This window comes from Rhinolophus ferrumequinum, chromosome 2 (assembly GCF_004115265.2).
Source record: "Rhinolophus ferrumequinum isolate MPI-CBG mRhiFer1 chromosome 2, mRhiFer1_v1.p, whole genome shotgun sequence".
NCBI lineage: Eukaryota > Metazoa > Chordata > Mammalia > Chiroptera > Rhinolophidae > Rhinolophus > Rhinolophus ferrumequinum.
In genome coordinates, this window is record NC_046285.1 from 91,926,017 (window position 1) to 92,070,195 (window position 144,179).

Sequence of the window (144,179 nt, forward strand, 5' to 3'; positions counted from 1 at the left end):
GGCTGCCATTACAGTTGTCTTCTCCTGGGAACTCTTCTATTCCCATCTGTGATGGATGTCAGTTTGGAGAGGTTTCTGTTGTGATTGGGAATCATTCTGTTCCCATCTATGATGGGTGTTTGTTAGCTTGCAGGGATTTGCTGTTGCCATTGGGAACTGTTTTGTTCCCACCTATGTTGAATGCATAGTGTTTGTCAGCCTGCAGGTGTAGTGCTAGCTAGGGGAGATAGAGCTGGGCGGTTAATGTTTAAACTTGTTCCTGTTAGTTCACAAGCTTGCTCCTGTTAACTTTGCCTGTCTCATCCTGCCAGCTCATAAGACTGCTCCTGTTAGCTGTTTACTTGTCTCATCATGTATGTTACCTCTTGGGGAAATAACATGAAGTAATGCTAACTTTTAAGGTGTTATTTTCAAGTAAGCATGCCTTCAACATGTCATTTCACTCTTATGCCAAGTTGCCAGTTTGTAGATAAACACAACAAATATAACTCTATCCCTCCAATAGCTTGAGCCAAATAGAGTCATCTTTGACTCCTGAATTTCTTGAACATACTCTATCCCTTTCATTATCACATCCCATTGGTTTTGCATTCAAAATATATTCAGAGTTTCATTACTGCTCAATGCCTCCTTTGCTAACACTGTAATCCAAACCACAACAATCCCTCACTTCTGGGCCACCAAACTGAGTATTCTTTATTTGACCCTTGTCCCATCACCCAACTGCACTCCTGGTACCAGATCTGATACTTTCTAAAACATGTCAGTCCATATCACTATTCTGTTCAAATCCCACCAATGGCTTTCTTTCTTGTTCAGAATAAAATCCAAAACTTCTTATGAAAATCTACAAGGCAAACTTTGTGACCAAACAACTTACATTTAAATCACATATTTGTATGTTATTATTTGTGTGAAATAAGCACGCTAATACAATTACTTCTGTTTCAGTATAGTATTGAGATAATTATGTGAGTCAGTGTACATTATATACTTATACCTGTGCCTGATGCTGAATGACACTACATAAAGTTTAGGTAATATGTTTGTTGTTTCTGTTCTTATCATTGGTGGTGTATTTTTTATTTGTTTTCTGTATTTATTATTTAAACAAATATTTTCATGTCATAAAATTCTCAAAAATCATGATTATTTAATGGCTATGCAATATTCCATTTCATATCATGCCATTTTATTTCTTTCATCTATTCATTCAGTCATTTGCCATATTCTAGGTATTACAGCAGCTGCTAGAAAAAACTTTGATGAAAACAAGTTTATATGAGGCAGAAATCAGTAATATAAAACAAGGAACACATGCATGACATACATCATTGAATATGTTCATTATTCTCTCTGACAGTTTCACCAAAGTGTGTGTATGTGTGTGTGTGTGTGTGTGTGTGTGTGTATATATATATATATATATATATATATATATATATATATATATATATATATATATTTTCCCCCCACCAGATATCATGCTGAAATACTTAATGCTGTAGTAAAAATATTCTAGTGAGAGGCTTCTATGAATATGGGGAATATGACAAAGTCTTATCCATTCCTTTCTTTCATTGTATATGCTGAGCTTAAGGGGAGAATTGGGTCCAAGTAGAGGTTAAATTTTATTTCCTTCTATATAACTTTTACATGTGCCAAGGGTGCTATGTACAGAAATAATGTTGCTGTCTAGTCACTTCTCAGCTACCAGTAGTCATGATTAAAGTGTAAATCGCATGAACCACATAAGACATCAGAGACTAATCTATATGAAGGATATCAATATCATATGTTCCACTGCTCAGGTTATGACATGGAAACAGGAAAAATGATTGTTTCCCAGAATGAAACTTCCAGTAAGTGATAGAAAATGAATGCTTATTTATTTTTAAATCTTAAATGAATGCCCTTTTATTTTCCTTATTTTAATCTTTACCTAATTTTCTTTAGTATAAGGAAAATATTAAATTAAATTATGTCTTCACCACCTTCCCACTCAAGCCAACAGTTTACCTCTTGAGCATTTTGTCACTGAAAAAGGGTCACCGTATTAAATGACTTAATTTATGCATGAAGCTGCAGAAATAATGTTTTGGGAAAAATCACTATAATATTTAAAAGGGGTAAAATAGATTTTCTTCTTTTGAACTATAATTGTATCAAAAAGTTTTACTAATTTTCACTCAGACACAAAGATTTTTTGAGCTTCCGCTGCTCCTCACTTAAATTAAACATTGGGGCGGGGGGAGATTTCTGTCTTTGCAAGGGCATCATGTTATATTTATTTTCAGGACAATATTTTCTTAGATACATTTACATATGTAGATAATTTATTCCCTTGAAAACCAGGAAATGGGAGCCAAAAGGAAGGTAGATCTCTTACATTTTCTCCCCTAATGTAAGACTTTGTTCGGAGCCTAGAGAGTAGAGTATTATAGTGACATAACGAAGCTGAAAGACCTCTAGAAGAATAATAATAAATGGCTATAGAACGTCCCCCTGAAGACTTGTTCTAGACCCATTCTTGCTATTTTTGGTTTCTTGTATCACAATCTGTAACTAGGAATGGAAATTTGAGTCAGATAACTTACATTTTATCATCATAAGAAAAGAGGTTTAGATCTCCATTGAGTTCTGCCATCCATTTGTACCCAACCTCGAGTAAGCAAGCAAGTGCACTCACAAACATGCACACATGCACACACACACACACACGCACACACACACATATTCTTTTACCTAAACCTCTGAAACTTGGTCTCTGCGAAACCATCTTTCCAAAAAATATTCTCCATCACATCTCTAGCAACACTAGCAATATGTGCATGGTACATTTTCTTATCTTTTTCTAATCTCAGACTAAAACCAAAATATTCTATTAATTTGCACGCAGGATAAAATATTATGTGAGCTTCCACTCCCAACAGACTGAGAGGAGAATCTCTATTTTATTATGTCCTACTATTATTCTCTAAAAAGATGACAGACTCTTCAGAATACCTACTAACTGAGATACATGGTTCACGAAGAGTAAATCTATCACCACTCAGTTGTTCTGATGTGAAAAATGGAATTTAAGTGAAGAAGATGGTGCAAACAGCAAAAAGGACAATTTAAATATGGTGTGTGTGTGTGTGTGTGTGTGTGTGTGTGTTTGTGTGTGTGTAGTCAAATAATATCAGTTGCTATTTTCACATTAAATGAACAATTTCTGGTGGAACTAAATATCCTCTTCCTGATTACTCCTTGTTTTTTAGAACCTCACCCATTTAGCACTTTCTAAAAATATTGATATTGCAGGAATATTAATTTTAATTCAAGTTTTAGCTGATATGTTATTTATGCGTGTTATTTTAACAGAATAATAACAAGCTCTATTTTCAGAGGAAAAATACATGTATAATAGCTCTGAATATATCTTAAATATCAAGAGGCTCTTGGAAAACTATTTTTTTTTTTAAATGAATGTAAATAGAGCAAATTCAAAGCCAAAAAATTAGGTATGAATTTTAAAACTAAACAAACACTCAAAGGTGGTATAAAAATAAATTTTAAAATCTGGGCTATATTTAATAGACAAATTTTTTTTCTGTTTTAATTTTTAATACCTTAGCAATGTTTAATGTATAGGTAGAAAAATGTGATCAGGACATAGACAACTGTATTACAGCCAAGCATATGGGGGCACATCACAGCTTTTAAGGAGGGAAGAGGGTTCAGAAAAGATGCTTGTTCTGTAATCTAAAGTAAAAATGCCTATAACAAGCATGGAATCTCACATCACCTTAGTAGTTTTTCAGCAGTTTTCTCATATACAGTTTATATAGATGATTCTCTTCACTTTGTCCATACTTTTCATTATTTTAAGCTATTAATTTTCTATTATGCAAATGAATACTGTTCACCAAATATGCTGAGGCCTCAATACATTATCTACTTCTGAGCACAATATAACGTGTCACTGATTTTTGTGAAGGTCGATATGTGAACGCCTTATTACATTTCCCAATGTGGTCCCGATACCTACAGCTTTGCATTTAGATTCCATTATAATTTGGCCCAACCACATTGTAGTCTTCTCCTGTGCTGACTCCTTTCACATAGTCGGTGCTCTAAGCCAAATGGATCTTACTGTTCCAGAGCATACCTTCTATACTTTGCATTCTTCTTGGCTTTTTTTGTTCCTACCATTCTTAATAATTTTGGTCTCAGGGGACATATATCTTCTTAAAAATCACTGAGGACCCCAAAACAACATTTGCTTATGTAGGATGTCTATTAGTATCATGTTAGAAATTAAAAATTTTAAATTTTTATTTTTACTAATACTTTTAAACATGATGACAAATCTATTAAATTTTATATAACATACATTTATTAAAATATTTCCCCAAACAAACAAAAACATTAGTAAGCAGAAGAGAATTTTACATTTCTGAAAATTTAATGTTTGTCTTCAGAGAAGACAGCTGAAAATGAATATCTGCTACAGAATTCAATCTGATGTATAATATGTTGTTCTGATGAAAATACATAATATAAATCACGCATCACACAAAGGGGTATTAGAAAAACAAGGACCATTTTAACAGTTTTTCAGTAACTTTGAATATTCTTTGATACTATACCAAAACTTCGCAATTTATAATGTGATATCTGAAACAATATTATTGATTTTTTAAAAGTCTGTTATATTAACATCTATTGGTTTCTCTCACAGTTTGAATGGGTCTTATACCCTCACATTCTTTTGTGCCACAATGCATTGGTTATTTGAAAAATATTGGTTCACTAAACTGAAGTTCTTACAAATGTTGGTATATTTCTTTAGAAATATTTAAAAAACTCACACATTAATACTATCACCAATTTTATCAAACTTATCTTTAAGTATTGGGAAATGTCAAACTCATGGTGGCAGTTACCAGTTTTCCAAAATTTTAGTTTTTGCTTGAAAGCATGGACTTTATTATATATTTGCAACACAGTGTTAATTTTCTTTGATGTCACAGTGAGTATTCAATCTTGGAGAGCCTCAGATTTCAGTCTTTGACCTTTCTTTTCTACCCCATTGAGAAGAAAGTATCATCTACCCCCATTGAAGTAGTATCATCTACCCCATTGTGTTAAATACCATTTATATACTGATAACTTTTAAATGCGTATTTCCAGAGTACTTCATTCATTTTTGAGAAAATCTATTATAATTACCCAGACCATAGTTTGTGTCTATCATTCTTCCAAACAAAAATGGAGTTTCTTGAACAAAATGTTTAGTTCAGCTCACAACTCAAACTACCATATATGTGCTTTTATTCTAAATAAAGAAAATGAACTTTATTATGCAATAGGACTGATTTCTATTTATTTCCAATTTTGTCATAAAAATATTAAAAATACATATACTCAGGACTAGAGTATAAATTTTATTTTTCAGTGTTTTGTTCAAGTCTTTTGTAAGTCCTCCCTTTGTTGTGTTTTATTTTTAACTGTGTGGCAGTGGAGAATACAGTGACAATGAGTACATTTTGGTGCCACTGCCTTGATTTGTGCTACACCACTAGCTGTTTTTATCCGCCATTGCTTTTGCACCATCATGTCAAGTGTCAACACAATGAAAAAGACATAACAGCTTAGCATTATTACGAAAATAAGCCTCACTTTGCAAACTTCCTGGAGTAATCTTGGAGCTCACATTAGGATCGGTGGAACATACAGTGAAAACCAGTGGCTTACATTATTTTCTCTGTCTAGTATGCCTTGGCTTCTTGTGCTTTCCAATCCAAATTGTATTCATCCTTACATTTTAAGAACAGTTAAATCATTACTTCCACCATGAAATCTTTCCAGACCTCTCGAGTTAATAGTGATGTCTTTTGTATCCAAATGCATAAATATTTTATGCCGTTTGCTAGAAATGAGACGATAAAGAGATTCATTCTCTACTCTTGACAAAGTCACATTCTATTAGGGAATATTCATTTCTGAAACACTAGCAGCAAATAATTACAGAAAAATGTGGTGCAAGCAAACATAGATACACAAAGCACTAATGGAATGTGGACATATGGTTTGGTAGGTGCCAATCTTAAAGTCAGAATTTTTTTGTGTGAAATAAATAGCATTTGAAACAAGTAGGATTGTGGTGTGGACAGGGGAACCATATATTTTAAAGAGAACATGCAAAGCTACAGAGGCAAAAATACCAGTCATACATTCAGTGGGTTTAGTGTAAGATGCGTGGAGTAAGGAAGGTAGGAGTCAATTGTTAATAGACATTAGTTTTTAGAAATGAATTAAAGTCATTAAGGGAAAGATAGGTAAATTTCACAATCCAAAATCACTGGTGATATTTGTAAAGCATCTCAAATATGGGGATAAAAATTCAATATCTATCAATCGGTACAAAAATCACCACTGACTCCAAGTAGTGGCATGTGGCTATAGCGTATTTGACTGCTACTCATTTTGTGTATTTCCATACACAGAAAGTATTGGGGTTATCATTTGATTTCTGGTAAGGTGGCAGGTAGCATCTGAATATTGCAACTAGTTATAAAATAATATTTGTATAAAATCTAAGTCTGTTTAATTGCTCCACCCATTGTCTTAACAAGCCAATGAAGAATACTTTTTATTTGTTTGGTTTTTGGTTCTAAGGAGTTGGATTTTACAGACCTTATAATGGTGACAGAATAACCTGAAAAAGAGGACCTTGCTTAAGAAAATGTAATACAGTGTTCATTTCCTTCTTACTTTTCTTTCTACATATAGGTCTCATTCTTTGATTCTTGCATAATAAATCAGCATACATACTTTTATGATCTTTGGATAGTATAAGACTCCATAGCACATTATCTTATCCACAGAATCAAATACACATTGGTTTTTCCAAACTGCCTTCTCTTACAGAAATTTGACTTAGACTTTTAACTGTCCACCATATACGAGTGGAACTCCAAATTGCTATGCATCCAGCAACCTCATTTGACACTAACTTTTGCATAGCAGTAACTGTAGCTTATATTAACTTCTTATTAAAAAGGAAAATGTGTTATCTAATATGTTTGTATAAAATTATATTTTACTGTTTAAAACAAGCATATGCAAACGATATATAGAAAAGCTTTATAATTAAAAATCTGAAGAAATATCAAAATTTCATAGTCTGACATTCTTTTTATATATTTTACCAAAGTAACATTCCTTACATATAATTTTGAATATTCACATAGAACTAAATAAGTGAATTCCCTATGGCATCCAATGTCTACTTTTTGATGAAGAGAAAAATATCTTAATTTCAATTAATTTTATACATATAGGTCATATATTTTGGTAATTTTTTTGTTTAATTCCCTTTTTATGAATCTAAATGTGGAGAGATTTTGGCAATTTCCACCTCTGATTATTTCAAATATCTTTCTTTAGATGATACATGTTTCAGGAATAGGACAAAGCGAGCTATATAGGGACATGACTAGCAAAAACTTTTGATTTCTTGCCATATTATTTATTTAAATTGTGTGCCTGACGGTTCCACTTGGGTTACTTAGATGTCTTCACAAATACTTTGCCAAGGAGAATATCTTTGACATAATATTAGACAGTCCAACTATCAATCAGGTAGGAAGCGTGGCCTATGAAAATGATCTCTCCTTGATCCCAACCACTAAGACTTACTTCAAGGATTAGGTATCTATTTAAGGATACTGATTTCCTGTCCTCATACTAAAAAAATTTCCTATCAACACCTAACTGGCTACTCCCTGCATACTTAAAATATATACCCTAGGACTCTAAGTTTATTAGGAGGATATTAGATAGAAAAATAATCATATCAAAGAACATGAAGAAAATATAACAATATTTAAGTAGTTACCAGGCATGGCCATTAAATTTAGTTCATCGCATTCTGGAAACCTGAATAAAAATGGAAACATGATAGATTATGTAATTCTCATTATCTGATAAAATGAGCTTAAACTAATTATTTCAGGAAGCTCATTATTTTGTAGTGCAAAATGATAAAGACAATGTATCAGCTTAATGGACATTTTATTATTCAACTGAATTGTTAAGACACAGTATGATGGTTTTTTGAGGAGATCTATCATATGGATATTAAACTGTGCAATTGAGGTCACATCACAGTGAGTTAGGTACCAAAAACTTAACCAATTTGTGGACATAAGAATAACCTTCATCATTTAAGAAAACTCATTTTGCAAGTGGTTATTTAATTAAAAAATATATTGAAAAATAATAGATGGGTAAATGCATGAAGTAGCCTCCTTTAAGAGATACTCTAAATTCTTGACAACAATAATTGCTCTTTCATTTTTTTGGGGGGGGCACAGGGGAACAAATTGCAACTTTGATTTACTGGACTTTTATAATTTTGTTCAGGAAATATTTATAAGTATTAACTAAGTTCACAAGATGCTTTGCAAGGACATGAGGACACAGAGTTTCTGTACTGTTCATTTTTATCAAGGTTATGAAGTTGGACTTAAGTTGCCCTGTGTGCTGGCACTCTCGATGCAGTGAACCTGTCACCTTCTTCCAAAAGCAGTTTGTGTTGAGAGACTCACTGTGCAGTATAATAGTCAAGTGGGAGATTTAAAAATATATTTCATTTATCGAAAAAGTAGTGAATGCTTTCAATATACGTAGACACAGTCTAGGAGATGAACCTGTAGTGTATATTTCTTCCTTTTTTATTCTACTTCCAAGTAAGAAATATATTCATAAAAAATCCACTTTGACAATCAAAATGTGACATTGACTACAGAATTCACATAGCTTTGCTCTCTCCTGTATAATTCAAGTATATATAAGATCTGTTAGGAAAAAAAAAAATAATCTAAACGCAGAGCACAGTATCATCAGTATTTTTCCCAGTCCTCAGGATGCATCACTCATTTTTCTGTCTCAAGAATCATTTCATCTAAACTAGTTGTTTCAGTGTATCAACGTCAGTCACTCCTTAATCCCCTGAAGATAACACAGGGAAGAGTGAAATAAAATGAAAGCTATAATCCCTCTTTCTTTCATATCTCTAATTTGAGAATGTGGAGATCACTTGATACTACATGTTCTACTTGGAACATCACAGAGTGGGAAAAGCAGAAAAATACATGTTTCTTATCTGTAAACAGTATCAGCTGAATTCAAACGTCCATGAATTTCCAGCCACGGAACTGAGTGTTCTCTACGTGGTGCAGCCAGTACATTCTAATTCCCTCTTAGCACAGCTTCCAAGAGCATGAATCTGTCATTTGGAGCTGAGCTACATGAAGATTCACCACCGTTCTGGGCAATTGGATCTTGGTAACATCGCTGTATTTCCTGAATTGGATGTCAATAAATTATCTGTGAGTGACTTTAAAGTGGCTGATTGGCTTCGGCTCACTTAGAGATATGCTTTTCTTCTATAATTGAGTGTTGCCCTTAAGCTGTAAATTGGCAGCCTGAGTACGTGTTTGGTGGAGATAATACTCTTGGTCTCTAGGGTTGGGTTTTGACAACACTCCACCATTATGCCTTGAGTAGGGAGAGTTACTTATTTTTTTCAAATTGTATATAAAGAATGTATGCCAAAGTATGGTAGGCAGAGAAAGAGCCCTTCCCTGACTACCAAAAAGAAAGAAAGAAAAATTTACCTGACTGATCTCCCAAGAAGAAAATTCCGCTTAATTTAAGTTATCATTTCAATTTAATTTTGTTGCTTTGAGCTCTGCATATCCAGATGTCTAATGTGTCAGTTTATTTAACAGGCCAAATGTTTTTGGAAGTAAAATGTTCTATTACCATGACCAAATCAGGAAAAAAAATGCCTTTAATCATTTAAACTTGCACATTCATTGTGAAAATGTATCAATCATGAGTATATGTGTGAGGCACTGTGCTTCTTCTAGGTAATCAAAGATACATTAAATGACTTTCCTATCATCTCGTCCATTGCAGTTTAGTGGAGGAGATAGTTATATAAGCCAATACCACCAGGGAATATGCCCTCCAACAGACGTTTGGCTTAGTAGGACGGTGAAGCACACAAGAAAAAGTACTACTTCTATTGCAGAATGTATAGAGGCCTTCCCAGAGGAGGTGACATGAGCTTCAAAACTCATTATTTACTTATCCATTCATTTTAATGGAGGTTATTATCCAATGCAGTTTCACCTTCTTCTTTAATTACTTTTTTTTTCCCCCCTGATGCTCTATGTCTGAGGCTGAGGCGTTAGGTTGATTTTTCTCCAGAGGAGAGGAGAAGGATCATCTGGATCAAATTAGCTCTCATTGTTCAGTTTTGAGTGTCAGAGAAGAAATCTCTGACCTTTTCGGCAAGATGGCAGCATTGCAAATCAAGTTTTATCAGGTGGGAGAAGAAGAGAAAGATTTACTTAAGTTAATATGTTAATAGTAAGCTCAAGACACTAGGTAACAATGTTATTATATACCCAGGATAGAAAGCGGTAGAAGGATGATGGAAAGAGGAATAAAGTGAAACATTATTTTGTAGTGCAAAATACAGACACATTTGGGGTTAGGCTTCAGGACAGGAGTCATTTGAAACATCCAGATGGGAGTGTATAGGAAGCTGGCTCAAAGATATTAGGGAGGGAACACTGGAGTCATGTTTCATGGAAATTCAAAGGAAAAAGTTGCCAGAGTCTAATGTGAAAATAAGGCAAAATAGCATGATAGAGTACTAGGTGTTGGAGATAGAGGAGCCTCAGAAAGTGCCCAGGGTTCCCTGTGGTTTTCAGAAAACCTAGGGGTACTTGAATATTCAAGTGAAAGTACACAGGTTTCTAAGAAGACTGGTAAATTGTAAGAGGCTTGGGGTCATGACAAAGAGAACGTCATCAACAAGGCTTATGAAACTAAGAGCAAATAGCTGAGACCACACTGGCTTTAGGAACAAGCATATCAGTCCCAGGCCATTTAGCATACACCCTACGTTAGCAGTACAGGCAATGTATCAGATCAGCCACTCCCCTGAGAATGATGAGAACCAAAAGTCACCTTTATGGTTCAGAAGACTGCCTTTTCTCAAGTGCCAATAAGTACTCAAACGCTTTACACACCTGGCAACAATTGTAGGCAGGCCATGGTAGAATGTAATGTGTGCAGAATGAGGACAACGTTTCATTTGAAAGACCCTATTCAAACCAGCCCCAATAGAGCACTGGACACTAAACAGACTGAGAACATATACTTAAGTTTCTCTTGATTGAGAAATTCTCCAAATGCATGATTAAATCTGGCTGGAGACCAGTGGAATAGCAGCTCTTAAGGGAAACCAGATCAGTCATAAAGAACAGAGAAGCCACACTTTCTGTTATTGATCTTGGGTTAGAGTGAATGAATCTGCGATGTCACTTTCCCTGTATTGACTATATAGAGTCATAGCTCCAGCAACTGGGAATATAATTGTTGGGCAAGATAAGTAAAGGTCTTTTCTCATGGAGTTCACATTGAAGCAGGGAATGTAGACAGTACAAACATGATATTAAAATAAAACATTGGGGCCTCCTATAGTAAGAGAGTCTTACGGGAGTACATAGGTGGGACACATACCCAAATCTTTTTAGTAGGGAGTTGCTAAGAAAGACTCCCCAAAAAGGTCATTTCTGAGAGGAGGCATAAAGGATGCATCCGCACACCATCAGTTAGACTGGCCTCAGAATTGTGAGTGCAGAGATTGCTAGGTCTCATGCGCAGTCATTTCAAAGGCATCGATCCCATCTACAAACACTCTCAGGCACAGGCAGGGTCCTAAGTCATCTCTTCAGATTATGCGATGTCTCCTTGTTTGTCTGAACAGTGTTTCGGGGAAAGCATGCCAGACACACTGGATTGAACTGTCTAATTTATTATCCTGTCACAGAGGAAGATGTCAGCTAGCTGGAGGTGTTGCATGCAAGGACGCAAGGTTCTCTCCTTAGACCTGTCCATTTCAACGTGTTCATCAATAATCACAAGGAAGATATAAGGGGTGTGATAGTTAAGTCATGACAAGGACAAAGCAGAGGGGACAGTGGATACAATAAAAGACAGAGTTAGGATCCAAAGAATTTTAATTCCCTCAAGCCATTTTAGAGACAGAAATAATTCCTGAACTTTGATCCCCAAGCATACAACTGTGCAAGTATAAATATCACTAGACAAATCTTAGCAACACCATGTGTGGGAAAAGAAAAAAGAACACAAATTGAAGTTAAAGATTTAATCAATAGTATACTCAGTGGAAGCCAACAGTGTGACTCCTATCAGCTTAATTTAATGGAATATTTTAGGCATTGTTAATAGAAACATAATATCTATAAGAAAGGAATCAAAATCCCTTTCATGCACTCTATTTTCAGGTCAGATTTGGAATATTGGTTGGGTCTGAGTTCTATACTTAATTTATATAAATTGGAATATTTGCTGCGTCAATAATTGTTTTGTGAGTGCTTATTATGTATAAATCATTGTACCATTGACTCAGGATAAATAGTCTTTGGTATTTAAGAGAACAAGTTAGTAACCTTTATTGATATATATTCAGGAAAAAGCTAGATTGGGCTGGTAGAAGTGGAGTTTGTCAGAGGACAAAGGTCTGTGAAATACCAGAATTATGATGAAAGATAACTGAAATTTGAAAATATGGCAGAACTTCGAGAGGTTAAGAAAGTGAAGAACAATAGGAAAACTTTTAAGGGTTTAGGCACTGTACTGATATATTTATTGTTTAAAATTTTACTCTAGTTATCAATGTAGTGTTCCCCATTTCTTCAGGTACAAACTTCTTTCTAAGGGAATTTTTTTTGACATTAGAAAATTAATTGATCACAGCATTGAACACACTTATTTTCAGTATTTGCCCTCAGTTGCAAATTAGCTGGTAGGGTTTGACTTCAATGCTGTGAGACGAAGGAGCAAAAAATACCTATCAACGAAGCTTTTTAGGAGTTACACAAAATGCTAAAATCCAGCACATTCTAAAGGCTTACTTCCTTCAAGCATCAATAAATCAAGAAAACACACTTGATGACCTTTATATCCTAGGTGAAAGTTTTCCAGTTCCACTTGGCAAAGCAAGACTTCACCTTTTAAAAGATAGTTCTTTCTTTAGTGTAGAATATTTTATTGCACTTCTCTGGTATTATTATTCTAACATTATTTCCACAAAATTCATTGAGCAAAATTAAATACAATGTGTATAAAAATGCCTAAAAGGTTTCAAACTCAAATTAAAGAGCTCTGAAGGATAAGGAACATAACATGATGATCTCTGACCAAACTCTTTGAGATTTTCCCATGCCTTTCTATAAGAGTCACAAGGCTGGGGAAACACAAGGTCAAGCGTGCCCTTCAACCATGGAAGGCATTCTCTATCTCCCCCACCATGTCCCTTTACTGAACTGGCAGAGAAATTCATCAACTGTGTATTTATTTCTTTACAACATACACTCTTCTTCCTATAATGTGCTAACATTTTCCTAGGTATTGGAAACACAAAGAAAAATACAATGGTCCTTGCCTTTAAATATTTCACAGAATTGTATTCAGGGAAGTAAACAGTTATGATATAACTTCCATAGCACAAGTATGTACATTCCATAGCATATCAAAGATAGAGGATAATAGAAGACCACTTAACTCAGTGAGAAGGAAGATCAAGGACTGTTTGCTGGAAAACCTGACATGACCTGAACCTGGAAGTATAGGAGTTAGTGACCCAGGAGGAACTGGTGAAGGAAGTCCCTGTTAATAGTAAAAAAATTACAAAGTCCCAGAAGCAGATGAAATAGCTAAATACTATGTCTCAGGGTATTGGTTTTGGACTCACAAAATTAATCTCAATCAAATCAAGATTCAGTTTAGAGATCAAAATATGTCTGATGCTGCAAGTGGAAGGCAAGTGTCAGAGGTGGAAAGAAAGGAAGGATGCATGTAACGGAAATCGGACAGAGATGGAAGTTGTTACTATTACAGTCATTGGATTTTGTTAGTTTGTTCTTTGTATTTCCGTAGTGGGTTTATACATAATTTTAATGCTCCAGAGCAGACTTTCAAAATGGGGTGGATTAGTGACTAAAGGGTGATCTATATACTTTTTATAAAACTTGCTTAAATTTCTCATAATGCAAAATAAGAGGAAAATGATGGAGTTTATTCTCATATAAAAGAACAACACTGCCCATTCTGATATCTCATTTTTCAACTATCAGGGTTGTTTCTGCCTTTCTCCTTTTATTTATGTAAAGAGAAATGCAGAGACTGCAGAAATGGGGTAAGAAAACCTTGTTAAACTTTTTCAACAATTCATGTTATAATGTTCAAAGCAATTACTTTTGCTGTCAGCAGGAATAAAATTTACTACTGTTGGAGAGTGCAAAGAATAAAATGTATTGCTAAGAATTACAACATAAGCTGCATGCAAATAACCCCGCAAGTTCTGAGGGCTTGTCTTCCCTTATTTGTACAGCTGAGGCTTCAGTCATTAGTTGCTGAGGCTTTTTTTCTTTAATTCCCTAGAAGCCGGAGCAGAATTTTCCCATCGCATTTCCTAATGCCTACCATCTTGAGGGGAAATATTTTTGGTGCTCTTTTACAAAAAGAAATATTTGTTTCTAAACAAATCACATATTAAGAACATTGTGCTATCAAAAATAATGGAAATTACACAAACGATATTTTTTCAGACAAATGTTTGGATTTGACCCTTGAGGCAAGTTTGAGTGTAAATTTTAATCTACTGTTCTCAAAAGACATGTGGACCTTTCATTGAAAACCCTTATTATTCATGCTCATTTCTATAGGAGAGTAATATATAATCCCGAAACAATGTAACTACTTGACTTCCAACCCCAAAGTCTTATCAGGTCAAAGTTCATCCATTCTTTCAGTCAATACTGATAAATAATGATACATGCACATAGCTTAACAAGTCAAAAAATTCTCCAAAAATTCTCTGTTTTTATTAAATAACAGAGAGCAGTCCTGTGCTTGATAATCTCTCTCCCTCAGGTACAACACTTTTAGCAGTTTCATCTCATATGTAAGTCCACCTTTTATATTTGGTCAGGAAAACAGAACCCAGTCTACATTTTCCATAGGAATGGTTTAATACTGGGATTCAGAGACTTATATAATTGCTAGCCTAGGGATCACCAGTTAGGCAAGTGGGTCCAGAATCTCTTGTCCTGCAATGTGGAAGTGAATAGTTTTCAAGGGCTCTCACTAAAGCCACTGCAAATCTCAAACACCTCTGGAAAGCTTCCCTCTGACTATTTCAAACTATGGTACCAGGACAGGTGATTCTCTTGTCCCTCACTGGAAAGCAGGTAGACATCAACTGGGTCCTGTCATCAAGACCTCTAATTTCTCTTCATATGGGTAAGGAGATACTAGAAAATGTTGTTCTAGTTTTCTTCTGTGCAAAACAGATGTTAAAATTCATTTAACAAATATGTATGACTAATGTGCTTATGAGTATTTCTATTTTTTATACCTTTTTCCCAACGTTAATTATTGTTAGTTTTTCATATTCATTTTCAGTTCCTTCATTATTACATACAGAGTTCTTAAACACCTCCTAGTGTTTTTTTCTACAGGTTGAATCCATCAGATAATTTATCATTTCCAGTCACTAATCATGGAAAGCCCTACCGGTGCCAATCTGGAATATTTCTAATTGCTCCAATCTGGAATGTTTCTAATGTCATTTCTAATGACATTTGTAATGTCAAAGCTATTATTATTGTTCATTTTTTCTGGTATGCTTTCTTAGATCCTGTTTGGTTTTGTGGGTGGAATAATCAATTAATCATAATTTTTGTCTTGTTTTGAAAAATGTTTCTGCATTAAACATTTTAACTGTATTTAATTCAGTTTTCTCCAATTTTCTCAACATTTGGCATGCTCTTTTGGTTTGCCTTACATGTTTTAACTCTTAGTCAAATCTGTGGGCAACCAAAGTAGTTCCTTCATATTGCAGAATGAACTCACTGTAAGCTATATGAGTAAGGATGAAAATCGTCAACTAGTGGACTTCGATGAGTCAAATGTTCTTCGTTCATGAATGAATTGCTAACCAGTTTTTTTTTTTTTTAATTTATTGGGGTGACAATTGTTAGTAAAATTACATAGATTTCAGGTGTACAATTCTGTATTACATCATCTATAAATCCCATTGTGTGTTCACCACCCAGATTTTTTTTAATTATTATTTATTGATTGATTTATTAATTGATTGATTTTTTTTTTAACCAGCTTTTTTCTATTGAAAAAATCTTCTGATGTTCTCCTAAATATGATGAAAGTGGGAGTAGAGGATGTAAACTCTGGCTGTATGAGTTCTGGAGCAAGTAGAGGAGAGGGAACTTTTCTGCTCACTAGACAGGTTTTTAATTGGATTACTTATTTTAAATTCTCAGTCACATCTGTGGCCTCATGGTGCCTGAGGTCCTTATGTGTAGGTACTCACTGGTTTCATTTCCTCAGAATAGCAGCCCTGAGTCCTAACATGGAGAAGAGAGCATAAAGGAAGGAGCAGTTGCCTTGCTATGTAGGATAAAATAGGACACCTGAGGAACGAACTTCTTTGCAGATACATTTTGTTCTATCTTTCTATTTTTAGTTCCACCATTCAATACTACTTTATCTGCCTTCCATGCATCTTATTACAACAGTCTTGAGCCTTCCGTTTTCTTGTAGCAAATCAAATAATTTCTCCCTTCTTCTTTTTCTGCCAGCCTACATGTTGCATCTTCCTCTGCTGAGCAGGTTATCAGTCACAGTGTATATTCTGCTCAACTAGCTGCAGTAGTTATATGTTCAAATTGATAAAAAACCACGAACAAACACAATAGGCTTTGTTTGATTTCACATTTATTCATTTTTTTAGGCAATTGGTACCAAAGCAGCATAACATAATGAAGATCTCATCATTCCTGGTTTCAGCTTCTGATGTGCCAGAATTATTCATAACTTTGGAGTACATGGTTATGGGAGAAAAGGCTGAGTAGTATAGACCAACTCAGCTTAGAGAAACCATGGATTCTCGGATATCTTCTACTTTTATGTGTATTTTAATCACGTGTTCATGTATCTCCTTCAGGTTTATGACGTGTTACCATTCTCTAGTGCAAGTGCTTCCATGGATATGGTTTATTTATTAATTACAGGTTATTCAGAAAACAAACAAAAATAATCAACCAAGTATAGATGCTTTGTTTGGAATGTGACAACTTCAGCAAAACTCTAATTTATCTTGGTTTATTCCTATAAATTCCTTAGCTCAGATAGCTAGTCCTCCTCAGGCAATCTTTAGGTCAGAGAACATAATACAAAGTAGCTTAAATGCTTTCACTGGGCAAATCATTCACTCACTTTTCTATCCTTAAAAAAAAAAAAAATGTATTTACATCTTTGTCTCCTTTACTGTCTTATCCTAGACTCATTGATCTTCTGAGTTTATAACTTTCTTTTATTCCCCTTCTTGTCATTTGAGCATAATTAACAAGGGAGATTTGTACTTTTTGATCTACCTTGTGTATCCAGAAGTTCCTACAATTCAAAAACTTTTGATCACATTCATAGGAAAGAAAGATAACATTACAGGGAAGAAATGCTATTCTTATAGACTTCCCAAGATTAGAGAAAATAACAAAAAACAAGGTTAATTATGATTTCACACCTGCTTAACTCTGCTAAACAAAGCATAAGAGGAAGGAATGTTATAGACCATTCTAAATCCAGCAAATATCTCAAAGTCAACTCTCATTATGAAGTTAATCAAAGAGACCAAAGCCTTTCTGGTCCTTAATATGGTTCTTCTTTAGTAGATCTTTTAAAATATATAATGGAACATTTGTAAGTTTCTTTTCACAGATTAATGATAATAAAATAATAAAAGTAATTGATTATGAGTTAATTCAGAATATTGTTACAAATTAAGTATTGTCCTGAAATATTTCCTATAATAGCATGTGACTACTCACTTTCATGCTGCAGTTTTAAGGAAACTCTGAGGTTGCCATTTGCTGAAAGTCTTATCTTTCAAAACACAGGAGTTTTGGAAAAAGAACAAAAAGGCAGTATGTACAAAATTGCTTTTTTTTTTTTTTCATTTGGGACTCTTGGCAGAAGTCATACAAAAGTCTTTAATTGTCAAAATGCATTTACATCACTGTTAATATTTTATTGAAAAATATTTTAATATCAGTGTAGAAAATTAATGGTTTGCAGTTTTATTACTGGATCATAACAAATGAAACTAATGTGTTGAAGTCTATGAGATCATCTTTCTATTTATTAAAAAATAAATTTCCTATTCAAATATTCAACCTGGACAGTTTATGTGTATGGTATAGAAATAACCAACTCTCAGTCTCTATATGAGGCTTGAATACTCAAACTCTGTGGCCAAACTTTATGTCAAAACAAAACACATTCCCATGAAGAGTCTGTATTTAACAAGAAATTTAAAATTTAAATATCCCTGATGATAATTCTGATCATTACGCTTTAGGAAATTCCAAGCCCTATGATTGCAAATTTACCAAAACACACCAAAAACCTTTTAAATAGGTTGTTTTATTGTGCCAATATTTTAGTAGTTTAACACATCTAATTTATTTAATCGGACCCTACAGCCTTATAAAATACATTTTATTTTGGTATACATGCGCAGTTATTTAAGGAAATTTGTGCACTAGTTTTGACTTCCATTGACACCTTAGGAATTGCCATTTTACTCTAGTATATAATTTCTATGAATAATTTAGTACAGCAAATTGAATTTGTTATGTGAGCTGTTACATAGAATTAGCCAAACTCCAAGGCTAAGTGCACAGTCTCAAGACTGCCAAGTTTTTCCCAAGAGGTCTGACTCTAATGGAAACTTCAGAAGTTTCCCTATCAAAGTTCAAAAACTCACTGGGAAGACTCACAGAACTCAATGAAATCTAATATAGTCACAGTCACATTTATTACAGGGAGAGGAAACCAGTTAGAATCAACCAAAGGAAGAGATCCACAGGGAAAAACCTGGGAGGGGCTGAACCATAGAGCTTCCAGTTGCCCTTCTGTGTAGACATGGGTAACATTATCTACTCCTGACTTTGATGTATAAGAATACACACAGAATATTGTCAACCAGGGAAGCTCACTCAAGCCTTGGTGTCCATAGTTTTTATTAGGGTTTCATTATGTAGGCATGATTGATTGATTAGTTTGCTCAAGAGTTTAAACTTGGTCTGGAGATTGACTGATTTCATGAAACGAAATTCTCCACCCTGTTAGCACATGGTTTGTCTTTCTGGCATGGCTTGGCTAGCCCCTATCCTACGCCCATTAAGTGTGGCTTGACCCATCCCAAGCCATCATCTTGTTAGCATAAACTACCATCAGATTGGACCAAGGGGTTGATCATAAATAATAAAGACACTCTCATAGCTCAGGAAATTCCATGCATTTAGAGGTCACCTCCTAGGAGCCAAGATGAAGGTGAGAACTCTCTTTGGACAAGTTCTTATCATATCACATAGCTGTTCATTCTCTTCCTGTCATAAATTCTACTAGGAAATGATGAGAATACCAGTAACAACAAAAGATTACAATAATGTTATAATCATATTGTGATTTCAGTGTGACTATAGAGAATTTTTTAAACTTCCATTTAAATTTGCAGTTTTAACCTCTGAAATGTTTCTCAGTTTTTATGACCACTTTAGATGATGTACGCCTGTCTATAAAATATAACAAAACATATGGCATCATAATCAAATAAGAAATGTACAGCTACTTTGTCAAGAGGAAATTGATTACTATGTGAAGATGAAGTATAATTTTGGGTTAACAATAAAATAATTTAAAAATCCAGGTGTTTACCTCATTAGGTGTTATGGGTTGAACTGTGACGTCCAAAAAGATTTATTCATATCCTAACTACCAATACCTGTGAGTAAGACCTTATTTGGATTAGAGTCTTTGCAGATGTCAATTTAAGATGAAGTAATTAGGATGGGCCTTAATCCATTATGTCTGATATCTTTATAAGAAGAGAAAAATGCCATGTGAAGAGACACACAGGGGGATGTCATATGAGGCCAGAGGCAGAGATTGGAGTCATGCATCCGTAAGCCATGGAATGCTAAGGATTGATGATTATCACTGACAGCTAGGAAGAAGGAAGGAAGGAGTCTACCCAATGTCAGAGGAGCATGGCCTTACTAAAATCTTGATTTCAGACTTCTAACCTCCAGAACTGTGAGAAAATAAAATTCTGTTGTTTTCAGCCACGTAGTTTGAAGTACTTTGTTGCGGTAGCCCTAGGAAACTAATACGCAGAGTAAGTATTATTGTGTATACTAAATGAGCATAAGAATCAAAAGAACTTAGACGAAGGCCTGAAATGTAGTGAGCCTATGTAAATGTTTGCTTTTTTAGTCCTTAAAAACATGTACTGATTTCCTAAAAATAAAAATAAGTTGGAATATGATTCCAACCTATTGACAACTAATCTAGAAGATTTTATTCTTGGACATAACCTGAGGTACTATACTTTCTAGATAGAAAGCCGGATTTCAGGTTTTCTACCTATATATAGTTATATTAATAACTGAGAGCTCCACACATTGTTATTTACTGAGGGTTGCGATATTAATAAGTTATCAAAACTTAGACATGCCATTACATAAATAACAATATGAACAAACAAGCAGAAACTTATACTGGAAAAGCTATAGCAAAACATCAGGAAGAAAAACAAAATAAGTTTGTAAGTAAATTTCATCAACATTTACTAATTAAAATGTTTTATTTTTTTGTGTAGGCACATCTATACGCGCATTTCCCAATTTGTAGGGTGAAATTATTTTAGACATGTTTAGCTATAATAAAAATATATTAAACACCAATTATTTTTACCAATATTAATTGGACAGTACTTTTAAAAATAAAGCTAGCAAACCCCTATGTAGGAGATTTAATAATCAATATCCAATATCCAAACATAATAATTATCTTCAAATAAGTATGGAGAAAATAATGTATTACACTTTCAGTATGTCAATAATTATATCTGAAAAGATCTATTTATCAGAGAATATATGCATTTACCATCATTTTATTAAGGATCATGTGATCATAGTTTCATGTTCAATAAACTAGAAACACAAATTCATTTCCTTCCTTTATCACATCGATGTTCTCTTATACTTCTAAAACACCATAAAGTATAATCAAGTATCTCCACTTCTAAGGAAGTGTTGATGAGAAATATAATGATAGGTGGACAGCAGATAAATTATACTTTTATATCAGCTTTTTGGTGTGTGAGAAAAATCATTGTTATGCAGATGACTTCAGGGTTTTCTCAACGTTTTATTTTATTCCATTAGCATAGTCACATATTCCTTTTTCTATAAGATGTTCCAAAAGAGTATGTTATATTCACTGTTCATGAAAAAACACATTTAATATTTCCTGCTTTTGCCAAAAATTAAATATGGCGAAATTAGGATTTGTATCCATAGATATTTAAACTTACATTTCTTTCTCAATAAGTTTATTTTTAAAGAAAACTTTCATGACCAGAAACAGAGGTGTTTATACTATTTTATTTGATATAACTGAATTTAAGATAGTGATGAAAAACACTATTACATTTGAGTTCATGCTTACAAGTACAAAATGCTACCAAGTTTTCTTTCTACAAAAGATGTATTTTCTTCTTCTATTTTCCTCTCTTCATTCAAGCAGATACTGTGAAATATTTTCTTGTGATGGTAGTATACATTCTTTTCTACCAGTTGCAGTTTGCATTTTCTATTTAATTATTTTCCCAGATAAATTTGTTTGAAATAAATACTCTAAGTAAATAAGCTATTATACACAGCTCATTTCTATGCACACGTCAATGGGGTTACAAATACAAGATCTGTCTTGAAAACAAAGTCTGTGTGTAGAAAGAGGATACCTATTAAACTAATTTGGCTAAATCAATATGGTTTCATTCTGTTTTGGCAGGAATGAAAAAAAATTGTCTGAGCAGTGTAGCAATGAAAGATTGTATCTAGCCATTCAAAGAGTTTAGAATATTGTATACATATACATAATGTGAATGTGTGTTAATATGTAGTGTCAGAACATTATTCCTGAGATTTTATCCAGATTATTTTTCTTCATACAATTTATAAATAAGATTTTCTGTTTGGTTACATAGTGTATTAGAATTTTGATAATATTTTCCAAAATATTCCACAGTGCTCACTAGAAAAAAACTACCAAATAATATTTAGTTAATCATGGATAATTAATAAAATATGTAGTGTACCTTCTAGGGGTAATAGATCTTTAAGACTTACTTTTAATAACAGCTTTCATATATTTAAGGATAGGAAATATGTATCTTAAAATAAAATGAAATGAAATGAAACACATAAATAAATTCAGAAGAGAAATCAGGTAACTAAAGATAAAGGTTCTAGAGGGAAAAAAATACTTAAACCTAAGCCTTGTATTTTGTGTGTGCATGTGGTGGTTGTGATGATTTTTTGTTTTGTTTTGCATTTTTTTTGATTTAAAAAATTTTTAATTTCTAAAATGTAAATTGAGTTTTTTAAATTTATTGGGGTGACAATTGTTAGTAAAATTACATCGAATTCAGGTGTCCAATTCTGCATTACATCATCTATAAATCCCATTGTGTGTTCACCACCCGGAGTCAGTTCTCCTTCCATCACCATATATTTGATCCCCCTTACCCTCTGGTAACCACTAAACTAGTGTCTGTGTCTATGAGTTCTTGTTTCTCATTTGTTTGTCTTGTTCTTTTGTTGTATTTGGTTTATATACCACATATCAGTGAAATCATATGGTTCTCTGCTTTTACTGTCTGACTTGTTTTGCTTAGCATTATACTCTCAAGATCCATCCATGTTGTCACAAATGTTCCTATATCATCTTTTCTTACAGCCGAATCATATTCCATTGTGTATATATACCACAACTTCTTTATCCATTCATCTATCGAAGGACATTTTGGTTGTTTCCACATCTTGGCATTGTTTTTTAATTTCTTTCTTTTTTTTTTTTTTTGTCTTCTGGCTGAAGATTCAAACACTGTGAAGCAAGATGTAAGAGAGAAGGTTTGGAAAACTTGGTAAGTCACCCTTCAAAATTCACCTCTGTTTATAAATATTGCCAACTTTTATACAGCTTGCCCTTACCTCATCTCACAAGATGGAGTTATGTGATCAGTCCTTCAATGATCTCAAATCCCTATTCACCATACAAACTGTGAGAACGTAGTCCATTCTAGGATACTCTTTGATTCTAATAGTTAATTATTTGAATTGTTGTTAGGGATATTTGAATTTTAAAGATTTATTAAATATAGAACCTCTTAATGTGAATATTTGTAGGAATGATTTATGCTTCAAAGTAACATTATCTTTTTTATATTTCAAATCATATTTTCTTCAAACTATATTAATTAGAATTCTCCCTAATGAGTTTCTTCAGAGCCTCAGCCACTTCCTACCAGGAAACAAATATACACACCATACTTACTATTGGAGTTATTTGTGGGGAGACAATGGAATCATGGGTGTTGGCCGAAGAAGAATTTAGCTTGATTTTTTAATGTTTTAATATATACAAGACAATGTTTTAATCTATTAACACAAAAGGTTGCAGTCTTAATATGAGAGCTCCTTAAAGACTATCACGTAAGCTGGTAACTTTCTGGTATTAAAAAAAGACTCTGTTTAATAACTGAAAGATCCCTGCTCTGTGAGGGACCTATGATTTTCATGTAAAGACCTCATTTACTTTGAACCAGAAGGCTTATGTCAAACATGGGAAGGGACAACTTGTGGAGACAATGGGATGTCCTCTCTCTGCCACTTCTTTATTTGTAACTTGTAAATGTTAGTAAAGTTTGCTACTGAGAAAATGTTCTCTGATTTGTGTGATTCCCATTAGACAGATCTTTGTGTTAGCTCAGTGTTCTACTCTTTAAGTACTTCACTGAAATGCATTTTGTGATACTCTAACGAGAATTTTTCTATCTCAAGTCATAGTTAAATTGATGTGTACTTTTAACATTTATGTGATCTTTTAAAAAATGTGGGTAAAAATTTATATTACTTTCATAAAAGAAATTGAGAAATATTTCATATGTTTTTAAGTTTAGGTATAATTAAAATAACATAAAAGTTTAAATAGAGACATAAGCATATATCTACGATTTCTTCTCACCACTAACTTAATATTTGAAGTAATAGAGCAATCAGGTCTCATTTGTTTTGTCAATGGCAATAGGTTGTGTAGGGGTCTCTCTATAGATTGCAGGTATTGTAATATTTATTCTCTTTATAGCACCATGTGGGACTCCAGGCCTCCATGACAGTTGGAAGTCTTGCTTCCACTTGATGCCTAGAACGAAGCCTGACATTTTACTGTTATTCGGGGAGCTCAACAGACAGTGGCCTGAGATTTTTGCTTAATAAAGGGTTGTAACTGCTGATATTTATGTGACTGCTGATTCTGTTGGCCTTGATGGGAATGAAAGCAGACTGGGCCTATGAAAGCAGACTGATCTGCTTCCATGTCTGCACAGTTGGAAGAGAGCATTTCATTGCACTAGCAGGTTTGGGGGTGGGGGGTAAAGCAGTACTGGCTGGGAGGTTGTGAGGTGGGAGTAAGAGGCTGGAATATAGAAAATGGAGCTTCTGCGCAGAGCTTTAACACACACACACACACACACACACACACACACACACACACACACACTTCAAGTTTTGCTCGCTTTTTCTGCCCTCAGTAGCTGAAACAGGTATTTTTGTCATCTTTACCTGATTGTCCATTGTATGAGCGAACCCCGATTACTTGAAAACTACAGGGATGCAAAATAAACAGCAGGTAAAGAAGTTTACAACTAATTTTAGAAGACTCAGGAATCTGAAAGAATATTAAACTAAATGTCCAGAATAGGTGTTTTTTGTTATGAGTAGAAATGGTGAAAGAAACAGACTTTAAATCAAGCTAAAATTAATAAGAATGTTTAAGAAGTTAAACTTAAAATATAAAAAAGACATTTTGAAATTTTGAAAGAGCAATTTTAAAATTAAAGACTACAATAGATCAATTGAAAACAGAATAGTTACTTCTAAGAATATGATTTATAGTTTAGTGGAATATTATTTTAGTTTAGTTTAGTGGTCTTAAGATTTAAGCTCACAAATTCCTCTTAAAATTTGTTGAAAACTATATGCTCGTACCTTCTTTCACATTGTAAGGTGCTATCTAAAATAAACTGCTCTAAGTTTTAAAAGTTACAAATAAATATTTCTATTTTAGCATACTGAAATAGTGACTTTGGAAAATAAAAATGTTCACATCATTCAGTTATACCAAGAAAAATAAAAATGTTAATATGTATCCAACACTAACAAAAAAGATTTTAAAGTACACTAAAATGGTCTCCTTTAAAGTTGGAAATTTTATACCAATCTTTTTCTTCTTGAACTCACATTTCCATTCTATTTCTTTCAGACAATTGCATACCAATGTAAAATATTTTGTAATTGTAGTTATTTTTGATGATTCTATAATATTTATTTGCGACCAGATATGTATATGGAGTGAAATTTTATTATTATTTTTTCATTCTTGTCCCAATAAGTCTTGGAAGTATTGGAAACATTATTCTGGTTAGAGGTATTAGTTTAGTTATTATAGGCTATTGAACATATCATAAATATGTTACTACTTTTAAAGTAATGAAAATGTATACCATTTATAAAAGTAAATGGGTCTTAATTTTCAATATTATTTAGCCTTATATGCCTATCATTTGTTGCTTCCATGAAACAGGGTTCAACATTGTCTACCTAATTTCAATTAATGTTGATGAAACATTAAGAAAATTTGTTTAATACAAATAAGTGCATCTGAAGGGAATGAGCTTTACTGTACAATGTCACTCAACAATACGCCAAATATCATACAGGGCTCTATCATGAAAACTTGTCTGTGATGGTTATTGCATTGATAAATTAGATCTTCCAATTATGTTGAAAGCAAAGGGCTGAAAATGCTTGATGTGCAAAATAATTTATTTCCAGTCAATAGCTGTATTGATTAGATAATACTGTTTAGGAGTAAAGAATAAAATTAAAAATACAAATAAAGGAATAATTATTACTAAAATCAGGATGATGACTTCCTCAATGGAATAAAGATCGTGATTGTTTGGGTCAGGGCACACCAGGGAATTCCGCAGAGAAAGGAGCTATACCTGAATAAATTGTAGTTATTTCTTAAAATGTTATATGTTTTACCAGGGGTGCCAAAAAAATCTATACACATGATTTGTATCCATCTCTTGTTATCGGTATTTATTAAGTATTACAATTTTAATAGTTTTTTTTTTCTTTTCTTAAAATGTGTATACAGTTTTTGTTACCATCTCTATGTATATATAATGTTTTATTATGTATGATATATATGTTCTGTGTATATAAAGCCACTGTATAAAACGGGAAAATCTGATTTAAAATGTATGGATTAAACAAAAGACTAAAAGCAATGCTTTAAAACACTCCTACCACCTCAAAAGCTACTCTCAGCTTTTGATTCCCAGTCCCCTCTACCTTTGCTGTGATGCTGTGGCTAAGGACATATTTTCACTGTATCTGCAGCATGTAGACGGCTGGACCATGTGCAACAGCAAACCAGCTCCTGCGTTTTGTGCTCTAACTCTCTTACCAGAACACTCCCATAGGCTTTCAGCACCTATCCAAAAATTGACTGTAGGAATCCAAAATACTCCAAAGAGAATCTGTTCAATTTTCACTAGATACAGTTAGGCATTTCCCATGACCTTTCTGTCATTAACTGAGACTTCAAAGACTTGTAAGAAGGGGATTTTTGCCAGGGTGGGTGGAGGGAGGAATCAGTAGTTTTGTCTTGGCCAATGTTAAGTTTGAGATGCCTGTATGTATATAAGCATAGATATGTAATTTTAGAGTAAAATAACTTAATTTAAATAAATTAGTAACAGGCTAAAATTAGTAACAAGGAATTTTAAATAAAGCAATACATTTCAAAGATGTAATTATAAAGGGTCAAGTGTCAGCAAATGGTGCACATATTTCGTCTGTAAAACTTGCAGTTCTGCACGTTGAACATTTTAGGACGATTTTTAAAATCAGATGATAATATCAGAGCTAAACACAATGCATTTCAGCAAATATCCAAAAATAACCAAGTTCCTGCTGAAGAAACCTATTTATATTTCTGTAAATTGAGGGCATGACATCAGACAAATTAGATATGGTGGGTTATAAAATAAACTATGACAAAATATACTTTATACATCAGAGAAATGTGCTGCATAAAGACAATTTTCATAGAAAATGTAAAATTCTCTGTTAGAAGAACCAGCAAGTTTTTTCCTCCCATCTAAATTAAGATCATCTCACATAATCAAATTATCTGAAAAAATAATCTCTCTTTCACTAACCTCTTCTGAAACATTATGCACCTTTTTCTGGGTCAAGCCCTTTACTATGATTGTTATATAGGAAAATATAAAATGATACACCATTAATATTGCACTACAGTTTGATATCAGAGCTATCCTGGCTTTGAGAGAATGAAAGACTATCAGGAATGTTTTGCTAAGAAAGTTTGTGAGCCAGGGAGACAGAATACCCCACGCTTTTGAATAAGTTAGATCTTTTCCAAGAACTAATTCCAACACAAACCAGCTGTGATAGGCTGAAGACATCCCTTAACCTTCCCTAGCTTCATGCTCTTTATCTGCAACCTGGGTTTTGTGACATTTATAAGTGATGATACATACAAAGCACTTAAAAAGCGCTGTCAGTAAATGTTAGTTATGAATTGCACTTCAGAGACCTGGAGGGCATCCCAGGCAAACAGAGTGTGTTTGGGAAGGAAAAGATGAATAATATTAATATCAATACTATATTAACATCAATATTTTTGAAACCTCTTTTCATAAAGTACAGCATACATAACCTAAAATGCATACATCCTGGCTCAATGAAATTACATAAAATAAATATATCCATGTAGCTATCACCCCTGTCAAAATAATTCCCTTTAACAAAACCTCCAGTGTCTCACTTATTACCTCCAACAAAGGTAATCATCATAGACTAGTATTATCTGTTTTAAACTTTATATAGATAAAAGCATAGGTATGTATTACATACGTACATATTATACATATATTATATATAATCAATATATTCGGCTCAATCATATGCTTACAGAGTCACCTAGATTGTTGAGGTGGAAGCACTTTTTTGTTTGTTTTTGTTTTTGATGTTTGTATCACAGTTTTGTCCAACAGTAAATAAAGTGATCCACATAGGTAATTTAAACTTTCTAGTGGCCACATCACAAAAGTTAATATAAATAAAATTTAAAATACACATTTATCTTATCTAATCTAATATATCCAAACGTTCTTTTAATATGTAATAAATATAAAAATATGAATGTGGTGTTTTACATATCTTTTTACTAAATTTCCAAATTCTACTGTGTATTTTACACTTACAGGATATCTCAATTCTAATTAGTCCAGATCTTCAAGTGCTTCGTAGCCACATGTGGCTGGTGGCTGTTATATTGGACAATCCAAGTCTTTAGCTCTCCCATATATTAATTTCTTTGCCCATTCAAAATTAATTATCACGGGCATTCTCTCTAGTTTGAGGCTACTGCTATTAACGCCACTGTGGACATTCTAATACATGTTTCTTAATGCTCCTACAGATGGATTTGCATTGCAGATGTATAAAGAGTGGAGTTACTGATTAACAGATTGTGCTTATGTTAAGTTTTATAAGTTACAGGCAATGGATCTTCCGAGGTGTTTGTACCAATTTATCCCCCTGCCAGCAGTGTGCAAGAGTTCCAATTATTTCACATCCTCCCAAATAATTTGTATTGTCATTTCCTTTTTAAAAAAATTTGACTCACACTGCTGGATAACATTTAAAATTCATTTCCTTCATGAAAAATGGTAATTAGCACTGTTATGTGCTTCTTAGTCATTTTGATTTTTTTTTGTATGAAATGTTCATTATGATGTTTTTGTCCTTTTAAAAAATTAGTTATCTGTCTTGTTATTTATTTATTAATTCTTTATATATTTTGATATATATTCTAGATACACGCGCACACACACACACACACACACACACACACACACACACAGACACTAAAGTTAAAGGACTTACTTTACCAGAAACCAAGAATTAATACATGTCAGTAGTGATGAAAGCAATGAAGTATGGGCAATAGGGCAGTTAAATCGAATGTAACAGAACATTGTGTCCAAAAGAGTCTCATGTGTACATAAGTATCGTATATATAATAAAAGCACCACTACTTTACTGGAGGGAAAGGATGATATTTTCAGTAAATAATGTGGATAAATGAATAATCTAAATAGATGTTTAGGTATCAATATACAACAAGAAAAATTACTCAGTCCCTTTCTCACACAATATAAATTAGTATTTTACAGAAATAATGTATGTTGAAATATGAAAAGTGAAATAATAAAGCTTTTAAAAGGCAACACAAGATCATACTTTAATGACCTTTTTAATAGGCAAAAAAAAGCATAAAGGGAATGTTGACATATTGGATATCAACCTTTTTAATGACTTATATTTGAGTTTATAGCTAATTTATGATAAAAAGTTATTTGGAAATTATATATATTATTGAACCCATTGTTAATAAAAAATAAAGTCAGATGCCAAAACATTTAAAAGATGCTAAAATGAAAAGTAAATCTCCCTTCTACCCTTTGCCCTCATCCTGTTAACCTCCCTAGAAGTAATCACTATTACCGTGTTTCCCTGAAAATAAGACCTAGCAGGACAATCAGCTTTAATGCATCTTTTGGAGCAAAAAATAATAAAAAATATATAAAATTAATATAAATAATAATAAAAATTTACTATAAGACCGGGTATAATATATAATATAATATAATATAATATAATATAATATAATATAATATAATATAATACCAGATCTTATATTAATTTTTGCTTCAAAAGACACATTAGAGCTGATTGTCCTGCTAGGTCTTATTTTCGGGGAAACAGAGTACCTTTCTCTTGGCTATCTCTCAGAGATATAAAGGGGGTTCTAGAACGTTACCTCATTTTTGTTTCACTCTATTTTTGAGACACAGTTTCCATCAGCAATATCAAAACCAGATGTCAAATGATAATTTAACTTGCACACAGAATATCTGGGCTTCTCCTCCATCACAACTTTGATGATAAAATTATTGTTTTCCTCCTTCAGTGACTGACTTCATTGCAAATTCAAGTATCTCCACTTTTAATAGTGGTGATAACTGTATCTTATTAAAATACAAAGGTTTGGGGAAGACAGAAACCACTGGACAATAAGGTTTCCCCAGGGTGACAATCAATGAAAGACTCCCCATAAATATTCCAGAATTCCCAGTTCCTGACAGGGGCCTTTAGGTTATGCTTTTGTTTATGGAGGTGTACTTTGCCATTCAAATGTGTTATTTCATTAAGCATTTAATGAGTATATGCTATTACTTAGCATTGTACTTGACGTCAAAATATGTGGATATAAGGAATCTCCTATTTTATGAGAATGCACTAGTAAATGGTATAGATAAATTTGAAAGCTTACACTAGAGGTTATATTTAATTTAGAAGAGAATGCAAATACAGTGCAGGAAATGGTTAGCAGGATTTTGATCTGAAGATTCTCAGGGAAGGAAGAAACATTTGGCCAGGACATTAAATAAGTAAAAAATATTTCAGCTGAAGACTAGGACAGGTTAAATAGATGGACTACATCCCAAAGAAGGGCTACTCATCATTCGTTTACTCTTCAGGCATTTCATGCAAACATTTATTGGTCAACTACTTATGCTAGTTGTAATGTCAGACATTGAAGATACAAAATGGGTGATTACACAGTAGACTACTGCGTAAATATGGTGGAAAAGATAGCAATGCAAATGTACGATTGATTGTAATACCTACAATTGACAGTAATACAATTGTATTATTGTTTAGGTATAAACACCTAATGTGTCCTTGATGACCTTTAGTACTTGCTGTTAATATAGTAGATCCCAGAGATAATAGGTATTTGCTTTTACATACTCCTGTGTCTGTTGCTCCTGTTAATTTCAGTCCTCTGATACAATATTATTAACTCAGGGACCTTGCTAATTCACATGGTAGTGCATAAGTTGTTGTAAACCTCTTCATAGGAAGTATCTTGAAGCCCATTAGCTGGATTTATGTAACTGAGTCATCACAATATTACCTAGTGTGGTTGGCCTGGGTTATTCTTTAGTAACTCTTTTCTACGCTCACTTCAGGAGTAGTTAGACTAAAATTGGAAATGTTATCAGCTGTGTTCTGCTTTTCTCAAAGGTAGAGCAAAGGTTTACTATCTATTGAAAGGGACACAATTTCTATATACATTGGAAAATTTTAGGTAGACCTCTCATATCACACTGAAAGGGTCCAAACTGATGTAGCTGGAGAACTTTGAAAAAACTCCTCATTCCTTGACCTAGGCCATCTACTAGAATATAAAAGGGAAAACTGCATATGTAAGACACCTGACATTTGATACAGGGACACATATTTGTGACTTAGTTATATGATTCCAAACAAAGACCTGAAACTTGTTTAATAAAAAAATCTGGACTCTGGAATCAAATACATCTGAGATAAAAATCCTAACTTATCCTTTAAGACTTGGACTCTTTAAGGAAGTTTTGTGTCATGTAAAATGAATTTATGATAATTTAAAGGGATTTCAGCATACATGAGTAAAGTTTCTACTATAGTCTCTGTTGTTCAATATCTATGATAGTATTTGTTTAAGGTTTATTTGGAAAGCATCTGAATATATTAGAAAACAATAACTGTGATGAACTGAAAAGTGTGCAGTTATGTAAATTTTAATGATGCAATTATGAATACAAAACACATGGGAAATTATGTAGCATATAAATTAAGTAAACTGGGTTGGGGTGCAAAACAGCAAAGACATACCAAAAAAGGAAGAGGAAAATATTTTTTAGAGAACATGCACTGTACAGAGAGGAGACAATGGAAGAGAGAACTTCGGTGGTGCAAATATATTTAATAGTCTGGAAGGAAGGCAATGGTAGCATCATAGTAATCTCCATCCTGGAACTGGCAGGATGAGAGAAATAGTAGGTGCTTTTTCCTCTTCATTTCTTAAAATTAACCATTTGACTGTCTGAAGAAATCATTAGCAAACTTGACACTGTAACTCTATTCTCTGACTATGTACTCTCTTAGATACTAAATTCTGTCTTGTGGTAAAACAAATGTTAATGGCATAGATACATCTATAAAGGCAATCATTAAAGAATTATGTGTCTCAATTACAAAGAAAGACTATTATATACAAGTTCATAATTGAAAATTTAAAAAATAACAGCATAAACAAAATATAACTTCTAAAAACAGCCCCAATAAAAATTGTTAAATTTACAAATTTATCTAAGCTGAGTGTAAATAGTTTGTATAAGTGTTTGTCTTTTCATAATTTAGACCCTGTGGTCATTTTTAAAAAGCAAGGCCATATATCAACTTTAGAACATAATGAAGCCATGGAAACAACAATAAAGAAACAGTTGATCAAATCAGTAAATGTGTCTGTCACTTATCATCTTTTAAAAAGATGCAGAGGGAAGCATGGCTCACTGGAAAACTGAAAGAGAGCCAATGTCACAATGAGGATTCTATAATTATCAGGTTTTCTTGGGGGTGGGGCACAGGGGTGGGTATAGGTGTAGTTATGTGTCTGCTAGGGAGATGCAAATTAAATATTAGAACACAATGTTTCGATCATAAGTTCCTAGATGTTTAGTGGTTTTGTTACTCTCTTTTTTTCTTTTCTCTAAGGTTTTTTTCTTTCTTTTTTCTTTCTTTTTTTTTTTTTTTTTTTGGTTTGTTTTTCTGTTTGCCATTTTAATAGTCTGGCTTTGTAAAAAGTTGTCTCTACTCTCCTTTAGAATTAGGGTTGAGGGAGTAAATGAGGATAGGTAGTGAGAGAGAGAAGGAGAAAGAAAGAAAATAAAGAATGAATTAACTTTCAATCATTTTAGATGGAAAGAGGAATAAAAGGTATTTTTAGTAAATAGCCCTAGGCATATGAACTTAAATTGTGACTAATATAAAGCCTATTATTTATTTATTTTTCTATCATCCTTGTACTAGAAGAATTAGAGTGAAAATTAGAATGAAACAAATTTAACCAGCTTTTATAGATAACAAAGAGAACGTTTATGGAGTAAATGAGTTCTAAAAATCCTCATAATGCCAAATTTACTCCTAAGCCTTGCCTTAAACATAGAAAGAATTTACGTGCAGAGTAAAAACATTGAATTATTGTATGAAAGCTCCAAATAGATACCCCAAAGACAAAAATTAGATCCTTAGTCTCTTTTAACTGGAAAAAATCAAATATATGTTGAAACATACATGTCTTTGTAATTGGATAACCTTCAATTTCGTTAACAATTTAATGCTGTAAATAAAAGGTATGTTTTAATTTACCAGCATAGTACGAGTTGCTAGAAAGTTTAATTGTTGGGGGAGTTCATGTTTGTGGAACAAAAACTATTATCCGTTATTAACTAACCTTTAGAAAATTCTATTTTAATATCGTTTTGTTAAGACATTTGATAAATTTGAAGCTAATAAACATTGCATTTAAGCAACTGCATTAGTGTAGAAGCTATGGCAAGCATTAGATGGATGAAGCCATCAAATCCTAAGTTAATTAAAGAGTTGTCAACCTAGCCCTTTGTTCACTTGAAAACATATGGAAAAATATTTTATATAATTTCTAAATAATAAAACATCATAATGTCATAAAGTAGTAAGCTAAAATAACTTATGTGTTAACAATTTTCTTCCAAATACCTGTTTTGTGAATATCCAACTTTCATAGCTTAACAAAGTAAAAACTGAAATATAATTATTTGAATTGCCGGGTTTTATGTATATATATATATATATATATATATATATATATATATATATATATATTTATATTCTGCCAGGAAGACATATGCAATTATTATATTACACACTCATGCACCCCTACATATATATATAGATATAGATATAGATATATATAGATATATATGTACATAGATATAGATATAGATATAGATATAGATATATATCTATATAGATATAGATATATATGCACATATACATATACATATGAATTAGGAATGCTCGAATGAATTTTCTCAGAAAAGTGAAACTCATTTGTGGGGACAGAGTCCCAGAGAGCAGTTTCCAGGCTCTCAGCCTCACGTGGAAAGGTGCTGGCTCGGGTAGTAGATGGCCATCAGCTGTAACCAGTTAGCCATTGGCCTCTGGTATAACTGCCGTAGCTGGCAAGCACGGAGAGTACAGACTGCAGCTAGCAAGTGCAGTTAGCAAGGAGTTGGTTGGCAGAGAAGCAGATGGCAGACTGCAGATGGTGTGGCTCCTGCTCCCTGTGTCTCCAACCCAGCCGCCAGAGAGAATATAGTGGTATGAACTCCTTATCTATTGCTCTGTTGGTGTTCCTTTTTGGCCTCACCTTATCCTGCAGTCTGGTGTGGGGAGCGGGAGCTGAGACCCAGCAAGACATCATTACTGCCTTATAGGTTAATGAAATGCTATATTTTGACTACATACTTTCTTTCTTTTTTTAAAGGAACTTTTCTAAGTTCTTGTAATACTACCGTGTTTCCCCGAAAATAAGACCAGATCTTATGTTAATTTTTGCTCCAAAAGACGCATTAGGGCTTATGTTCAGGGGATGTCATCCTGAAAAATCATGCCAGGGCTTATTTTCCGATTAGGTCTTATTTTGGGGGAGTAGTGGAGGTAGAAGCTGCAAGAATAGCAATATTAAATAAGGAATCTCTGTTTAAGAATAAAGTGAGCAGAAGTAAGCTTAAAAAAAAACATAAAAAGTGGTTGGCAGAGATAATGTGGAGAGATTTCATCAGTGAATGAGCAAACAATATTAACCATCTGTGGGAACCTACCTGATAACACTTGAAGTTTGGCCAGGTGTTAGTACTGGAAAAAGTTGGTAGTTGTCTGGTCAGAAAGGAAGCTGGTAGAATGGGGAAAGAGATTGTACTTTCTATAGGATGAAGACCAATCGATCTCTACTGCACAAAATTTAATTATAGAAGTATTGACAATGATGATTTGCATTACTATTGTATTATTATACCTTAAATTCTGACCATAGAGAATTATCAAATATTCTCGCCAACTGAAAGTCAAAGAGCAGAATTCTATAAAACCAGCAATATTAGAAGGCTTAGTATACAGTACCAGCTCTCCATCAAAAGCAGCAAAACAAATTTATTTTGCCTATTTCCAAGTCTAGCAATGAAAAGGGTTAAAAAGAATTAGTTTATATTCTCAAAAATTTGTTTCCTCCCCCTTACACTCATTTGAACATTCCTAATTCATTTTTTTTTTCTTTGGATGAGAAATAATATATAACAAAAGCAGTTACAAAGGAAACATTCATTTTCCCCCTAGAGAGTCATCAAGCTCTGGTAAAAGCTATATCTAGTCATTACAGTGCATAGCAACAAAAGCAATAGTAGCAGGTGTCAGTATGAATTTAAATTAGATGAAATGTTCGCTAGGACTACAGGAGGTCTTCTCTACCAGTTTCTTGAGTGTGCATATGAGATACTCACAAGACCAAGTGCTGCAGACTAGTCTAGCCATTTATGTCTTTCTATTTTACTAGAGTGTTCATGTCCTCTCAATATACTAGTCTTTTTACTCATCAACTGGTTTATGATAAAACCATCTACAGAAATCTAGGATCTTTGTTCTGAAAGATGATAAATAGAACAAAACAAACAACCTGTTTCTTAAACCAGTTCTAGAAAGTTTGGTGATCACATAAGCATAGTTTGTTTTTCATTTGTTTCACATTATTTCTTTGAGAGAAATTTAGTAACATGGGATGATATTAATAATCAGACAACAGTTTTAAGTTAAAAACTTGAAAACTATGTTATCACTCCCAATCACACGTTCCCCTTTCCCAGGAAGAATATTTGCACATTATTCTCTTTGTCATATGATTTGCAAGGCCGTACTACAGAGAAAATATTACTCTCCACCTCATTGTCAGGTTGACCATGTGATTTGTTTTGTTAGTAAAATGTGAGTGGAAGCAATGTACACCAGTGACCAGCAAAGAGCTGTTACATGTTTACACTGCTCTCTTATAATTCACCAGGCTCATATACTTTATGTGTGTGTGTGTACACAGATATATGTGCATATAAATCAAGTTAATTAATTAAGTTATATATAATAAAGCATTGTTATACTTTAATAGCTTATTTAAATTATTTTTTTTTCAATTACAGTTGACATTCAGTATATTATATTAGTTTCAGGTGAACAGCTTAGTGGTTAGACATTTATATAGCTTACAAAGTGATCTCCCCAAATGTCTTGCACCCATGACACAATATATATTTATTACATTATCACTGACTATATTCTTTAAACTGCACTCTACATTCCCATGACTATTTTGTAACTGACAATTTCTAATTCTTAATCCCTTTACCTTTTTACCCAGGCCCACTCCATACCTCTCCCATCTAGCAATTATTAGTTCTCTGTAATTATGAGTTTGTTCCTGTTATGTTTGCTTATTTTGTTTTTTACATTCCACATATAAGTGAGATCATATGGCATTTGTCTTTTTATGTCTGACTTCTTTCACTTAGCATAATACTCTTTAGGTGCATCCATGTTGTAGTAAAGAGTAAGCTGTCCTTCTTTTTTATGACTGAGCAATATCCCATGGTTTATACATACCACTTCTTTAGCCATTCATCTTCTGATTGAATTATTTAATTCATTTACATTTAAAGTAATTGATAAATATGCAGTTATTACCATTTTATTAATTGTTTTTTCATTGTTTTTTGCAGTTTTTCTCCGTTTTTTCTTCTTGTTCTCTTCTCCTGTATGTTGATGACTTACTGTAGTGTTGTTTTTGGATTCTTTTCTTTTTATTCCTTGTATCTCTCTTGTAGAGTTTTCATTTGTGGTAACCATGTACTTCATATATACCAAGCTATATTTATAGCAGTCCATTTTAAGTTGATGGTCATCTAAGTTCCAACATATTCTAAAATAAATACCATTTTTACTCCCCCCTCCATGTTTATGTTTTTGCGATTATATTTTATTTATTTATTGTGTGTGTGTTTGTATGTATCTCTTAATTTACTATTGGGATTACACATGATTTTCCTACTTTTGGCTTTTAACCTTTGTACTAGATTTAATGTTAGTTGATCCAATGCTTTTATTATGTATTTGTCTTTGTCAGTGAGAATCTATTATTTGCTATATTTTCTTATTCATATATATATATATATGATATATATGTGTGTATTTTTTCTTATTCATATATATGATATATATATGTGTGTATGTATATGTATATATAAACACACATATACATCTATATCTATTTTTTTTTCTTTCTGTTCTTCTTCAAAAAAGGTCCCTTTAACCTTTTTTTTTTTTTTTTTTTGTAATATTGGTTTGGTGGTGAGGCACTACAGCTTTTCTTTGTCTGGGAAGCTCTTTATCTCTCCATCAATTCTAAATGATAGCCTTCTTGGGTAAAATAATCTTGGTTGTAGGTCCTTGCTTTTCATCACTTTGAGTATTTCTTGCCAATACCTCCTGGCCTGCAAAGATTTTGTTGAGAAATCAGCTGAAATTCTTATGGGAGCTCCCTTGTAGGTAACTAACTGCTTTTCTCTTGTTGCTTTTAGCATTCTGTTTGTCTTTAACGTTTGGTATTTTAATTATGTTATGGGCCTGTTTGAGTTTATCTTTTGGGGGACTCTCTGAGCTTCCTGGACTTGTATGTCTATTTTCTTCCCTCTTCTCCTTCTGGTACCCCCATGACATGAGTATTGGTACACCTGATGTTGTCCCAGAGCACCTTAAACACTCCTTATTATTTTATTTATTTATTTATTTATTTATTTATTTATTTATTTATTTATTTATTTTTTGGCGGGGGATTCTTTTTACTGGTTTGAATGTGTGTTTTCTGCTACCTTATCTTCCAAATCTCTGATTGGATCCTCTGCTTCATCTAATCTGTTTAGTCCTTCTAGTTTTTCTTCATTTCAGTTATATTATTCTTTATTTCTGAGTGGTTCCTCTGTTTCTTTTGTATCGCCATTTTCATGTTTCCTATCTCTTTGTTGAAGTTCTCACTTATATCATTGAGCATCCTTATAAGCAGTGTTTTGACTGTGCATTGGTAGATTGTTTGCTTCCATCTTGTTTAGTTCTTTTTCTGGAGTTTTGATTGCTCTTTCATTTGGGACATGTTTCTTTATCTCCTCATTTTGGTTACCTCCTTGTGTTTGTTTCTATGTATTAGGTAAATGTGCTATGTCTCCCAGTGTGGACAGAGTGGCCTTATGTAGTAGGTGTCCTGGGGAGCACAGCCTCCCTGTTCCCCTGAGCTAGGTACTCGAGTGGTATCCACTGTGTGGGTTATGTGAGCTCTCCTGTGGTAATTGAGCTCTCCTATTGTAGTTCATTGCTGTTAACATGTCACGGGGTGAGGATGACTGGTTGTGATGACTTGCTGTGACTGCAGTGGACAAGCTGTTTTGTGGGGGCTGACCCCACAGAAAGCAAGTCTCTTTAGAGGGTCTCTGGTGCCTTCTGAATCCAGTCTTTGTGTGTGTCATTTCTGGTGCTAATTGGTGGTGTTCTGGTTTGGTCTTAAACCAGTCATCAAGTTTGTTGTTTCTGGGGCCTCTTGGGAGGGGCTCCAGAGCAGGCCAAGCTCACCTGCTGCCTAAGTCTGGCCAGAGATTTGCCTGGTAGAAATTACAAGGTTATCTGTGGTCATTAGATGCCTTTGCTGGACTTGGAGATGCTTGGGAGAGGCTGTCACTAGTGCCAGGCTTGGAGCCACTGAGCAAGAGGTCTAAGGCACACCAAGGCCAGCCTCTGCTTGTTAGGAGTTGGTGTACCTTTGAGAAATTTTCAGAAAGTCCACAGAATGAGCCCACATTGTTGCATGTGTGGATTAGCCTTTGAAAGAGATTTGGGCTGGGAGCTTGAATTGGGTATGGTGGGGTATCAGAGTATCATTAGTGTGGGATGACTGCATGTTAGCTAGGTTAATGGAGACTTAGATTTGGCACCCACCTGTGCCTGCAAGCTGTGTGGGGGTAGGACTTAACAAAGGACCAGTGGTGCCTGCCAGCCATTTAGTTCCAGAGAGAGCTTCCCCTTCAGCCCTTGTCCTAAAGCCAGACAATTCAGTTCTTTCCCATATGTCCGTGGCACTTTTCTAGTCACTGACCCTTCACTGGAGCCTAGGGCAGTGTGAGTGAGTGAGTCTTTGCTCGGGCCTTTTAAGAGGATGTCTGGTTCTACAGAAGCCCTCCATCTATCTGGACTATGTCCTGCTGATTTTCCCAGCCAGTTTTTGTGGGGATTCCTCTTCCTGGCACTGGATCCCAAGACTGGGGAGCCTGGTATGGAGCTGGGACCACTCACTCCTCAATGGGACCTCCACAGCTGAGATATGCCTCCTGATTCTTAACTGCCACATGTAGGTGTGGGTCAGCCCATTTCATATCTCCCCAAATCAGTCCTGACATGGCTTCCTCTTTGTATTCTGTGTTATGGGAGCTCTGATCATCTAGTCTTCAAGTGATTCTCAGGGTGGTTGTTCTATAATTTAGTTGTAATTTTGGTGTGGTGGTGGGATGAGGTGAGCATAGAGTTTACTTACTCTATTATCTTGAATGGAAGTATAATTTAATAGTCTTTTACTTTGATGTGATTATATTTAAAAACATATTGCATTATTTGTGTAATACAATTTTATAAACTATGAATGAAAAGCAAGTAATTATACATGAATAATAAGCAAAACCATCTGAAAGCTCTCTGTTTAATTGACATTTAGGAAGAAAAAAGAAAAACAACTATTAAGTCACTTCAAGATTTATGCAGTTACTTTTAAAAAATTATGTGAAAAATTTGAGTTAATCCGTGTTCTGATTAAGAGTGGAACTGATAAAATTTACACATCTATGTGAAACTCAATCATGATTTCACTATTAGCAAGTATCCTAAGGCTGTAATGATGTAAGAAAACTTGGTTCAATTAAACATGTTGTTAATGCTGTTTACAGTGGATAAGAAAGTATGATGCTATTCAATTAATGTGTGGGTGATCCTCTATAGATCCTGACATATCCACTGATTGTTCTTATCAAAATAATGCAATGGGTATTAATGACATTACCTACTACTCTATAAATCTAACTTATATAGAACGTTGTATCTGTGACAACTAAATTTTAGATAACGCGTTCCTTTAATGTGGGTCATTTTCATGAGTGTATGTACTCTTTGTACTTATTTGTCTTTTTATTTAGTTCATATGACAGAGTTGATTTGCAGTATTTCTTTTGCACTAATTTAAGTCTTCCATCTGAGAAAGAATCAGCTAGAATATCTACAGCCAATGCTGTTGACCATGAAATTATCTTTCCTGAAATAACATGAATTAGATATAGGAGTTGATTATATAATTTATTGGATAGTATACCCTCTTTTAAGGGTTTTATCTTAAATCATACAAAGTACATTTTGACAGAAATTTTAAGTTTCTAATTATATTTAAAAGAACTTCCTTTTAAAATTTGTGTTCCTTAAAGTGTATCTTTCTTGTCACTTTTCCCCATCTTTTTGTTTGTATTTGCTGATATTTTAATTTTATCCGGACAAGACATATAGCGACATTAAGTTCAATTTTGTGAAAATCACTAGTTTAAGGAAAATGGGATCATCTATCAGTGAGGGATGTCAACAGAAATATCCCATGGATTGATTATTAAATCCCTTAACATTAATTCATTTGCATACACAAACAAGACAAAATCATTACCTAATAGTAATGATGGTAGTAATAATAATAATAGTAATAGTTTGTATTTATTAAGCTCTTACTATGTAGGGTGTACTGTTCTAAGTCCTTTACATGTGTGAATTTATTAAAACAATTATCTGGCAACAGATTGGATCTAAGAAAGTTTGAACCATTTTTGTCCGTATTTGTTCTATTATTTGAGGCCAACAGGTCCAGCAGATGAAGTTACTCGTCTGTCATGGATTTTTATATTTGGGTGACACTATCACCTTAAAGATTATCTGGGTCAGTTGTATGATACAGTTCAACAATCCATTTCAAGTTAAGGTGCAGCATATTGGTTTTTCCAATTCCAACGTTTGTTTGTCTATTAATACTTGAGTCAGTGTTCTTTTTTGAGTTGACCACGAAATATATAAATACCGCAATCATCACTGATTTTAGATAAAGAGTAGAAAAGTTAACTCTTTTTCTATTTCTGGATTTTATTCAGTCCTCACATATACACAGGTATACACATTCAAAAACATGTTTAGGATGCAGAGATTTGTTCTGAACCCTCTGGAACAGGTTTGCTTACCCAGCAAGCACTCACTCACCTCTTTCACTTCCAGCAATTGAGGTTTTGTTCAATTATATAATTTATTGGATATTATACCCTCTTTTAAGGGTTTTATCTTAAATCATACAAAGTACATTTCAAATGTACAAACAAAGCTAATTCAAATACTGATAACTTCAGCACTGTCAGGAGACAACTGAAGATAAGACAGATCACATCAGCAAATCATATGTATCTAAAAGCAATACTTGTATCTCAGACAACTATTTGTATCTCAAACAAATAATAGCTCTGAGCTCCAAAGAGATCAATTATTTTTTTTATTCTAGCAAAAAAGAATATAAAAATGTGTCATTTATAACAAAGATTTATAACAAACAAACATTTATAACAAAGATTGTGATATCAATCTAATCAAAACTTTCATTACCATGGTACATATATGTATTACAATTTAAATGCATGTTTTGATTATTTTTTAAATTATTTAAATTTACAGTAATCCCTCCTGATCCAGTTCCATTTCCTGTGGTTTTAGTTACCTGTGGTCAATTGCAGTTTGAAAATATTAAATGGAAAATTCCAGAAATAAACAATTCATAACTTTTCAATTGCACACCATTCTGAGTAGTGTGATGAGATCTTGTTTCATCCATCTCCATGGCATCTGGGACATGAATCATCCCTTTGTCCAGCATCTCCACACTTTGTATGCTACCCACCTTCTAGTCACTTAGTAGCCCTCTCAGCTATCAGATCAACTGTGGCTGTATTGCTGCTGTGTTCGTGTTCAAGAAACCCTTATTTTACTGAATAACAGCCCTGGAGCACAAGAGCAGTGATGCTGGCAATTGAGCTATGCCAAAGAGTAGCTGTAAAGTGCTTTCTTTAAGTGAAAAGGGTGAAAGTTCTCAATAAGGAAATAAAAGATCTTACATGCTGAGCTTGCTAAGATCTATAGTAAGAATGAATGTTCTAGCCATAAAATTGTGAAGAAGGAAAAAGAAATCCGTACTTGTTTTGGTGTCGTACCTCAAATGCAAAGGTTACGGCCACAGTGCATAAGTGCTTAGGTAAGATGGAAAATGTATTAAACGTGTGGATGGAAAGCATGAACAGAAAATGTGGTCCAATTGATGGCAATGTATTGCGACAGAAAGTATTGAGCCTATGGAAGACTTCAGTAAAGGAACCCCTGAAATGTGTGACACTTAGGGGGCCATTACTTCAAGCACAGAATGGCTACACAGATTCAGGAATTGGTTTGGACTGAAAAATATAAAAATTACTGGAGGAAAAAAGAGACCACATTCACAGAACTTGTATTAAAGTATATTGTTAGAATTGTTTATTTTTACTATTAGTTATTGTTGTTAGAATCTCACAGTGCCTAATACATAAATTAAACTTTATCATGGGTAATATGTATAGAAAAAAATATAGTATATATAGGGTACAGTACTCTGTGTGGTCTCAGGCATCCACTCGGGTCTTGAAGTGTACCCACCGCAGATAACGGAGGGAGGGGGAACTGTATATATTTTCATGAATTTCAGTAGTATAATATTCTCTTTTCAACAAATCTGTGAGTACAATTTTCTTTTACAGTTAATTGTCATTCTTCTCAAGAAGAGAAATAATTTGGAAAATAATACAGAATAGGATGATTTTGCTAATTTTAATGCAGACGGTGCTTTATGATCCAAGGGATCAATGCTGAACTTCATTGCTCCATCAGTAGTGCAAAGTGTCACTTTAAACCAGTAGTTTTATCTAATTCTTTATCCATGTTATGAAACATAATATCTTTTGTGCTTGAAATTTTCATAGAATGTCAAGTCTGTATTTCATAGAATGTCAAGTCTGAAAACTTCTTAAGATTACAATTAAAAAAAATCTATCATAATGTATTCATTCATCATTTGTGGATATATACATACATATATACGTGCATATGTAGTTCTATTAAGGCACATGTTACCTTGGAGATAATGAACTTCTTTGATATTTAAAGAGACTGGCTGCTTTTATTACTAATTGAAATGGGACTTTAGCTTATATGATTAGGGTAAGTTATTCAAAGACTACAGTGAAATTTATCATGTTAATCTTAAACTCAACAAGTCATATCGTCAATTTTTATTTTTTGTATAAAACAGTCATTAGAACATCTCTATGTTATGTACAGTACATGTTTATAAATAAAATTAGATGTAAGAGTTTAAAAATTATATATATATATATATTCTTAATGATGCCAAACCCATTTGATTCTAATTTTAAATGCATTTATTAGGTGTATAGCAAAGGTGAATAATTTTTTCTCTACTTTCTCTTGCCTTAGGATCCTCTGCTTTCAGATTCTCCTTATATCCAAAGTACTCAGTATCATTTGAATAAACTTCTATGAAAGGAAGACAAAAAAATGAAATAATTTAAATTAGGACTAATAAAAATGAATTTGATTGCAGAGGTATTTGTATTTTAAAAAGATATTCCTTATGGAAATGTTTATCTTAAAGAGAACCCATAATGAAGGTATGTCATAATTTTTTAATTAAAAAAAGGTTAAATTGAAATATAATTGACATATAATCTTATATTAGTTTTAAGTGTACAACACAGTGATTTTTTTTAAATTAAAGTTTATTGGGGTGACAATTGTTAGTCAAGTTACATAGATTTCAGGTGTACAATTCTGTATTACATCATCTATAAATCCCATTGTGTGTTCACCACCCAGAGTCAGTTCTCCTTCCATCACCATATGTTTGACAACAAAGTGATTTGATATAACAAAATAATTGCTACAATATAGCCAGTTAACATTCATGACCACATAGTTACAATTTTTTTCTTGTAATGACTTTAAGGTCTATTCTCTTAGTAACTTGCAATCATATGATACGTTATTATTAACTGTAGTCATCATGCTATTACATCCCCATGACTTATTTATTTAATAACTGGAAGTATACCTTTTGACCATCTTTACCCATTTTGTCTGCTCCACACCACCCACCTCTGGTAACCACTAATCTCTTTCAAAAATCTATGAATTCATTTTTTTTTCTTAGGATTCCACATATAAATGAGATCATATGGTATTTGTCTTTCTCTGTCTCATTTATTTCACTTAGCATGAATGTCCTCAAGGTGTATCCATGTTGTCACAAGTGTGTGGTGTTTTTCGATTAGAGATATTTTATAGGACAGCCTGAACTTCAATTGTAATAAGAAATTGCCACTCTCAACAAAGCCAATGCTAGCATTGTGTGAGGCTGTGTTTTTGTAAAGGCAAATGATTCCTGAAATAAATACTTTGATATGTGTGGGACGTTATGTCTTAATAACAAAGGACTTGGGCATTTAACCACTTAAGTCATTCTGGTCCCAACAGATTTTTCCAGTTTTCTTCCCTTAGATGCATCATGGAATAAGGAAAAAGTTGGTTTGTATGTCAGTTTTTATGCCAGTACCATATCGTTATGATTACTATAGTTTTGTAGTATAGTTTGAAAACAGGAAATGTAATGGCTCCAGCTCCATTCTTCTTTCTCAAGATTGTTTTGGCTATTTGGGGTCTTTTGTGATTCCATGTAAGTTTTAGGATTGTTTTTTATTGTTTTAAAAATTTCTCTGAAAACGGCTATTATCAAAAAGATAAGAAATAAGTGATGGTAAGGATGTAGAGAAAAAAAGGAAAACCTCATGTACTGTTGGTAGAAATGTAAATTGTTACAGCCATTATGGAAAACAGTCCTCAAGAAAATAAAAATATAACTAACATATGATCCAGCAACTCCACTTCTGGGTATATATCTGAAAGAAATGAAATCACTATCTAGAAGAGAGATCTGCTCTTCTATGTTCATTACAGAATTATTCACAATAGCTAAGACAATCTGTGTACTGACAGATGAATGGATAAAGAAAATGTGGAATTCAATATACACACACACACACACACACACACGTATGTATGTATATGTGTGTGTGTGTATATATATATCTATATATATATATCTATATATAGATATATATATATAGATATATATATATATATCTATATATATTATTCAGCCATAAAACAAAGGAAAAGAAAGAAAGTCTAGTTGTTTGCAACAATACGGATCGATCTTGAAGGTATTGTGATGAGTGAAATAAATCAGACAGAGAAAGACAAATCCTGTATGATCTCACTTAAATGTTGAATATAAGTAAAGCCACACTCATAGAAACAGAGAGTAGAATATTGCTTACCAGAGGCTGGAGGTGGGAGAAAATGAGCAATGTTGGTCAAAGGGTACAAGTTTCCAGTTATAAGATGAACAAATTCTGGGGATCTAATATTCAATATGGTAATATAGTTAACGATACTGTATTGCATACATATAATACTAAAAATTTACTAAGAGAGTAGCTCTTAATTGTACTCATTACACACAGCATATATGAGGTAATGAATGTGTTAACTAACCTTGTTCTGGTGATCACTTTGCAACCTATACATTTGTGAAATCATTATGTTATACACCTGAAATTTATACCAAGTTATATGTCAATTATATCTTAATATATCTTGAAAAAAATAAGCCATGATAAAATGCTGATCAGAAAACATATGTGAGTGGTGCTTGGGGAAGGACATGAAGAGTTAGGTCATCAACTCCCGAGATTCAGTTTGGGGTAAAAGGGTAGAGATTCAGCAATTTCAGAAAGTACCCTCCAGTATAAGAACCTGTAGGTCATCTGTCCTGAACAGAGGAGTGTCATAATGAATCTTGTATTTTACACAGATATCTCGGACTGCTGTAGGAAATAATGGGAAAGTCAATGGAGCAGAGGGACATTTTGAGTGGCTCTGGGCATGCTAGACCAAGCTAAGTCTCAGACCTCATGCTGACCCCCGGAGAGCTCCCTAGATATTTACATGCAACGTTGGGGTTGACTCAAGGACTCACTAGGGCAGAGGCCAGGAGCAAGAAATCACCAACTATATCTGCTGAAAAGTGGTAAATGCCATGAGAAAAGTATCTGGGAAAATCTATTAAATATCACAGAATCCAAACTCTTCAGGTAATTGATGATAAACTTGAGACCAAGGTAGCAGACATAAGGTAAGCAGGGCTAGCCTTATACCTATTTGGAAAGGGCATTTACTCTCTGTGACTTTAGGTATGCTGCAAAAAACAAATTCTCCAAAAACCTTGCTCCAGAATTCCTAAAATTTCAGTTATATACTTATATCTTTGTAGTAAACAGTGTCTTTTCTACAGTCCACTGTTCCAGTTGAAATGTATCTAAAAGGTATCATGTGAAGCTTACAATCTCTTTATGATGAATAAATGTATGAACACATAGGAAATCTAATCAGAATTTAAAAAATAAAAAATAAAAGAAATTGAGCCCGAAAAGATGTAAGGATCTTCACCATATATGGTGAAGTAGGACAAAAATGTTAAAGTATTGGAGAGTCAATGAACTAACTTTGATCTTTGCCTCCCTCACAAACGTATAAGGGCTGGCCAAAACACGGAATAAAATCTTGAACTGTACATAGTAAACAAGAAAACAAACAAACAAACAAACAAAAAAAACTTTACAAATTGAGCAGAAGCAACAAATTTTTTGCCAATTGATTGAAAAATCTCCATAGTGAAAATATTTAACAAAATATTCCTTTTTCATTTTAAGGAAAAATATAATAACTGGTATTGATTAAGCAGATCAGTTATATGCTAGTTACTGTTCTAAAGTTATATATATATGCTTATGTGGATATATATATATATATATATATACATATATATGCACTAAAAAATGTATACAAGTGGACACTAGTCAACGTTGCTCAGGCAGTAGTTTGCTGTAATCAGAAGTGTCTGGATGCTGATGGTAACCATTTTGAGCACCTCTTGTAATTGCAGAAGTCAAACATGACTTGTACTCATCTTTTGTTATCGGTATATACGGAGTATTACAATTTTAATAGTTTTTTTCCTTTCTTAAAATGTGTATACATTTTTTGGCTATATATATATGGTTGCTATTAGGATACATAGAAGTAGGTTGAGTAGTGCTATGGTGGGGTTGTAGACTATGATAGCTGTTATTCAGCCCATGTGGGCAATTGAAGAATATGCTAGGATCTTTCGTGACTGGGTTTGGTTGAGTCCTCCTCAGCCTCCAATTAGAATGGATAGGATAGATATGGTGAGTAGGATGTCTAAGTTGATTGAATGTGAAATTTGGCTGTATATATATATTTATTTGGATATATATATATATATATATATATATATATATATATATATATATCCAAAAAATTATATATATATATATCCAAAAAAATGTATGTGTGTGTGTGTATATATGTATATAAATCTTTATCACAACACATTGAGTTATATATTACCATTGTAATTTAATAGATGTAGAATCTGAAACACAAAAAGATTAAATTACTTACCCAAGAGTACATAGTGTTATCTGATTTATGAGGATTTGAACCCAAGCGATTTCATTCCAGAGTCTAGTAATTTAACACTATGAAGGACATCTTAAAAGAACAACAACATATTTTCTTGACTGCAAGTATAGAAACTTGTTATTTCTTGTTAAAAGAATTACTAAATTTTATATAAGTATAATCTTAGAGTGTAATTATAAATAATATGGTCACAATAAAATCTCATGCACACAAAAAAACCCTTCCATTTCTATCTCCCATGGAAATATGTGTAAAATTATTCAAAAATCATATTTTCACTGGGGGAAGGGGGCAGGTGCAGTAAAAGAGCTTCACAACTATGTATGTTTTTCAGTCTACACAGCAGATAGCAGTGGGACGATGAGTAAGTTATTATATTTTTTTTATTAGTTTCGGGTGAGTTATTGTACTTTTCAATGGCTCATTTTCACCTGTGAAATGTGTAATAATACCCATCTACAATATTTTGTGAAAAAGGAATAATATTTGTATAACAACTGGCATTTAGTAGACAAACAATGATGAATGCTTACATCAATGAAAAGCAACCAACAAAATTTGTTTTGTCCTCCTTTTAAAGTAGAAATAAAGCTACATTGGAAATGGGGATTTCAGTTTCCAGCATTAGTTTTTTTGACAACAGAGTAGAATATCTACTGTGGACTCTCCCTGGAGGAAAGCCTATAAAATACTTAGAAAGTTAAAGGCTCTAATAATGGAGAAAGGGAACAAAGAGCTTCAAATAGAAAATATGCCTTCATGTTCTCGGCACATTTTGAATTATAGTAGACCCCAAGGAAAACAACACTGATCTATTGAAAGCACTATGTTAAGGCTTTATGACCAGTCTGGGTAAAGCTCTATTGGCCCTGCATACAATGTAAATTTAATACCACCATTTGTTTTGTGTATTTTAGTTGGTAGAAAACAATAAGGATCTCTGACTCTAAGAGAGATGAGTTTCTTGGCAGTAAGAATCCTTATTATCAACTCAAAATAAAATAGCAATTTCCCATGAAGCAATCACACATTAGGGAGAAAACCACTGTTTCAAATTATGTCACAGGAGTAAAAAAGTGGTTCTAGGAAGCTTCCAAAGTCATCATTCAGAATGAAAGCTTTACAATTACTTGAATTGTCTATAGCTTGTATAGACTTGTAGAATAGCAAAATATTTTCAAAGTGCTGATCACATCCAAAAGTTGCATATATATACTCAGACGTATTAGGGTTGGGATATAGGAAAACAAAATTGTGTGCTGCTTGCATTTAAATCTTCCATATTTGTTGTAGAAAAGAAACAGCCATATGGATCTTATATCAAAACACTAGTTCTTGAAGACTACCATTTGCATTTGCAACTCCTTTTTAATTTAAAATAAACACAGACAATGGTCTGTGTTTATGTTAAGTATCCATGTCTGTCTGAATTAATTTTCTCAGATTCTGATTTAAAAAACGAGCAGTACACATTTTGTTGTTTTAAAAAAGAAGAAAGACAAAAGGTGTAGAGAAAGAAAATGCATAGAACTCTAAAGGTGTGACTTTTAGAAAAGCATATTGATTTAGGGAATGGCAATATGGACTAGAATGCAAAATGGTTCAATCCCTATTATAGGAATTTGATATCTAACAACATTTCATGTTACTTTTTTTTTTTTCATTTGATCTGGCAATCCCATTTCTTGGAAACTCTCACCAAAATGCACAAGGACAAATGTACAAGGCTATTCATTGAAATAATGATGGTCACAGCAAAAGACTGAAAATAACATAATTTTGATAAATATGAAACTGGTTGTTAAATTACAGCAAATACACACAAAGGAGTAAGTACTGTACAGCTGAAAAATGGAGTAGGAATTTCTCTATATACTACTTAAGGGTGACCACCTGTATATATTGACACGGTAATAAAAAGCAAAGTAGAGAAAAAATCTTATTTATAATTCATAATTTACCATCTTTAACAATGTATTTATAAAATTCTATAATATTTCTTTAAAATGTTAATATTTTGGCTGTGTCACTATTATGATGCTGAGAATAGTATTTCATAAAGATTTTCTCAATTTTGTTGCACAATGAGAATTTAAACTTGAAAAAAAACACTTACAAGATTCATTTTACATGTCTTCCCATACCAAGTCACGTTTTATTGGATAGATGTGATTTGCATCTTAAAATTGCATTAAAACATAAAATTCAAATTCTAATGTTTATGTACACTTTACACTTATATTTTACTTTCCACTATTATTCACTTAAACTCTATGCTTTATCTTTACCCCACAAGGTAAATTCCGGTTTTGTAAGGAAATGCCATATATACTGGCAAATTTCATTATATAAACAGCCCTTATGAGAAATGCATTTCACCAATCTTTTATAATTTTTCGGTTGTAACTATCAACAAGATCACAATGTACCATCTCTCCAACCATGTAAATGCTTGTTACTATTTATTGATTATATGAAGCAGTTTTTTGTTTTTTTTTATTGTTTTGGCAAACAACATAGTCTATAAACTGTAATAGACCATGAATTTGTTTCTAAATTAAACTCCATTAACAATTGGAGAATATATATATAACATAGAATACTATACATATATTTTTGAAAATAATATATACATTTCTATAAGTTTTATTTTCTTTCATATAACATATGTACTGAAATAAACATGTAGCTAACAAATATTTCAAATTCAAGCTTCTTTGAAATTGTTCTTGGTGTCCATTTGTTTCAGCAGGAACATAAACACTTCAGTGTGTAGAGAAATTATGAAAAATGTCATTTTCTAATCACTGACCAAGCAATCTTTGCTGCCTTCCTTCTGGAACTGTCCACTAGCTAGAACTGTAATAAGGAGAATGACGATCACATAAACTTGACCAGAGTGGACAGAAAAAGGACATCCTGAAGGCATGTAAAACCTTTATTCTGAATTGCTAACTATTCCTTACATATTATCAAAATCAACAATTAATACTTAATCATTCATATTATTATTTTTTTCAAATGAATGGTTACATTCTCCTAGGTTAGCAAATCATCTCAGATGTTTTTATAATTTCCACTCTCCCGCTGTATTTAATATTACCTTGGACATGACTGAATTTTTGATGTCTGGGAGGAAATTTAATTAAGCAACCATGGTCACAGTTACACCAATGCCACAATATTATTTTAAAAATGTGTATTGTTTTCAAAATAAACATGTTCCAGCTTTATATAAACAAACCATTCAAACATAAAGTTCAGCTTTGGATGACTGACATAATTAGCTCATAGGGAAAGGAAACTAGCATTATACAGCATGAGACAAAATATTGTGTTTCTAATTAGGCATTAGTTATAAGCCTTTTGAGCGAGCAATTCCTCTCCCACACTGGCATTTGGATGTACTATTTAATTTGGTTTTGCTGATGCAATGAGAGATTTTATTAATTCTATACTAAGTCCACCAGTAGCCAGAAATACACATGTGAGAATATCTGCCTGGCTATTATAGAGGTTCAGCTCATACTAAAGCCAAGATGGGACCATAAAATCTTTTGTTCTAATGATTGGTGGTATCCACTAGCATGCCCCACAATGTGGTCAACTTGTTAAGCCATGAGGATTGTGATCCCTTAACACACTGCTTGTTCCTGACATATCCCATCAATTCAATAGTGTTCAGTATAAGAGATCACTTCTGTCAAGATGTGAAAAATAGCACCATCAATCCTTTCGTAACTGAAACATTAATTTTTCCATCCACGGAATTTACTCTGAAAATGAGGTCAACAAACACAGTGTGCCTCTTTTTCACTTTTAGAGATCAATGATGGGAGCTGGTCTTCCCAAGAGTTTGACCTGTACAACAGTAAAAATGGTCAAATATTTGGTGATGGAAGGAGAACTGACTCTGGGTGGTGAACACACAATGTGATATATAGATGATGTATTATAGAATTGTACACTTGAAACCTATGCAATTTTGCTAACTATTGTCACCCCAGTAAAGTAATTAAAAAAAAAAAAAAGCAGACCTTAATTTCAAAGATTCTGCAACACTAAGTGTGGCCCATCAGAAATTCTGTGATCTGGTGAGAATTTTAAGAGACCTGCATTTCTAATACATGATGAGTGACTCTTGATATTGTGAGGGAAAGGAGAAAAGAGGTAAACATAATATTATCTTAAGGCTAAGGAAATCTGAGAATTTAATGTGATATTTAATAAAAGAAACAATGTTTCTTAACATGAAATTAAACTACTGCCATGATGCTAACTCATAATAACACCTTTTTCTTTGAAATTTGCATATGTGTGTTCATGTGGATAGGCGCATCGGGTTCAGAAAAATACCACAGGAAGAATAGAAAGGCTGGCCAGCCTTAGTTGGCTTTATTGTTGACTGAGTAGTCCTTACCTCTAAAATTCACTGATGTTAGCTTTTTTATCTTTGGGTTATCTTGGGAGCATGAAGGAATGAATCATAAAGTGAGAATAATTCTTGTGGTAGTGAATGAATTTTCAAAATAAGTTAGAAATATGCCCTGGAGTGATTGACGAATGAGAAGTTCAGAGAATAGGAGGAAAAGAACAAATCATAAATCTTGGTTGTAAGGAGTAGGACCCTGCTGATGAGAGTTTAGGTTTGGTGTGTGTGTAGATTTGGACTACTGAATCAGTAGGTCTGTCATTGGTTTTCAAATTATCTCTCTCTATTTCAAAATCCCCTTTAGTTATTTTTGACAGTTCAGTATATGCATTTGCAATATGTGTGTTAATAGAATTGTGTCAAATTAACCAATAGAGTTGTAAAAGGAAGTTTTGATGTCCTTGCATCACTTGGTGCCTAAAACAAGTGTCAATGAGATGAACATCATGTCAGGTGGCTATAAGTCCCATAGTTACAGAGAGAGATCAATTTAACAACAACAAAAAAAATGTCCAAGCTGAGAGCAGAGAGAAGGGACATGACAGAAACAGTCATAATACAGGCAACTCTAGAGTGTACTTGAAGCAAACTAGTCCATTAAAAGGGAATACTTGCATAAGAAAAAAATTTTAAGGGCATTTTCTTTTTTGTCTAGTGATTACATTTGAGGGGGACTACAGTTTGCTACCCCAAATTATGCCTCTTTTGGATATTGATTATTTTAAGCTGGTTATTTTCAAGAAACAAAAGACTCAGGAAAAAACAAACAAACAAACAAAAAACAACACTGATATTTCTCCTGTCTAAAAGGAATTTAGATAGAGGACCTGTTCCAAGAAGGAACCTATCATCATAGATAACTATAGTTTAATATGAACTAGAGTGTGATAGGTAGGGAGGAACCTAGCTACTCTCCTTCGATCAAAGTCCTCTCTGTGTCCCATTGTTGAAGGTGGCCCAGCAAGAATTTACTTACAAACACTTACGTTTCTTATCTCCATGTGAATTGCCTTCCTGCCTGTTGAAGTTCCAAAACCACAATCCCAACCTCCCCTTCTTCTTAACATGGCATTCGAGCCTCAGCTGACCAATGAGTCCTTGGATTTCATATTCCACGGCACCCCTACATGTACCTATGTATTGAATTTGGTTAATTTTCTCCTGTTAATTTGTGTTATTTGATTATTATTTCAGCCAGAAGAGATTAGAAAGTTGGGATGCAAATAATAATAATAATAATAATAATTATTATTATTATTATTATTTTGTCTCCTACACATATTTGGTGTTGAAGCAACTGTGTTTTATTATTTCCTCATAGAAAAACTCGGTTCAGGATTTCACCACTATAGATACTGTCTCAGTAGAGGAATGAGGAAGGATGCTTGTCGAGAGCTATAAACAATGAGGATTTTCTCCATAGCCTCTCCACTTCCATTATGGTACTACTTTCTGTGAGGCTTCTACCAAAGATCAATGTCTCCACTCACACACAGTGAACAGACATGGAGCTGTTTTATATGTGAAATTAAATCACCTTCTTTTTTTTAACTCATTTGCTTATTTTTGTTGTTATCAGATAATGTGTTAGCAAAATGCTACAATATTGAAATGTCAATATTTGTTTATAGAGTTTGCGGTGATGCTTTAAATGGACCCAAGCAGCACAGAATTGTTTGTATACAAAATGCTCATTACTTAATCAGACTCACAAATTTGAGAGAACATTTAATCAATTAGGTTTCTTTGATTCACTAGCAGTTTATAAGATCCTTTGATAATACAAAATGCAGAATAAATAATAATACATATATTAGACATTTTTCAAGTTAAACTTTGAAATCACTTTTTTTTTTTCACAGTGAACATGCAACTAATGACAAACAAAGTAGTGGGCCATATTTTATTTCTAAAGACAATTTAAAAAGTGATGCATCATAAGTTGTACAAAAGGATTCTTTCTTCTTTCTAAAAATCTTGCATTATTTTAATTTTGCTGACTAGATAGATGCAAAGTATCATTTATATGAAGTTTATTAAATAATGCTCTCTAAATACATTAAACTGAAATACCACAATTGTGACTATGTTGTGAAATATTCATGTGATGATTTTACCCACTACATGTGCATTAATTAAATAAAATGCAATATTCCTGATGCTCAAGGGAAATAATGAGAAATCAATACTCTCTGAATTCCCTTTAGAAATGAATAACGATAAACAATTTTATTTCATAGACATTAGCAACAGGATCCCATAAGAGGAATCATTATTTTATCATTTAAAGTACTCCAGTACTGGGATATGTTTTAGAAACAGGCTATGTAGATGTTGTTAGATAAACTCACTATTGCTTTCAAGCAAGAGATTCTCAAAAAGAGCATTTTCAATGCTCTAGCCCCTCAGCCAACTTTTCCTTCAGAGTTCTGAGACTCAGACAAGATGTTATTACAGGAAGGGGAGATGAAAATAGATGGGAGATGTTTCAGAATGAGAGGCAAAATCAGATAGTGAATAGCCTTTGAATAATGTTATTTTAATATTAAATACTTCAGAAAGCTAAATTATATCCAATACAACTTTGCTATAGGGAATTCAAGAATAATGAAATGTATTTCAGAGGAAGTTTCAAGATGTAAAAAAATGTAATGAATAAGAATGAAGTGGGGAAAAAACAGGCTCTTAGGAAAATATAAAAGAATAAGCTGATGTAAGAATAAAAATACCATTATTATATCCTCGTTATCATCAGCAGCAGCATCATTATGACAATATCTTCATAATAATGTCAATGGTCAATTTTTGGAATAAAAACAAGCAAAAAATACTGGAAGATAAGAATATATCAGCACAAGGATGACTAGAATAAACATTTTATAAGGTCCTTTATTATATTAAGGAGGGACAATTAATATTGATTAAATACAGAGTTTGCTAGGTTAAGCATGGAGGATAAACAGTTTTATAACAATTGTTCCTGTAACTTTCTGTTTAAGAACTTCCAAGCTCAACCCCCTTCTGGACTAGTTATTTGCTCTTACTTTTTCCTGGAATGCTCTTTTAGGCTCCCTTCCTCCCTGCATTGAGGTCTTTGTTGAAAGGTCCCCTTCTCAACAGGCCTTCCTAAATTCCTTATGGAGAATACTGAGTTACATCATTCTATTTTCCATTCTATTTCTTTTACTTTTTTGCTATAGCATGATCTTTTCTATTTATTTTGATATATTTTATATGTATGTATGTCTTCATGCATTTAATTTTTAAAATTCTGTTATGTGTGTTTATATATGTGTATGCATTTTTAATTTAAGTTCTATGAATGTCCTTTACTAGTTCGTTAGTATTATGTTTTATCAGTGTTTTCATCTCTAATACCTAGAAGAGTGTGCATTCATTTTAAGCACTCAGTGTATTTTTGTGAGTGAATGAATAAATGAATCAATAAACTACTTCAGAAGTAAGACATTTCTCTGAATCAACATTAATTTCTGCATTTGCTTTTCTGATATATACATATATATATATATGTGTATATATATATATATATACACCATATGTGTGATACGTATATATATATATATATATATATACGCCATATGTGTGATATATATAAAACAAGCTATAAAATTATGTATATATTTATACATAATTATAGTATATTATAATTATACATATGATTATACTTATCATACTATATTATATATTATAATATATTATAATATTATATATATTACATATATATTATATATATTACATATATATTATACATATTATAATATTATAGTATATATTTTTTCCCTTAGGATAGACTGCAATAACAAAATACCATAACCTCAGTGGCTTAAATGACATACATTAATTTCTTACAGTTTTGGAAGCTGATATTTCCAAGAAGAAGGGTATTAGCAGGTTCATTGTCTGCTGAGGAATCTCTTCACCATTTACAGATGGCTACCTTTTTGCTGTATCTTCTTCTGCAGAGAGAGAGAGAGAGCACGCTAGCTGGCTCTCTAGTCTCTTCATATAAAGGTACTGATCCCCTCATGAGAACTACCCAAACCTGACCTCATCTAAACCTAGTTACCTCCCAAAGGCCCCACCTCCAATACCATTACACCATTACATTGAAGATTAGGATATATATATGGATATACACACACACACACACACACACACACACACACATATATATATGTATATATATTATGATATATATATGATTATATATTAGGATATATATATTAGAAGATATATATCTATATCTGTATCTATATATATATCCATCCCCATCTTCTCTCTCATGATTTCTACTTATTGTAGAATTCATAATTTCCATTGCCTTATAGATCCTACTTGATGCCTTCTCTCTGTGTGCCTCTCAGTTTTTGTATCCCTCAGCAGCTCTATTTCCTGTCCTCTCCATTTGGTCCAGAGCTGAGACTAAAAATCATAAGTCAGACTGTAACCTATGTGATTAGCTGATATTCTGAGAACTCTTCTTATTAAATCCTGTCCTTGAACTAGATTTCTAAGAGTGAATGTGAAAGGGGAAAAAGGAACAAAGTTAAAAATAACAGGAAGATTTAAAATTTATGATTCATAATGCATTAAACAATTATCATTCAGAATTGTTATTTGTAATCAGGCCTTTATTGCTGGCAATCACACAAAATTTTACAGTCCATTTCTTCTAGATGACAATCTTATGTCTCTTACTCCATGTACAAACCTCCAAAGTTACCACCTGCTTAATCTCAGGGGACTCTATGTTCTGATTATCTATCGCTGCATAATAAATCACCACACAATATAAGGCTTAAAATAAAATATGCCCTCTGATCACAAATTAATTATAGTACCCTTCCGTGAAAAATGAATGAAAGACTTTCCAATCCCAAGACATGACAAATCTTGTTCCGTGAAGACCTGGCTTGAGGTCCAAGATTTCCTCATCCATCCTATTTCAAGTGAGAACGAGGCTCCTTGCGGATGGTTCTTCAGACAAACACACACGTACATCCTCCCGCCAAATCTGTCTCATCGTCTGAAGACCAGTGACCTACAGGGAAATGTTATCTATCAAAACACACCCCCAACATACAACAACATGACAGACATAAGGTAACCACAGAAGAAACTCCCGTTCACATGGGAGCAGAAAAGGATGGGAGACACCGAGAATTCACAGGGTCATAGCAATTTTGAAGTCAAACCAAAGACATGACGCCAGTTCCTTGATTAGTATCTAGATATGCTCCTTACAAATGATTCTCTAGAGTTCATGTATGTCTCTTTCTCTGAATTATTCTTGCATTTGTATGAGAAACCATCCATGTTGGCAGCTAGGAAGCTGTCTCTCTTTCTGCCGATAGTAATTTGGGAGCCCACAGTCTTTTTCTTATTTTGCACCATTTCTACATTTTTGATCCAAACATGCAGTACTAAAAAAACTCCCTGGGTAGCCTGTGTACCAATATATAATTAAATCCATAGACCAAAATCATAACCACATTGTTTCCCAGGCCTTCTCGACTTGGGTTACTGTTAAGGGTGATGTGCGGAATGTCCTTAAATTCTTAGAGACTATTCTTAGATGGTACATGAGGTATCATCTTACATATTCCTGAAGTCTGAATAAAAGGCTCACAGACATTCCTTTGATCTCTTTTTCTGAGGCCGTGTTCTACTGAGAGTGGCCTGGATTTGTGTCATAAACCCATCTCTTAATCTGATCATCTGTTGCTGTAAGGGATCGGGGATAGGAACTAACCTTATATTTGAAACCAGCTAGTCCTTATTCTTTTAACTTTTCTCTAAATTATTCTTAAAAATATATCAGTCCCTTCCTTAGTTCACATCTCTTTCTTTGTACTTTGTTATATGTGGTTAAGAGAAATAATTTGAGATTAGTTTCTGTAGAAATCTCCAAGTCATATCCAATAATTTGATAGGTAAAATTTATATACACCACAGCACAGGCAACAGTTTTGTTACATGCCATTACGTATCATTAGTCATCTTTTTTCTAGCCTTCAATAACACTTTTCTAACTTTTTAAAAAGTTATTCCCATAGTTGTCTACTGACTGTTCCAAAGGCAATACCACAAGTTTAGTGTTTGGTTATTGCATCACCTCATTTCTTATACTAAAATCCATTCCAGTTATATATCTTTATATGAAAATGACACCACCAAACATAGTGGACTTCAAAATCAACAGTTATTTATTTTGTTTATAAATATGTATCTTGGGGCTATCTAGTTGGAAACAGGCTGGCTTTGTTCCACAGGGCAAGAGTGACCCAACTTGTACTGGATGATATACTTTCAAGTTACCTAACAAAATATCAAGTTAGTCAACAGACTTTAACAGTAGTTAAGGATCCCAATGAGACATCCTCCATATGGGAAAACAACAACAACAACAGCAACAACAAAACAACAACAACACAACACCAGCAAAGAATTATACATTTGGACCAATTCCAAGATGTTTCATCCTTGTTTTACATTCCCAGGGCATTGTTTTCAAAATGGGATCTGCATCTCTCTCCCAGCTCAGCTCCTTTATGAGATAAGAAGTGAACAAAGATAAGGAGAGGACTCATTCAAGGCCCCTGACACACCTAACTATTTCAATCCAGAATTTCCCCCATTCAAAACACGTGAGTAAGGATTTCCTAAATGAGATGTTTTTAAGCTGAATTCATAGAATGATAGATTCTATTAAATATCTGAAATTATATGGAATGATACACATAATCAGTTTTCTTGGATGTAAATCCATTGAAAATGTCTTTCTCCTAAGTAAATTCAGTGAGTTAATACCTAACTAATGGCCTGCTTCCATTACATCATATATTTTTTTCTAGACTCTTCCCTGCTTTTTAATGTTAATGTTCTCTTTCCTAGATGTGTACCCACTTTTCAACCTAACACACCAGTTGAATTGGCTTTCCTTTTTTCTTTCCCACCTAAATAAATTCCACTTACATTTAAATCCCAGTAATGTTGTTCTCAGTTACCCTACCAAAATTCTTCTATTGTCCTTGGGGTTTGATGCCATATTTTACTGCCTCCATTATTTTTGTTATTTAACTAGTATGTGCATATATAACTGGTATAATAAAAACATTGGGTAAATGTCTGTTGAATGAATGAATTGATGGATATATTGTCTTACAGACTAAATTATAAGCACATGGCTAGAGAACACTAAATGTTGTTAGATTAAATAAAAGTAAATTAATGGATTGTGTGTGTGTATGTGTGTGTGTGTGTGTGTGTGAGAGAGAGAGAGAGAGAGAGAGAGAGAGAGAGAGAGAGAGAGAGAGAGAGAGAGAGAGAGAGAGAATAAACAGTCAGAAAGAAGAGTCTCTTTGTGAACTGGTAGGGGTAATTTAAATTTCTAAATGACTAGCTTTATCTTAGAAAGAACATCATTGTGTTTTTTCTTTTCTAACAATTTTAGATAAGAAAATGTTCATATGTAAAACCTGTTATCCTTTGATTATTACAATTTTAAATGTTAATCGTAATTTTCCAGTAACCTTTATGTCTAATTTATTAGAAATTCTTTATTTCCCTGTCTCTTTTCAGGATTTGTATTTCAGAATATGATCATTTCTTATCCCTAAAGTTGATCATGTTAATATTATGCCTGGACATTAACCTTTAAGTAGCTAAGCGTTTTTTAGTATTTATTTTAGTTCCTAAATGCAAATGATTATCTTAGCTCAGGTTGCTATAACAAAATTTCATACACTGGTGACTTAAACAATAGACATTTATCTTTCACAGCTCTAGAGACTGGGAATTACGAGATCAAGGTGCCAATTTATTCATTTTCTGGTGAGAGCCCTCTTCGTGGCTTAAAGATGACCATCTTCTCCCTGTATCTTCACATGACAAAGAGAGCTGAGCACTCTGGTCTCTTCTTATATAAGGACACTAAGCAGATCATGGGGACTGCACCTTCATAACCTCAACTAAATTGAGTCACCCAAACATCTTACCTCCTAAAACCATCATCATTTTGGGGGGTAGGGCTTCAACATATGAATTTTGTGAAGGCACAATCATTCAGTGCATAACAATTATTTATATGTATTTATAGTGTAGGAAGCTATTCGTTGAAGAATAACTAAGTCGCATGAAGGAAAGTTGACTATTTAGAGGGTAAAACATGGGTCTGATAGTTGACATCATTGTTAGCTCAGCCATAAATGAGCTTTTGGAGCTATATCATCTGTGTAGATTCAAGAGGTGAGTCAAGGTGCCTCAACTCTCTGAAGTAGCGGCAGTAATGACTGTTTCGGTGCTCTTGGAAGTTGACTGCACTCAAGCTCTCCTTAAAACTCTTCTTGCTGTCCTGATTCCACCTGTCAACAGGTGGCTCCCATTACTGGTCAAAGGCTCTCTATGTCAATATTGATGGCCCTTTAAACGAAACTGGAACCTTTCCTTCCTCACTTTTTCCTTTGTTTCAAAACTGAACTTGAGAGTGTTAAAGCCCAATCTTCTGGAAGTGCTGCTTGTGGACCTGATCTGAATCAGGGAACACCTAAAGCCAGATATGTTGATAATATCACGTGATAAAAGTGATATATAGACAGCTGAGATTCTGAGAATGTGACCAAGAAGTAAGAGTATTTACACACTAGTTATGACAATGTCAAGATAAGATTACTTCTTTGAAAATTATTTGTAGGGTCTGGTGGTGTCTATGAGCACTGTACCTTTCCATACTGGGTACAGAGCAAGCCTTCACTATTTTGTTGGTAGTGTTGTAGCTGTTGTTTCTGAATAGATGAATAAAAGCAATTGCACAAGATACTTTTTTGAGTAATAATAAAATGTATGCATATACAGTATATGCATAGGGTTTAATAAGATAAGGGGATAATTCATCAGTTACCATGATTTTACATCTAATTCTGTTGGGCTATGACTGACAGTATGTAATTGCTCTATTAAAAATAACCAAAAAAAGTAACAAAAATTGCTCTACAAAAAAATAACTTAAAAAAATACAGAGTGTCTTCTATGTTGTCCTAAAGGTCCTACTACTTTCCTGTGGATTAGTCAAATATCCTTTTAGTCTTAATCCTTTTAAACACACTATATTTCTTATATTTAATAATATCAAAACTTTTTACTGTAGGGTTTACATTTGATTTTGCCAAACAACAGACAATTGTTAAGGTAATTTGTAATTCCAATCCATTAGTCTAATGGATTGCAGCTGCTGTAAACAGTGGGCATGTAATTTATTGATAATGAAGTCTAATAACATATAAAATATAAAGATAAATAAACTGAAAAATGACTCTATATATATGTCACATAAATTGGTTATCTTTTTTATTAAAATCTAATATATTTTTTATTTTTCTATATAATCATATTAATCATGCATGACCAAGAGAACTTTTAGAACATTAACTCTTAATAAACATGAATAATTGCATTATAAAATATTCACAGAAGTCACTAGAGTGATGTTTTGTTTTAGAAGTCATGTTTAATCAATATTTTTATTTCCTTCCTTTCAATTTTAACTTTTATGAATCTGTGGTAATCACTGACCTTTGCTTATTTACTACTCCATTTGTCATGACAGATTTTGTTTCCCCAACGCATGTCATGCTACCAAATTTTTGAAGCTTTCTTAGTAGAGCCAGTAAGAACAATTTATATGTTTTGTATGAACCAGATTTTTATGACCTGAACACTGGAGTCTCTTCTGTTGGTAGAGGAATAAAGAGGAAATAAATGCAAAGTATAAAATCCACCAGTTCTAGTCCCCAATGGGCTATTCCATTTACAAAAGAGCTCAAATAAACAGTAAATGTTAGATTTACTCATTAGAAACTGATCTCCTTAAAATAATATTTCCCTCCTTTTTTATAAAACTTAGTGCCACCCCAATTGTTAAAATGTATTGCATAATATTAGATAACTGAAAGTATGTTTGTCTTCTTCATGTATATTGAATGTATACATTATCTCCATTGTGTATTCTAAGTTTTCATATTCTCAGTTTTCATGCTAAACAGATATTCATCAATGTCAATTAATAGCAACATGTATTTGTCTTGTTTATGAAGAAGAAATGTGCTACCCTGGATGTTTACAAATATATATGGAGATAGAGATAGAGATGAGAGAAAGAGAGAGGAGAGGAGAAAGAGAAATCAAGGGAGAAAAGAGAAAGAAAAAAGAAGGAAAAATGGGGCAAAGAGAAGGAAGAAGGGAGATGGGAGGGAGAGAAAAAAAAGGATGAGGAATACAGACTTTGAGATACAGAAGGTATTTACCTATACATTCTTCCTAGAGATTTACATAGACACACACACACACACACACACACACACACACTCACACACTCACACCCGACAGTAGATTCCTGGAACAGAGAAGAATATGTGAGAAAATAGGTCTAACAAAGTCTAACACAGGAATAGACCTTTAGCAGCATCTACCTTTCTTAAAGCAATATAGGTGGGAGGGTGAGATAGGATAGTTGGAAAGATATGAGATGTCTGTATCTCTGGAAGTGCCAGGTGACAATATATAAGATTTTAGCAGGTCCACGTAACCTGCTCAGAAACATACATTTATGGTGACATGATGACTCCAAGGCAGACTCCTTAAGAGAGGCCTTGGATGTCTGAGCACTAGGAGAATTAAAGCCAATTAGAGAAATACATCCTAAGCACCACCTGAGGTGCCGGTTACTGAGAAGGCATGCGAACCAGGGCATAGGGCTTCTGTGGCCCTATGGCTCAGAGACGTTGCTTGGCACCACTGGACAAGCTTCCCTCCTCAGGCAGTGACAGAGGGACTGCACATTTGGTGAGACTTACCACTCATCCTGGAGAAGGAAGACCTGTAGCTTTGGGGGACAGCAGAGCTATGCCGTAGCCAGAAGCAGGGGTGGCTGAAATGGCAGGGGCAGCAAGGAAAGGAGCTCAGGTGAGTCAGCTTGGCCATCTGTCTGGCTAGAGTGCTGGTGATCCCAGTAGAGGTCTTTACTTGTAGCAGCCCTTGGGTGTTAATGAGACTGACCCCCTTCACCCCTCATCTTCCACAGAAACCAGAAATGAGCTTGTCATTGGCGTACAGTTTCCAGGGAAGGGACAAAATGAGGGTGAGGTGGGCCCTTATTCACATTCCTACCTGGGTCTCCCCTGGTTCTAGAGACCAGAGGAGAAAGAGCCCATTGAGCAGAGCACAAATAATCCACAGTGTGCCTCTAACTTTTTTCAAGGGCAAATATTTGGAAGACATGGGTGAACACTAGGGACACTCAAGAAGAAAGGATTTAAGGCTGGTGTTTGGCTTAATCCATGCCTAAGCTTCTTCACTTTGAAGTTTACATGCACTCACTACAGCAGGTACAAGGTCACCAGAGGAGAAAGTTCTGATGATTTACTTCATTTCTTTTTAAAATTTAATTTAATATATTTTTATCGACATAACTGGCATACAATATCTTATTAGTTTCAGGTGTACATCAAAGTGATTCAATATGTATGTACATTATGAAATGATTCTTATAATAAGTCTAGTGTCTGTCACCATACAATATTATTGACTGTATTTCCTATCCTATACATTATGTCCTCATGATTTATTTATTTTATAACTGGAGATTTGTACCTGTTAATCCCCTTCACCTATTTCACCACCCCCTGAAACATCATACGTGTACTAGTTCTCTCTTAAAGCAGGTTGGTGATTAATACAATTCCTGACTTATCTTACAAAGATAACACTACACATGTGCCACCCCTATCCTCAAGATGACCCCAAAACCAAGAATTTTCTGTCTCTGGAAATCAAGTAACAAAAGTGTGGCTACCAGAGCGCTTTACAAAGTGAGAGTTCCTTCAATAAAGACGATCCGGTGCTTAGACCAAATATGGACAAACATAGAACTGACCAGTCAACCCTGACAGATTAGAATTCCTTTGTGCTTTCTCTTGTCTCTTGTCCCTTGTCCCTATATCATAACTGGCTAAGTTCCCAAACCATCCAATCAAAACTTGCTCCACCAGCACTACCACATGCCACCTTGTTCTCCCCAACCCTTAAAACTTGTCCAGACCCCATGTGGGAGAACATATCTGAGCAATGCCTCCTGGCTCTTGTGGGTTGGCTCAGCAATAAAAGGCTCTTCCTTTTTGTTCGGGTTATCTCTTCATGAGGTGTGTAAATGTCTAATCACTAGGTCGTTTCGTATACCTGAAATTAATAATAAACTAAAATAAAATGATAAAAAAGTGCAATCCACAAAAAAGCTGATATCATAGTTTTGGTTGCTATGCGGACAGGCTGCAAGCTCTTGCTCAGTTAGACCCTCGACACCTCTTCCCTCTGGTAATTACCAATTTGTTTCCTCTCTGTATGCGTCTGTTTCTGTTTTGCTTTGTCCGTGCATTTGTTTTGTTTATTAAGAGTCCACTTCATAAGTGAAACCACATGTGATTTGTCTTTATCTATTACTTTATTTCTTTTTATTGCTGAATAATCCATTGTATAGGTATACCACATTTTGTCTATATATCCATTTCTCTTATGTCTATTCCTAGGAACAGAATTGCTGGCTCGTATAGTAATTTTATATTTATTTTTTTGAGAAACTCTCAAACTGTTTTCCAAAGTGGGTGCATAATTTTACAATACTAGCAACTATGAATGGGGTTCTAATTTCTCCACATTCTCAACACTTGTTATTGTCTCAAAAAAAAAGTTATCTTTGTATATATAGACCTTTATCTCGTTATGATTTTAATTTGCATTTCCCTAAAGATTAATGATGTTGAACATTTTTTCATGTAATTATTGGTCTTTTTATTGTCCTCCTGGAGTAAGTGCTTTTCAAATCCTTTACGCTTTTTTATTTTTACTTATTGTCTTATCGTTCTTAAATTATGAGTTTTCTATATTCTGGATATTACACCCTTCTGAAAAAGGATGCTGAATTTTGTCTAGTGCTTTTTCTATGTCTATTAAGATTATTATGTAATTTTGTTTTTTACTGTTAATATGATAAATGCTTTGTTGTTAATCGAATCGGCCATATTACATGATAGTCAATTTCTTATATACTGTTTATCTTAAAATGAAAGAGAATGAATCTGGAGTAAAAGTACCCTCTAGTTTGGCAGAAGAAGAAAAAATCTGTTCATCTAGTTATTTTTCTATGGCATTACACCAGGATAAATTATATCACTTTTATTCAAACAAATAATATTGTTTTTCTATTACATGCTTGGACATAAGGAAATCTGAAGTTATAGCATTTCTTTCAATGGTCTCACAATGACTAAGGAAGAAAAATGACAATTGGAGTACAGTTCTTATTTAAATGACTTGATCACTGTAGATACAAATATGCCTTCTGAGACTTCTAGCAAAAAAAAAAAAAAATTGCGTAACAAATGTCTTTTTTCCCCATAGTTTGTTGAAACATTACAGCTTATAGTCACTTAGATTATTGAGGAGAATTCAAGGAAATAGAACTAATGTGATAATATATATCTTCTTCCACAGTAAACTTTCACCCAAGTAACTCACATATAAACCAAAGAAAAGTAGCTAAACTGTTTTCGCCATATTAACATTGAAGTCCTTTGGGTTCTCTGTGGATGCCAAGATGGATTAGAACTGCAAGAAGGAGAAACACACTTATGAATGATAAAGAGGAGAGGAAGCAGGAACAGTTAGGGAAAGCCTAAAGACCAGAGAGCAAGTTTGAAGGAGGAAGACACATGAAAGAAGGGGAATAAAAAGATTAAGTGGAAAATGATTTGGACTCAAGTGCCACTCTAAAATGTGTCAGCTAAGCATAGGGGAAACCCCAGAAAAAAAAGATAGCCTGTTAGAAGGGTCCTCAGTTGAGTAGCAATGACCCAGATTTAATAATCCTTTCATGCTCAGCCATACATGGGTTGGTATACACACCAACATTTCATTTCACTGTCAGCTGAAAGTGCCTAAAATAAATAATACCCCACTAATAGTAAATGCAACTAGCGCCCAGAACAGGGTTTTTGACACCATTCTCCAATCAAAGAAACTCATGCTCTTCGGAGAAATGGCTGATGCTAGGCCTAGGGCAGAAAATGTACAATATGTGCCTGAAACTTCTTGTAGTGCCTGAAAAGAAAGAAGCATTTCAATAAAACCTCACATTGATGTGTGGGGGAGTGAGCGTACCAGAGCCAACTGAAAGAGACCCCCATGGTCAGAGGTGAGCAGTAAAATAAATGAGGTAATATTGGATTATAACCCAAAGTATAAAATAAACATCCATTTATACATAATTAAATAAATACATGAATAAGGAAAACAATAAATCTTCCATGCAGCAGAATTCTAAATAATATGTGTAGATTCTCTACAATCAAGAAGGAGAAGTATGACTTCCCATTTTCATGTTGTGCATTGTGGCTTTCATCCAAAGAGGACAGTATGGAAAAGAAAGGAAGGAGAGAGAAACTTGATGGCAGAGGAACCTGACAACCACCACTTTAGTTTGGGGATAAAGATCAACATTAACAGTCATGCTGAGAGTGATAAAAATGGCACTTCACTTCTATGACTTTCCTTCCCTATAATATCAGTCTAATCATGAGAAGAATATTAGACAATTCCAATGGAGGGGAATCCTATAATATACCTAGCCAGTTTTGCTCAAAATTCTCAAGATCAGAAACAAAGAAAAGGATGAAAAATGGTCACCATGTAGAGGAGACTAAGAAAATATGACAAGTAAATGTAACCCAGAAAAAAAAAAAAGAAGAAAAATTAGGTAAATCCGAATAAACTATGGACTTTATTGAATAGCAGGGTATTATTGTTTCATTAATTTTAACAATTACACCATACTAATGTAAGATTTAATAGGGGAAAGTGTATGGGGAGGGTGAGGAGAGCATAAGAAAACTTTATATTGTCTTCTCAATTTTTCTGTAAATATAAATTGTTTTCAAAAGTTAAGTCCCTCTTTAAAAACAAAGTCTGTAACTATGTATATGTTATTTAAATTCTTGGCCACTATTCTGTGTAATTTAGAAAGAATGTATTTGAATATGTGTCGAAAGGCTAAATATAGGAAAAAACTTTGAGATAAATTGGGGGTGGAAACCTTCCATTTAATGATAAATAAGGAATAATTTTATTTTGTCCATTTTTTATATGATGGAAAGGGCTGGAGGCATTTCAAATAAATTATATCCTTGGGGCTTGAATAAATCCGAAGCCCTCACTTCCTTATGAAGAACATGGCACGTGATGCAGAATGAGAAGATGTCATAAGTGATGTCCAGGTGACTGATTCTGTGCAGGCTTGGGAGGATATGGCTTTAGACATTTCAAAATAATTACCCAGGCATACCCACCTACGTATATATCAAGTTCCATCACCTTCAGTAGATATGCCAAAATGATATCTAATCTTAGCACTTACATCATTTCATTGAACCTCCCAACAATTTTATAAAATGGAAAAGACAAGTATTTGTGTATCCACTTTATACGCGGGGGAAAAATGATTCTTGAATGATTAAGTGATTTTTCTCAGTACACATTAGTAATAAACAAACCTCGTAGTAAATTCCAAGATCTGACAATCTCATAGGTAAAGCAATATTGCAGTAGCAACTGTAGAAGATGAGTTGTTGCGGTAGCAGAATTTGTGTAAACATGTCTTAGATGCGAACTGTGAATATAATGTAAATGTTCCTAATTCTCTCTATTTTAGTACACCGTCAATTCCTTTTTCTATCCCCTAGAAACAATGCAGTAGAGAGCAACCAGTCTACTATGACTATTTCTTGGCGTATTTTCTCCAATCATTATCACATAGATAGGGGATTTATTTTGACCATGATAGTAGGTGTTTTATTATTGTGAGGCTAGAGAAAAAAGACAGACAAAAAGGGGATTTGAAATGGAAATTGTGTCATTTATTGTGGGAGCAATGATCTTACGCAGGAGCCAGGTGGTGACTGTTTACCATTTAGACAGATGGAAGTCCTGCAGGGGAGTCAGTTTTGTTAGGTGTTATTTTTTCCTATTAGAAAAATTAGCTTAAATAATTCAAGCCTCTTTTTATTCCCTGCCAGATTTGTGCTTTGTATAAAATTGACTATTAAATTCTTTTTTTTTCTACTGGGTAAAATGCAGCCCTGTGTGTATCGATTTCCTTTCAAGTTACTGCAATTGTTTTAGCCATTTCGAGTTTTTATAACACCGTAATGACCATTTTAACATGACCAAATGATAATAAGGATCCCGTGCAACTCTAATTATAAAGATTTACAACAATAATAGAATAAACATTTGTTTCAGGAGAACTTCCTAAAATTGACTTTCTATATATCTTTCAGGCAGCAAAGATGCTACAACAATAATATTAATTTTTCTTAGACATTCAGCCTCTCTGTCTATAACTTTATTGCAAGCTCTATTGCTAACTATTTTGTTGTAGAAGAGGTCTCTGCATGTTATTCCCCAAATTTACTGGTTGACATGCTGCATACATTTTTTACATGTATTCTTGCACTCATAGTCTGCGAAAAGTTGATGAATAAAAAGGATATAGTTGTGGTTCATATATTTTATTTGAATTGTGAGTTCAGTACTAGATGCAAACTCTGATCCGTCTAATCTAACCAACGTGTCCAAATGAAACTCAGGATGGTTTCATAGGTTATTTCTTCACTAATTCCATCAAAGTTGAGGTTCTAAAATCTGACAACCTACATATATTCCTGACTCTTATCAGGCAAGGATGAGCAAAAGCCGTGGTCATAAGTGGCCTGTTAGGAGATTGCAATGTGGACAGAAACAGCCTGTGAGTAAATAGCATCATCACAGCTCATTTGGCAAAAAGGATTCCTGTTAAAAATTGGTCAAAGAATTATTTGAAGGATGCATTATATTCTTAGAGTTAATGGAATCTTCCACCTGAATCCAAATGGAAATTTACGATTCCAGATGTATTAGAAAAGCTGATTTTCTATACGCCTCCCAGCATGAACTCTCATTTGCCCTTCTGGTTTCTAGTTTCCAATTAAGGTGTTTTAAGATAATTAAACTTTTTCTTCCCACTCTGCCTTCATGGAATGATTATATATATATATTTATATTTATATTTATATTTATATTTATATTTATATTTATATTTATATTTATATTTATATTTATATATATATTTTCCCCCATGAGTGGTCATCATTTAGTTCTAGTTCACTTAAATGTAAAATGTATTATTTAATTGATCTTTCTATTTGTACTATCTCCCCCTTCAGTTTCTTATCTCTCTCTTTTTTTAAAATTCAAGTTTATTTGGGTGACAATTGTTAGTAAAATTACATAGATTTCAGGCGTACAATTTTGTAATACATCATCTATAAATCCCATTGTGTGTTCACCACCCAGAGTCAGTGCTCCTTCCATCACCATATATTTGATCCCCTTTACCGTCATCTCCCACCCCCCTCTCCCCCTACCCTCTGGTAACCACTAAACTATTGTCTATGTTTATGAGTTTTTGTTTCTCATTTGTTTGTCTTTTTTTTTGTTGTTTGTGGTTTATATACCACATATCATATGGTTCTCTACTTTTTCTGTCTGACTTATTTTGCTTAGCATTATAACCTCAAGATACATCCATGTTGTCACAAATGGTCCTATTTCATCTTTTCTTACCACCGAATAGTATTCCACTGTGTATATATACCACAACTTCTTTATCCATTCATCTATCGAAGGACATTTTGGTTGTTTCCAGGTCTTGACCATCATAAATAAAGCTGCAATATCTCAAAAAATTACAAATAGAGTTACCATATGACCCAGCAATCCCTCTCCCTCTTTGGGTATCTTCTTTGGAAAATCCCTCTCTTTGGGTATCTACCCAAATAATCTGAAAACATTTATCCATAAAGACAAGTGAGCTCCAATGTTTCTTATCCCTTTAACTTTTAATTCTACTAATTGTAAGACTACAATCAGATTTATACTGATGAAACATCTTCTTACTGCCCTTATTGTTTCCATAGTTTTCTCACATTTAATGTTTGTATCTTCAAATGAAAAATTCACTGCTATCTTCTCAGCAACATTTAAATATTTGAAAATATCCCTGATAATTTAGTTTTTTCATTTATAAATATTGACAAAGGCCTTTGCCTTCTCGTATCTTTTTGTTTGTTTTATGAAATGCATGCTTTAGGAGTTGAAAAAAAAAGAGGATTGTCTTCTACATTACGTTTTTTTCTATTTATTTTAATGGTAAATGAAAATGTATGTTTTTGTTATGCATGGTCAGAGGCTAAACTATTTGTTTTTCAAGTTTCTTCATAATAAATTTCTAGAACATCATCCTGATAAGTAAAGAAATTGTCTTTGAAATTCAAAATAAACACACATACATATTTCATCAAAGTTTGGCAAAACTCTTCATCAAAATTCTGATGCTCCCTAATGATCCTTTGGGTATTCACATCCATGTTGAAGTGGAGTAGAAATTTAAAATAACATAAAATCCAAGTCGGATGCATTTTTTAGAGGTTTTGAGTTAAGTGATCAGCTACATGTGAAAATTTACTTTTCAAAAAATTTCTTTATATGTGATGAGATATTTCTGTGAGATATGAATATACAATTTTAGAAGTAATATTGAAAATTACTAAGTGGTTTACAAATTAATTAAAGAAAGCTTAGTGCATAAAACATAATTTTTCAAATAGAGAATTCCACAAAGCTTCAATATGAGAAAATATGACGGAAATGTAAGTACAGAAATGAGAATTTAAATGAACTACTGTGGTATTAAAGTGAACTACTGTGGTTATCTCCCACTAATAATAATACTATAAAAAAACTACATAGCTAATTGATTCAAAACATTAACTTAGCAACACAATCAAATTAATATGCTTTTGGATAGTTCTGTTTAGATTTTGATGAGAAATTGTGTGTGTATCCGTCACTGAGTCCAATATAACTATTGTATATAGTTGCTTATTTTTTCTTATGTATTAATATGCTGATGAGAATTAATGTTAGACTCTTTTAGGACAGCATTTTTTCAATATAAAACATGGCATATACCAAGAAGTGACAAAAGAGTATATTAATTAAATCTTAGAAGAAATTATTAAGCAATTTTAATCCAATTCCGATAGAAAGATACCATTAGAATTGTATGATCCAGTGAGAAAAAGTCAATAGTGTACTTAAAATATGCAGTGCATGATTCCATTATTGTAAAACATGTCTCTCTAATTATGTGTATAATTACATGTTCATATATACAGATTTTTAAAAAGTCCAGAAAGCTACACATTGCACACCAAACATGGATATGTATTTTTTAATCGACCTTTTATCATTTTATCTTTTCCTTATCTAGATGTTTCATGGTTTCTTCCAGAAACTTGCATAACTTATAAATTACAGAAATATGAAAACAATATCTATGTGCTAACAAACACAGTATGTTGCTCAGCAACAATGTGTCACCATAATCTGCCTTGTGGTAGTGATTTTATAGCTCATTCTCTCATCAAGTAGGAAAGAGCTCTCAGTTTAACCACAGCACCGTACGTTTACGGGTATTTGGAAGGTTGTCACACATTGTAATGAAGTGTGTGCCTCTGTGCTTCATTTCCTCTCAGTCATACGTTTTCTTCACCTACCAGTCGGAAGCGGAAAAGCCTACAGAAGCAAAGCATATTTGCAAGACAGTCTGATTTTAATCTTATGATTATGTTCAGAAATGTTATTATTTTAGGATTTCATTACCCCTATGGTTTGATGAATCTATTGTAGAATATTATATGAATGAGCTGAGCAGGTGTGGAAAGGAGAGGAAATATGATCATACCAAAGGTAACTAATTCATTATTCATGTATTTTGACTTTTGTTCTAAAAATGTTCGTTATTTCTCTTAGAATGTATAATTTTCCCCTTTGATTTAGCTAATATCAGCAGTGAAGAAATCACCAATTATTGCCCAGAAACGGTGACATAGTAATGCATGTTATAATGACAAAAAGTCAACCAGATTGGTACATAGATACATTAGTAATTCTAAGAGCATACACCATTTCTATAACATGACTTCAAATTTACTGTTAAACAAAAGTTTTATTGAATTCATTTTTGGAAAATGAATTGGGTGACATTTTATTGAAAATGCTAGACTATGACATAAGTCACTCTTGAAGTACAGATCTTTAACTTTAACTCTATATTAATTTCCTATTACCACAAAATTAACATGCCTGTGTTATCTTACCATTCTGTAGAAAAGAAGAAAATAAAAGTGTAAGCAGGCTGTATTCCTTCCTGCAGGCTATGGGAGAATTTGATTCCTTGATCCTTTGGGCTGTTAGAATTTGTTCCTTGTAGGTGGAGGCCCCATTCCCTTGTTGGTTTACAGAGGCCACCCACATTCTTTGGTTTATGGCCCACTTACTTTACCTCCAAGACCAACAGTGGAGTTCAGATCTCTCTCACACTTCAAATGTCTCCGGTCTCTTCTTCTGTTATATCTCTCTGATGTTTCTTCCTTTCTCTTCTACTTTAAAAGTTTCATGTGAATATTGGGCCCACCTAGATCATCCAGTATGAGCTCACCATCTCAAGGTCCATAACCTTAATCACATCTGCAAACATCTTTTTGCCATGTAATGTAACATATTCACAGGTTCTAGAAATTAGAGTGTGAATTTCTTTGGGGGACTTTTATTCTGCCTATCACAAATAGGTGTGTGTGTGTGTGTGTGTGTGTGTGTGTGTGTGAAATGTGTAAATACAAATTTAATATGCACACACACTTCTATATATATTTAAATACATATTATTTCTAGGAAAAGTGATTCAGAAAACCATTTCTATCTTTGTCATGGAGTACAAGATGGGGAATAAAATTTCATATAATAAAGTCAATGCCAGAACCTCTTTTTATTTTATCTATTAACATCAAACTTGACTTTTAAGTAACATAAAAAATTATACACAGCTAATCGTGGAGATTATGTTACTCTTACAGGCAATCAATTTAGTCATTATAAATACTTTTATTAATAAAATAATAAGATCTTACTAACCTGAATTTCAGGAAAGTTATTTTTACAAGTAAAGCGACTAGAAGAAGACAGAGATCATAATTTACAGAAGCAAACTGGAAATGGGAATGGGTTATTATAAAATCTAAGGATTTAGAAGTTAATATTGATGAACACAATTATGCTATTTGAAAGTGAAGAAATAAATAAGACAGCCAAAAAGGTGGTAGGTACTTAGAGAAGGTATAAAGACTAGTTGGACTTATAGGGAAAGACGAAAAGATATAGAGATTCTCAAGAGGTACATGTATAATGTATGTTTAATCAGGATTATTAATGAATTAAAAATGTTTCCAAATAGAATCATATACCAAACTATTGAATTACTTACCATTCATTGAGTATACATACATACATTTATATACATATACAGAAATGTATAGATGTGTATGTTTGCATAAATAATATATTTTAAATATATAGAAAACACATATGAAAAGTAAACATGGATATACATGAGATACTGACACTGTGCTAATTGCTAGTAATGTGTGTTCACATTGGTAAAAGTAGTTTCAAATTTTATATAAACGATGGCTTTCCAAGGCTATTAGAAAGTTAATAAACCATAACATTGTATATAAAAACACAATTTAATGTTTTGAAGGTACAGAAGTGTATATATAGGTATATGTGTGTATACATATATATGTATATTTATCTTTTATAGCATCAAGGACATTAACAATACTATATGTTAAAATGGTTATAAAAGTCAGTGACTTTAGCAAGAATTAAAGTCATATTTTCCAAAGAAACATAAAAACAGCTGCCTCTTATCCATTCAAGTCATCTTTCCTGGTAAATTCTCTATAGGAGATTTATACATCAGAAATAATGATAAATAAGAAGAAAGAGACATTTTACTACTCTGTATTTTTTATACTAAAACCCAATTAGAGACTGCTGGGACATTGAGCTAAACCAGCATAATTTTCCTAAATTTCTTAATTTCTAAAATAATTGATACCAAATGACATCTGATCCATTGCCCACATTGTAATTTCATGATTTATGCCATGATAGGAAAAAAATCTAATCTGGTATACCCACAATTTCCAAGGTAAGATATTTAGAAAAAGAAACTTCACGAGGGAAGCATAACTAACTTAGCATTGACTTAAACAATAGGCAAATTGGGCTCATATTAACCCTCTGTATTTGCTTCTTTTGTGGGAAGATAATAGTACTATATGTACAATATCAATACAGATTTATTAATAGGGTGTCAACCTCTTAACATGCAATGACAAATGTGGTAAATAAATATAATAATTTAAGCTAATAATTAACATAGACATACCTGTTAAAAATCAATAAATACTGTTTTCTCCTTCTTTTTGTAAAATTATAGAGCCTATTCCAATTAAACTTAAAAAAATCCTGATCATTTCTATTGTGGACATCAGTCAAATAATGAAGGATATAAACAAAACATCAATTTGATTTATCATCTGATTTCAGACTTCACAACGTCTTTAGTCTTTTCTAAATAAAATTTGACCCTAAAGTAATACTGATGATCACTTTCTACCTGCATATGTTAAGATATAATGTTGGCACAGTTTTAATTGTGGAGATAGTACACGTCATATATATATCTATATGGAGTAGAGCAGAATTTGAACTACTACACTGCAGCAAGGGTCATTTTACTAATGACATTAAATATGTTATTTTTATAAAGAGGCTTTTGCATGGTCTAACTCGAAGCAAACATACTTTTTTTTCCTAGAACCACAAATGGGCACTCTTTTACACAGACCTGCATTCTAAACTAGCATGTGATTTACTCATCTTTATTTACAACTCCCTTGCAACCAATTTCTGTTGGAATCCTTCAGCAGGAGTATGGTCATAAATAATAAATAAATAAACACTGGAAGTCCATATTAAAAAAGGCCTTGATTCTGTATCATAAAATAAATAGCTACATGATACAATTGTATTATACATTACATAAGATAACATCATATTGAATCTTATCTTGGAAAAGTCCGCAAAAACTGAAAATTCCATATTTAAAAAAATTGAGAGTACTTCTGGTTTAATGAATTAGTCTATGAAGAGTTTAATACATATGATAACTTGTGGACTTTCAAATATATCTCTCTCACTAGTCTGTGAGATACTTAATAATAGTGATCATGTTTGATTATCTTTATCTTTTTATCATTAAAATTTACACAGCCCCATTGCATAATAGGTTTTCAATGGAAGTTTATAACATAGTGAATACATAGTGAATTTTTTCAATACTACTGCATTTTGTGTTTTGTTTTTTTTTCTTTTTGATTTAAGTATAGTTGGTATACAATAATGTATTTGTAATATTTGTTTCAGGTGTACAATACAGTGATTTGACATTTTTATACATAAAAACGTGATCACCCCACTAATTCTAGTAATCATCTGTTACTGTGCAAAAGTATCACAATATTATTGACTACATTCTCCTTCAGCTTTTTGTGCTTTTCAGATTTAATTAAAAATTAATTTATTCATTTTTAAACAATAGGTTTTTATTGCATGCTTATAATGTGCAGACAGATTTTGCAAGGCACAATGACAAAGAATGGACAGAATGTATACCTTTGAGGATAAAGTAGAAAAGCATTTCAAGTAAGGATAACATAATAAGAAAACAACCAGGGATGGGGAATCTTCTGAAATATAACATAAGACAAGTGGCGTAATTCAGGCAACACCAAAAGAAAGGAAAAATGTTCACAAGAGAATAATATACCAAAAGTATTTTATGAATTGGGCACTGAAGACCTTAAATGCTGATGAATTTGAATATTTTTGCTGTAGACCATGCAAGAAGGGCACTCTGAGAATATTTATTAAAGGAAGGAACAACCAGACTTGAGTTTCAGGAAGCTTCATCTAACAGTGAAGTATGAAAATTATGGTAGAAGCAGAGAGCAGAAGCAGCCAAACAAATGTAACAGCTCTTCCTCTTTTTCTGCCTGAAGTATTGAGGCTACAGGGGCTAAAAAAGTTAATGTTTTTCCTCCCACCTTCTAAGTTCTAGCAGGGCTAATAATTAAATTAACAGAGACAGATTAACAGGAGGAAATCAAAATTTTAATGCGTGTACATGGAAAATTCACATGAGCATGAAAATTCCAAAGACAGTGAGGAAACATTCAGTGTATATGATATTTGTGGATAAAGGAGAAAAGGGGGCACTGGGGTATTAGATTTCAGACGTGAGAGTGGGGGTGGAGCTCAAAGTTTCTTCCTGAATCTTTTTTTCTTAATAAACAGCTTAAAATCAATATCCCAAAAGGCAGCATTAGGGTGGCAAAATGTTGGTTCCCTTCAAAACCTTAACAGAAGAGTGAAAATGAAAATTAGGAGAAGAAATGAGAAATAAGCAAAGATAATATGAATAGATTAAATGAGGGTGTGTGTGGAGTAAAGTGCAATCAAACATGAGGTTCATGTTCATGTAATCATACCGATACTAGACTTGATTTTGTAAATGTCTTTTATTGTCATAAATTTGGGGTTGCAAAGTACCACACAGTGTTTCTTCAATGTTACAGGACTTATAGTTAACATATTAGGAAAAAAAAAAAAAAGACAAGGACAAAATTAGACAGCTGCCTCAGTTTACACATATTTGTTGTACAGTTTTCCCTGGAATGGGCAGCAAATGATTAGTCCACAGGGTTCCAAATTCAAGCAGAACAACTTTCTGGCTGACATGACTAAATAAGACAGCCCAGGCTTACCTGGGTTGCACTTATATTTCTTGGCCACTGAAAGTTATTTCTGTGCATGTCACCAATTGTCACTCTTCTTAAGAGCTTATATTCCATCTCTGAAAATTATGTTTTATGCATTTTGTGATAAAATACATTGGACTGCAGAGGAATTAGAGATCAGTGGTAGGAATAATTTTATATCCTAAAACTTAAACATATAATATCTACTTATTAATTTAGTTTAAAAAAAATGAAGCAGAATCTCTGTGCTATGCTTGTACTTTGTGCTATGACAGTCTTACTATCTATCTTAAGCATTACTGATTCTAATTTTTCTTGTAAGAAAGTCCATTTTCTCTCTTGTCATGTTATGTGCATTAAATGTGTTAACCAACTATAATATTTAAAGAGGATTCAATTCGAGGAGATGTAACTATCTATTGAACATACATTTATAGAAATCATTGCTATCCGCGGGAGGAGTATCACTGCTTCCTTTTTAGCACTCTGGATGCAGAATTCTTCCCTTTAAATCTTGTAGCAAACATAATAGGTAATGAGAGATTTTTTACAAAACTGTACTGACGCCTGGGATACGACTGTTAAAACACATAAACACAAAGGACAGCATAGTGTCCAGTTTAGAAGACAAATGGCTCAGCTCCCAAGCACCTTCCATGTGGTGCATCCAACCCACCTCCTAAGACAATTGACTACACACCTTTAAAATACTCTAACGTGGGGGCAAGGGGAGGAAAGAGAGGAGGACAGGGAGGAGGAGGCAGAGGAGAAAGTAGAGGAAGAGAACTTTCTCTTCAATTTCAATTTACTACAGGAAGCTTTGCCTTTCATCAACAATTAACTCAGATTTTGGCCACGCCCACCAGGATAGAACACATAGGAATGAATATAGTAACCACGTGTGTGTAAACAAGATTAGTGTTAAACAAGTTAAGAAAATAGGTTGTACACTTTCAGTGATGCTGAAAATATTACAGCCTGAGGGCTTACCTCTCCAGAGGAAGTCTGAAGTATCTTTGGCAACTGTACCTGTTACGAAATTCCTTTTTCCATCCGGCAAAAATTATGTTCTCTGGAGATCCCACTTTTTCATGCCAGTTTGAAACTGTGGGGCTGCAAGGAACAAATCAAATGCCTCTTGCACACGAAAGCTCTGGGTCTGTTTAAGAGGAGTCCTTAAATGCCCCTTGGGCCCCCTCTTCTGCAGGTTCTATATCTGCAGTTCCTTTAAGGAGGCTTCACTGGTCTTGCTGTCATTCCCTGCACAATTCTAGTCTCCTCAGTCTGAATGTCTTCCACTTTGTGAATATCTGTCTTAAAGTCTGGCACTTCAGACTGCACAAACTTAGGCTTCACCAAATGGCAAAGCACATCCTTTTCCTTGTTCTGTGTTCTTATCACAGTCTTATTCTTCATTCTCGTTGGTGTAACCAAGATCAAAATGACTTTACTTGGCAGTGACTTATGATGACTCACGTTATTGACATGACTCACGGTTGCCTGGTATTGAATTTACTGTCAATAAACTGTCAAGATTTTTTTAACCAGTACACCTTCTCTTCCTATTTATTTGTGTTGTTATTCTGTTAAAAGCTTGTAAGTTTTGTTTTGTTTTTGATATGAGAACCTCGCATTAAATCCAGCTAAATTTCATCACGTACACTTAGGTTCATCTCTCTGTTGCGTCCAAATATTTTTATGTCCTGACTCTATGATTTATTATCTTTCAAATATTTCATAAATATATAACATTTGCATTATGAGATTCTATGATGCATGATTTTTTGTTCTCAGGTTTCAACCACTTAGCCAAAAATTTAATCACAATTGTATCCTATCTAAGGATTCTTTTCCAATATTAGTTATTTTGCATTTGTTTTCTCCATTCTATTAAAGATTAGGCGTTAAAAATTGCCCATTGGACTAAAAGTTTCATGATGTTGCATGTTTGGGTTTCAGTTGTGAATCAGAATTTGGCAAAGTTAGCATGTGCTGAATATATATGTAATGAATTAATTAATGATATTATTTACACACTGGGCTGCCCAAGATACACTGATATAGAAAAGCTGCTCATAAATAGTTTCTGGTATGTAGATGCTCTTAGTGGAGTGTCCTTATAAAAACATTTGAATTACTTAACAAAACAAACAAGCAAAAACATTCACAGGGTAATTTATCTTCAATTTTAACGAGAAAGTTATTTAGAACAATCTGCTATTTAAATTAAAAAAAATACTTGATATATAATTTAGATAGAGATAGATTTTTAGGAAGTAGTTTTCTACCATCCTTAAAAATAGTTCTGATTTTCTCTCAATTTTGAGGTTACCTTTCATCAAAACAGGAAAATAAAAGAGCAACTGTACGTCAGTTAAATTGGCATCATAAACTACTGTTCTAGGAAAAGTAGTTGGCATTAAAAATAGTTACTGAGGTACATAAATTCCGCCCCCCCTTTTCATCTTCCTAACAAATTTAACATATAAGTTTTAGTATCTTCATATGTGGCAAACCTGTGACATAAAATCTATTGAAAGTGTTTTCTGTATGCTGTCCAAAACTCTATAAGCCACAAATTCATGGCAAATGGCATTTATTTTGTTCTTTTGTCATCATTCTCTCAGTTCATTTGAAAATCAGAAATAACGAGGTTTAGGGGAAAAAATTATATGATTAAGAAGAGTTGTGCTGAATACAGCTTTAAAAAAATTAATGGTTTGCATGAAGGCTCATCCTTAATTTTGCTCCCTCACTATCAGTGCATATATGTGAAGAGATAGCTCAGGAAAATTTTTTTAAACTGTTCAGATTCATTATCCTCTTGCTAATCAGATATATTAAAAAGGATAATTAAGGATAGATAAGCTTGCATAGTGATGGTGTTTTGAATTCTAATCATAGCTGTCACAGTCCCAGGAACTGGCAAATGACATTGGCTGACAATCATGAAATGAGAGGGCAAAATGTCCCTTTCGAATGTCACTTAAAACTACCAGGACTACATCTTTGTCTTAACTAACGCTATCGCAAGCCAATAATTTGGGTTAAATTCTCCCTTATATGTTGAAGAGACTACTCAAATTTACTTTCTGGAACATAAACTAAAGGAAAGGATCCTTCTTGTCCTAATGAATCGTTTTGCCAGTGGTCGTCACGTCAAAGTACTGGGTGAACCAGTTTCCGATACAAGTCCAGGTCTATAAGATTATTCATCAGCCTTTGACTGCAATGGCATTTCTGTCCCTGTGACATCCTGAGGGCTCTTTGGAGGTTTTCAGTGGCAGCTACATCAAGACTTTATTCTTTGTTCATGGACTGTAGGGAAATACATGCACCAGACTTATGATTAATGTAAATACTCGTCAAAATATATGTGACTCATACATGTTTGCACCTCAGTATGTTGACTCCCTCTACAAGGTATGGAAGATTGAATTATATGCAGATTTGAATTAAAAGGGAAAATAACATGTATTACATTATGAATGATTTCCTCCAGTGTATCTTGTTTACCTGCTCAGAGACTCTGCACAGTCACTCCCCTGGCCAGTTATCAATTTACTGTCTCTCAGCTCCAAATGTATTCTTCTTTGTCTGCTCTGGGAATGGAGCTGGGCTCATGAAATATTTGTTCTTAACCAGCTGGCACAATGTTAAGGTTTGTCGGTAGAGGGTAGTGAAGAGATTTTGCAGAAAGAAAAGAACTTTCCTTCCTGGTCTGAAGTATTCTTAGCGGGCTTCTGCAGTACACAGGGCATTCCCAGGGTCCAGTTACAACTATGGGGATGAGATGACTTCTTCGGTGCCAGGGACCAAAGCACCGACAACTTCTCCAACACACGGTTCCTGCAGTGCACAGAGGTCCGCAGCCCAGGGCCAACAAATTTGCCTGGCAGCCCCCACAGATATTTTTTGTTTGTTTGTTTGTCCCCCCCCCCGCAGGTGTATAAAACAATGTAATAGATAGTTACACCACTCACAGAGTGATAACCCCCAATCTACCTCCCCTCTGACATCGTATATAGCTATTACAATTCCATTGACTCTATTCCCTATGCTGTACTCCACATCCTGTGACTATACATATATTAAATTATATTTAACATTCAGTATTATTCAGCTTCAGGTGTACACTGCAGTAGTCAGGCATCTACACCATCCATGAAAAGGTCTCCCTAATAAGACAAATGCCCATCTGAAACTGTACAAAATCTTTACATTATTGATTATATTCCCAAATTGTCTTTTATATCCCTGTGGCAATCTTGAGGTTACGGATTGTGCTTTCTAATCCCCTTAACTTCTCCCTCATCCCCAAACCCCCTCCCATTTAACAAATCTCAGTTTTATCTCTGTATCTCCGGGACTGTTTCTGATTAGTTTGCTCATTTATTCTATTCTTTAGATTCCACATATAAGTGATATCATGATATCTTGTCTTTCTCCTTCTGACTTATTTCACTTAGCATAATGTTCTCTATGTCCATCTATATCATTACGAATGGTAATATTTCATTCTTCTTTATGGCTGAGTAACCCTCCATTGTGTAAATATACCACAGTTTTTTAATCCAGTCATCTACTGATGGGTATTTCAGTTGTTTCCATGTCTTGGCTATTGTGAATAGTGCTGCAACAAACATAGGGGTGCATATATTTTTTTTGAATTAGCATTTTGGGTTTCTCTGGATAGATACCTAAGAGTGGAATTGCTGGGTCATAAGGTAGTTCCATTTCCAGTTTTTCGGAGATACCTCCATACTGATTTCCATAGTGGCTGCACCCATCTGCAATCCCACCAACAGTGCATGAGGGTTCCCTTTTCTCCACATCCTTGCCAGCACTTGTTGTTTGTTGATTTATTGATGATAGCCATTTTGACTGGGGTGACATTGTATCTCATTGTGGTTTTTATTTGCATTTCTCTAATGATTAGTAAGGTTGAGAATTTTTTTCATATGTCTATTGGCCATCTGTATGTCCTCTTTAGAAAAATGTCTCTTCATGTCCTCTGTCCATTTTTTAATTGGATTGTTTGTTTTCTTGGTGTTGAGTTGAATGAGATTTTTATAAATTTTGGATATTAACCCCTTATCAGATATATCGTTGACAAATATCTTCTCCCGTTCAGTAGGATGCCTTTTTGTTTTATTGACGGTTTCCTTTGCTGTGAAAAAACGTTTTAGTTTGATGTAATCCCATATGTTTATTTTTTCTCTTACTTCCCTTACCCAAGAGGATATATCAATAAAAATATTACCAAGGGTAATGGCTGCAAATTTATTTCCTATATTTTCTTCTAGGAGTTTCATAGTTTTAGATCTTACATTTAAGTCTTTAATCCATTTTGAATTTATTCTTGTATATGGTGTACGGAGGTGGTCCAGCTTCCTCTTCTTTTTTTTTTTTCATGTGTCTGTACAGATTTCCCAGCACCATTTATTGAATAAACTGTCTTTATCCCAATGTAAATTCTTGCTTCCATTGTCATAGATTAATTGACCATATAGGTATGGACTTTTTTCTGCACTCTTTATTCTGTTCCATTAATCTATGCGTTTGCTCTTATGCCAGTACCATGCTGTTTTGATTACTATAGACTTGTAGTATGAATTGATGTCAGGTATTGTGATACCTCCCACTTTGTTCTTATTTCTCAAGATTGCTTTGGCTATTCGGGGTCTTTTATGGTCTCATATAAATGTTAGGATTATATGTTCTATTTCTGTGAAAAAATGTCATTGGTAGTTTGAAAGGAATTGTGTTGAATCTATATATTGCCTTAGGTAGTATGGACATTTTAACTATATTAATTCTTCCTATCCATGAACATGTTGTGTGTGTCCATCTATTTGTACCTTCTTTAATTTCTGTCTTCAGTGTCTTATAATTTTCTGAGTAGAGGTCTTCTACTTCTTTGGTTAAATTTATTCCTAAGTATTTTATAGTTTTTTAAGCAATTATAAATGGAACTGTTTTCTTAATTTCTCCTTCTGGTAGTTTATCATTGGTGTATACAAATGCAACTGATTTCTGAATATTAATATTGTATCTTGCTACTTTACTAAATTTATGCATCAGTTCTAATAGTTTTTTGGTGGAGTCTGTGGGGTTCTTTATGTATAGTATTATGTCATCTGCATATAATGACAATTTTACTCCCTCCTTTCCAATTTGGATGCCTTTTTTTTATTCCTTTTTTTTTTTTTTCCTGATTGTTGTGGCTAAAACTTCCAGCACTATGGCGAATAGAAGCGGAGAAAGTCAGCAACCTTGCCTTGTTCCTGATCTTAGGGGGAATGGTTTTAGTTTTTACCCATCAAGTATGATGTCAGCTATGGATTTATCATATATGGCCCTTATTATGTTGACATATGATCCCTCTATTTCCCCTTTGCTAAGAGGTTTTACCACAAATGGCTGCTGAATTTTGTCAAATGCTTTTCCTGTATCTATTGATATGACCATATGATTTTTATTTTTCACTTTGTCAATGTGCTGTATCACATTAATTGATTTGTGGATATTGAACCAACCTTGCATACCATGAATGGATCCCACTTGATCATAGTGTATAATCTTTTTAATGTATTGCTGAATTTTGTTTGCTAATATTTTGTTTTGCATGTATGTTCATTAGGGATATCGGCCTGTAGATTTTAGTTTGTTTGTTTGTTTTTTGTAATGTCTTTGTGTGATTTTGAGATCAGGGTGATAGTGGCCTCATAAAAAGTTTGGGACCCTTCCCTCCTTCATGATTTTTTGGAATAGTTTGAGGAGAATAGATGATGATTCTTTTTTGAATGGTTGGTAAAATTCACCTGTAAAGCCATCTGGTCCAAGGCTTTTGTTTGTTGGGAGCTTATTGATTACTGATTCAATTTCACTGGTAGTAATCAGTCTATTCAGATTTTCCATTTCTTCTTGAATTAGCCTTGGAAAGTTGTATGCTTCTAGAAAATTAGCCCTTTCTTCCAGATTGTCTAATTTTTGGTGTATAGTTGCTCGTAGTATTTTCTTAAAATTTTTTGTATTTCTGTATTCTGTTGTCACTTCTCTTTGATTTCTGGTTGTATTAATCTGGGACCTCTGTTTTTTTCTTGATGAGTTTGACTAATGGTTTGTCAATTTTGTTTATCTTTTCGACTTTTCAAAAAAAACCCACAGTTCTTGGTTTCATTGATTTTTTTTTTTTTTTTGTCTCTATTTCATTTATTTCCGCTCTGATCTTTATTATTTCCTTCCTTGTACTCCTTTTGGGCTCATTTTGCTGTTCTTTTTCCAGTTACCTTAGGTTTAAGGATAGACTATTGATTTGAGGTTTTTTCTTTTTCGTTAGGTAGGCCTTCATTGCTATGAATTTCCCACTTAGGACTGCTTTCACAATGTACCATAGATTTCGGGAACTCGTGTTTTCATTTTCATCTGTCTCGAGGTATATTTTGATTTCCTCCTTGATCTCGTTGTTGACCCAATTATTATTTAGTAACATGTTATTCAGCCTCCATGTATTTGTGTGTTTTCCACTTTTGTTTTCTTGTAGTTGATTTCTAATTCCATAGCACTGTGGTCAGAGAAGACACTTAATATGATTTCAATTTTCTTAAATTTATTGAGACTTGTTTTGTGGCCTAACATGTGGTCTGTCTTGGAAAATGTTCCATAAGTGGTCAAGAAGAATGTATATTCTGCAGCTTTGGTGTGAAATGCTCTATAAATACCAATTAAATCCAACTGGTCTAATGTGTCATTTAAGGCCACTGTTTCCATATTGATTTTGTGTCTGGAGGTTTTGTCCTTTGGTGTCAGTGTTGTGTTGAAGTCCCCTACTATGATAGTGTTACTGTTAACTTCTGTCTTTATGCTGGTCAATATCTGTTTTATATATTAGGGGCTCCTATGTTGGGTGAATAGATGTTTACTAGGGTTATGTCCTCTTGTTGGATCGTTCCCTTTATTCCACAGATGGTTTTTGGAGAGGAGTGCCTCCGGTGAGACCCCTTCCATGAACAGCTTCCCTTGGCACTTAAGAGGGTAGATTTCTGGCAATTTCTACCAGTGTGGAACTCAGCTTTTTCTCTGTCATCTTGCTAGAGTTGTGCACTCTCTAACAAACTTTGGCTCCCCATGCTGATAGAGAGGTGAGAATGTCTCTTGAGTGCTCTATCCTAAGGGTATATGATACCATATCACTATGTTTTGAGAGTTATTTTGACTTCTTCTTACCCAGACCCTCATTATTCCAATCCTCTGTAATAGTTAACAGTTCTTAATACTTTTTCTATTCAGATTGCTATGTAGTCTCTGTTTCCTCATTGGACCCTGACTGATACTTTAATTAATTCATACTTATCTCTCTGAATTCAATTCAAATGCCTTGTCTTCAAGAAAGCCTTCTGAAGAATTCCTAGAATTCATATTTTCCTGTTCTGTTGATCACAATGTATCATATACTTTTCTTTTGTAGAATTCACCGCAGCTATAATTTTATATGTTTCTGTAACTCTTTGAGTAATGTATACCTCTGCTACTAGTCTCAAAATTCTATGAAGAAGGAGCAGTATATTTAGGTTTTTTTCACCCATATAACCTTAGATCCAACCACGTCCGGCACACAGAAGTACTCTGTCAATATTGGAATAAGGAATTAACCCCTTCAATGTGATTTAGGCTGGATGCCAACAGTTAGAAGACCTTTAGAGGTACAGTGTCATCTCTGTGCACCCAAAGGAAAATTGCTGAATGTTTAATAACTAAGAATTTCAAACAAAATGAAGCTAAATACCACTTTTGGAAGTTGAAAATAGAACTGCCTCCACAGAGTGACCTAGAAGGCAGCATTTTGTGTCTTATGACCTGTTGTTGCAACTTTCACATCATCTGTGGATTCCAAAATCTTTCTCTATCTGTTACTTCCTAATTTACACATCATTTGCACTTTTTCTTCATCACTTTGCCAACTACTAAAATAATGTTCAAGCTCATCAGTAATCCAAAACACATTTTTGCATGCAAGCACATTTAATGATTTTTAAAATTTGATTAGTAAGAAGATAATGAATAATCATGAAATATGTTTGTGATTTGAAAACCTAGCAGTGACTTAATTTTTATTTCCTGTCCAGATTTTGACTTATTTTCATTGTTCTCCTTTTAATACTGGATCTTTTACTCCATGTAGTCACATGATTCCTATTTTGTTTACCAACCATTCTCTTTTACTCTCCTTAGATTTATTTGTAAAACTTTTATAAGGCTTTTTCCTTCATAGTTGTTCGACAATCTTTCAAGAAACACTTATTTATTGCCTACTGACTTTGTGGTCAGTACTTTTATATTAATGAATTCCCAACACTTTTTAACTTTGTGATTCTACTTATATATTTTCTTATTTACTTTAAAATTAACACATGTACTTAACAATTTTTACATCATGAAAGCCACATTTTACTGGAACCATGGAGAGTCTGATTGACGCTGACTGGAAAATGAGGAAGTGGAAACAGTGAGCATGGGCTTTTCAACTTGAGGATTCAGCTGTATCAGTAGGTGAGATACTATTAGCCAAAAGGACCTGCCACATCTAGGAAAGGATTTTTTTAAATTTGTACATTACATTTTTAATTTAATTTGTTAGAAGACAAAGATGTACGCATGTATAAAACTCAATGGGAGTAAAACACTTGTACAAAGTAATAGGTTAAATACACATAGAGGAAATAATTTACTTTTTCTCTGGAACTGTTGGAAGTAAGGAATAAATAGTGCAGACAGAAAAAATGAACTTTCTGCAGCTCGAAGGGAAAAATTATTGTTTCTAATAAGAAATAAGGAAGAAAGATCAAGTGAGGGTTCATATAAATTTGTAACTTTGGAAACAAGAGACTGAGGAAAATGTCTTCTCATGATTTCTATATTATTATTATTATTATTATTATTATTATTTTTCCTTCTAAGAAGTAGATGAACTCATCTGGTAAGAATAAGGTGGGAGAAGAAAGGATTTGAAACTTAAAGAGAATTCAGAAAGTTGGAAATAGCTGTATGGTGATTTGGAGAGAGAACCAGTTACAGAAATAAGTCCTAAAAAGCATGAGGTGAGAGATTATCAAAAATGTACTATAGATCTATTTAAAATTCTATGGTAAGCTTTTTCTGCCTTTTAAATAATACAGTTAAGTTTACTGAGAATGTGTGATTCCAAAAGAAACAGTGCATAAGAGTTTCTCATGATAACTTTATGGAAAAGATTATATAGTTCTATTAGAATTACCATGGTTATTAAAGAATATAGGATAGAGCTTAAAAGCATTTCCTCAGGATCAATCTTAAAAAGTGACAAAATACGTAACTGTCCATATCAAATGCAAGAAGTTAGAAACTTTTTGAAACGACACATCGTATATCTAGGATTATGATTTTATGGGTTCATTATTTTATCCAATTGTACCTGTCATGGCAGGTGGTTTTCATGGAACACTTCAAAGGAAGGAAAATGAATATCCAAACCAAATTTGCAGTAGTCAAGTTGTAGCAAGTTGGATGAATTCTGCTCAAAACTGACCCAGAAATTTTATGTTTGCAACAAGCTTACAGTTTTACATCATAGTTAGCAGAAACAGAGTTATTATCTCTCCATTCTGATTACTAAATCTTTCCTTTACCAGATGTTCAAGATGAGTGAAGGAATAAAAGGCCAGTCCTTCAAAGGAAAGCATTAATGCAGGGTTTTGGGGAAAAACAACAACAACAACAACAGCAGCCTCTCTTTCAGGGGCCCCTTTACTTTGAGATGTCAAATCGAAAATGTAGATCCATACTCTTTCTCAAGTAAACCTTAAGCATTTCTAACTGTTGCAAATTGAACTCAGCAAACATTTAAAGATGAGCTTGGTGCTCTGGAGACACTAAATTGACAAACCACAAAGAAACTAAGTATCAAGTTCTAGAGACAGCAGAATATATATAACACACATTGACTACTATAATTTGGCCTCCTAACATAGTAAATATGAAAATGAACTCTAAATTTAGATATATCTAATCCCCTTCACCCTCTTTAAACTGTGTGGCTTGGGGTGCATTATTTGTATTGTATAAGTCTCAGGTATTCTTTTCTATAAAATGAGCAGGATAACACTAACGTCACCACATGGACGATCAATAAATGAAGTAAGTGTCAAGATGTTTATTATAGTGCCCATCACATATTAATCTTTAAGAAATAGAAACTGAAGCAGCACCTAAGAGTGTTGAAGGCATTGATCCAGACTAAAGTCAGTGGGGAACATAGAGAAAGGGTGTCTCCTTCTCTAAGTCCAGCTCCCAGTTAAGACTAAATACAAGATCTGAGTCCTCTTCAACAAAACACTTCCAGAGGGAAAAAAGGCACTGTCAGCATCATCTTTGAAAAAGAAATTGCCTGATGCAGCTCATCCTTCTGAGAGAGGCTTTCCATTTTGGAAGCTACATATATTAGATTTGGCTATCATAAAATCTCCCACTCCAAACATCTAAATTACATCAGCTATAATCTGATTTCTCTGAATTTAGCGGCAACAAAAATTATGTTTCCATCTTCAGTGCTTATATCACTACTATGACAAATATCAATAGAAAAAAAAATAATAGTCTCTTGGATTTGGACTCAAACTTATACCATCTTTTTGGGTTCATGACCTAATGTGAAACCCGTGAATATAAATTTACCCACAAATACATCCATCCCCTCAATAAAGCATCCCTTCCAAATGAAACTTCCCAGGTTAAAAACACAAAATAAAAAGATTTAATTAATAAAAATAATTAGCCTCAATGTTTCCCTTCTAACCTCCCTGAAATATGTATCTTGAACAATGTGTACAGACTTATAATAACAATTATGTAAAAACTAAGCAACAATTTACAATAAGCCAAGAATAGCTCATTAATATGAATCTATTTTGTCAGTTAGTTTTAAGTACACATGTAAATATTCTAGGTGAGATGGGTCAACATAAGAAACATAGGTAACTAGCATTTATTAAGAATCTATGAGCAAATGGTTCTAAAACTATTGTCAAAACCACTTGATTCAGGTAAGCATTATTATCCCCATTTTACTGTTGAGAAAATTCATCCAAGGTCACACAGTCATGAAAAAAAGGGGCTAGGTCCTAGTTTGACTCCAAACCTCAGGTTTTCACTTCTCCATGATACCTCTTAAGATGAGCGAAATAAAGAAACTTCTGCCTCAATATCTCTTCACTGGGCTTTCAGAAATATACTTCATGTGTATAGAGACAGCAAGGATCCTCAGAGAGATAGAGAACTCACTCCTTTCTCAGCCTACTCCCTCATGTAGTGCTGTGTAATATAGCAGAAACAAAGGCCTGTTATTAGAGACAATGTGATGTTGCAACTAATAATACACAAATAGCTATATTTATATGGAGGCAGGAGTGTGTGTTGTTTAATAAAATTAAGATGAATAAGAATATGTGGCAATAATATCATTTTTGCAAAATATCATATATATGTACTTGTAAAAATAGGAACATTTGAAAAGTAAACACCAAACATTAGTTATAACTACTACAAGGAATAAAATACAACAGTTTTCTCTTTTAACATATATTTCCAATATTTTAACTTATTTTTGCAACGGACATATACACTTTATAATAATGTGATAAAACCTTTCTGTTCTGTATAGTCTGTTAACTTTAATTTCAGGGGAGGTCTATGAAGTTTATATTATTATCATCTCTATTTTACAATTGCAAAAATTAGGACTCAGAAAGATTAAGTAAGTTTTCCAAATTCACAGAACTATTAAGTGATAGAGCTAGAATTTTAACTCAGGTCAAAAGCTTAGCTATTTTTTATTATCCTCACTTGACCCAAAAGAATGACATACATTCCTTTACTAGACTTCCTTATTGCATCAAATTCAGGGCTAGTTTATTTGTTTGTTTGTTTGTTTGTTTGTTTTTAAGTATAGGTAAGTATACTTATGATTTGCAGAAACAGAAATGTTTGGTTTACCTCAACTAAACCCTGTCTTACCATATAGCTAATGTATAAAATTGTGTCAATTAGGTGATTAGGCATGTATTAAATAAAAATAACAAAAAAAATCTCTTCAATCCAAATTTTCTGAGAGAAAGTCATGCTATTGGATTCAAAGTAAAATATAAATTTCTGTATTGGTCTTTTTGAACATGGGTTTTGGTAATTACAAGGAGAGATATTGTAGATATGTACTGATGCTTTAAAAGATGAAATCAGAGAGAACCATAAGAGCCATTGAAAACAATAGTAGCCCACTCAAATCAAATATGTGAGAAAAGATGAATCATTAATTCAATGGTATTAGAACAATTGGAAAGTCATTTGAAAAAAATATTGTGTTTCCATTTGGTACCATAATAATTTCAGATTGACAAATGACTTAAATTATGGAAAAACATCTTTAAAATACAAGAAGAAAGCATGGGGAAATTATTATTATTATATCAAAGTGAAGATCACTTCCCAAATGTAAAGCAAAATAAAAAGATGCAACATAAAAGACTACATTAAAAAAAAATCAAAAAAATAATCCTGACAGAAAATATCACAAAGGTAAAAGGCCAACAAAAACTGGTACAAATCTTTGCAACTAATATCACAAAAGGAAATACAATTTATTTAACACATAATGAGCCCATCTGGATCAATAATAACGAAAATCTTAATGGAATGGAAAAATCTTAATGGAATAAATTATATGAATGGACAGTTCTTAGTAAAGAAAATACAGATGGCTTTTAAACATATGTAAAGTTTCTCAAGTATGCCTCAAATGGAATTTGTACTACTATTTCACCTCTTACATGGCAAACATCAGATACAGTTTGATTATGCATTGTGTTGTTGAGGGTAGGAGATGCATAAGGAAGTGAAATAGAGAAGTAGAAATTTCCATGCATTACTAACAGTAATATAAGTTGGTCAAACACTGTGAGGAACAGCTTGGCAATATTTGCTTAAGAATTTAATGTTATACCTTTACCTGTATTTTGAAAATGCCCTTTTAGCATTATTTTAATAATAACTTCCATAGTTGTTACTAGGTGAGGTGAGATACCATACTACAGACTTTGCCTACGTTTTTTATCTCATTTTCTTCACCTACCCAGAGAACATTGGAAAACTGCCGTGTTTGGAGTCAGAAAACTTCATTTTTGTTTTAATCCCAAATATAGAGTACATATTAGTTTTACGAAAATGTGGAGCATTTACAAAATTTGATTCTATTTGGGGGCACACAGGAAATCTCTTTAAATTACATCATACAAAGTAAATCCTCCAGCACAATATAATTTAGATTTAATAACAAACAGAAAGCTAATCAGGAAGCTATGATATTTATATGTGTGGAAATGAAAAAAAATATATATATATAATATAAAAAATTATATATATATATGAATATATATATATATATATTTCAAAGTAACCCATATAGCAAAGAAAATTACACTTATCATTAGAAAGTGGTTTGAACTGAATGATAATACATATTTAAATTGTGCGAAATAACTCATAGCATGTTTAGAAGAAAATATATAGCTAAAATACAATATGTAAAAAGGGAGAAAAGTTGAACATTATGAACCGAAATCTATCTCAAGAAGGAAGAAAGAAGAAAAAAAAGTATCAAATTAAGTTAAGAAGTTATACAAAAGGGAAAAGTAAGAATAGGGTACAAATTAATAAAATACAAAATAAACACACAAAAGAAGAAATAAAGCCAAACTTTGAGGCTTTTAAAAAATTAATACAAATGAGAGATCATTCTGAAACTCATCAATCTAAAAAGAAAGGACAAATAACTATTCTCCATAATAGAAATGAGGAACTTGTGACAGATACCTCAGTTTTAATAAATATAAAATGTAAAATAATATTAAATGAAATATAAAATAAAACAAACTAAAGTATTAAAATAATAAAATATTATTATATAACAATGTAACTTCATGACAAATTATGAAAAAATAGACATATGGACAAATTATTATAAAAATAAAATTTGTCAAAATGAAAGAATAACAAAAAAATCTTAATATTTAATACATATTTAATAAGTTCAATATGCAATAAAACACTTCTCACCAAGATAATATTAGGTACCGTTAGCTTTATAGGTGATTTCTAGTGAAGAAAAACAAACACAATTTTAAAAAGCTAATTTTGTAAAAATTTTTTCAAGAGTATAAAAACAGGACTACTCCATGACTAGTATTATGATACCAGCATCTTACTGGAACTAAAACATGATATGGACTTGACAAGAATATAAAATCAGAAGCTACTTTTATCAGAAACCCTAAGCAAAATATTAACAAACTAATCCAGTGACATGTATAAAAAAATAGATCATAACCAGGATAGATTTATTATGGGAATACAGGACATATTTAAAAGTTGAGAATTAATTTAATTCACAAACTTATAACAAAGAGCAACTTTTGTATTCATCTCAATGGATGCAGAAAAACAAATAATTGAACATCTATCAAACGTGATGATGATAAACACTTAAGAAACCTAGAAATTTAAGGAAACACCTTTGATTTAATAAGCGGTACTTTTATTTTACTGTATAAACTCCCTTAATGGCAAAATAATGAAACAGGTTTTATTTTTGTTTGTTTGTTTATTTTTTTAAAGCAGAAGTAAAACAAGGATGCCCTATTGTGATCGCTTCAAAACAGACCTAGAAAAGAAGTAATAAAAATGTTCTAGGAAAATATAAAAAGTATTTAAATAATTGTTGAACATATTGTTAGAACTCTTAGTTATGCAAAATAAATTGGCTGGAAAAGTGATTCATATGAGAAACAAATTTGCATAAACTGAAAAAAAAATATGGTGATGGAAAGAGAATTGACTCCAGGTGGTGAACACACAATGCAATATATAGATGATGTATTATAGGAATGAGCATTGAAACTTATATAATTTATTAACCAATATCACCGCAATAAATTTAATAAGTAAATAAAAATGAATTAAAATAGAATCATTCCACTCAAAATGCTGGTAACATACCAGTTGAGACACTTATAGACTGGCACTCTCAACTGAAAAATAAAAAAGCTGATACCTAGAATTGTTCAGTAATTTGTTCAAGGTTACCTGCTGACTCAATTGCACACACCAAGACCAGAATCTAGACTCTTGCTTTGCACAATAGTGATCCTTCTGTAAATAAAAAATTTAATCAGACACATTAAAAACAGCAAGAAAAACTTTATTCAACATAATTGCAATGGAAGTCTCGCGGTAGGAGTGAGAGATTGAGTACATTTAGTTGGTGGACTGGGCTAATGGGAAAAGAAGTGCTGGAAATTTTAGAAGGGAGGTTGGTCAAAGTGATGAGTCTGTTTGTGTTTGCTAATTGTGGCATATTGAAGTTAGGTGCCTTCCCTTCCACAGAGACTGGGAGATAGGGACCTTTCCTTTCTTGATTACATATCAAAGGGATAGCTCTCAGGTCCTTGAAAAAGTCATTCCTCAGTTATGGAAGATTTATGTCTCAAAAGAGCAGAGAAAGAAATTACAACTGCAAATTTTCTAAAGTAAATACTCTAAGCAAAGGTAGGAGGTCAGTTCTCCATAGAAGCCGATCAAAATTTATTCACCTAAGGGGAACATGTCAGGAACACCATTCAAAAAACTGCATTATTTTCCTTCCTTTCTTCCTTCCTTCCTTCCTTCCTTCCTTCCTTCCTTCCTTCCTTCCTTCCTTCCTTCCTTCCTTCCTTTTTCTTTCCTTTTACCTTCCTCCCCCACTTTCTCCCTCCTTTCCTTATTTCCTTCCCGCATTTCCTCTTTTTCAATTTTTCTTTTTCTTCCTTTCTGTCTTTTTTCCTTATTTCCTTCCTTCCTCTCTTCACGTTCAAATTCACACACACACACACACACACTCACACACACACTCTCATACATACACACTTTTCTTCGTTAGATAAGAAATGCCATTCATTTACTTAAAAAAGGTGTCATTTAGTATCAATAGACAAGTCATTGGTTTGTACAAGACCCAACAGCAATTTCAGTAAATGAAATGTGGTTGTTCTAAAATCAAGATTAGTCTTCTACTTCACCTCTTCCAGCCTTCTTCTCTCCCTTACAGTTTCTCTCTCTCACCAACCACCCTGCCAAATTTAGTTGCTTATTCCCCAAAATACATGACACAACATCCGTGGTGACTTCCACTGAGATTCATTCATTTAGCCAGATTTTCATTAAAATAGCTACTGAATTGACTCAATAAATTGTTGCTTATCTTAGTAAAACTCTTTAGACTTTGCAAATTTGCATTTAATACTCTTTAGTGTCATTACAACATTAATAATCTGTGCCTAAAGAGCAATCAAAAAATTTTTTAAAAACTCTATACTTTCTATTTAATAGAGGTAGCTTCATAAACTTTCATGTAACTTAGGCTTTTAAAGTACCAGACAGAAGCTAAAGGGGGAATAGTCATATACAAAACATGGTCAAGTCTCAATGTAATTGCTTACTTAAGCTGAATGAATCTGAGACTTCGAAACTATTGGCCTCTCCATATTTTTCTGACCAGGAAAAAAATCCACACCTATTGCCTCCACCCTGTAACATGTGCCTTAAACATCTCCTTAGGAAGAAATTGCTTTTAGTTTCTTTGAAATCTTCTCACTGCTGATGAGAATGAAAAAAGAGAGGTGGGGATGGATATGTAAGTAAATGAGATGATACACTGGCTGCCGCTTTTAGATAACTATTTCAGGCCCATGTACTTAAGTGCATAATTAAAAGAAATACAAAAATGTTATGGATAACAACCAGTGCCTTTCACTTCTTTACATCTAATTTCTTCTGACAGATTCTACTTGAATTTGTAGAATAAGAGACAAGAAACAAGACATTGAGAAACATTTCAAATGCAGATTTCAAATAACCACACTGTGTTCTTCATTTCCAAAAGTTACGTGCTGAAGAAATTGTTTTGTACTCAGCAGATATACTGATGTACTCATCAGAACAACATGGGACCAGGAAGGCTCACACAGAAGGCCTCAGATGTGAACAGTTTTTTAAAGATGTTTTAGAACGTAGCCAAGAAACAATTCCAGGAGGTGTCTGTGACTTTCCTACCTGCAGAGCACAATGTAATGGGAGAGTCATTTACATTTTCTGCAGTTTAAAATCCATTTAGATGAAAATAAAGGTGTGCACATAGAGGGGAACGAGCGAGGATAGCATAGAGATCTCCGCACATGACAAGACATTCAGATCTCTGTACTTTTCAAGGGTGAGTATGCAATGGTAGTGGTGCCTGTAGGTCTTCCCAGGGTTGCTTTAAAGAGTCGATGTCTGTCTCACTTTTCCTATGAGATCAAGGCTGATTTTTCCAATTCAGATATGCCTAATTTAAACAGAGACACGCTTTTCTTCACACCTGCAGAATGCCATTTCCAGAAAATCAGCCAGAATCATCTGTCAGTAACACATAACAGAGACATTAAAAAAAAAAAAAGAAAAAAGAAAAGAAAAGCACAAAAAACTCAGAAAACTAAAATCAGAAAACGAATACATCAAAATTGGAGCAGGACAATAAAAGAAAGTGGTTTTAGATGCAAAGAAGGAGGCCAGCGGAGACGTGCTCTGAAATGACGTGAGATGAATAATAAAAATCTTCAAGTTAATCAAGAATGTGAGTGAACAGCACATCTATGGATTGACTACAAAATATCAAAGATGAAAACAGGTTCAAGTTCCCACTTAGAGGATAGTTCCTGTCAGAGGGAGGGCAGCCTCCAGGGATCCACAGAGCAGGGAAGAAACCAAATGAGCCCTTTAGGCAAAGAGAAGCAGGAGCAGGATTGGAAACCAAAGTAGTAAGATTTTTAAAAATAGCCTTGCTAAAGTAACTTCTCTGAAAAGAAGGATATTGAAAGGCCCAGAAGAGGATTTAACATCTTTTGGGGGAAATCGTTTATATAATTTGTCAATTAATTTAGACACAAATCCAGTGAAATTACGTTGCTTTGACTTATGTTGTAACATTTATTTTGTGTTATCGATCTTTGCTCTAGTAAAATGTTTTATATGTTTTGTAATATTTACGAGGAACTATTAATATTTCTAGTGATGTGTTGAAGAGGGGGACCCTCAAAATGTCTGCCTAGGAGGATTTTAGGATTGTCCCGGCCCAATGAACGCTGTGTAAATCCCACTTTCCTCGTTTTTAATGGGAGTGTTTACTATGGTTACGATGAGTGTCTTCTACCAGTGTATACTTGGTGTGTGAGAGTGGGAGGTGGTGAGGACATACAACTATGGAACAGATAATTTGACAATTTTATCTGTTGGTTTTATAGAACATAAGGACTTGTTGCAGAGGCTATCATAAACTCTGAGATTATGAGCCTAGTGTGCTGGCTGAATGGGGTTTCTCTTGGGAAATGAGTAGGAGGAACTATTTTTCAAATGTAAAAGAGACCAGAACGGTAGACTTGTTGTAGACTGTTGTAGGTTGCATTTTTGTTTGTATATATTGACCTATCTCTAGGGGAACAATTGCCCTTCCCTTCTCACTGGCCAAAGTCCTGGCCATATGTTGCGTTTGACTGATTAAACAGGAGAGAAAATGATTAGTAACATCTGTCAGATGGTGAAGAGTCCATGGATAGCGTGCCATGCCTTTCTTTGACTTTTTATAGGATTTGAAAGCCTGCATCAAAGTTAACCCTCCATCAAACAATGGTTCCTGAGTCACAGCATAAGTTCGTTGAACCTGGACAGATGTGTTTCACATGCAACTTTGTTTTGTTATCCAGTGAGATTTTGGGGTCGTTTGTAATGTAACAAAATCTCTTATGTCCTACTGGACTCCGAAAGATAATACAAATCTATTTACCATCAACTGGGAGTGCTTTATTGGTTGGAGAAAAGATAAGCAGAGTAAAAATAAAATAAATGCATAATCTACATAGTACATCTGCTGGATTCTTTTGTTCAATACCCCAAGTTTTTTTTTTTATAATCTCGATGCATGGCTCTCTTCAATAAAGCACACCATCCTAAAGTTACAGTTTATCAAAGTAATGTTGTCCTACAGTTGTCCAAAGTAATGTTGTCAGAGGGTAATAGTCCTGAGGACTAAAAAAATAATAATGGACGCTACCAGATCAGACAAGTCTAACCAGTGAATTTTTATGGAAAGGCTATGGATCAGATAACTGTGGAAAATTCAATAAAAGTCATAAAAGTTTGAGTTGAGAGATAAATAATCTGCAAAAGAATGCCAGAGTTCAAAATGAAGCAAGTTAATGTGAGTAGGAATACACAGTGCTGATTTGTCAGGTAGTTAGAATGGTCAGGGTCCACGAGTTTACAAATGTTTGTGGTACAAATATTTTCTGAGTACCAAGTTCTTGTTGAAGGTTATACAAAAGATTGGCAGGCCTCTATCATGGGTCTTTCAATTTGAGAAAATCCCATAATATTAGAAGCCAACATTTCAAGTGTCCAATACGCTGAGCTAAAGAAGTCTTGCTTCCCTAGAACTAGAAAGGTCCACTCTCTCTGTCTAAGAGGAGATGATAGTCTATCCTGGAGCTGAATTTTTAAGCCAAGAGAGTTAAAGCAGGAAAGTAACATGAACAAGTCTAACTTTTTAGGCAATGTGGCATAGTAAATAACATAGGTTTTGTTTCCAGAAAACCCTGGGTTTGAATTCAAGCTCCAAAATTGTCAATAAACAACCTGAGCTTCACAGAAAATATAGCTACTTAAAATACCTTTCTTGGAAATTTGGAAATGCTGTATGCCTCTTTTGTAACTACATACATTGTGCTTGTATATTTTTCTTATACTTTTGTCAAATTACATAAAAAAAGAAAAATATTTTAATAAGAAGTATATGTCCTTGATGGAGCAATAGATGTGGAGACGCATTTAAATCTAGAGAAGCTCTGAGGAAATCCCAGAAATTTAATTGTCAGTATACTAGTTCTAGAGCATTTTGCTTTATTTTCCCAATTTCTTAAAACTAACTACATAGTTGTCTTTTAGTAAATTCCTTCAGGTTTGATATACAATTATCCATTAATTAAAGAAAACTCTTTGCTTTGTTAGAGAATGAAGCAATATACAATCATTGAGAGAAATAGTTTCATCTAAGGTATTTAATTTGCTCATACACAGTGAAGTCTGTGAATATGCTTTGATATAGGAAAAATGGTTTTTCTGTTGAAATAAAGTCTTCCTTTCTCTGATGAATATAGATTTCTACAGAACCTGGCAACTGTAGTCCCCTAATTAGTCACAGAAGAAAATGAGAGCAAAAGAAAGGCTGGATTTCCGGCTTTTTATTTCAGTCTCTGCCCTCATTATAACTACAGAACTGCCAAACACATTTGTACCTCTACCTATGATTTCTGTTTTGGTTATATCCTCACATAATTCATCAGGAATGTGACTGCAGTAAAAAATTAATAATAGATGCTTCTTGAATATAAAAATACATGAGAGTTAATGGCATGGCTTACAATAATGGTCATGCCAGTCAATAAGACCTATGGACATTGATTTATCGATGGCCTCTGTAAAGTAGAAGACATACCCCACCCGACCACCTTGAATCTGCGTTTCCTAACATTCACTTGACTTCTAATGGCATAAAGCGACAAGACTCTTGGTTTTATTTAAAATTTGGAAACCGTTCTTCTTTCAGTTTAATGTGTGGCTAGAATCTTTTTTGATCTGATTTATCCTTGCTTACTTTGGCTTATCTTGAAGCACAGTCTTTCACAATCGTCTCTCCATTAGTCAGATGCCCAGCTGGATACGCTCCAGGGCCCCGTTAACAAGCTCTTTGGACACTCAAGACTGGGCTGAGTCTTGTTTCTTCTGCCAAGGATGTGCTGAGTTGTTGTGGAATTGCAAGTCTAGTAAATCTCAATGCAGTTTTATTACTCTGCCAATACAACCGAACACTGACATTTTTCCACGCTTAGACATCCTTCACTGATCCTCGAGTTCTTCCCCTTCTTGGCTGTTCCTTCACACTCTGCGTAGTACTGGAAGCTATCTCCACTGGGACGCAGACATGTTCTTTTCAATTATTAGTCACCGGCTGTATGATCATCCTCGGGCTGCCCTAGCAAAGTACCACAGGCTGAATTGTTTAAACCAAGACCCGGATTATCTCACTGCACTGGAGGCTAGAAATCCAAAATCACGATGTCGGCAGGGTTGATTTCTTCTGAGAACTATGAGGCCTGGTTCCTTGGCTTGTTAATGGCTATTTTCTCTCTGTGTCTCTTCACATTGCCTTTCTTTTATGTCTGTCACTCTGCCCAAATTGTCCCTTTTTATAAGGACACCATCGAATTGGATTAAGGCCCACACTAATGGCCTACTTTAATTTCATTACCTGTGTATAGACTGTCTCCAAAAAAGGTCACATTTGCAAGTCCCGGGGGTTAGGACTTCAACATGTGAATTTTGAGGGGGTACAAGTCAACCTCAAACACTGTTTACACTCCTAAATTGATGGTACTGATAATATGGACCTGATTCTCTCATTCTCTTTTTCTTGAGATTGAAGGACACAAATTTATGCTAAACAGAAGCCAAATATAATCCAATGATTCAAACGTGAAAAAAATGTCACTGCACTCCACCCTTCTTCTACGTTGCCATCTTGACATGCAAAACTGCTCTTCTTATATCTCTCCCAGATCCTCGTTTTACATGCGTAGCATAGAACATCTGTTATGACTAAAACTTCAGCTTTAGTGAAACACTGTAAAGTAAAGTCTACACTTAATTTGAATTTCACCATTTCATATTTCACAGGTTTTGCCCTAATGACTTTTCTACTCTAGGATCCTATCCAGGATACCACACCACACTTAGTTGTCATGTCTCCTTATTCTCCTCTGTTTTGATACTTTCCTTGATTGTTAAGACTTTATTAGTTTTGAGGAGTCCTGGTTAAGTATTTTGTACAGTATCCCTCAACTTGAATTCTTTTGATGTTTCTCTCATGGTCTGATTGGAGTTAAGGCTTTGGGAACAAATACTACAGAGGTGCAGTGCCCTCTTGTCACATCATATCACCTGTATTTATTATCATGACTATTTATTATCATGATTTATTATCATGACTTAACACTGATGATATTAGCTTGGATCATTTGGCTAAAGTAGGTACTATTGGCCAGATTTCTTCACTGTAAAGTTACTATTTCCCCCCTTTTTTATGCTACTCTGTAGCATTAAAAAGTGTACCTCACCCTCAAGGAAGGGAGTGCTGAAGCTGATTTTTAACAGATGCTTCTTTTTTTCCTCCAAGACATTTACATGATTAGATGGTACTTTCTCTTCAACACTAAAGCAAATTAAAAGTCTGGGGTTTTGTTTAGTGTTTCATTCAATTAAGACTGTTCAGAAATATACAAAAGCAAGCAAATCACTTAGTTATTTTAGCAAAAGAACATTTCGGTAGAATCCAGAATAAATACGCAGAAATATATTATTATTAAGTTCTTCTGCTTTAGTTATGTCCTTTCTCTTGACTATGAAACATGTTATAGCACTTGCTAAGAAACCAGCAGCTTTTAAGTCCTTGGTTGAAATCACACAGGTTGAGCTACCTGAGTTCAACATTCTAAGCCAGTAATAATGCTTCCAAAGGAGTTCATTTGCCTCGCACAATTAGAGCAGGTAAGAAAGCACTGACAGACCATAATGTTGCTTCAAATAGCAGAAAGGAAGGTTTTCCCTCCACCTTCACTACACTTTTAACTTGTGCCTAAATACGTTGATGCATATTTGCATTTAAGTAAAGGCCTGGCTTTTTGACAAAACCAACAAGATATACCCCTACTTGCATCAGTAATAAAATTTTGCTATCAGAAAGAAGAGTGGCTTTACGATGCAAATCTTCTCATTTTCTAATTAGTCTAATTGGAAAAAAAAATTAGGTTGGGCAAATTTTGTGGGATTGATTTCCAAATAAAATAGTCAATAGTAAATAACCTACATCATTTGAAGTGAAAATTTGATTAAAAAGCTGGAAATACAATATCCCACTAATTGATTCTGTCAACGCTCTATTCATTCTAGTGAATAAGTTGGCCAAGACAAACACGGTACCTCCCAAGATTATAGCAGCTGTTCCTATCCTTCCTCTCCATGCAAAGGCAATGACTTTGACATATTCTGTTATAATACCCACCCTACCTAACTGATGAGTTCGAAATATGGAGGGCACCTCACCTAAGGACATTCAATCTATAAATTTCCCAGTGTTCTAAAGCCCTAAATACTCAATTCATCAGAAATCACAATGACTAATGTGTATCAATTAGATTATTTCTGAGAGAATGGGTGTGAAATAGAAAGAATCAAGATGTTCATGTTTAGAAGATGAGATTGAAAGAGAAGTCGAGACATAAAAGAGTTACTTTGTTTTTATGAGGAAGCAGCTGAATAAAGATAAAGGAACTCTGCCCACTGGGAGAATAGCATGATTTTCTTGTCCCTCACATTGTATTATATCTTTCCAGTTCTCTTATAATATCCTGAAGTCCATGTTAGTTCAATATGATGTTATTCCTGGGTTGTTGTTTTCCACATCACTGCGCATAACCTTTCAATAGTTGAATGATGATAACTGACCTTTCAAACCAAAACAACAATATATTAAATGAATGTTTTACACAGCAGCTTTGGGTTTTTCTGTGATCAATGCAATCAAAGATATTGACCAGGATAACGGCATTTTAAAATGTCCAGCCAAAATCTTCTCCTCCTTGTTCTCTAGCACAGGACTCTGTTGTTTCAAACAAGCACTTGTGAAGGTTCAAGAGAAATGCAAAATGGCTGTGTGAAGAAATGCTAAGAATTTCCCATGGATTCATTTATAAATATGGGATGTCCTACCATTGGCATGACAATACAGGTAAATTATCTCAAGAAACACTCTTAATCTTAATCCTTCATGTTTGAAACCCAAAGAGTATTTATTAATCTCAGCCAAGATACTATGTTCCCTCATAAATTCAACTTAATATGACTGATTCCAAGGGCTTGCTAACATCTAGCTGGGGAGCATTTTACATTAGAAAATAGTCAAATGCTAATCTTCCCATTGTTAAGGTATTTCAAAACCAACTTTGATTTAAATTAAGCAATGATGTCTTTGGTTGTTAGTTAGCAGCTACTTTATTGTGATATTTTGTATTATGTCTGTGCTAATAATCAAGGTTGTATGGAGAGGGATAGCCCTGTGATCCCTGTGAACAACTCTTCAGCATTAACTATTGAATATTATGTTGTTGCTGTGGATAAAGTTTTGCATATTATTATCTAGCAGAATTTACTGGTAATGTAAGTTGCTTTTATTTTGAAGTAATGTCATATTTCCTGTCAATAGCTGCATTTAGTATATGAGTTCACACCATTCGTAGACTTTCACTTCCGGGAGGTAGCATTTTATAATGGGTTTCGGTCATAGGCTTTAAATCTGATTTACTTGAGTGCAGTTCCGAATTCTGTCATTTACTAGCTATGTGACCTTGGGGACATCCCTTAATTTATCTGCCTATCAAATTTTCCATCTGCAAAGTGAGGATAACATGGTTCTTATATCGGAGGAGTCCTGTGAGGTAATATGTAGAAGATAATTAGAACAGTGTCTGACACTATCTCCGAGACAGAATTTTAAAGTTTCTACTTGAGGTTAGTATACTTATTTTCAACAACCTCATTCTTTTTGGCCAAAAGGTAGAATAAAAATATCAACATTGTATATAGGAAGGAAAGGAAAAAAAATGAAGAATGACAAAAATAAGATAGGTAGAAAGGAAGGATTGAAAAAATGGCAGGCAGAAAACCCTGCAGAATGATGTGAGGTGCATTGAAGAGACTTCCTCAGTAAGCCGTGATGAATGCTGCAGACCTGCGAAAGGTGCAGCATTTACTGCATTTTTGATGTTCCTGGATTGTGGGAATAAATTCAGATTAGTCATACTTCTTTTTCTTAACTGTGCTTTTATTAGCCTTTTTTCCTCTACATTTTGGTAGAAGTAGAAGGTTGGGAATAAAGTACAGTGTGAAAGCACATGAAGATAGTATTTTCTCAGAGGAAATAAAAAAAAAGAAATCTGATAAAAATAACCTGAACACTTATGAGAAATAAAGTAATAAATGCAGCTGCCATCTCAAAATAGTGCACACTGAATTTCTGAGCTTTTCAAAATTCATCTTTTAAACTATGTCCATTAGCTGTTAAGTAACTTGGAATAAAGACTGACAAAATGTGGCATTTGAAACAGCAGAAGTTCAAAGTGCAAATGATGGCAATTTACTGTAAATAGTAGAGATGGGAATCCATATTTTTAGGTGGCAAAGAGGTGCTATTTCCATGTGCCCTAAGGTACCAGTCTGCTTCATTTTGCTACAGCATAATTCTCTTTCTCAGTGGGAATAATGGCGTGCCCACTACAAATGTAAGAGGCACATTTGGTTCAAAAGATGAAGCAAAATCAGAGTGATCTAGAGATGAGTATCAAAAGAAGGTGAAATTGTTACATTAAATTTAATTAATCTAATAGATGGTGCATTTTCATTCAGATTAGTACAGATGCAGCCTTCATGACTATTTGTGCAATATCGTTGAACAGAAAAATTGTGGAAGGAATTAAGTGGTACACAATAAAAAAGATGTAAAGTGTAAGAGCTGGTTTCTACTGGAAAGTTTAAGCCTAAAAAAAAAAAATGTGTCAAAATCAGCATATAAAACTTTATATCTAATTCTATTAGTAAAGTTTTTTGATTATCATAAAGCCAAAAGGTGGATATCCGAGTATTGTTACATTATAACCACTTCTAACACTCCTTCCAGATTGAAAAAAAAGAAGAAGAATTTTTAAACCCTTCAACCAGAAACTGTGAGTATAAGCAAATTTTCACATATCAGGTAATTACTGCATTATTAGATAAATTCTTTATCAGCCTACAGTGTCAAATACTATTTTTAAAACTTTCAGTCATGATGTTATATATATGTATGTATATATATATCAGTGCATATTGGGTCCTAATATCAATTCATGATTCAATTACCTGTAATTGATATGAAATCTACCACATAATTCTGTGTTAAAATAGTTAATAGTTACATAACATTACCAAAAATGGGGAGAAGGGATATAGATTCTCATTTCTGCCTTCATTTAATATTTTCAGTAGAAATTTCCAATATTGGTCATGTCTTATGTGTGAAAATAGACTGGAGAACATTCTACCTTCTTTTCTGTAAATATAAAAACTGTAAGAATGCACCATTCATATCACCTGCTACAAGAAACAGATTGGCACTCAGTATTGCTGCTGCTTCTCTTGATCTTCCACCCCATTCATGAGGAGGTCATACTTTCTGTTAGCTGCTCCTAGTGGATGACTGTCCACTGGAACTACTAATGCAGCCCAGTTCCTTCTCAAATGGGAGATTTGGGCTTGAGGATTCCTTGCTGGCCTAATCAAGTCTTTCTTGGAACAGTACTAGAGTCCAAGATATTTGTACTCAATCCTCCTACATTTTCCTGTCCTGCATAGTTGTCAGAACTACACCTCTGATTGCTCTCCTCACCTTCCCTGGCTCCATGTTGAACAGGCATTCCTGCCAATAAATCTCAAGCACCTCTAATTCCATTTTAGATTTTGCTTCTAGAAGGAACCCAACTAACACACAATTTTTGATATGTCAGTCTTGATAACTAGTGCCAGCTGGATGAGTACCTTAATATTATTCTATGTGATTGAAAGAAAATCAAGTGTTGCACTTAATACATTCAATCATTCATATATTCAATAATTATTGCAGTCTTGGTATGTATTAGATGTGGACACAACTTTATCTCTCAAAAAGTTGAGTGATAACTCATGGGGTCTCATAGTTGGAATTACAGTTGACGCTTGAACAACACCAGCATTAGGGGTGCTGACCCACATACAATGGAAAATCCGGGTATAACTTTTGACTCCCAAACTCTTTAGTCATCCCTCAGTATCTGCAGGTAATTGGTTCTAAGACCCCTGATGATGCCAAAACTGATGCTCAAGTCCCTTGTGTAAAATGGAGGTTGGTTGAACCTGTGGAGGCAATACCTGGTAACAGTGGAAGACTGACTGTATATTTATAGAAGAAAATCTGTGGATAAGTGGACCCACACAATTCAAACCTGTGTTGTCCTATGGTCAGCTTTACTACCCTGATTTTTATGACAATCAAAGGTATTTGTAATCAGAGAAAAAAATCCCAGGATCATTTTATATTTACTATATTTTTTAATGTGTATTTTTTTATGTGGCTCATTTAAGTATAGCAATGGGATGCTTAAATAGGAGTGTCCTATTATTCTTGCCTTTACTTGGACTACCTAACCTGATTACCAGACTCTTGCTTAGCAATGTCTCTTCTGTTCCAATCAATAGTTTTCTACAAAAGTATAATAAATGTTCCTTAGTAGCAGGATTCCTCAACCTTGACACTATTGATTTTGGGACTATATAATTATTTGTGGATGACTGTTTTATACATTATTGGATATTTCGCAGCATCCTAGGCCTCTATTCACGGGGTGAGAATAGCAACTTCCCAGGTATGAGATTCAAAAATGTATCAAGACATCACCAAATATTTCCTGGGGAACAAAATTGTTTGTTTGAGAATCCCAGTTTTGTTTTGTTTTGTTTCTGTGTGTATCACCTATGGTTTAGGGAAACGTATGCACCTTCTCTGAGACCCATTCACTTCTTATTTTATACTTGATTTTGTATTATGCTCTTGATTCTGTGTTATTCTGGTTTGGATTTTTTAGCTGAAAATTTATTTGCTATTGGTTTGATACCTTACTTGTGTCAGGAAGAAATATCCATCAATGGTTAATTTTTTGCTTTTAGTCTACATTCCCCCTAAGGTTCAGAATTTCAAATACAATATTTTTATCAACTACATTTATTTCCATTTTTTTTATTTATTTCATTAATAGATATTTATTGAGAGGCTCTATGTATCATCCCTGTACAATGTACTGGGGACACATGAGTGAACAAAACAAAACAAAATATCTTGCCCTTGTAGAGTTTGTATTCTAGTATACTTGAGAAAGTTTATGAAGACGATCACTTTCCTCAGGGTATACCAGCTCAAACCACATCCGTATTGTAAGCAATGCCTTCTTCTTTTCACTGATGGGTGAAAGAGGTGGTAGTGAAGGCTTGGTTTCGAGCATGAGGCTGTTATAGAAGAGATGTTTATGATTACAGTGATAGAAACTCAAAAATAATAACTTCCACATTAAGTACTATTTCAGAAATTCATTCATTGCTTGAAAAGTTGATGCTAATTTTCTCTGCTGCCTTGGATAACTTCATCATTGGGTTCCATAGCCTCTGGATTTGCTGTTAAACCATTTTTTTGCATTCAGAAAGATAGAAACCTCCATGAACCTGTAGAAAGAAGGGAAAGAACAGACAGGTTGAAGCACTCATAGATTGCACACCTGCAGCTTTAGAATAACTGTCCCCACAGTAATGTTGTCATGAAAATACATAAGACAATAATAATTATAATATAAAAAACTACATAATAAAATGCTTTGTCCAATTTAATTTATGTTCACATTTACAAACAAACAACATATGCATTTCTCCAAGTGGCATAGCATACATGTGTTTCACAATTTTTCATTTGTTTTATTAAATGATAAATAATTCAATATCAGATTTGTGGGATAAAATCACAGTCTCAAGTAACAATACCTGATAAACATTATTTCACTTCATTCATAAGAAAAAATATTTTTCTCTCTTTCAAACACACACACATCAAAGCTTAGATAAAAACAAAACAAGTGATATCATTAAGATGGCAACCTAAGTCATTCCTGACCTGACTGCCACTCACAAGAAAACTAGTTAGCAAATATCCATAGACAAAACACCATTGTGAAAATCCCAGAACCCAAGAGTGAGCCTGAAGCATGCACTCCCTTCTCCCGGAACACAGAGACCACTAAGGACCGCATTGGAATAGTCAGAGGAACAGTTGTACTTTGACTGCATAGCCCCTCCCTGAGGCTGGCACAGTGCAGCACTCAGAGGGCCTCCTGGAACTAGAGTTTCTCCAGTGGGAGAAGTGAGCCAAGCTGGACATCCAGCTTCCAAACATTGTGGGACACTTCCCAGGCCGATACAAAGTTGGCAAACCTTTATCTAGACTCACCAAGACAAAAACAGAGACAGGAATTGGATAAATAAAATTATAAATGTAAAAGGAAACATTACAACTGATGTCACAAAAATACAAAGGATTTGCATAAGAGAATACTATGAAAAATTGTACATATTGAATAACCTGGAAGAAATGGAAAAATTTCTATAAACATAAGACCTACCAAGACTAAACTATGAAGAAAGAGAAAATCTGAACAGATCAATAGCAAATAAACAGATTGAATCAGTAATCAACCCCCGCCCCCCCAAAAAAAAGACAAATAAAGCAAACTACACTGGTGAATTCTACCAAATACTTAAAGCAGAATTAATACCAATCATTCTCAAACTCTTCCAAAAAATTGAAGATAATGCTCATTTCTAACTCATTTTATAATGAGGTCAAAATTACCTTCACACCAGAGTCAAATAAACACACTATAAAGAAAAAAACTACAAGCCAATATCCCTGATGAGTATAGACGTAAAAATTCTCAGCAAAATATTAGCAACCTAATTAATCAGAAAATTAAAAAGAGTATACACACAGGGAGTCATTTCTAGGATGTAAGGATGGTTTAACATATGCAAATCAATAAATATAATACACTATATTAATAGAATAAAATATATAAATCATATGATTATCTCAAAAGATGTAGAAAAAGCATTTGACAAAATTTTTCTTTCATGATAAAAATTCTCAACAAATTGGGTACAGAAAGAATGTATGTCAACATAATAAAACTCATATATGACAAAGCCATAGCTAACATTATACTCAAGAGTGAAAGGCTGAAAACCTTTTCTTTAATATTAGGAACAACAGTGCCCACTTTCAACACCTTTGTTCAACATAGTACTGGAAGTCCTACCAGAGATATCAGGCAAGAAAATAAATAAAATACATCCAATTTCAAAAGGAAGAAGAAAAACTGTCACTATTTGCAGATGACATAATATTATGTCAGAAAACCCTATGGGTAGCCCGTTTTCTCAGTGGTTAGAGCATGGTGCTCATAACACCAAGGTCTCCGGTTTGAGTCCCACATGGACCACTGAGCGGTGCCCTCCACAGCTAGAGTGAAAAAAACAATGACTTGACTTAGAGCTGATGGGTCCTGGAAAAACACACTGTTCCCCAATATTCCCAAAAAACTAAAAAATTAAAAAAAAAGAAACACTAAAAAAACCCCAACAAACAAAAAAAAGAAAACCCTAAAGATTCCACCATAAATCTCTTTGAACTAATAAATTAATTCTGTAAATTTTCAGAATAAAAATCAGTTGCCTTTTTATACACTAAAAACAAACTATCTGAAAAAGAAATAAAGAAAACAATCTTATTTACATTAGCATCCAAAATAATAAAATATTTAGGAATCAATTTAACATACTGAAAACTATAAGACTGATGAACTAGTTGAAAAAAACAAAACAAAACAAAAAAACGTAAATAATTGAAAGATATCCTGAGTTCCTGGATCGAAAGAATTTAACATTTTAACAATATTAATGACTTTTTTTAAAAGAAATAGAAAAACAATCTTAAAATAGAAACACAAAAGACTGAATAACCAAAACAATCTTTATATTGTTCTTAAAAACAAATTTAAAGACATCACACTTCCTGATTTCGAACTGTATAACAAATTATATTACAAAGTTATAGGAATCAAAACATCATAAAAACAGACAATGGAACAAAATCTAGAGGTACAGAAATAAACTTATGCATATATAATCAACTAATATTTAACACAAGAGCCAAGACCACACAATAAAGTAAAGACAGTATCTCTAATAAATGGCATTGCAAAAACTGGATATTCACATGCAAAAGAATGAAACCGGATGCCATCTTATACCATTTACAGAAAGTAATTTAGTGGTTACCAGAGGGTAAGGGGGATGTGGGTGGGAGATCAGGGTAAGGGGGATCAAATATATGGTGATGGAAGGGGAACTGACTCTGGGTGGTGAACACATAGTGTAATTTATGGATGATGTGATACAGAATTGCACACCTGAAATCTATGTAATTTTACTAACAATTGTCACCCCAATAAATTTAAAAAATAAAATTAAAAAAAAAAGGATTAAATACTTAAATGTAAGACCATAAAACTTCTAGAAGAAGACATCAGGAGAAGTCCTTCAATGTTGGTCTTGACAATAATGTTTTGGATTTGATACCAAAAGCACAAACAGCAAAGACAAAAGTCAACAAGTGGGACTATACAAAATTTAAAGGCTTCTATACAACATATATATATATATATATATATATTATATATATATATATATAATATATATATTATATATATACAGAGAAAAAGAGAGAGAAAGAGAAGAAAGAAAGGAAAGGCAATATATGGTGGAATGGAGAAAATATTTGCAAACCATGTATCTGATAATTAGTTAATATTCAAAATATAGAACTTATGCAACTCAATAACAAAACCAAATAATTTGTTTAAAAATTAACAAAGGTCTTTAATAAACATTTTTTTTCCAAAAAAAAATGGACAACAAATTCAAATGGACAACAGATTCATGAAAATGTGCTCAACATCACTAATCATCAAGAAAATTAAAATAAAAACGACAATGAGGTATCACCTCACACCTTATATAAAGTATAAGAGATAAGTAACAAAAATATAAGAGATAAGTAGCAGTGATGATATGGAGAAAAGGAAACCTTGTGCACTGTTGGTGGGGATGTAAATTAGTGCAGCCATAATAAAAATAGTATGGGGATTCCTTTAAAAATTAAAAACAGAACTACCACTTGATCTATAAATCTCACTCTGGGTATATATCCAAACGAAGTGAAATCACTCTTTACGGGAGATACCTGCATCACCATGTTTGTTGCACCATTAATTAAAATAGTCAAGACATGCTAACAACCTAATTATCTATTGATGTGTGAATGGATAAAGAATATATCAATCATATTTTTTTTTTATATACACAAAGACATACACATGCAATGGAATATAATTCTGCCATAAAGTAGTAGGAAATTCTGTTGTTTGCAAAAACATGGATGAATCTTGAAGACATTCTCCCAAGACAAATTAGAGTAAGACAAATACTATATGATTGCACTTATATGCGGAATATAAAAAACAACTCAGAAACGGAGAGTAGATTTGTGGTTGCCAAGGGTGAGAGAGATGAGTGAAAGTGGTCAAAGGGTATAAACTTCTAGTTACAAGATGAAAAAGTTCTGGGTATCAAATATTCAACATGGTGACTACAGTTAACAATACTATATTGTATACTTGAAAGTTGCAAAGAGAGTAGATTTTAATTGTTCTAACCACTCACACATGGAAAGTAACTATGTGTGCTGATGAATGTGTTAACTAACCTTATTTTGGTAATTATTTAGCAATATGTATGCATATCAATCATCACATTGTACATCTTAAATTTACACAATGTTATATGTCAATTACATCTTAACAAAGCTGAAAAAAATGCTCTCTCCATATGCCAGGAGTCAGTACATATGCAACATCCGTCTGTCAAGACCATGTATATATCATTGTCGCTATGGAAAACTGATATGGAACCATATAATACCTAAGGGCCTAAAAATAAGCGCCAAAAAATAAGTAGATTTTGTTTTTTGTAAAATATACATGCAAATTAGAGGTTTGGACTAAAGTCCTCTACCATCCTTTCAATTTGATTTACAATAAAGCAGAAAGTTAATCAGAAAATACCCTAATTTCTAAACATTTCCACCCACACCATTCTATTAGACAATTGACATACAAAAAATGTTTACACATAAGTATTACTATTAAAATACTATAATGTTTTTCTTAAATGAAAAAGAGAAAACAAAGTATTTGTTCAGAAGAAAAACGTCTCAGAATTAAGAGTCCACAATTATAAGAACGACTCTAATCAAGTCACCAATTGATATATTATTAAAACCAAGGGCCCTTGATCTTTAAGTTCTCAAGGTCAAGTCACATTTCTTGAAGTTCAGCTAAAAATTATTTTGAAAAAAAAATAGTGTTTAAAAGGCCCTGGTGAGATGACATAAAATAGTCCACGAGATTTTATCATTTCTACACAATCATGAATATATTTATTATCTGATTTCCATGTTCTCCTAAAAAAACATTTTCAAAACACGGTGTGAGACCTCGAAGGAACTATTTAGTGAAAGCTATATTACAAACTGTAGCACTGTGGATATATGATTTTTCCACTGTTACCAAGTGGCCCTTAGCCACTAAAAAGAAAGATTTACTGGAGCAATAATCAGTGTGGTTCTGCACTTTATTTTCAATCAGCAATTTTTCTTGACTAACTCCCAGTGGACAGGCCACGATGCACAGCCACTTTGATAGGTTCTGTTATAAACACAGAGAACCGCTATTCCTCCAGGCAGAACATGCTCCAGGAGAATGTGTAACTAGGAAATCCAGAGGGGGCAAAATTTACACCGACTCAGGATTGGTAGAAATGGTCAGGTCATATGATGAAAACATGATAGAATACGAATGCAAATAATTGAGCATGATTTTATGGTCTACCAAAATACAATATGTAACTAAAATAAGTGTGCTGTCAACTTGAAATGATTGTAATTAAATAAATAAGATTAATTTCTCACAAGAAGCCTTTAAAAACCTGTTTTGTCAAACATATGCCATAGTTACATTTTTCACTGCAGAAAGCAAATAAAACAATGCTTGTTTACCAAAAAATTGCTACAGGTTATGTATCATTCAGGACGTAACTTTCCAAAGAAATTAATCTGCCTTGTTTTTTAAGCCTAATAATTTAGAATTTTTAAGAAAGCACATTCAGGTTGATGAGAAATAACAGCATCTCCAAAAAGAATGACTGAAGCTTTTGAAACCAGAAGCTTTTGTTAAATTTACATAGTATTTCACCCATAGCATGTAGCCTAGGGCAAGGCCTAAAAAGTGAATTATTTTTAGTAATATCTGCTAGATCATTTTTTACTTGACATTGTTAAAGAATATCAGCACGTAGTATTTATTTTAAACTTCCGGTCTACAAAAGAAATGTTTATTTCCTCTATCAATTCCATCCATTATTCATTATTTCTATCACAAAATCAGCTGCTACATAGAATACAATATCCCCCCAAAATATATGTAAAATAACAACAAAATGTGACAATACAGAAAATAAGAGAATCATTGACTTTGGACAACTTCATGATTTACATGATTTTTTAATTTATTTTAAGTAGAACATTTTTAAAACTGACCATATATTGATTGAAGAACTACAAAAAAGAAAAGAAAAAGAAAAATACAGCATTAGCATATAACCCATTTATGTAGCAGGGACAAATTATTATCTTCAAGTTATCAAAAATGTACTTCTGTTGTTAGATCTTTGACTTACAATTTTGCAGGTATAAAAACAATCAAAAAACAAGTAAGTGGATGGTCATATGCACCTTCTGCCTTCCTGGGTGGAAGTTGAAGTTGGTCTCTGGATAGATTCCCCCCTCATATAAAAAAGAACACTCGGGTAACTTATTCAAGCAAGCAGTATAATTCTCAGGGAAGCTTTCACTGCTGCCTGAGAAATATAAATCATGTATCGTGATCGCCTAACCTGGCCTTTGGCCACATAAAAATGCATGAGTCAGGGTCGTGGTTTCCCCAAAGGAAGTGGTGTTTCAAGGATCAATTCCTCAGGGGCAAATCAAGGTAGCAGACTTTAATCTGAGTATAAGGAGGACTTATTTCTCCCTCTAATTCCAAGGGATGGAGCCTGCAATCCAGAGAGTGACAAAACAGTTGAACTGGACTCCTGAAAAGTAAAAGCTGACCCATGAGAAATGGTGGGCACCTGAAGGGAGTGGAGAGAACAATGGAGCCAAGAATGTCAGGAAAACTGGTGGAGAAGGGAAAGTGAAATCTAGTAACCTGTGTGTGTGTGTGTGTGTGTGTGTGTGTGTGTGTGTGTGTGTGTGTGCGCGTGCACCAGCATGCGTGTGGCCGTTTGAAGGGAGGAGGATTCAAGGTATTTCTTTGCTTGTCATATGACAATATGTGCACAAGGTCAGTGCCTGGGGAGTTGGTTTTAAAAGAGTAAACAGTGATCATCAGAAGCTCAGAGCAGGAGTGTCAAGCAAGAGATGACAAACAGGTGCTTCGGATGAATTTGTTCCAGATACCATCATTCCTGGAACTGCACAAAATTACCAAGGACAGGACTCCATAAAAATCAGAGCCTTAAAGCCATCACACAGAGAGAAGATGTAAGCTATGCTCTGTATTATCCAGTTTATAAAGACAAGGGTGACCCCAGAAGGCGTAAGAAGTAGGCATTTAGTTTTTGCTTTTAAGATATTAAAGTTAGGCAGAAGAAAATGAAACTCAGGTAAGCTATTTGCCCCCAAAACCCTCTTTCCACTTTCCAGTATTCCCCAGAAACGTTACCAACAGGGAAGCCCCTGTTCTTGCTGAGATTATTCTGTATAGTAATTGCAAAGTCTACTATTTCATATGATGAGTTTTTTTTTATTTGATCATTTTACTGTATTAAACAGAAATACCATGTTCACACAGATTAGGATCATAATGGAAGGAGAGAATATTGAAGAACATAAACTACAAATCCAAAGTTCTAGATTGTAATTCAGGAAAGAATTAGTCAGTAAATAAAATTGTTGACCGGGACTCACACTGAAAATGCTGTCAGGTTGGCAAACATCATCAGCTACAGATAAGACATCCCTTTTGCTTTAGCCAGAACTTTTATAATTGTATTGCCACCTATATGTTTTAATCATTTTTTATTGCTTAGCAGTATTCCATGAGTTATGTTTTTATCAAAGTTTAATTCCTCTCTTTCTTTTACATAAAGTATGTAGAATTGTCTTTTAAACTAAAACAAAATATCTGGAATTAACATATTATATATATACATACACACACACACACTTACGTACACAAGATTCATCCACATACAAAAATCCATACACAAAAACACATATGCATGTACACTGTTTTGGGATCTTCTTTGATTTCTTTTTGTTCCTAATGATTATTTTAATTCCTGTGCAAATTACCCATCCCCGCTCTTAGCAGTAAGGTCACGTTGATGCCTTAAATGGCTTCATAGCTTACAAGACAATGCTACACCCCTTTCGTATCTCACTTCAAAATTTCCTACTGGCCACCTGACAAAACATCAACTGGAGATGTGTTGGGCCTGCTAAGGAAGAAGAAGGATTATCACCTGGAGGCTAATATATATCTTTAAGAAATAGAAGAGTGTTTATGAGACTGAATTCTGTAGTGCTAGGTAAGTGGGAAGGACCACAAAGTTTAATGAAGAATAGTTTATCTATATCAGAACATACTCCGTTTATACATGATTTCATATTCCAGTAAACACTCTTGGTGGCAGTACTAACATGTCCCTAGGATGGCCCTTGACAACTTGGAAAAAATAAAAATAAAAATTGAAGTAGAAATATCAGAACTATAATGCAGGAGAGCTTCAAAAATTCAGAGCAGTGGGCTAAGAAACCATCTTGCTAATTGTGTTTCACAGTAGGACCCAGGGGACATTCTGTTTACCAAAACAATAAAGAATCACGGATGAGAAGGAACCAGAATGGTTGAGAAGTTCACAAGTGGCTGTTCTCGATATGACTGACAATAGAAAACACTGTTATATAACGGGGCTTCCAGATAACAATGGGGTTAACAGGTTTTCTAAATGATAGAAGCTAATAATGGTATTTACCAGCAGAAGTCAGCACAGATATCACAACTCAAATGAGAAGGGAGTGGCAGTCACGAGCTTCCTATCCACACACAGCTATGGAGAACTCTAACAAAACACAGTGCTCAAAACAAAATAAATGGGAAACCAACAGAAGAATATTAAAACAATATCAAGATTGGATAATATCCTGTTGTAATTGCATCCCAAAACACCTGGACTGTCTAGTCCACAGAACATTGCAGTAGGTGACTGTTTTGGTGATATAATAATAGCCAAGCCACATAAGCCAGAAGCAGCAAAACATTGAACTCAGTAAGCAACATTTGCTGTAGAACGTAGGTGTGGTGGACGGACGCTTAAGATGTTTCCCATTATCTCCTCCTCCTGTTATTTATGCTTTACTTGCTCCTAACCAAGAAATTATGGCAAAGACGGCAAGATGTACGTGATTGCAAGTACAAGATTATGTTATATAAGACTGTTGTTTCAGTCATGATGGAGACTTTTTCTCTCCTTTTGCTGACTTTGAAGAAGGGAGCTGTCAGGTTGTGAACCACTTATAGAGAGGGTCACGTACACGAACTAGGGGAGGCCTCTGGCCAATAAGCAGAGAGCAAAAAAGAGCCTTCAGTACAATAATCACCAAAAAATGAAATGCTTTCAACAATTACGTGACCTTGGAAGAAGGTCTTTAGCCTTAAATGGGACTACATTCTCAGGCAACAGCCTGATTACAGCCTTTGTAGAATACCCAGCTATGTTGTGTCCAGACTATTCACCTGCAGGAATTGTGAGATAATAAATATACAAATTTGTGGTAATATTGTCACAAAACTATAGATGATACAGTAGAAGACAATTCAGGGGCCCAAAATTTTGATGGAGTTTTGAAGGATCTAATGATCTTGGAAAGGGGAAGAGTTTGGGAAAGTCTTTCAGAAAGACATAGACAGTAATTATTTTGGGCTTTTCAGTCCAAAAATTCTCAGTTGCAGCTACTCAACTCTTCCATTGCAATGCCAAAGCATATATAGAAAATACACAAAGAAATGGGCACTTTGGGCATGAAGTTCCACCTAAAGTAGAAAACAAATATATGCATTTTTCATTTCTAATATGAACCTAGCATATTACTTTGTATAACTCTTGTTCTGGAAGCATCACATTCCACATGTATGAATAATGTTCAAACAAAACTCATTTCCTGACTAGCATGGAAAACTTAGGCCCCTACCTTCGTGTGAGTGCCAGAGTAGAAAAATAGAATCCAGTCTGCAGTACAAGAACCCAATCTCCTGAGCCAGACAACCCTCTACGCTTTATGTTACTAGGATGTTCTATAGTTGGTAAAGATATTATGTGAAACTTATTGCTAGGCTTTACATGAAAATGTACTCCTTTTGAATCCTGGAGCAAAGCCATGTCATCTGTGACAGTAAATTATGCAGCATTTGAACTTCAGCTCCTAGAATGAGGGCCCTGGTATAGATGGGACACTTGACAATAGATCATGAAATGACAATGCAACCAGAGAATGCCATATTAACCATGGCCTGTTAGACCCACTAACGCATAGGTTGAGTGAGTGAGCTGCAATTCAGTATAGGATACAAGTGTTGCAAATGGGATTAAATACTAGGAAGGCCAGAGGGCACAAGTAATCTGTATGACAGGTATCCCATATGTCACCATTACTGCTTCACTAGTTCCTCTACCAAGCTCATGCCTATGGTTTCATAGGTGTGTCTTTAAATGATGGATGATGTAAACAAACAAGCTTGGAACAAAGATGGCTAGTTGGCCATGGGTCTTACAGGAGAAACAAGAATAATAAAAATAAAGGGAGAAGAAGAGGCATATAGATGCACTTATAGAAATGGTTATGAAGGGTAAGTGTCATTTTGACTCATGTTAACAACCACCGGAAAGGATTAGCCATGGAAAACACACTAAAGAATTGGGTAGTCAGGATGATTCTGTTACTTGACATCAGCCAAGCTCTGTCATCTGCTGCCCGTGCTGGCACAATGGGTGAAGAAATGAAGTAATCATTGTGGCAGGGATGAAGGCTACATAAAATACAACGACATGCATCCTGCTCACAAAAGATGATCCAGTTACTGCCATTGTTCAATGACCAACCAGCCATCACAAAGACCAACCCTTAGACCCTTAGTCTCTAAAATGTATATCTTTCAAGGAGACTAATTATCCCCTTCTTGGCAAGTTTATTACATTGAACTCTTTCAATCCTACAAAAAATAATGTTTACTGGGTTCAACACCTTCTAAAACAGGTTTGCCTTTCCTACCTGTACGGCTTTGGTACCAAGATTTGAGAAATTACAGAGAGTTCAATCAACACAGGATCCTACATAACACTGACTAAGACTTAGAGATCCATTTAACAGCAAGGGGAGTGTGGGGGCGTTGAGTAGGTAAAGAACCGTGGTGTGCTTTGGCCCTGTCACATTCCACACCGCGTGGCAGTCCCTTGTCTGTTAGAAGATTCGAATGATCTCTTGTAAATGAAGCTGAGATATCAGCTTAAGAACAATTACTTCTGAGATTTCAGCAACTTTGAGGATAAAATATACACATCATGGACCAATATGCATTGCTGTGGTCTTAATAGGTGGAATCATCAATAGAAAAAAAAGGGGTGAAGGGGAAAATAACTACTTGACATCGCTCAAAGTGGCACACGAGAGGTAATGTGTGTGTGTGTGTGTGTGTGTGTGTGTGTGTGTATGTGTGTATGTGTGTGTATGTGTATGTGCAGTTCCACATTTTCTCATCCCAAAAGGGAGAATGCTCCCTATTCAACTTGAAGGGTTTCACACGACTCAGTGATGTGGGCTGGGGTCACCCCACCAGACAAGCCAACTAGATAAGCAGAGGTGCTAGTTCAGAACAAGGAAAAACTCGAAGTTAAGTGACAGATGATGAGTATCAGAAATGGCCTCAAAATCAATTGTGGTAGCATGAATTTTAGTGCTTTCCACTAAACAGAAAATGAAACTGGGAAAACCTAGATGAAGCAAAGTTATTAAAATACATTTAGATCTGAATGGTGTCATACAAGGGGCTGAATGGTGTCATACAAGGGACTGTAGCAGGCACTTGGGTTCTCTGCCCAGATATTCCCTTTAAAGGCCAATGTATCCATTCCCTAGCTGTCAAGAAGATCAGCTGCCAAAAGCTCTCAGTTGTATATGTCATTGAAATTACTCTCAGCCGTACGCAACTGACTTGATCAAAGTTGTATCTCCTCCTCTGAAGGTGGCTCTCAGTCATTGTCTGGCTGATGTGGTGATATAAGGGCCTGACTGTTTTGCTTCAGCTTGGAACAAATCTGAAGGACCATGATGGCTCCAGAGCTCCCTGTAAGATAGACTGAGTCTTCATTTGTAGTTATATGCCAATAACCTGCTCCTGCTGCCCAAATTTGCTTCTGTTCCTCACTTATGAGTGTGTCTCCTAAAAGCACTTAGCAATAAAGTGTAAAGGAACTTATTTTAAGACACAAAGATACAGCCTTATTTTTTTTACACATAAGTATGATTTTCTGTATTCTAAATATAAGTATATACAGAGGGTGCCAAAAAATGTATAGACATTTTAAGAAAGGAAAAAAGTATTAAAATCGTAACACTCAACATATATCGATGACAAAATATGAATACAAGTCACGTTTGACTTCTATAATTACAAGAGGTGCTCAAAGTGGTTACCATCAGTGTCCAGATACTTCTGATTATGGTGAACTACCACTTGAGCAATGCTGACCAAAGTGTCCACTTGTATATATTTTTTGGCAACCCGTATGTGTATATATTTGATAAATACAAATATATATGTATTAAACACAAAATATGCATGTAGCAAGTACAGGTATGTATATATGCAGGTACGTATATTCATACATATTCTCAACATTTAAAACATATATACTAAATACAAGCACACACACACACAACTTCAGGATTTATTTCCCAGGTTTCAAATAAACTACATTGCTTTTAGTTTTATTGTTATAAACTATATTGCTTCATTTTATAGTGTGATGAGCACAGTTTATCAATTTTTAAAGCAAAGATTTCAAACTAGATTGCAGTTAATTTAAATTCTAATTTAAAATTCACTCCAAAAAATGCCTGTTGATAAAAATCTTTTTATTTAATTGGTATTATAAGTAAACTATAATATATCACCTGATATCACCATAAAACAGTTTTAATGAAGTCTTTGAAAACCCAATAATATCAAACGTACCATTTCTATACAATTTTTAATGTGATTATTTTTCTGTGATTTTTGTTTTTTTAGTTATTACATTTTTAAAGAACTATTAACAAAATGGCCCTTGCATACTGAAATGTGTCAAAAAAATTCTTTATCTGCTGAAAATCAAATGTAGAGAAGAAAAATCAAATTTTAAAAGTGTCTTAAATGCTTAAAAGTGTCTTTAAATGCTTGTTTTAAAATAATTTTAATTGGAATTGTCAAATAAAAGCATTGTATGTATTAATTTTAGCATCATCTTTTTAATGTTATTTTTTTTATTTGACAAAAGTAACAAGAGAAAGAAAATGAGTTTCTTTTACACAGAAATGAAAACTGCAAAGGTGTATTGATCTTTTCACATCAAATCAAAACGACATTGATTGGAACCAGACAAACATTGGCAATCAACAGCAAGTTCAGTGTAATTTTAGATGTGAGTTGTTCTAAGTCAGCAAATGGAGAGAGTCAGGTTTTCTGAAGAGGGCTCTCAGATGATACCTCTTTCAAAATGGCAATTCCAGAAGACATTGCATCTATAAATGTAGCTTAGCCTAAGGAGCATACTTTAGAGTGTTAGTGCCAGAGATTAAACACCTGTCAGACATGTATTTTGGGTAAGAGAAATGGGCAGTCTGCTCACAGAGTTTATCCTTTGCAGTTTCTTCCATGAACTCTAGAAATGTCCTGTTTATCAGATATGCCTGACATAATCTCACTTTCAGTAAGATAATTATGAGTATAACACTCTTGACAGCTCTTGGTACTAATTTTGTAAGTGCCAAATACTTTTTGCTCTGTAAGATATAAATTTTCAGATCTGAAGTTTCATATGTCCTTGTGACATTAAGAAATTGTAGCACATAAAAGACTCATTATCTAAAAAAATTAAAACAGTAAGATATCTATGATTATCATATAAAACATGGTGAAATTACTTTGATAATAACAACATAGCATATCAAGAGACCAACTATCACTGCTATTATTATATTATATACTATATAGTGAATGCTATGTGTACCATATATCATTGTATATGCACACTAGTATAATGTATACAGATATGTGTGTATATATGTACACATATATGCATATGCGTACTTTCTGCTTTAAGCATCCATTTATTCATCTTTATTCATTCATTAAATATTTATTAAACTACTAACATGTGCCAAGCACTAGATGGCATCCCATTGGCAAGAAAGCCATGGGCCCTGCCCTCATAAAACTTAGTTTTGTCAGGATGGTTAAGAGTTAACATTAATTGAAAGATGATAACTGGCATATACGACACATTGAGTTAACTATTTACTTGTATTATCTGATAATAATTTTTATAAAACCGTATTGGTAAATATTATGCCTGAAGCTTAGAAAAAAAAAGAAAACAGCTAGAGTCATTCAGTTGAAAAATAGCAGGAAGCCAGGTCTATATTAAGAGGGAGTCTAGGCATTTATTCAATAAGCAATGTGTGTGGCTAAGTGAACATTGAGGATATTTATTATGCATCTTCACTGTGCCAGTGTAACAGAACTTGAAAATATAATTAATAAAACAGATTACCTGCTTTTTACATTCTAGTAGGAAAGATAGAACACTAAACAAGTAAACTCATACATAATGTTCAAGTACGTATAAGTTCTATAAAGAGGAGTCAGGTAAGTGTTAGAGAAGGAACTAGAAGAAGATTATTTCATATAAGGTTGTCAAGAACCACTTCTGTGAAGAAGTAACTTTTGAGGTGAGTCTTGAATGATCTGAAGATAAAAAAAAGTGTTGGTGGGAGATCAAATAGATAGAGCCTGAACTGGGAACAAATTTCCTGTGTTTGAGGATCGTCACGAAAGTCAGCACCAATGAAGGTAACTGAGTGAGCAAGAGAATGATAGGAGATGAAGAGACAGGCTCAAAAATGGATTAAAGTATGTGGGGTCTCGTTGACTATGGTTAAGAAAAAGGTTTAGATTTGACTGAGTTCAAAGCCATTATTTATCAATAGAATCATTATTTCATTCAGCAATACGTGTATTAACTAAGAGCAGAATGAAATCATATAGGTAAAATAGCTGTTGATCATAAAACTGAAGGAAGAACTGCAAAGAAGAAAGAGATGTGATCAACATTGTACCACCTGGATTTGTTGTAAATAGTTTAAATGATTAATAATAATTATTATTAATAGAAGAACAGAGTTTAGATGGGAAGCATAAAGTCGATGACTGTTTTTAAAAATGTCAAATTATGCTCCATTGGTCTTATCACACATACATTAAGAAGGAAATAGTCTATGATATCAAAAAAATGTTACAATCAGAGAAGTATAAGACAAAATGTAAAAAAATAATAAAACAAAATAAAATGTTGAAGCAACGACTGAAGACTAGGCATGGGGCGATGGAAGTAAGAGAAAATCCTGAGAGTCTTTATGCATTTGAACTATCAGCTATCAGAAGTTGGGATGGAGCAGGAAATCTGAGACTGCACATAATTTAAGTCAACTGCCTTCTTACAGCTTGGTCCAGGTCAATAAAGCAGAGAGAAAGAGATACCAAAATGCAGAAAGCTGGAAATAGGGTTTGAGAGCCAAGAAAATTCACCAGCCACTCACAAAGTCGACTGTTTTGTTGTAAATCAGGCTCAGCTACATCATGTTTTTCTTTCTCATAATGTGCTTCCTTTCCTCCTTTTTCATTATAGATCTTCATAAACCATTACTCAGCATTTTTTGACAAATAACTCAGGTGGCAACAAAAAAATACCACCTTGGTTAAAACTCTATCATTCTAATTGTTCAGTGTTAAAAGAGCAGAGGAAAAGATAAGGCTAAGGTGGATATCATGTGCTGATGCCATTGTATGAATATGTCTCTCCTGATTCAAGTGATACTCTAATATGACTGGGAGCATCCCTCCCTTTCATTGACTTACACAAAAATTCCAAGTGTTTCTAAGATGCAGCTCAATGATAACTGAGTCTTGGATCTCCACAGCTACTCTCCTTGATGCTCTTATATACAGGAAGAAAGGCGACTTAGACATATAGAATACAAGCATATGAAGCACTTGGAGTTTGGCTTTATTGAAGATTTCTGGCCAGTGTCTGCTCAGAAAAGCTAAGATGAATCTTACCAAGAAAAAGAAAAGTCAATATTCTATGACACAATAGAAGGCAGTGGTAAAGCCCTTTTTGCATTCATTGATCAGGTGGCTTTTCTCATGATGTTTTTAAACACACTTTTTGTATATTAATGTATTAACCATTCTGGAATTTATGTTTGTATCCTCTACAAAATAGATATACATAGTTTTTATTTGCGTGAACACCCAATTGCTATATATATATATATATATATATATATATATATATATATATATATATATATTCAATGGCACACATTTTGCCCTGATAGAGATAAAATTTTTATTATTAAAGATTTTTATACTGAATACAAGCATTTTATCTGTGCACAGATGACTGATCTAAAATGCTATTTTGCTCCATTGATTAATTTGCACTAATACCACACGTGTTCATTGCTTTACACCTGTTTAACACTTGTTTAAGTACTGAGATTCTATATTTTCCTATTTGATCAAGCATGTTCCCATTATTTTCTTTTTCAAAGTAGTTTTGATTATTCTTGCCAGTTTTCTCTTCCTTTGAACATTAGTGTCTTAACAAGATCTATCAGATTCACATTGGCATTTTGGGTATGATTTAATTGAACACACAGTTTGAGACGAAGACAATTGATGTGCTTACACACCAGTTTAAAGTATTTCTAGTGTTTAATCAATTGCTAGTCATTGGCATGTCATTTCTCTTGTATTAGGATTCTCCAAAGAAACAGAACCAAGAGAATACATATAGATCAATAAGTAAAGCTTTATTATAGAAACGAGCTACATGGTATGAAGATGTCCCACTACATGCCATCCATAAGCTGGAGAACCAGGGACGTGGGTGGAATAATTCAACCTGAGGCCAAAGGACTGAGAACCATGTGCTGCGTGTATAGTCTGAGTCAGAGGCCCGAGAAGCAAGAACTCTGATGTCTGAGGGCAGGAAAAGATGAAAGTCCCAGCTCAAAAACAAAAAGAGGGGGAATTTACCTTTCCTTTGCTTTTCTTTTCTTTTTTGGTTCCATTTGAGCCTTTGATAGATTGGCTACTGCCTCCCACATTGATGAGGGCAGATCTTCTTTATTCAATCCACAGAATCAAATGCTGGTCTCTTCAAGAAATGAGCACAGAGGCACATCCTGAAAAAGTGTTTTACCAGCTACCGTGGCCTCTCTTAGCCCGGTCACATTAACCCATAAAATTAACTACCACAACCCCCCGCCGAAAAGTTAGCTCACTTCTGTCTTTCAGTAATTTTTTTTCTGATCTCTGCACATACAACTTGTACATTTTATGTTAAATTTATTTCTCGAAATTTTATAGTTTTCTATAAATGGGTCTTCTTTCTAAGAAAATGTATAGCTATGACTTAATCTTGAAATGGTATTATGTTTTCTATATATTGATTTTGCATGTGACTGCTTGGCTAAACTAATTTATAATTCTAATGTTTTTGTAGATATTATATGAAAATAGCACATATTTAACAAAATAGTCTGAAAGAGCAAACAGGAATTTCAATAGGAAGCAAAATAGAATGACATTAAGTCATTTGGGGGAAAACTTTGATTAGCCAGTTGAACTTTGATAAGTCTCTAATTATCAAAGCATTTTGTTCCAAAGTCACAATGTACGAAGTGATTATATAGTGGGGAAAGAATATTTACTAGATGTTACTTAAAGGCATAAAGTCATACAAGCACACATAGCCCATTTACTCTTCTCTACATCATTTACCTAACATTACCTCCGACAGTGCCTTTGTCTCATTTAAATGCTAATACATGCAAAATATTGCAAGGAATTTAAATTTGCCTACCACGTGTGAGTACACACGTGTCCACATGCTCATGTACTCTATCTTGCTAGTTTTTTTTTTTACTTTGATTAAATAACAAAGAATAAAATAGCAATTCAAGGAAAAGCGGAGACACAGAGTCACCTTGTAATGCAGGGTCTCAGCTCCCGCTCCCCGCACAAGAACGCAGGATATGGTGAGGCCAAAAAGGAACAACAATGGAGCCATACATAGGGGGTATGATTCTTGATGGCAGCTGGTCAAGACAGAAAAATTAGGATCAACATGGTCCGCAATCTTCCGTCTGCTTCTCTGCGAACGCCTTGCTAGCCTTAATACGCCGTCCACACTTCTGCCAACCAACCAACCCCCTAGCGTATCCATGGCAGTTATATTAGTGGCTAATAGCTAACCAGTAGCAGCTGATGGCCACCCAGCCACAGCGGATGGCCATCTGGTCACCGCTGATGGCCGTCTACTACCAGAGCCAGCACCTTTCCACATGAGGCCGAGAGCCTGGAAACTGCTCTCGTGATTCTGTCCCCACACACCTGCAAAGTCCTTTCTGTTGTTTACACTCCAGTTATCATTATCACTAATACTCCTAGAATCATTATCACTCCTAAGAGGTCAGTGGTCAATGTGTTCTTGTTGTGTGAAAACTCAAAGAGTGGTAAGGCAAGTGAATGAAGCATTTGTGGTGTCCCTGAAGGTTAAAAATGGGGCAACTTCATGTTTTATAGCTCAATAAAAAATTTAAAAAAAAAGAAAAAAATGAGATTTTATTTTTCTAAGTGTGCCTTGGATTGAATTTTGTGGAGAAAGCATGCTGACTTATTAGACTTTCCCATATTTGCTACTGATGATTATTTCCATTTCCAAGCTCATTTAAAGGACTAATTGCAATCATTTACAGGCTTGCAGTGTTTGTTGTTATTATTAGCTCACTTAATTACCAGTTACTTATAAATTGCAAGCATTTATGAGAAGTGGATAGCCATCTTTCTAAGCTGCCTTTCCTTAGCCAAGAGAGTAGACTAAATAATATCAAAGGGTTCAATCTCCAGAAAATGATGAATCTACTTAGTCTGAAAACAACCCTTACCCTCAATGACTTTTCCTTTGACCTGAAAACTATAAAATTATACCAAAAATAAGGTTCATTACAAATTAACCTTTACATACTGCCAAATAAGTGCTTTTTCAGAAAAAAACAAAAGCAAAGGGAAGCTATTTAGAAAAACTTAAAAATTATGTTTATTATTTCAGACCATAACAGTAAGGAATGATATTGGTTGGAGGTCTGTATTATTATTTAGCTTTTTTCCATCATGAACATCACCTGGGAGCTGATGAGAAATGATGAATTGTAGACACACTAAAACAGAAACTCTGGACGGGGCACCAATAATGTGTGTATCAACCATCCTCTCACAAGGAAATCTGAGAACACTAAAGTTTGAGAAACATTGGACTAAGTGATTATCTACGTCTACTTCTTGAAAGAGCTTACATACCAGAGGGGAAGATACAAGCAAATGAACACTTAGCCAAAAATGGAAGTCCACGCATGCCATCTGAAAGTAGATAGTGTGGAAGAAAACAGCAAATCTTCTTCTTCTATTGTAGCTAGAATGTGTTGACTCATTAATTCTAGTGTATAAAATAGTAACATTCATTTATTCGGATCTTTTCCAATGACCTGCATGCACTTAGGGACTGCTATTACTAATTCCTAAAGTAGTTTTTAGTTTACAGATATGAAGGCTCAGTCACTGTATCATCACCCTAGTTTTATACATTGTTTAAAACCCATCAGCCCTACCTCCGCACCTCTCCCAAACTTGTATTCTTTCTGCCAGATTTCACAAAATACCCAACAGGGTGGTTCTATTGCAGACACCTACATAATCAATTCAGCCCATCAATCAATCAGCCAGACATTTAATCAAAACACATCATGAAAAAAAAAATCTATCAAAACAAGCATCTGAAAGCAATTGAACTTTGATTATTTGAACACCAAAGGTATGTGAGGTTTAAGTACCAAGTTGCCTCTTTTTCAAATAAAATATAGAGCTACCTTTTTTCTTTTTCTTTTTTTTCTGTAAACAGGATTACCCCAAGTTATTCAGAATTGAATTTGTATCAACCACACTATGTTACAAAAATCAATTACTTATTCCTTAAAGTTTACAATTAATGATGTACAGAGAGAATACGGTATATTTGCTCTTCATTTTCTTCAAATTTATGCAGAAACATGTTATAAATACAAAACATTAGTTGAAATTATGAGATGCCAATTATACAGCAAATCAGAAACAAAATAAAATAAAATCGTACAGGCAAAATTGATTTCTGGCATGTTCACTTAGCTCAAATTCAGGAAACAAAATGTATGCTTCCTTATCTGAGTTTCTAACAGTCCCACAAGCTTTTTTCAAGCTACACAGCTGCAGAAACAGCAATATTTTTGCCACTTCTTAAAGCTTACTAAACAGTAATAAAGGTTTTCTATTTTCCAGTTAAGAAGTGCTTTGTCATTAATTTGTAAATAAGGCCCACAAATATTTTAAACAACTGACTGAACATTACTCAGTATCTTAACTTCATGATGAATTAGTGTGGGGACAGAGTCCCAGAGGGCAGTTTCCAGGCTCTCAGCCTCACGTAGAAAGGTGCTGCCTCCGATAATAGATGGCCATCAGCTGTAACTGGTTGGCCATCAACTGTTACCAGTTAGGAATTAGCCACTGATATAACTGCCATGGCTGAGCTAGCAAGGGCGGATTGCAGTTAGCAAGTGAGGTTGGTTGGCAGAGAAGTGGACATAAGGTTGTGGATTGTGTGGCTCCTGCTCCCTGTGTCTCCAACCCAGCCACCAGCGAGAATGTAGTGGTATGACTCCCCTATCTTTGGCTCCGTAGGTGTTTCTTTTTGGCCTCACCATATCCTGTGTTCTTATGCAGGGAGTGGGACCAGAGACCCTGCATGACAATTACCTAGAACAATTTGCATGATCTAAAACCAATTGTTCTCCATTTTCGAAGTGGCTAAAAATTGGAGTTGGGTTTGGATTTTAATTGTAAAATGTAATGTGGAAAATAAATGGGCTTCTACTGCAAAACAATTCTGTCACACCTTTTGAAAAATATGTAAATGGCATTATTTTCTATATAATATTCTAATGGTGTGCACTATTACCTTGCAAATTATTGTCTTGCACATCCTGCCACAATAATTAAAGAAGGAAATATGAATGAATTTCAGTTACACATTTCTAGAGGAATATGAGGGTCAAGTACATTTCTGACTTTGGGTCACTATTTTAGGCCCCGTCCACCCCCACCACATTTTTAGGAGTCCAATCACAGCACCTCATTAAAAAGTTACTATCACACTGTCCTTGCATTAGAATTTTAGGGAAAGCACCACTGTTATCCAGGCTGAATTCAAGTGAACGAAACTTCTTTACTCATACAAACAGCTTATGCTTTCCTCAAAAACAAACAGAAAGGCTTTCCTCAGTCTAGAGTCATTCCTATTGGGTTTTGGACTGCTTCTGATGTTCTGGGGATTAGGCACTTTATTATCATGTTTGTCCCCAAAATCACAATCCCCATATACTTTCGAGGGTGTCTGAACTCAGGAGTGTTCGCATACCATTGATGGTTAGCTTCCTTCACTGCTAGATGGTCCATCAAAAACAGTGGCTCTGTGAGTACCTGATCCAGTGCATCCGGAAAAAATTAGTTAAAGGCCTCATTTTAAGCCTTAACCTTCCTCAGCTTATTGTGGTAGACACTTCCCTCCACAAATTCTCCAGCAGAGAACAACTCCTCTTACTTATCCCAGACCATAGGAATAGCTTGAACAGTTGATATGCTATTTTCTATTAACCTTGCCAGACTATGGTTTCTGTAGTCGTGCTCTGAAGGCACACCAAGGAGGGGTAGTACTGGAGAGAGAACACTTTGATGTAAAGAAGCCACCCAAGGTTAGTGCTACAAAAGCAGCCAAGCCAAAACCCGTCCATAGAAGCCATGTTGCCGTCTCTGCCTTGGATCCTATCCAAATGTCCAGCATCCATATTTTGGCTCTGCATCTATTGATTTTAGATGTGAGGGGATTTAGACTGAGATGGCACATTCTCTGTGTTTATTCTGAAAACATCTTTGACTGCCAAAGTTTAGACTTTGTATCCTGACCTATGAGAAAATGGCCATCTGTTTCTCCACGTTGGCCTGTTGCTAGGCATTGCCTCTTGGTTACTCCTCTGACAACTAGTTCCCCAGATGGCAACTCTAATTTCTCAGGCTTTTTGATAATGAAGCAGGCTCCTCTGAGCTAGCACATCCTTGAATATTATAATTACTTACTTAGCAGAAAGTCTCCCCTTTTCTGAAGAGTTGAGATTACCTCTTGGTTGCCTTTGAATTTCTGAAACAGAGCAAGAGGTATGGAAAATGAATAAGCATAGTTAATTCCTCGTTCTTCCCATGAGCTCCTGCGGAAGGTTAAGGTTATAGTTTTTAATTTATACGTGTCTTTTATAGAGATAATAAAGGTACACGTTTAAGAAAACAGTATTTTCCCCGAGTCTCTAAATCACCAGGGGAGGTAGGCGGACACACTCTGCAGGTGAAGTTTTCATCCTCAGATTTTCTCTCGGAGAAGTACTTTTATGAATGAATTGTTTGCATTCCCCAGAGATCTAGGAACCACCTGAGTCTGCAGTGAGCACAGGCAGCTATTTAAATGTTCAGTGAAAGCCTCCTCAGACCGAGGTGTGAGAGAATAAGCACTGGGAGCCTGGACTGTACCCGAGGCTCATACTCATATTTTAGTATTACCCCCTCCCCCGTTTTAAGAATGAAAAAATAGACTAAATACAATGATAAAGATTTTGATAAAATAAACAGTATGATCAAGGACTAAGCCAGTTTCCTTATCTAAAACCAAAATTGACTAAAAAGCCCTGCCGAGAGCCCCAAGCGCCTGAGGAAAGAAGTTGGGTTTAGTTTTGGAGTGGAGTTTGCTGGAGAACTGGTGAGAGACTTCTTGAGAGAAAGCCTGAGGTAAATGGGATTTCTATGCCGCATCCAATGCCTCAGAGGGAAGAGGAGCCTATAAATAAGCAAGACTGCACTCAAACCCTGTCAGCCTGGTGCAGGCCCCCCACCCACAGCCTGCCAATTACATCCGGTCCTCCTGTGCTCTCACAGGGGCATCTAATGGAGTTACAGGGGATTTTTTAGGACCGGTCAGGAGTGAGCACTTCTCTCATTGGTTCCTCACTCTACCACTTATGAGCTGCCTGGCTTTGGGCTAGTCGCTGGCCCTCTCTGTGCCTAGGGTCCCCAATGGTAAAATAGGAATTACAATAGAATTAACCTCACCTCAGATGATTTAATACATGTAAAATATTTCTAACAAGACCACAGTAAGAATGATTTCAAAAAATATTAGATATTGTTGGTTTAGTGCTTTACCCTTTTCAAACCTTGTGCGTATAAGTGATCAGATTATCACAGTGGAAAATCTAGTGCCTCATGTATTGATCCCCATGGACCTACTTAAGAAATTCATGTTCAGAGAATTTAAACCACTGTGATTTGTCCAAGTGAACATTGCTACCAAATGGTATAAGGCTGGGATTTAAGTATCCTCATATTTCGTTCAATTCTCTTTCTAGGGTACCATACAAATCCAGTTCATTAAACACTTTTTCCATGGTTGCATAGCAAGGACAATCTGTGAGATTCCCTTTTCACATTTTTGATTCTTGGGTTTCAGGCCTCCAGGAAGTGAGAAGGTATAAGTTTGCTAGTACCTGATTGTGAGTTAGTAGTAGAACTATTAATAGTGATTGTAGTAATAGTGATCATTATCTTTTACTGAGTCCCATGCATTATGTGTTTTACATTTAGTTCCATAGTTGATTCTCAGAACAACCATGTCAGGTGCACACTATTATTATTTATCAAGTAAGGAAGTGAGGTTTAGGAAGATTAACTTACCTATAATCAGATCTGGGAAATGGAGGTATCTGAACCCTGATAAGGTTTCTTGTTTCTCAAAGGCATGTTTTGCAGATGTGAACTCTAAACCTCTTGGAGATTAAAAATAATGCCCAAATTCAGTGATTAATTTGACTACATATTGTGAGATTCCTCTTTAAAATCTTAAGATTTTGATATGGAAGAAACAAAGAATCATATGACTCTGAACTTTTTATTTGATAAGACAGAAAGTAGAGGTCCCAAAGGGTAGAGTGACTTGTCCAGGGTCCCCCATCTAGTTAGTAAGAGAAAAAAATTTAAAACACAAGTACTGCCATATTTCCCTGAAAATAAGACCTAGCCAGGCAATCAGCTCTAATGCGTCTTTTGGAGCAAAAATTAATATAAGACTATATAGTAATATAAGACACTATAGCTTGTCCACCCTACTACCGGCTAGTATTATGTTATGTGATATGATGTGATGTGATGTGATATTATGTTATGTTATGTTATATAAGACCCGATCTTATATTACAGTAAAATAAGACCAGGTCTTACATTAATTTTTGCTCCAAAGGATGCAGTAGAGCTGATTGTCCGGCTAGGTCTTATTTTCAGGGAAACACGGTGTCTCCTTATCTAAGTCTTTCTTTTCCATTTTTATCTTTTTCCTTCTCTTACGCTCTCAAAAATGTATTTTCCTATTTCTGCAGCAAGCATCCTATTTCTTTTCTAGATGCCAAGAGAGCATATTTCAAAGAAGAATTAAAGTCACTCCAAACCCTAATTAAATTGCACACTTCTGGAATGACTCTGGATGTTTCTCTCTGTCCCTAGAGCCTTCCTCTCCTCACTAACATCCATACATAATCCCCTTCGAGACCATTTCCTAATTTTATATGTCAAATATTAAACATGAAGCCTCAAGCTATATCCAGAAGCTCTCCAAGGTTTCTTAAAATCTACAATGTGGGTAGGCAAACTAAATTTTAAAATAATTGACAGTTTTAGAAAATGGGCTACCTGGATTTAGAATTCATCCTATAATATTTTATAGTTAAATACTAAAAACAGAAAGGTAATAAAGATTCTTAACACCTTCACATGTAAATATAAAAATAAAAAGGTCACTATATGTAAACTCCAGAAATTACCTGATAGAAAGCCAAACAAATGTTGTGAAATGAAAATGTTATTTACTACATTTCTTTTAGGATGGTCGATATTTGATGTAGAATGTAAGATCTTTCCTACATTAGGAATATGAACAGAACCATTCTGTACAAGAAAAAGAAACAAAGAATGCGTTCTTCCAGAGAGAAAGGGAGAGATGATAAGAGGGAAGATGTGGAGATAAAGCCAGTTTGATTGCAGAAAGATTCATGCTATGCTATTGGACCATTCCCTATGTACACCGTCTTCTCCAGTGAATTCTGTATGCTCATAAAATTCTTTGGGGTCATTGTTTCTGGAAACCAAACATATACATTCCTCACCAAACTTAACATGAAGTAAAACAGTGGAATGTGCAAATATGAAGACAGAAAAGAACTACCAGTAATTTACAGAAGTCGTGGGTCCTGCTCTGAAGTGCTAAAAACCAGGATGTTGAGATATGATCAGTTCTCTAAGAGACAGATACTGCTTCTCAGAGCAACAAAAACTTCCCTTCAGGAGCTTCCCCCTAAATGCTAGAATCCTCATTCAGTTGCAAGCTCATTTATTTCACCAGAATTGGTTAAGAACATAAGCTCTAGACACAGGCTCTCTGGGTTTGAGTCTTTACTCTGCCACTACTTGTGAAACCTTGGATAACTCTGTTAGCCCCTCTGTGCCTCTGTAAAATGAAAATAATGGTCTCTTCTTTTTAAGGTTCTTTGGAGTATTGAAGATTTCCATGCAATGCATTTGTAAGAGTGCCTGTCACAGAGGATGCTTATCACTTTAGCTATTATCAATAATGAGTTTTCCAACAGCCATTCTATAGCTTGTCCACCCTACTACTGGCTATTTGACACACAGGTTTTCAGTGCTCACCACATCATACCAATATTCTAGTAGAACACAAGCCATTTGATGAGAGGTAATCCTCTGATTATATACTTCAGCCTACTCAGCAGTGTGACCTGGTTACCATATCATATCTACCCTCCAACCTTCTGTCTCCTTTACCTATCCCAGACATACTAAGTATAATTCTCTCCCCCATCCTATCTTCCCGCCTTCAAAGCACTATGTGTCTCCACTCTACCCATAAACAATATATTCTATAGTTTTCCATGACAGTTACTAGTATTACCTCGATCACCGTACCCTCTAGGATCACCCCACAAAAATGAAAAGAATCTAACATCTATCCTCCATTTTTCTTATGTATTCCTTGGTCATCCTTCAATTGACACTTTCTTTCATGTATAAATTCTCATTAATAATCTTCAAAGCTGCAATTTTCTTTCAGTAATGCTCAGATCACAAAAATTCTCAGATCACAAAAATATTCTTAGGATGCATAGACATGAGAATAACTTGCTTCCTGTCCAGCTAATACTTTATCATCTCATTTTTCAAAAGTATAGGTCATTCACCTTTCATCACCTTCAGATTATTCAACACCTTGGAATATGACTTGTGTTTTAATAAAATCTGTCGTATTTTAAAACTCATAAGGAAAAGCTCTGTTTGTATGTGTACCCTCACATATGCATTTGCCTAACTTTCCTTGTCTCTTATCTTTCTATATGTGTGACATGTGACATAGTGAGTTCAAATGTCCTGTTTGAAACTTTCCCTTTAAACTTTGTGACACTACTTTTCTCCTTCATCCTGCATCCCTTATTTATTCAGACTCCAAAGTTAATAGTTTATCTTAAATGTAGTCGTTTTCTTGCTTATATGATTCACTCTTACTTTGATACCTTCATTATCTTTTTTAGGTTAATACTTATTCCTGGTTTGATTTATCCATATGTATTAATCCCAATCATTAAAAAAAAGTTATGTGGCTATTCACTGTTAAATAAATTTTGTTTGCCACATTTATTACTCTCTTCAGTCTCCTCATGAAACTAAAGTTCTGGATTACCTAAATGTGGTTAATGAAGCACCTTGTTTTTCAGAATGTGGTCTGAAAGCCCCGTGGGAAACAGGACCCAGAATCCTGACAGTTCCCATCCTGGATGCTGATTCTGGAATTCTAGTTCTAGATACAAATGAACATTTCCTACATGCATTTTAGCAAGTGCTTAGATAACAGGAAGGCCTGGTGCGGCTGCTAAAACAGGCAGGTCCAGTACAATCTGCGAATGCTGCATGGTATGTAAAGTTTTAAAGATTGAAAGTAAGAATTTGAATGTGCTTTCCATTTACTGTTTTTAAAAACTTATGGGGAAATTAAATGCATTCATACTGTGCATTGTCAAAGACAGGATTCTCATAGAAGCACAAAACCTTTTCATAATCTGAATAACAGAATAAGAAGTTTAATCCCATCATTTTCCCACAGAGGAGGTAGAATTCCCAAGGTCCTACTGTTGGTTGAAATTCTTGCTGACTCAGTTCAGTATTGCTATGATTAAACAAGAGTGAATTTTCTGAAAGTGAATATTAGGAGAATTCCTAACAATTTTATTATGTTTCTAGTCTAATAAAGTTCTTCCATATAAAGACATTGTTGATATTTTATTAGGTCAAAGGGACTGCAGTTAATATGATTGTTTACTCTTCATGTCACTTTTAATTTAATTTATAAAGATACAACAAACAGAAAGGGAGACTTGTGGGAGAAAACACCTATACTGCAAATAAAATTTGTCATCCTATAATGAAAACCTAGATAAATAAGACTCATATTCTCAGTAGAGGACAAGTCAAAACCACAAAATAAAAAGCAGTTGAAGAGACGTGGTCAGTGATACCAGAATCACTTAGCTAAGGATGGCAGTGAGATGGATTATAATATTTATCTGACTGTCCATGTCATCACACTATGGATAAAACCAAGCCAGTGGAATAGTATACATTATCTGTCAATTAGAGGAACATTGATCAAAGTAATCAATAATATTGTCAATGGGAAAACTTGTTCTGAAAAACCCTGCAAATTTTCCTGAATTTTACACACACAAATAATCAAGCATATGACTTTTTCATAAATTGTCCTTCAGTGAAATACTGAGGCATAATGTTGGAGTCCAGACATAAGATCATGAAAGGGATGCCTACTTGTTTGGTACAGCTGTAAAATGACAAGAATGAAGCATCATTCTGAGACCATTACTTTTAAATTGAATGTTTCTTCAGTTGGTAATCTGAGAGAAGTGATCAGGACTGAGGTTGCTAGGTACTTGGGTAGAAACTACGCATGATGGAGGTCAGTAGGAAAGCCTGAAGGGAAATTCTTTTCTTACAAAGCACTTGTCAAACTCACACACTTGCTGAATCTCTTGAGAGTAAAAAGAAAAGGCTGAAGTTTAGCGCAGTAAGAAGTTCTCATCATTTTAAAGAATAAGGAATATGTCTCAACTAGTGAATGGAAGAGAAGTGGATGTTTGGTTCATTATAAAAGCCTGGGCACTTAAAGGTCAAATCCAAGTTCGGAGTTCTTGGACATTTGTGTCATTAGCAGTGGTTCTGCTAGAACCCGACTGACACTCATTTTTTTTTTAGCTCCTGAGGACTCTGAGTAAGTTGGGCTTCATTAGTCACTGTACTTCCTTAATTTTGTGGAAATAGGTCGGCCCACTTTGAGAAAACCTGTTTATCTGTTAGAAAGTTTGTGTTGGAGAATGATTTCAATTGCTTACAATGAAAGACAATTTTCATTGAAAATACCTGCTGAACCTGAATTCTGGTAGAATGATCTTAGAAAGTTAAAAGAAAGAACCTCTTGTTAAAAAAAAAAAAAAAAAAAAAAAACAAAACTATCTAAATCTGAAAAGATTGTAAATTATCCTTTGAACTACAGTGACTGCTAGTTAGCAGGAAATAGGTTAGATTTCTTTTTCTTTGATGAAGTGATTCAGTATTTTTATATACGCTCTGAATACAAATCTCAGTCAGTAGTGTAAATAATTCAGAAAGCAGATTTTTTTTTTTTTCCTTAGGAAGGAGGCACTACAATGAAAGCAGTATTGGCAATAATGTTCTGCTTTTACAGATTGCTGTGTAGGAATATGTTTGATCAAATAATACTTTTATGACCTCCTTCTGAGCATTCACCAGTTTAAAGTAAGTCCTGATTAGATTAGGTACTTACTGCAGCACATTTTTTACTTATTCTCATTTTTACAGTCTTTGACTGAGATTCTGTTACTTTTTTAAATTAGTGTTTTTTTAATCTAGAATAATAAGTATACCCTTGACATATTATATCATTAAATTTGTAATATGGGAGAATAAAAAAATAATAATAAAAAGCCTTAAGATCAGACACTGAGTTTCATGATAAAACATCCATCCTCAGTAGCAATGTGGCATAATAAAAATAAGAATAATAAAGCATCATTGATGTAGAGAGGTTGTTCACTCATGTTGTTATCACCTTTGTTTTGAAAGAAGTTATGTAAGTACAAAAAATATAAGTCATTATTCAGAATATTGAAATACATTTTATTTTTCAAATTAAACATGCATAATAATTAATGGTTAGCAAATTAAGGTGATCACTAAAATAATCATTAAAATGTATTACATTTTGAATAACATGAAAAATGCTCATTACTTAACGTTAACTGAAAAAAGCAAAAAGGAAAAAATAACATTTTAACAATAGCTAACTCTAGGAATAGACACAATTGTTTGTTTTTTCTTTCTTTTTTCTGTGTTTTCCAATGTTAGTGTAAGTATATGGTTTATTGTGTTAAAATGATTACCTCATATTTGTTACATTGAAAATTCAACCATAAATGTAACTTTTTAAAATATATCAGACATTTACAAATACAGGCTTATTTCCAGCTTGCTCTCTCATATATTCACATATACTCTTTTAGGAACTGAATTGTCCCTTCATGGTTTTTAAATTAGAAACTGTGATTTATATGGGAGAGATATTTTTTGATAATTTGTACAAAGGCACAGTGTGGCCTAGCAGTGGCCTTGTGAACAAATGAGTTCTCTATATCAATATGCTTTCTTAAAGCAACTTATATAAAACTGTTTCTACAATTTAGAGACCCATTTCTATACATGAATATTTAATTTGTGTTGGGAGGTTGAAATCTACTCATTGGAAAGTCAATGGAAAGAGGGGGGATAGAACAGGATAGACAGGAGGCTGAGGGGCAGTTAGTCAAATGGGAGAGAAAAGATGTCTCCTAAAATGACAGACAGAAATCTTTATAAAGTAGTTTTAATTAGCAAGTGTTGTGTTTAGACACAGAAAACATTTATACTTGAGAATAGATGGAAGAAGGGACTGTTCCATATTTAAAGAGCCTACACTAGAGTGTTTAACAATGATTGTTAGTTTTGATTCAATTAATTATATGTAAATAATGTATTGATATGACGCTTGTAAAATGTTTGTTTTCCATCTCATAAATGCAAATACTAAAAAAACAAAAACGATCCTTTCAGTGTGAATGTAAGGTGTGGGAGAGACCATTTGACAATAAGTTAAGTTGAATCTGTGCCCACCCCTTCAGCTGAACTTTGAAAAGCTTTATTTTTCCAATAAAAGGAAAGAATAGTTTTCGGAACTCTGTTGATCTACTATTTAAATGCATTTTCTGGGAGGCATATTTTTAAAGGTAAGCATCAATGTTTTATACAGAGTGTAAAAAAAAAAAAAGTATTAGCTCCATCCCCATTTACAGGGACAGATTTTATGAGAATTATATTTATAATGAGGGTTATGTTCAAACATATCACTTATGTATGCTATTACCATTATAATATTCCATACTTATTACAAACATACTTTCTTAATACTTTTAAATCAATCTAGTTGGAGTGCCGAGGATAGTAAGCATTTGCCCATATGCTTCCAATCTGTCTGGTTCATCCTTCTTTTGAGAATTTTCAGTTATTACAGGCATCACGCAAAATGTAGGGTAGTATCCATAGTATATTGTACTCTTTGCTTGCTAATGCACAATCTCTACAGAAGTTATAAATAAATATTGATTAGAAGTGTTTTACCTGCCATAAGGAAGTCTAATATCAGGCTTCGATGAATAGCCTTCAACACTTACAGACTGTAATACCTTGGCTCTTTATGATAATATTCTAAGGGCAAATCCAGTTCACAGTATCTTTTTTTTTTCTTTTCTTTTACTAAATTAACCTATTGCAATTTTGATTTCAATTATCTTGTAATGCATATAAAAGTAAATTACAGACAGAAAATATTACAGAGAGCTTTAACAAGTTAATGGTAAATTAAATGCACTCTCTTCTTCATTATGCAAATTTGCAAAGCTGTGGAACATTTAGCACTCTCTCCTGGATAGCACTCAACATTTTATATGCAGATAAGTCAACAGCTCTAGGGAACTTTTGTCTTACTCCTGCATTAATACAAGAAATAAATGCTGAAGTTTTTCCAAGTGCTTTACCAACCTATGCAAATAGATAAGGTAAACACCAGGTCACTACTTTACATAGAACACCCATTTTAAGTCATGTCACTCAGGGTGTTTCTTCTGAAAAAATTGTCTTGTGCTCAGTGGTGAGCAAAGAAGTGCTAATTCTGGTTTAAAAAATTTAAATGCATTTCATTCTTTTCCCATTAAGTTGACTGTAAGATCATTGAATACAGCATTCTTGACATAATTAATGGATATTTTCTTATCTTGCATAATTCCCACTTATCTTTAAATTCTAGCTCTGTCAAACACAATGAATCAGTTTCCATTTATTAAAGTTGAATTGGGAAGATATGAGTCAAAGGATACAAACTTGCAGGTAAAGATAAATAAATTCTGGAGAGCTAATGGATGGAATTGTGCTTATTGTCCACCATACTGTATTACATGCATGAAAATAGCTAAAAGACTTTGTCTTAAATGTTCTTAAGACACAAAACAAGAAATGATAATTATGTGACACAATGGAGGTATTCACTAAAACTGGTGGTAATCATATTGTAATATATGAGTATATCAAATGAGAATATTCTATACTTTAAAGTTATACAATGTTATATGTCAATTGTATCTCAATTTAAAATAAATAAAGTTGAAATTATTCAAGCAACAGTTATTTTTTCAAAATAATCAATTTTCAATCTAAACCTTATTTTAAATTTATTTTTCCTTAAATTAGTTTATAAGTTTTGATACAGAATAATCTCATGCATCCACTAGGAATCTGAAAACTTTTGGTTCTAAATTGCCTTAGAATAGTTACCCTTAAAATTTCCTGTGTGCCTTCAATAATTTGTTAAATTTTAAACTCGAACTTCTAAGAAAATTTAAATGACTTATAAATATAATAATAAAAATTAATTTATTCAGAGGCAAAAGTAAAACAGCAAGCACATTATTTCATGAATCGGTTAAAAGATAAAAAGGAGAGAGAGAGAGACAAAGGAAGGAAGGAAAGAAGGAAGGAAAGGAGGGAGTGAAAAGGAGGGAGGGGATGGAGGGAGGGAAAAAAAACAGACAAAAAGGAAAGAAAGAAGAAAGGATGTAGGGAGGAAGAAAGGAAAGCTTTTTAAATATTAGCTTGAGTTTTTACATATAGATGCACATAAATAGATATATGCGCATAGATAGATAAATGTAGATAAATATAATTGTAGACATACATATAGATGAAATGGTTCAGTTACTCTACTTTCAGAAAAGAAAAGAAAAAAATTGTTCTATTGCACAGTTGAACTCCCACTGTCTTACCTATATGGCTTTGCTTTCATCTCGCTTAGTCAGCTTACCCTGTGTCATCAGTCAATATAGCTCCATTTTTAAGAAATATATATAGGCATTCCTGCTCTTCTTTAGAGCTATACTGCATGAATAAAAGTTATACTTATTACATTAGCTTGGAGTCTGCCCCTCTTAACATCAGTTAGTAAGCCTACTATTTTATTATTATTATTATTATTATTATTATTATTATTATTATTATTAAATGTATTGGGGTAACAATGGTTAGTAAAATTACATAGGTTTCAAGTATACATTTCCGTAATATATCATCTATTTATCACATTGTGTGTTTACCACCCAGAGTCAGTTATCTTTCCATTACCATATATTTGATCCCCTTTATCCTCATCTACTATCTCCCTTCCCTCTTAACCTCTGGTAACCACTAAACTGTTGTCTGTGTCTTTGAGTTTTTGTTTTTTTGTTTGTTTGTATTGTTCCTTTGTTGCTTTCAGTCAGACAGAAAACGTCAAGAACCATATGACTTCGTACTCATGTGCGATATAAGCCTACTCTTTATCAGAGTAGTAGATGTTAATTCATCCTTCAAGTTTGGTCACTCCAAACACAACCTGTGAAGTGGCCCAGGTAAAGAATGGCCAATGCTTTACTTCTTGGTATACTCCGCATTTCATTCCTAAAATGAACATTAAAAACTTATAAACTCTATGACAAGTTGTATACTATACAACATTAAAACATATATAGACTCAATTGCAAAATGTAAAGTATGTAGATTTCCTAACATAAAAGAAAACCTTGTTTGATGTTTCTTCTGATGTTCAGACGGGGAACTATTAATAGTTAAAGACCAAGGGGAAAAATAAGAGAAAATGATAGACTGAGAAGGATCACATTCTCTAGAATTAGGCAACCATTAGTGGAAACCTCGATGGATTGTGGGAATCCATCTGGAAGGAGTATGCATACTATCCAAGATTTTCAGCAAATATTCCAAACCATCATTCAGTTGTAAGCAGCCCAACCAGCAACAAGATATCTGCGACAAGTTATTAAATCTCAGTAATAAGATTTTTAGGTCTGCTGGCATCTAGAAGTAAAATCTAAAGGACAGGAAGTGGGTTTCATTCCCTAAAATAGACACTAGAAATAAGGCATTTACCTATTATTTTAACAAGACCTGGTAAAATATATAAATGACTCCACTGGCAATCAGGAACTGTGGCACATGGGCTTTCTACATTTAAGAACAACGGGAAATGAGATCTACTAATAGAGTAGGAAAAATGTGTGGTGAGAGACTGAGTTTCCACTTCAGAATCAACACAGCAACTCCAAGTTCTGATTCAGGTTCAAGCAGTGATGACTCAGCACACAAAACTGGAGCCCTGTGGTGACAGCTTACCTCTAACCAAGGAGGTGAATTAAGCTTCCTGCATCATTGAGAAAGTGAAACTTTAGTCGCACAAGGTTTCTCACCTCCAGCCTAGAATGGTCTGACTACTGGGATAAGACTAAATATACCAATGTTAATGTAAATACTTTTTTAAATTCTATGATTTTAAAAAAGAGAGAAGCAAAAGTAAATTAACATTCCTAGGTTTCATGATGTAAGTGCTTGATTAAAGTTTGTATCATCTGTAAGTCAAGATATAAGGTTATTATTTAACTTTTACTTTTCATTCTTTAAGAATTAGCTCTCTAAGAATTTAATTCTCTAAGAATTAATACTTTCCATTCATTCTTTTTGAAGGCCTAAAGAGAGGACTATTGAATGCCCTCTGTAAGAAGAACAGAATAAATCAAAGATGTATTATAAAAGAGTTACTTTGTTTATAAATGTTCATTTTTGTCTACCCCTCCGTGATTCCTAGGTCTTAGTAAAAATGTTTAATCTGTTATATATTGGGACAAGAGAACTCTACTTCCTAAGTATGTGAGGACAAAATTTCAGAGAGCAGTTTCCAGGATCTCGACCTCATGTGGAAAGGTGCTGGCTCGGGTAGTAGATGGTTGTCAGCTGTGAGTAGTTGGCCATCAGCTGTAACCGTTAGCCATTGGCTACTGATATAACTGCCGTGGCTGAGCTAGCAAGCGCCGATAGCAGTTAGCAAGTGAGATTGGTTTGCAGACAAGTGGAGGGCAGGTTGTGGATTGTGTGGCTCCTACTTCCTTGACTCCAACCCACCCGCCACTGAAAATATAGTGGTATGAACCCCGCATCCATGGCTCCGTTGTTGTTCCTTTTCGGCTTCACTATATCCTGAGTTCTTCTGTGGGGAGTAGGAACCAGTGACCCCTCTTGACACCCTGCATGACACATGGCGCAGCGAGCAGGGTACAACGCGGGCCGGAATGCCCAGAAGGGTAATGGAGCAGTTTATACGTGCGAATGCTCAGCTTTGGGAGGCCGTGAGGAGCAGCTCCAGGAATAGGAGGTGCGGTCTGCCTGAGAGACTTGAGACTCTGGATGGCACGCTGTCCTGTTGGCCATAGCAGGCATCACCTACTTTTTGGTGGGCTGCTGCTGCCATAGGCTCCTAGAGTTGTGGACGTCTTGCCCCGGGACCACCACCCACTCGGATACCTGGCGCAGTGAGCAAGATTCCGGCCAGGTAAGAATGATGTCTGACTCTGGGCAGGACATGTGGCCCCTACATAGTGTGTGGTGCCTGGTGGCTACTGTTCTCAGGAGCTGGACCACCAGGGAGGGGTGGGAGGACACGGACGGTTTTCCGACCAGCATGGAAAAAGCCATGCAGCTGCCAGAGAGCTGGAGCCCAGTGGAGGGGTGGGAAGGCATGGGCAGTTTTCCAACTGCCATAGGCCAGAGAAAGTGAAGGTCTTTGTGGCTGTGTGTGCTGGAGGTGCTAGCTGAGGCAGTCCAGGTGCGAGACCTGTAGTCCCAGGAGGGAACATTTGCTGAGTCCTCGGTGGAGGATGCAGGTGAGGTCAAGGTGGTCCCTCACCCCTGGGTTGGGGAGGACTTGGAGCCCTTGCCCTGTGTAGAGGGCACACATTCTGAGGCCAATGCACAGCCCTGGTGAATGACTGGACTATAGGGAATTGCCTTCCATCCTGATTTGATGGACTGTTTGACTGTTTGCTTGGGAAGGTACCACCATGTAGTATAACTGGTGGATGTTTGCTCCTGTGTCTTGCCTGGCCGCCAGCAATACTGGTGCAGGAAGACCCCTTGTTGGGGTGCAGGTGGATGTTTGCTTCCTGTGTCTTAACCAGTTGCCGTGGAGAACATGTGAGAACCCTGGTTGGGCCCAGGAATTTTAGTTGTGCCGAGAAAGACAGGCAGTACCCTGAGAAACCCCGGCTATGAGCAGAAAGGAGGTAGACATTGAGGAACACCCCCTGGGATATTACTTGAATTGGACTGAAACTTTTTCTTGTGAGCTGGGTTCCTGACACAGTGCGCCTCATGGAAGATGCTTGTTGCGTAGATTGTGAGGCGAGAGACCCTGTAGGGGTGGAGTGTGGGGACGGAGTCCCAGAGAGTAGTTTCCAGGCTCTCAACCTCATGTGGAAAGGTGCTGGCTCGGGTAGTAGATGGCCATCAGCTATGACTAGTTTGCCATCAGCTGTAACCAGTTAGCCATTGGCCACTATATAACTATTGTGGCTGAGATAGCAAGTACGGATTGCAGTTAGCAAGTGAGGTTGGAGGGCAGAGAAGTGGACGGCAGGTTGTGGTTCGTGTGGTTCCTGCTCCCTGTGTCTCCAACCCAGCCGCCAGGGAGAATATAGTTGTTCCTTTTTGGCCTCACCATATCCTGCGTTCTCGTGCAGGGAGCGGGACCAGAGACCCCCGCATAACACTAAATATGACAAATAAAGCATAATCATGAGATTTATTAAGCTACAATATCAGTAGTAATTATTTTAGAATTATGTTTTGTACATAAAGGTCTGTGATTATTTGAACTATTATAAATATCATCAATATAAATACGGTAATATTTTAAAATAGCACAATGTAAAGCGAAACTCTTCTGTCACTATACGTGGAGTTGGGCTCTTTTAGTTGCAAATGACAGAAAACATAATTGAAACTAGCTGGAGTAAAACTGAACTCTAGTGACTCGTGACTGATGAGCTCAGGGTCTCAGATTTGCTTTCAGGCATGTCTAGATATAAAAACAGAAACGATGTAGTCAGCACCCATTTCTTTGTCATCTCCTGGTTCCCCTCATCTCTACTTCTCATTGTCAGACAGATCCTTCTTTTGTGGTTACAAGATGCGATGCCCACCAATCTCCAACCAAGAATATTATCAGGATCCTGTTTTCTGTTCAATTGTGCAAGTCATGTGATCCATGTTTAGGTCATGTGCTTAGCCCTGAATTAAAGTGTCTCTGGCCTGGATCTTTATTCTGGCAATATTCTGGACACAGGGACAGAGCCGTACCAGGCGTGGAGAGATGGGGGTCTGACCCCTGAATCTAATTTCTGAGTTGTTACTCTAAGTATGGTAAATAAATTTTGGGTAGTCAAATTAAAATATAATCACCTGATTTTCTTCTAATTTTTAAATGGTGTTTTGAGGACAAAGCATGAGGGGAAAAACAATCAGT